Genomic DNA, 144179 nt, shown 5'->3' with positions numbered 1-144179 from the left:
CTGTGGAAACAAAGCCATTATTTATGCTTGTATTTCATGCATAGGTAAAGTGAAACTCTGGGTCTATAAATTCAATAGCTTTTATAAACACATTGAAACTACATACAAATGGGAAGAAAATGTGACTTTCATTTTATGCTATTGCAGAGAACTAATCTGCATTCTTTTTTCAGAGATAAGTCTTAGTACCATTGATAGGAGTAATGAGAAAAGAATTCCAAGAAGCTCCGAGTTTGTAAAGTTATTTTAAATGCATCTATCTCTGTAGCTTTCCTTGCTGGATCATTTGGCTTGATTTTCAAAGGCAACTCATATGTATCGGGCAATTAGCAAGTAAAGGTTTGGGGTAGCTCAGTGGTTAAGCAGGCTGACTGCAGCATGATTAACTTCCCGTGAGATGCTGGACAAAGCAGCTACAGTAGGATTCATGTTACCCATGTTATGTTTTTAAAAGCGAAATGTCTGATCTGGGTGAGCTCTCTTGGCTTGACTTTAAATGACAGGGAGTGAGAAGCAACTTCAGAGGGTAATTACTTCTACAGTACAAATACTTCATATCATTAGGATGAATTGCCTCCCAAAAATGCCAGTGTCATTTTCACTGAAGTAGGACAACCCTGATTTTTGAAGAGCTGATGTGAGGCAAAACCTAGCTTTAGTTCTACTTGAGTCAGGTGAAAATAAGAATACATTGGTCACATGTGTATGATAAGAAGCATGTCAAATACATGAATACAAGACATATAGCTATGGCAGGCCGAGATTGACTGTCTGAGTACAAAACAGTTGGACAAAGGGATATATACATGCACAATGTAAAACACTGACTGATAACTATTCATGGGAAGTATTTGATCCTGTTGCTGTTGAGATCTCAGCTCCCGTGGTAATGCATGCAAGTGCTTTGTCAGAACTGGACCATAACCCACAGACTTTGTGGTCCATGCTGCTGTTCTTCTGCAGAGAGAGAGATCAGCACCAATATCGTCTTGTATCTCTCTATGCTCTAAATTTGCAAAGGAAAACCTTCCATGGAACAAATGTAAGCCTCTATAAATAAATAAATATGTACATAAACAAATAGGTGAATAAATAAATAAAGTTAGTATGTTTATGGGCCAAAATTCCACACATGATCCCACAGTTGCACTATGGAAGTTTGGGGGAGCTCCAGGTGTTGCTGTGATGGGCAGTCCAACAGCTGTCTGACATCCATATTGTATGTGACTGAATACAGCAGAAGTGCAATGAGATAACCTTGCTGCATTTCTTTCCCCTGATCCTCTAGAAAGCTGAGCAAGAATCACTGGTTTGCACAGGAAACATTAATGGTTGCCACAGCAGCCGATCTCATATAAACAGATGAGGTACTGTCCTCTGCTGGTAAAAGGAGGCAAAATTTGCTTGGCTTTTTGCACAACACAATACAACGAAGAGCCTGGAAACAGTGAGAATCTTGTCTCCCTCACTTCTGATTCTGCATATACAGAATCTCATGCTGAGGTCACTGAGAAGAGTAGCTTTGTGTACCTAATTATTGAATGAAAATGCAAGCCACTGTGTGTTGGGGGAGAAAAGATAAGTCCAAATGCAAGGATACAGGAGAACATAAAATGTTTCCACAGTTTTAATTCACTTCTATGCTGGTCTGGGGAGAACATCTAAGTCCGTTCAGGGTCTGTTCAGTTTCCAGAAACTAGCAAGAACAGCACCAATTAGTGAGAATTGTAGTGCCTTTTTTTTTTTTATCACAAACATATTTTTCCACTGGGAATGGGACTGAGATCAGTGATATAATTATCTCTGTGGAGCATGCCATCGGTAGTTTGTTTTGCATGTGTGCTTGCATTGTTTAAAGTCAGTAGTATATTGATTTTTGAGATATCTAACACCTACTGACTTGATATGGAAGGGCTTGTACTAGGCTTTGCTTCGTTACCATGCCACACCAAGCCAAACCATTGTGGAAAACAGCTGGGCAAGTAAGGATCCGGAATTTAGCCCTGCTAGTGCATCCTGGTGCACAGCTGGGTGAGGCACTGCTTTTTACTGTTTTCTGTCCAAAGTCACGGACCAGTCTCTCAGGCCCCGTGTTTTGTTTATATTTGCTCAACTGTTAAGTCACCCTGGCTGGAGTTTATAATCTGTTAAAAATCCAGCTAGAGACAATTATTTGCCTGGACACGTTTTGGCAGAAAATATCCTTTATGTGTTTATAAAAAAGTAGCTGTCACATGTGAGTGCATGGTTTTACGGTAAAGTCATCATAGTGAAGTATTTGGAAGTGTAGCCTCATGGACTATTTCTAGATTTGTTAAAGAAATCAAGCTGTGACATTGCTTTACTATAATTTCTAATAACCATGCTTGCAGTATTAAAAGCCAACATTATTATATGAAAACAATTTCAGCCTCCAACTTCAGTAGATAATTTATCAAAGGCAGATGATGGAGCATTCAGATCTTGTAATGTAGCATGAGGTGCCTGAACAAGCCTTGTGTACATCAGGTCAGTACTATGTAGAGCTGTGGGATTTTTCTAGTGTCTCTTCCTTACATTTTCAGCCATGAATCCTGATGTTGGTATTGTTTAGGCTGAAAAAAATCCATCACTGATGCCATCTTATAACATCTGAAGCTTCACTAGTTGTGGAAAAATGCCCATGGTTTTTAGAGGTCTTGAGCCACAGTCACAGGTAGATACAGGCAGACTTCGACACTGTTAACTGCCTTTCATCTTGCTTCCAGGCTTGCATTGGAAACTATACTTAGACCTTCCACCCCTGAATTTGAAAAACTGATTTGAAATTGTTATGCTGAGTTATACAGAAAGAGAAATAAGTAAACAAAAAAGCAACGTGGGACACTTTAAGTACGCATATGCTACAGTAGTTCAACGAACTGCATTCTGTCTGGTTACGCATCTTACTGTCATGTTTCCCAGAGACCAGGTGGACTGTCCACTTCTTGGTGATTTTTCCAGTGCTCAAAAATTATTTCCTAAAAAGAAGTCCCAAATACCAAGCCTCAAATACTGATGTGATTGTGCTGTGTTCCGGAAAACTGTATTTTTCAGCTTGTTATGCAGCAATATTGGAAAGATGCATGTTGAAGCACAAAAAACCCTTTTGCATCTAATTATTCTATGTCCAGATTATTTGTGGTAGGTTCAGAAATAATTTAGAGCTGAGAGGTAACAAAATGTTTTGATACAGACAGGCTGGGTGGATCACCAGAAGTTGTTAATGCGGTTAATTTAGATTATTTTCAGAATTTAGCTTTATTTTAGATTAAGAAATAGACTCTATGTAAGGGATGGCACAAGCTAAAATGATTCACCACACTGCAGATTCCCCTAAGACAGGCTCCTACTGCCTTTACAGAGGCATAATCATACAGATGAGAAATTTCATGAACAGGCGATAGGATCCTGGAAGAATTTAAAATTCATGAAGCCTGCACATTACAAATTATTCAGTCATGCTATGCTGGCAAACCTATTCTAAAATTGCTGAAGGCCACCTTGGCACTGTACAAGGATCCAAGACTGGAGAGGAAAAATTTCATTCCATAGAGCTCAGATCTGTCTTGTCCAACGTTGGATTTCTGCTTGCTTGTATTTCACCAAGCACTCACTTCATAGACTTGAGAGGAATAGGTGCCATTAAGGCATCATTTATCACCTATCAGAATAGTTGATGCAAAGTATGTAAGATGCATTGTCTGCAAGAGAGCTTCTTTCCATCTACGTTTCTGTCTATCCCACCTAGGGAACCTGGGTTATTATTACCTGCAAGTTGAAGGAAACAGAAGAAAAATGTAAGCACTTCACAGAAAGAGAACTAAATATCCCCTGAAAACACAATCCCTTTAATAGAAATGCATGCAGATATTTCAGCTCTTCAAAGAACAATACAAACGAGTCATTCTTCTTATTTTTGGACAACTCACCCTTACAGAAATACCACTGTACCCCACTCTCTGTATTTTTATTTTTTAAGACAAAGTTTCCTATCTTGTTTCCTTTTACAAAAGAAAAAATGTCGCCTGTTCAGAGAAATTGGAAGCAAAATTGTTCTGACATTGCTTTGGAATTTACTGTCCCTCCTGTTTGTTTCTGACAAATGTATACTTTACTGAACAAAATGTTTCTCTGCTGGTGTTCCAATTCTTCAAGTCAAAAAAAAGTAGCTAGGAGAAAGGGCATTCAGATGTATGTCTCCCTTTCTACAAAATGTATGTCTTAAATATTGATCTCAAATTCACATCTGTAAATGATATTGCAAAAGCTCAGAGGAAACCGAACCAAAATATTCTGTGCATTCTGTCCATATTTTTCTATGATACATGTTTTTGTGTCTAGGACATTTATAATTCTAAAATAGTTTACTCATAAAATGTAATAAATGTGATAATCCATGTGTCTTGGGGGATTGGACTAGATGATGTTTTGAGGTCCCTTCCAATCCCTAACATTCTGTGATTCTGTCTTGCTTAATATACTGTTCTCTCCGACCCTGATTCTCTACTCCTTGTTTTTCCTCTTGGTTCTAACCTTCTGTTGACATCCCAAACACATAATAGTCTGCCAATAGAAAGTGATCCTCTGGGTGATGTACTCGTATATCAACCAGTATTCCCCAGGATGGGAAAAAGAGGCCTTGTCTTGATCTGCATCCCTACTTTTCTCCCCATTTCAAATGAGAAAGTTTGATAAGACAGCAAATACTTTCCATTTTGACGTATCTTCCTTCCATCAGTGCTCCTAAAGTAGGTTCGAAGTTGTGCTGGGAACCAGTGGTATCTAATTAGTCTTACCCTGTGCCCTGTGCAGAGCCACAAAGCTGTGGGGGGACAAAAACATCAACCAGCTTCAAATAGTCCTCATTTTTCTGAAGAAAAAGTCAACGAGACCTGTCTGAACTTACAGCAGAGCAGTGCCACGTGCATCTGCATTTCTCTTTTGTTTGGAAACTCCTCAGCTGTGTCTCATAGCAAGGTCCTGGAGACTATTGTCCCAAATTTTTCATACAGCATTCTGTGGTTTGCCCTTCCTCACTCATCATTCTCTCACTCCTGCTGCAACTCAGCCACCCATGCTCTACCTTGTCAGAGAGCAATCCCAAACATTTTAAAATGTTACGCAGCTGATCAGGAAGCTACAGGCATCGGCCCTTGTATGTGTTGAGAAACAAGCGAAAGAAGCAGAGAAAAAATTAAAAGTTAATAGATTTAGCAACTATAAAATGGCCACATTCCTGTTATTTCTGAAGTTTATGGAAATTTTACACTTACCAGCTCCCTAAAAAACCACAGAATATACAGATCAATGTAGTACATTTTCTTGTAATGCTAAGCCTGGATCCTAGAAAAGATACTGAGCTGGTCCCAAGATTTCTTGAGTGCTTCTTTGGCTGTTATTGATTACAAAGGGACTTTTGCATAAGATTGCAGGACTGGCTTACAAGCTGGTACTGACTTTTTTTTTTTTTTTTTTTAAGGAGATCACAGGTATCACAGGAAAAACAAAATTATCAAAATATGGGGCAGTGTCTGGTGGGATTAAATTTGGAATCTGAAAACCTGAGTTCAATTTCCTATTGCGTGTATTTCTTGAGTCAGTTTTTGGAACATCTCTCGAATTATCTCTCAGATTCAGTTGCACTGTGAAAAATGGCAACAAAACTATTCTGGCAGCTAGTACTTCAGGATATATGGATGAAAAGTGCATTGGACACTCTCCAAAGCACAGTAAAATAAAAAAAGAGGCTCCCTATTTCCTTACATACAAAACATCTCTGTTTTCATTGCACTGCTTTAATGTGTATATTATTATGTATACATATATGAATTGATTTTATATATCCAGTAGTATTCCACATATGGGAAAAAGAGAGGGATATTTTATTGTGGCTGGTTTAGTCAAGGTGTTTCATGGTCTGTCTTACTGTATTGCTGTAGAGGAGAGTCCCAAAGGGTTTTCTAACAGGAATAGAGTTGATGAAACATAGGGAATCACCTAAGAGGGATTCGTAGCTTGTAAAATAGTACTTCTGTTTCTCAGCAGGATGAGAAGATGTGCTTTTCTTTGTGCCTGTGCCAACTTTGACTTGGAAGCAGAAAGCGAGAAACATCCGTAAAGGAGGAAGGGTGGGAGCTTTCATCACTATGTCAGTGACAAACTGCCACATCTGAAGGTGTTGCATCAAAATAGGTGGTGACAAAAGAGGAATGGGGGCACAAGAGAAGGCTAAAAGAAAGCTTTAGCTTTTGCCTTGGTGGATCATTTGTGTTCTAAGCATTAATTTCAAGTGCCCTTTTATGTGTCCCTGCAGTAAAATAAAACCTGGGTGGGCAAAATTCTTCCCCCATTGAGGAGACTGTATAGCCTCTTAAGGTTTTTATGGGACTTAATATTCTGTTCCCCTTTTCAGAGTGACATTTTATCTTTCCTCCTGCACAGGCAGAACACATCCAGTCTCTAAATCTTCCTCCCTCACCTTTGAAAATTTATAGGGGCTTTCAGGCAGGCTTGCTTGAATGCCATTGACCTTTGTGGCCTGTGTTATTGACCAGAACGCAGAATCTTCTGCCCACATAATATATGCCTCTTTATATCCCTGAAAGAGAAGGAAATGACTCTTAGAATGGCCAGGACCACAATAAACCCTGGAACTAGTTTCCCAGTTCCCCTTGCATTGCTGGGCTTTGCAAGAAGATAACGTAAGAGATCAACATGCTCATCAAGGAGCGCTTTGAACTCCCTGATTAGATGGCCATTACTTTCCTGATGATCTGCTTAAATAATAACAGTATTGACAGTGTAGATTACTTGCCTACTACAACAGTGGAGAGTGCTCTTGAAGAACAAGCCATACCATAAAACCGTTGTAGGCAGCAGTAACATAGGGATCACAAAAAACCTCCATTGCAAGGTAAGATCTGCTGTGGAAGTTTTCTAAAAGAAGACTGAAATAGATGGGGTCCTACATGTGCTACTACCATTTCAGAACCATCAGCTAAAATGTTACCTGATGGCTTCCCTTTCCCAAGGACTGACATCCATCCTTCAGAGCTGTCATCACCTGGTGTCTTCAAGAATAAGCAGCTCTCAGTTAGTTTCAGTTTTCACTCAGGAAATCAGTACAGCTGAGAAGAAAAGACAATATAGATAGGCATAGTGAAATACATGTTGGGTGTTCTAAGCAACCAGCATGAGAAGATGGAGATAAATTACCCATTAATAGATATTTGTAAGTTATCGAGGTAAAAACGTCTTTTAATAATTTATTTGCTAGTATAGCAGAAAGCTGATTAGATCATGAGTGCCTTGATGCCAAAGAAAATTTGGAAGAGTGAGAAATCATTTAAAAGTCTATAAAAGAAAAAAAAGAGTATGGTACCACAGAAATAATGCAAATATATGTACTGTCATATCAAATTATACAGGATGAAGTCAAGAAACATTTAGTGTGGAGCTGCTGAATCATTATTATCATAGCAATAGTTTTAAAGCAACCAGAAATATACATATTTTAATATCTTCTTAACACATAGTATGTATTTGTGGACAGAGATATGAGTACATGTATTTCTGTACCTGTGTATATGTATACAAATGTCTGTTTCTTTTTTCATTTAAATCCAAAATCTCTCTTAAACCTCTGGTGTTAGAACATCTTAAAACTGGTGGGAGAGAGTCAGATCCTGTCTTTTGGTATCTTCAGGGATGTCTGTGTTTAAGTACAGATAGAGGAAGCTTACTTTTCTCTCTTTATGTTTGAAAGATACCACACACAGACTGAAAATTGATATACAAGAAAGTGCTTAAAATGTCATTCAAAACCCCCTACTTCTATTTTAAAAACATGAGTTTTCAACGACTCACAAAATCCAGTTGATAGCAAAATAGGCAATGTTAAAGAAAATGTAGCAGACTTTTGTTCTGCTTTTTAAATTTCAAAATTGAATGCATTATTAGTAATCATATCAGAAATAAAGAAAATCTGGTTTTTTGGTCTTAGTTGCATGAACAGTAAGGTATTCAGGAGCAGAAAGTGGTAGGCGCAATGGGTGCAATATGTTACATCTCCTCTCTTTGTTACTTCCATGTAAGAAATGAACTCTTTGTTTTGGGTTCATGGCTATAATTACATCAAGGGATTATTTGGCCACCTGCAACTTTTCTCCTGTCCCTTTCCTCTTCCCTGGAGAAGCCACTGCTCATTAGAGATTTTAACATCCCCATCTCCAGCCACTCTGACCGCTCCCCACTGTTGGATTACGTGTCTCCTGTGAAAGCCCATTTTATGTATGTTTGTGTTAGCCTTGACACTTTCCCTGCAGACATCTGAAGAGAGTTATCTGAAGGGGCTTTGGCAGACAGGGTCTGGTGGCTTTATAACACTCGAATGGCTGACAACAGGACGATACTCATAAGTGCTCGTAAGGTAACAGGAACTTTTTACCCTTCCTCTGGCAGAGATAAGGGGAGAGCCACACACGGACTAGCATGTGATTCAAGTCAAGCGCAGCCTTAAGTGAATAACAAACTTGGTCCTTAACTCGATTACAGCTGCTCTAATCAGCAAAACCGTTAACCTTTGCACTTCAGTCTAGCCTGGTCTGCATACCTCTGGGCAGCGCAGACCTGCTTTATGAGGCTTTCCAAAAGTGGCACGTTGTAATCAGTGTGCCTGCATCTCCCCAGCTGCACGGGAGGAGATAGCACAGCTGTGCTCGCAGCAGTTCGGCATCTTGGCACCCAGCTATTTTGGTGACAGGTGTGTTTGAGGCAGATACCTCTGCCTTGGCCAGTTCTCAGGCAGCAAATGTAGTACTGTGGAGTCTTAGCTGGCATTAACAGCTCAGCTTCTTATCTTGCCTCCTCCTTTTGTCCAGAATAGCCTGCTCTGCTGTCAATCATCTTGCAGAGACAGTAACAGCAATATGAGACCCCTGTGCCACTTTTTATGTCTCCACTGTGCCACACAATTCTTTCTGATAGGGTGCACTGAGAAACATGAATAACACATGTAACAGACCTTTTGTCTTTAATATACTTCTTCTGTGCTATTGAGATAAAGGTCGATAAACCTCTTGCACCAGGAGAGGAACTCAGTAGAAATCTACATAATCCCAGAGCAGTAGGTGGTACGGAGCAACCAGGGTTCACCTGCCCTCAGTAATCACTACGTGTGTGTGCTATGTGTTAGCTTCTGTCTCCATGAAACAACAGCATTAACAAATCTGTAGGGGTGAGTCCTTGGTTTACAGTGGAGTTTATTTCTTAACCCTCAGACAGCAATTCTGAAATTTCAGCCTGCCATTCACAGAATCACAGAATCACAGAATGTTAGGGATTGGAAGGGACCTCAAAAGATCATCTAGTCCGATCCCCCTGCCAGAGCAGGAACACCTAGGTGAGGTTACACAGGAAGGTGTCCAGGCGGGTTCTGAATGTCTCCAGAGAAGGAGACTCCACAACCTCTCTGGGCAGCCTGTTCCAGTGTTCCGTCACCCTCACTGAGAAGTTTCTTCTCAAACTTAAGTGGAACCTCTTGTGTTCCAGTTTGTAACCATTGCCCCTTGTCCTATCATCCCATTTTTTTTCCCACATAGTTTGTGTGCTTATGGACATGAAAAACTTCACAGATGCCTGGAGATTTTGTTTGTGTCTTAGACAACTAGAATCGCATTTCGGGAGTCACTTGAAGACAAAGATGAGGACATTTATTATACAAAAAGTCCTAGAGGTAGACAGCATGGAGAAGAGAGGGGAGTGTTGAAGTGCTCATAACGAACTCTCTTTAATGTCTTATTCTGGTTTGTCTTTTGTCAGGTGCTGAGTGAAAAGCTCCAAACTAAATTACCATTTAACTCAGTCACGATGTACATTTGTTTGTCCGTAGACTCTCAGACAACATAAATACTCCTTCCTTCTCCATCCTCCTCTCCCCTCAAATATGCTGAGTCTTCTCTAAACGCTGGATAAGAGATGGACCAGGAAAGACACATAGCACAATTGCACTGATACCTGGGCTCATTTCAACATTCCTTTTGTCTAGAGCTTGAGAAATAAGTCTCTTAACATCATTCACTACAAATAATTTTTTTTTTTTAAAGTGAAGTATGTGTCTTGCCTCTACTGGTAGTACCTTTATATGGAGATGGAGCGGTCAACTTCAATATAAGATATGACATTCTTCGAAAATCACTGCTCAACACAGAGAAGTTAGTGAGTTAAGCATGCGAGTGGTATTACCTTCTATACATTTAACTTATTTATCAGTCAGATTGAATACATTTACAAAGGTAATGGATTGAAGGCCAGAGTTCTCATACCTTGCAGGCTTGACTGCCTATGTGTATTTTATTGTTGTATAAGCAGGACATAATTTTTACTTTATTAATTCTCCCACCTTTCCATGTGACTAAGACAAATGCATTTTAGAGTTAGGAAGTCTGATCCTGGACATAAGGCATTAATTTATAATTTCAGAAGAGGTCAGTTTCAACTCCCTAATTTTTCCCCCACAGAGTTTGCAAAATAAATCTCTCCATGCCCAGGCCAGCAGTCAATCACAAATGTTACAAACACAGGCAGAAGTGCCACCTCCTGGTTCTACCCACATAGTCTGTGCCTTCTGCTGTCGGCTTGTGCTCTCTTGAGCCCACTAGAGCTCACAGCTCTTTGGCAGCATGGTCTCCTTCAGTTAAACTTATTTCATTCAAGGGAATTCAGTTAAAAGACTGTAAGCCAAAGATACGCGAGAATATCACTCTTCCGTTCGTGTTTCCATTCTCTTTGATATTGTTTTTAGTTGGTAAAGAAAGACACCCTTCTTCCCACTCCTCTACCCCTATTTTTTAAATTTTAAATTACATTGACTTTTTTGCAAGGTGAGAATACTGACAGTATTACTGACAGAATACTGACAATATTATCTTCATTGTGAAATTGATGATGGTGGTTGAAATTATGACCCTAGATATTAGACATGAGCTAGTTTTGAACTTGTACATAATATTCATGTTGTTACATTGTCTAACTCATATCTCCAGTCTGCTTCCATGAAGGTACTATGTTTCTTGTCTGTTGCATTTTACCCGTTGTCTAGTTTTCATGTTTTCCCAGTGATGCTATGTGCCCATTTTCTTCCACGCTGCCTCAAATGCCGTAGTTAGGAGAGTCATGTCTGCTTCTTCAAGCCGTTAACACCTTCGTTCAAATACATCAAGCTTATTAACTGTCTGAGTTCAAATATTTCCCTTCTGAGTGGCAGCTCTTGGTGGAATGTTTTGCATCATCCTGTAGGGAATAGTTCCACAGAACTTAAGAGAGGAAGGTAGTATTTTGTAGTATCAAATGTTTCTCAAAGGGGTGAAGAGGAGGGGTGTCTTGCTATTTGGATGTTTTTGTAACAGCCTTCCTTAAAGTCCCCAGGTTTGTATATATGACTGCAGGAATGAGGTCCTTCCCTTGCAGCTGGTGGCACGGCAGAGATGGCACATTGCTTCCAAAAGGTTCAACTATGTAGTACAGCACTCACATGTTGACAATATCGGGCAGTTTCCTAAAGCCAAAAGTCAGATATACAAGGTGCCTCTCTTGAGTCACAGTCCAAGGAAGTTACTTTTTTCCCTACATGGTAGAGGTCTAATTTTTCAGAACAGAGTATTGCTGTTTCAGCTGAGGTTTCTTTTATTAAACAAAGGGGAGTAAATGTAAGTGAAACTACACCAGTAGTTGCAGTTTTCAAAGTGGGATATTGCTCGTTGCCTTGGTAGTTGTGAAGAACACAAAGAACCATCTTTGGAAACAGCCAGCACTTACAGGGAAGAAGTTTCAATTTATGCACAGAAAAACTTATCTCAGAACCAGAGTGTTCCACTTAAAGCCAAAAATTATGCCATGACAAGAAAGAAGTTTTGATGCAGCTGTGTAATAAAGAAGTAATTCCTATGTCCTTCACTGTGTGTAATCATTTTCTGTTGGATGTAGTGGGCCCCTGTGTAGAAAGTAGGTGTGCAAACCTACTACACCTGAAGTGGTGCCAAAATGCAGCCTTGACACATAAAGATAGCATCCCATAAAATAGTTTTCTTTTGTGTTTTATCTTCATATTTCAGCAGAGGAATCATTGCAAAAAAACCCCCTGTATTCTGCTTTTCTCTTACACTTGTGAATTGGAGGCTTTAAGCCACTTCCACACCTTCCATATTTTAACTTTCCGTAGGCTGTGGTTTAATATCTGGAGTATTGGGTTGCCCCCCGCATGCCTCTTTTTTGTTCTCAGCCCAGCACACTCCTCCAGAAAGACACTAATTTTATTTGTTCCATGTCATTCGTTCATGCAGTCAAAATCCTGGTGAAGTTTCGAGTCTGGTCTGATCCCTGAGCTAAAAAAGCCAAACCAAACCAAACCAACAACAACAATAAACAAACAAAACAAACAAACAAACAAACAAAAACCACAGGAGGGCTAGAAAAAGTAAAACGAAGTATAGAAGTGTATCAAGCGTGATTCCAGGTATGATGGTTTCCACATGTGGAAAAATCTTTGCTTAGGTGCTTCAGTCCATAAAGGGAAAGAAAAGTGGAGTATAAAATAAATCTATAACATCATCTGTGGCTGGAGAAGGAGCTTGTTTAACATATTTTCTAATAACACAGCAGAGGGAGCATCAAATGAAGATAGGAACTAAGGGCTTCAAAGTGAAGAGGGTACAATTGAGCAGGAACTCCCTGACTCAGACTGCAATTAACATTAGAAGTTTACTCATGGCAGGGAAGAGAAGCTAAAGTACAAAGGGCTACAAAATGCCAATGCACCCCACCAAGTTCAGACATCAGCAAACCCAAAATCTGTGGAGTATGAGTGAGCAATCCAGAAAAATAGCAGTACATGCTTGCTCTGTTATAGTCTTTGAGAAGCATCTGCTATTGGTTACACTAGGAAACAGAATCACTAAACCAGATAGACCTTTGATATGATGTGATATGACCGTTCTTAATTTCCTTATGGTCCCCATATGCTGCTAGAATATCTGGCCAGTTGCGTATCTGTTAGTTTCATCTCAAGAAGCCAGGAGAAATCTGGCTAATACATTGTTTTTATTACTACAGCTACCAGGCTTTACACACAGACTAGTGTAATGCCTTTGGTGCAGCCTACTGCAAGCAGTACATCTCTTGCTTTCAGAGCAGAAACGTTTCAGCGAAGGGGCAGCATTTTGTGTAGACTTGGTCTTGTGAGAGCTGTGTGCAAGATGCCCTAAGCTCATCACTGATTTTCACTGTTTACTAGTGCAAACGAGCAACCATCTAGGTGTTGTGAGTGCCTTAACCACCCAGAGAAGGACTGCAACCACCGAGAAAATGCAGCCTTGTGTTGGCATTCAATACACAAGGCTTTCACGTGGGACAGTGGAAGTCACTTCCCATTTTTACAGCTTAGCCCAAGCAGAGGCTAGAGAATGAACAACTGGGAAAAAAACTCAGTGCTGAACAACTGAAAATTTCTGAAATCTATCTCCAGGCCAATTCACCATGTGAAGTTCCATTAAAACAAAACAAAACCAACACAACAACAACAAAAACCAAAACGAAACAAAACAAAAAACCAGACGATCAAACCTTGCACCGTCAGCTACAGCACATGGAAACTCACTTTTACATACGAGCCCCGCTGCTGTCTGAGTGCAAGTGCGTATGCCCAGTGAACATTAACGGGAGCTGTGCCTGCGCACCCCGCCAGGGGTGAACAAGGCCCGCGGATGTGGGGGGTCCGGCCGGTGCTCTCCCCACGCTTCCAGCCAGGTGGCGCTAGGAGACCGCAGATGTGCGGGAAGGCGCTTCTATAACCCCCCGGGGCTGTTAAAAATCCCCAGGAGTCGGTACATCTTTCCAGCCCGCAGCAACACCCTTCATCTGCTTATCTCCTCGATGAGTGAAGGACCTTGATGTCTACAGTAGCGCCCTACTCCGTACCCAGAGGGCTGCCTGCGGTGGACACTTCTGGACACGTTCACGTTTGTTGCAGCCTTCTTCAGCAGCGTGAAGCTAGGAAATTGCCAGTGCAAAAGGGACTTCTAGCTTGGCATGGCCTTTATCCCCATGCTCTACCCCGAAGCAGCCATATGGTGGGTGTGCTGGCCCTTCATGTGGGAAGAAACAGCCAAGGGCTAGGCACACTGCCATCCTGCCATCAAAGGAGACGGAGAGATCCAGACAGTCTGTACAAATATAAGAAATGGTGCAGCATTCGAAATGCTGCCTGGCAAAGGACTATATAGTCTCCTATCTCTATGGTTAAATGATTAGATGAAGTATATTGTGGAACACATAACAAATTATTCAAATGCACAATTTTAGTCTAACCCTTTGTAGCTTTCAGGCCTAAAACTGGAGATGTGAACAAAAGTTGCCCTGAAGTTTCGGAAGTTTAGATGGATAATTATCTAGATCTAGCTCAGACAGTGCGAAAATGATCTAACTTGGACTTCTCTTGGCACAATGGGAATTTCTTGGCCATATAAACCAAAACCTTAAGCTTTAAAGATGTGTAAAACATACTTTACTTTCTCCTTCCTCACCTGTTTCCCAAATTTTCATCATTCTGGGTTCTTCAGATCTCCTTGGGAATGTAAGCTTTCACACTATGCCAAGAAATCAGTAGGAACTGGAGTGCGAATATCATGCTTATAATAAATGCACACAGCCCTCTGCAAATGCACCAAACCAAAAAAGCACACCAACCACAATACTGCCTCTCTGTTTAAAAGTTACCATTTATCCAAAGAAGTAATATTAGAAGCATACAATGTCTAAATGTACAGATCCAGCAAGAAAGCACAGTGAATGTGTGGTCAACATTTATGTTGCGGCCATGTTTTCTTACAAGACATAAAGTACTTTTACTGAAGTTTCTGGGGAATGCACTACGGATTTTATGTACAAAATCTTACCATTTTAGCTGCAGAATTTCACAAGGCCCCAGTGTATTCCTTCTCCCAAGATGTAGGGTAGCTGAATGCTGATGGCAATTTCTGTTAGCAGCCTGTTTGTGTGGGGTTTGGTTGGTTGGTTGGTTGGTTTTGGTGTTGTTTGTTTGTTTTTCCTGGCTTGTAGCTGATAATTTATTTCACAATGAAGTACTTTTAAATGACCACATTTATGAGCTCAGTTGAGCCCAGAGGCCAGATTTGTTCTGCCTTTACTCAAGGTAGCTTAATACTGTAACTAAGTTAACTAAGGTGCATGTTTTCTAATAGCTACATCAGCGCAAGGCTCCTATCAACTTGAGCGAGAGTACAAGGTCAAAGCTGAATCCTACAACAGCTAAGTATCAGAAGACTGAAGAAGCACTGAGAAGGAACAATATCTAAGTGTCAGGACATACTGCAGGTCCCCGTGAGCTAGTCCAGATGTTAAAGATTAAGCCTGTAAAGAGGAAGCTGGTTCTAGATCACGAGCGCTCTCTTCCCTGGACGCGCAGATTGTTATTTATATCCCTGGGATAAAATGGCTTGTCCCTGGGTAGTAACTGATACCTCCAGATCAATAGCACAGACTGAATCGTTGCTGTCTGAAAGCAGCAGGGTCTGTGCTGACAGAGAGAACGGGCCGTGACCTCGTTAACACCTCAGGAAGCGCAATCCCATCTGGCACTGTTTAGCTAAATTTTTACAGGAAAGAAACTGCCTTCTGGAGTTTATCCTTTTGAAACAAGTCTAAGGAAATACTGAAGACAACTTTGTCTAGCATTTTCAACTTTCTCCTCTTGTTGAATAAGGAGAAATTTTCCTTCTTTTAGGCTGTTAAAGGACTAGGGTGCATCCTGTGCTTCAGCCTGAAAAATAAATGATTGGGGACACTATGACAGAGCCCACATTGCTGTGGGTGATGTGAAAGGCAGCTACCTACTTCTTTGCTGTCAAAAGAAGCCACTGCCATGTACTGATAAGAATAATGGCCGAAACATTGTGGCAAAACCAGTTCATCCAGCTACAGGAGAAGCTACATTCAGTATAGGATGAATTGCGATTTACATGTCAACGACAAGCTAATGAGCCACAGCCCAGGCCAGCTGGCCCATACAGGAGGTGGGGGACATGCTGGAGGGCACATAGCTCCACCTTCTGGTACGTCCAGCATGGCACAAAGGGAAAAGCTGGCACCCTTCAACACGTCCCAAGACTTGTCGATCATTTGCAATCACCCCTTCCCCCCAGACTTTTCTCTCTTTCACAATAACACCTCCACAAAAGACCAAAAGTTACACAAGCAGGCAACCCAGAGGGCTATAAAGGCCCACCTTGTGCAAGCACTGGTGGCACCCACCCACCATCCTGAGGACCACTCTGCCCACCAGTCTCGCCACATGCACTGAACAAGACACCAGAGGACACCGCCCATCGCTGGACCCGAGACTGCGAACTTCATCACTTGTAAAGTGGAGCCATAAGGATGGTGAAATCTTTCTCTCTCTTTTCTTTCTTTCCCATACTCCTACCTTTTTTGCTTTCCCTTTTATAAGTAACATAGTAATATCAGATTTACAACCCTGCATATGACACAAACTTTTTATGTTTACCAATCGAACCTACGATAATGTTAATCCTTCTGCCATCGAATCACATACCATTTGGGCCAAGCTGCAAAACAAAAGCCTTTTGTTTGCAGACCTTAAGTACTGTGTGTACTGTTTTCCAACCAAAGGGGACCCACGAACCTGAGTCACTTCTCCCCCCAGCTCATACCTGAGGGCGGGATGTGACAGCCACAAAACAGGAGGCATAAACCTGAAACCTCACTTTTCACCTGTCTCATGAATGAAGTTGTGGAACTCACAGCCACAGGGTGTTTTTCAACAGGCGCAAGGGAAGACTGCACAAGCTCATGGAAGACAAACCCAGTGAGGCCCTTAAATGGGAAGGGTAAAAAAAGCACCTCTGGTTAAGTCCTTGAGCATGAAAATATTGTGGTCTGGTAGAGCATACTGGGGAAATGCTGCTGTGAGCTGACTCTTCTTCAGGCAGCCCCTTTCAGCTGCTCGGCTAAACGAACCTTTCATGCTATGGTGGCTGTTTTCTTCCCGTGTCATGAGGGAATTCACTTTAGATAACCTTTGGAAGCTTGTCATTTGCCTCTCTGGCAAGTTCATGTGATTATTAATCTTACTATATTCTGTGAAGAACTTTCTTGCATTTATTGCCATCAGTGAAATGCAGGAGTACTTTGTAAGGTTTCTGAAGCCTGAAAGAGTAGCGCAAGACTGAGACAAAACAGAATGATGCTTCATCAGGCAAACCTAAGGTGCTGAATAAGATATAGGAGATGGAGTCTCTGTAGCATTCATAATAGTTTAAAAGCTTAGATGTAGTGTGTGCCACCTGCAATCATGTCTTCCCAGTATTACTTATTAACAATGATCATTAAAAAGTAATTGGCAAAATTTAAAGCATCCTATTACCTACTAGTGGAGAGAACTAGGCCTTCTGAATTCAGCTGCTTAGCACTGCAAAATCCTTTTCCTGTCAGTACTCTACTGGCAAAATTAGAAGAAGCACAGGCTGTAAACGTTAACCTTCCACCTGCAAATATTTTACCCACTTGCATTTCAAGTTTGTGGATCAACTGTGGAGAAAATATACTAAAAATCTCTCCATTTTCCTGCATTTCCTTAACCTTAGGATTTTGGAAGCCCTTTGTGTATTTTGGTTTTCTACCTTGAAACCATACACAAAGGTCATGTTGCCATAAGTCATCCCTTTACACTCCTTCTGTTCTGCTTATTTCCTACATAGTGCAAGGCTGTCTGCCTTATAAAAATGTTCTATATGTATGTGCCATTAGCTGTAGAGGCTTCAAGAAAGCTGAGGTGCTCTGACATTATTCTTTAGATGGAACTGACACGAGTTTGTTCTGCACTGAATATATAGGTCCTACAGCAGTCAGAATCTCAGTGTAATCTGCCATGGGGTCCAACGACACACAACTTTGCTTTCACTCATCTACTGACTCATCTATTAAGTGTTCTTCTGCAGCTTTGTGTGGCTGTGTCAGAGACCAGAGCTTCATTTTCTCTTATCCCGGTGTTCAGAGGTGAGCGGCTGAAACGCCAGCCCAGGCCCTATCAAGGACACAGGATATCTTTCACACACAGGGTACGCATCAGGCTGGACTCAGAGTCTTGATCTTCACTGCCTTTTACATCCTGCATCTTACACTTTGTTTGTACTGCTAGGGGTGCTTTGCTCTGAATTTCCATGGAGCCAGCCCATAGGAGTGACTGGAGGAAAACATCCGTGCCAAGGAGACAAAAAAAAATAATTTAATTTATTTTTTTTAATTTAAAAATTAAAGTAATTTATTGGTTCCCCCAATGAGATGTGGAGTGTAAGTATTACCACCGGAGAACTGATCAGCTAAAAGCAGTGTCTTGTGTCAATGCCTGTGCTATCTGCAGCCTATGCTAGAGAAATGAGGCAAATCACATAGCAGCTTCTGTTCCCTCAGAATAAATTTCAGCTTGATTCACCTTCATGCACACTAAGTCAAAAGAGGATGTATAAACAGGGCCATAATCAATTATTAATTAGTTAACTTTTTAATCAAGACCTGAGCAAACAGATGATGGTGTGCGTCGAAGGCTAAGCACTTTCATCAGAAATGGTCCACACAAAGAACTGCCTGGCATGAAGGAGATAAGTTCCAGGCTGCTGTGCTAATCACCTCCCAGGACTCACGGATGCACTTCAGAGTCCCAGCTTCCTCCATTACCTCAGCTGTGAGAGTGCAAGATGCCACTTGAGTGAGAAAGAAAGCAGTTAAATATACAGCTGTGGCATGGAATAATTGCTTCTCCAGTTTTCTTCTGCATATTCCCAGAGGGTATTCCAAGAAAGCAGATCAATCCCATTTTTAACTCAGCCTTAAATTATTGAACATACTATACACCAGGCCATCAACCAACAGGAAAAAAAAAGGTTAAGAAAAAGACTTGTGTATGTAAGAGAACAGGATATTTTTTAGAAAAGAGAGGAAGTACTTTTTCTCTTTTTTGGTGTATGTAGAAGATGAGTATATTGTTATTTTCAAAATAAAAGCCTTTTCATCTTATGAAGATCCAGTTCTGAGTATGGGAAAATTTATGACAGGGATGGCAAACACTGTGAAAGTCAATTTCCTTTTTATAAGCTCTCTCTTTATTGTGAGAGGGTCTTCCAGAATGTAATGTTAATTCATGCAGTGCATGGAAATTCTAACAACTCTAATGCCTCTCATACTAGAGGGGTGTCTGCACTGCAGATACAAGACGTGACTGCTGTTCACAGGAGTAGCTGTCTCACTTAGCACTATAGCTACAGCAGAGCGAGATGTATTCAGTAAGTATCCAGGAACTGAAACCTGTGGTGCCATAACTCTGCTGCTAGTGTTCTGCAATACATTTAGTAAAAGTACATTTATATAAACTGCAAAAACCACCCTGCATACACTGTCACTACCAGTATTAGTGAACCAGTGATGTCAAGTCATATTGGGCTAAGAGAAGGGAAAGCAGACCAAACCCTGTGCCTGGGAGTGTGCTAGCCATTCCACAGCACAGCAGGGCACAGCTGGCTCAGATGTACCCGTGGCGCCACAGTAACCACAGCCTGGCATTTGCTCTGCCCTCTCTGCTGCCCACCCTGCCTGCTCCATGACTCCATGGGGGCCCCAGGAGCTGGGAGGAGAATGGCAGGCAGTGGTGGGGCACAGGGCACTGCTCTAGAGGGTAAACTGAGAAAAGGTCCAAACGCCAAGAATTAGAGTGCATCGAAAGCGATCCAAATGCAGGCAGTGGACATCTTTCCAAGTGGCTAACATTTAGTGAACAGCAGTAAAAAAAGCAATGAAGCAGAGGAGTTGGACCTTAAAAGCATAGCTACTTCATGCTACTGCTGGCTATGCTGATCTGAAATCGAGGGAAGGCTGCTGGCAGCTCAAAATCCAGCCTGACCAGCAAGACAATTAACTTCCACACCACTTGCAAAAATGCCGTGTCACGTCAGTGCTGAGCTATGCATATGAGAGGATGAATGAATTATACAAGGCTTTTTGAATGCATCTGTGCAATCAGTGAGGAGGAGTTATATAAGGCTCTTCTTCCCAATGAAGGGGAAAGTGTTTGTCTTTCTTCAGCACAACTCACCCAGGGACAGGTTCCACACAGCAAAGCACTGACAGGCTCCCTTGTAGAGACACAGCAAATAAGGTGTCTGTTTTCTCTCCAATTCTCAAAAATTTCCCAGAAGAGCTAAATCCTATAACCTGAGTCAAGCTTAAGTAAAACAGCTTTTAGGCAAAGGATCTCAACAGGCACAGGAAAACCTGCGGTATTGCAGCTGCAGGTCTCCTGCAGGCTGCGCAGTCATTGCTTTCATTTGCAAAGGAGGAAGCCTAAAAACCAGACACATACTTACAGATCCCCATTCCCATAGGTACATTCCTATCTCCACTCTGGCAGGTATCCTACCACCCTCTCTGTCATGTAGGAGTGTTGAGCCACAGCTCCTACATTTAACGCTCTACACGAGAACCATTTTGTTCTGCTGCCCACAGAGCTTTCTGGATTCACAAACAGAACAAAGTCTGTCTGATGGCTTGCAGACACAGAAGGGTAACCACACAAAAGCACCTCCAGTGCAATGAGCGTTCAGTGATTGCTTGCCAGTGAACAGTTCCCAGAGAAGCTGCCGATAGTTCATGGCTAGTAGTGAGGACAGGCATTTCTTCCAGTTGCATTAAGAAGCTACGAACAGAGGGACAGAGAACTGGGAGTCCTCTCCTGAGACTTCTGCTTAATATTCGGAGGAGAGGAGGAAGATGCCATTCCCAAACAGGCTAGTGGGAACAGGTTTATCTCTGAGTAAAGAAGAGTAGGTAAATAAATTCCTATTAAACCACTGACCTGCAATAAGTACATGCTGTTTGCTGGCAGAAAAGCCACAGTAAAGCATGCTAGCTCAGTGGAAGACTTTTTTTTCCTCACCTGTCCAGTGGCTTAAGAGTACCAACACGGACAATTACCATAATTCAGCTACTTGTGGTAGCTTGATATAGGAAATCACTTGTGTTTTCAGAAGCTAATCTGCAGTGAAAAAGTACTTTATTCTTACATATGTGTGTGTGTGTGTGTACATATACACTTTTTGTGGTACCTGTGTGACAATAGAAAACATGACCCAAAAATGTTCCAGGCACTAATTAGAAGTTTCCTACACAAAACCTCTGGGACTGCCACTGCCGTTCTCTGAATCTGAATCTTAGTTCTGACCCCTTTCTGTAGCTGAAGGTCTGGTTAAACATGCTGTAACTCTTCTAGCTTTTTCTGAATCAAGCTGGCAAGAAATCAGATTTCAGTGTTTCTTTCCAGTGCTGTTTAGAAATGAGGGATTCACTAGAGACATCTCTGCTGCCTGTGTCTTGTTGCAGATGGACTCCAGCCACTGATTAGACCCCAGTGGAGCAGCAGCACATGTGGATTGTAAAGGAGTTTATTCATATTTCATGAAGATGCAGCTTTCTTCTTATGTGTTTGTAGCTTAGAAAGGAGATAACAACAACAATAATATTAACAGAAATATTCTAGTATGGACCAGAGTCCTACTAAAAAAAAAAGGTGAAAAATTATCTCTGGCTCAGGCTCCTGTTTCTGCTTCAACTCCTCGTTTCTTTCTGATATTTGTCTTATTAACTTGACAATCATTATCACAATAGCATCGAAAACCAATAAGACCCTAACTTCACAGGGAGCAATAAGAATCCAACCACTAGTAGGAGCTTTACTGGTCATTTTCCATATTTCTAAAACACTCTGGAGGTGAGAGAAACATCTCTCTGCATGGTGCTCCTTTTCCTCGTCATCTTTACCCTGCAGTCACTGACCCAGAGTATCCTAACCCATAAAGCCTCCTTGCCCATTGCACTGCCCACAGCCATAAAGTCAGCAGAGCTGTTCCCAAGAGTAATAAATAGAGTTAATGCTTGCAGAGCAAGGGGCTTGTGCTGCGCACTCCCAGAGGGGGGGATCCCACATTCCCTCAAGGTAGGTGCAAGGCTGAGTAACCAAGGCACCGCCCAATGTGGAAAAACACAGTCATCAATGACAAAATACCACTCTGGAGAGGGTATCTGGAATAACAGGAAACCCATTACAAGCTCTGAGCTTCTGAAAGGCTCAGAGAAGAGCCAGAAACTTTGGATCATAATCATAAGCTGTAGTTATACCCCACCACTCCAGGGCAGACGTGCTGAGGCTGGGACCACAGTCCTGCTGGTCAGCAGGAGATCACTGACATAAAATGGCAAGGCAGCATGGTGACAGTCGGTTGAATAAGAGGTGAGACAAGTATGTGAGCAGAGAGGTAGGTAGGATGGAAGTATACTACCTTGAACGAGTGTCTTCAGGGATAGGAGGATGAGAAAATTCTTTTAACATACTAAGCTGATGGGATGAACAGGAAACCACATTCTGGTTCACAGATATCAAAGTTGTTTTTTTTTTTCCAGTCAGTTTAGTCATTCTTTTCTGTCTGTTGCTTTTTTGGTAGTAACAGGTCTCTTGAAGCTGTAGTCATTGTAAACACTGGCTTATAAGTTTGCATGTCCATGTGTGGCAACATCTTCAGCAAAATAAGTGAAAGAGACGGGTTAGTGGAATCAGCAGCGCTGAAGGACTTGAACACAGTGCAGGCCTGACATTTTCTCATGCCTAAGCTTCTAGGAAAGGGCTCAAGACCTTACTGAAAAGATAAACACATGGAAAAGTCTTTAAGAGTGTCAGAGAATGGAGAAGGAGAAGGAAGAGAAGGAGAAGGAGGAGAAGGAGAAGGAGGAGGAGGAGGAGAAGGAGAAGGAAGGAGAAGGAGAAGGAGGAGAAGGAGAAGGAGAAGGAATCTGCCAGTCAAGGAGGTTATGCCTGTGCAGTTAGGAATAAAATTAAGATTGACAAAATTCAATGTAAGTTTGAACTTTTAAAGGAAATTAAAGTTTGAGGTCATCAGTGCTACACGCAGAAGGAAAATAACAACAAAAAGAGATGGGACAGCTCTCTGCAAGGCTGAATCTATGTATGCTTCAAATAAAATGAGTATTTCGCCTTGATTTTTTAATAAAGATCATTATGTTGAACATGGAAACAGAGAAAGTGAATAAGGATACAGAAAGGGAAATCATAGTCCAAGCAGCTAGATTAGGGCTAAATACAGAGTATTTAATAAATACCTTTTTGAAGGTATTTATTATTTATTTACAAAAACCAGCTTTTTGAGGTTGGTACCATGCGACCAGAAAATAGCATCAATAGTCCATATATTTTTTTTTAAAAAAAGGAATATGCAGATCCAGCCAGTAGGCTGTGGTTATATGATGATTAAGGTCACACCTGCACAGTAGCAGATCATCTGGCAGAGGAAACCTGAGTTGGACCAGAGGAAATGCATGATTCCCATTTCTGTTGAATCATACATCATATATGGTACTGTATTCATGCCAGCTTTATACCATCTGTAGGAAGACAGATGATACTTGATTTAGAATAAAATCTGCTGAGCTCCCTCAAAAAACTAACCAAACACAAACCAAAGTTCTGGTGGAGAGATTTAAGACCAAATCTGTGCTTTGCTTTGCATGGATAACGTTTTGAATCAGTCCTTTAAAACTGGATTTACTGTAACATGACCACTGTCTAACACAACCTTGAGTTGCATTAGGCACACACAAAAATTTTCACAAATATAAGTTTTTAGAGTAAATTTTGAACAAGAGAATATTTAAAAACTTGAGTACAAATGGGACAAAACAAAGACCGGTTGTACAAACTGTAAATGAAATGAAAACATGGTATTTCTGTTTAACAGAGTACCTGAAGTTTCCTGTTTTCCAGGTGAGGAAAATCTGGTACATCTCCTGTGAATAGACTTTTTCTAAAGTCTTTAATATACTGCCACATGCAAAATTAGGTGGTATAGCAGAGTATTGGGCTATGTAACCCTGGAGATTATTCCCAGTCATATGTGGCAGGTTTTGCAGCAATGAAGATATAAATGATAACCAGATGATGAGTGGCTGCTTGGGAGTGTTTCTGCTGAATGTCACGGTCAATCTAGTAAGTTTTAAAATAGTATTATCCCTTACACAGTTTGTGTCTTTTACTGATTGTATTGTAAATTTTTCACAAACTCTAAACATTTAGTCCTCTGTAGCTCTCACCTAAAGTTTTTTTCCTCATCCTTTCTTAATACCTACAGAAAGTAAATTTTCTTCCTTAAGGAGTAGTAAAATACTTGACACAGAGAGGGGAGCTTACTGTAAACTGTATGAACTTCAGTGCAATTCAGCAATGCAGTGATTGCTGTACCTTTCTTTCTTGCTTTGTAGTACAAGAAAATTTTACTTTGTTCCTGTATTGCTAACCGCAATGCACCATTAAAATCTCTGGTTGGTGGCAATTTATGTACACCTGATTACTTAGTAAGTCTGATCTCTGTGAGGTCAAGGCTAATCTGTTCTAAAATCCAGACCTTCTGCTTTTGTTTAATATAGCCCACTGAGATTAAAATGGGATTAGGGCTCATCTGATCGGGAGAATAACATCTGCACATGAACACTTCCACTATTCTCTTGCAAAAACTGCTAGGTGGAAATGATGTCTTGCAGTGGCCATGGGTCCTATACATCAATATACATATGGCATTTGTTGACTTCTTCTGTCCCTCTGACAGTTTTAAAACCAGACTTTGAGTATGTTATTTCCCGGAGCCAGACCCAAACTGTTACTCCACATATGGAATACCCAAATATGGGTATCAGAATGGCTGGGTATTTTCCTCATTCGTCTCCATGTATTTTCAATTAACTAAGGCAATAAAACCAAAGCAAATTTAAATAGCTGGAAACTGTCAAGCTGTACATTTAATAAAGTGTTTTAAATTTTACCTGTTTTATTACCAAGATTTCTTTTAAAATGTTTTCTCTTCTTTAAACATATGTGAGTGCTAATTGCGCAAAACTAAGATGTTTTCAGTTCATCTTAGTTCAACGTCTACATTACATATATCACAGAAACAAGCATGTCTACATGATCCAAATGATACGCCTCATGTTATTTGTGCTGAAGCCAAGAATATGGATTGCCAAAACCCAAATTAAACTAATAGTACTGCTTTGCATTGTTTTTTCATAGTATTTTCAGTAAAGCCAGTCTTCTGTGGTATTTTCAATCTTGACATAGTGTTTTTATGTTAAAGTATAAGTTTATGACGTGAGCCCCAAAGTGGAAGTAAAGTGAGCAAAATTATTTCGTCAATGTGTTCTCATTAACCAGATTCTATGAAATGCAAAACCAATATAACTGCCAATGATGAAGATGATATAAGTATCACTGGTAGCACGCAGTGAAAAGCTCTACAGAGAGAGTTCTCAAAGTGCTATTTTTGCACAGAGAGGCTGCTTGGCTGCTGTCCTGGAATTCAGCCTGCTCTAGGTGAGGTCATGATGTGGCTAAAGTAATTAGCAAGGTCAATCTCACCAGCTCAGTATAAACCTAGGATAACTCCACTGCAGTGTAGAACTGCAATGACCAAGAAGAAAACCTGGGATTTTGTCCTGGGTTGCAGTACTGCCCATGCTATTGATGATACCAGGTTATGCTGCAAGTAAGTTTCAGGTCTTCTCATCTTCGGGACAATTCTTGGCCATTTCACTCCACTCATGCAGGGGGTTATCTTTTGGGTGATGTTGTTTCCTAACAGTGCTCTGAGAGTCATTCAACAATGAAGGTTAGATCCTTACCTTCCCCAGCAGTTAATTAGGTATGAAAAGACAAAAATACATATTAAAGCATTGACTGAGTTCTTAAAAAAATTTCAGTGGAAGCAACAGAAGGTACTTTTAGTGATATGTGTAATTACATTTTCTTAACCATATGGGATGAGCTCCCATATGGTTTTTACTTGAAGACACAATGCATCCATTGAAAGCATCAAGTATCTCACTAAATGAGAATGTGAGGATATCACTATCAACCCATAAAATCTAATATTTTTTCTTTTATCAGCAAGGTCATAATTTATAATCTTAGAGTATACAATTGTCTGAATACATGAAGATACGAAGCAGCATTATTGCAGCCATCAGCACATTGTAATAATTTCCCATCTCTCTGAGAAGTTACCTTGCATTCCTCCATTACCAGAAAGCAATGTTAGAATCATAGAATCACAGAATCATAGAATGTCCTGAGTTGGAAAAGACCCACAAGGATCATCAAGTCCATCTCCTGCCCCTCCAACCCCACAGTTCACACCAGGTGTCTGAGGGTGTTGTCCAGTCTCTTCTTGAACACTGTCAGGCTTGGGGCCGTGACACCTCCCTGGGGAGCCTGTTCCAGTGTCAACCACCCTCTGGGGGAAGAACCTTTTCCTAATGTCCAACCTAAACCTCCCTTGGCACATCTTCCTGCCATTCCCTCGGGTTCTGTCATTGGTCGCTAAAGAGAAGAGTTCGGCATCTACCCTTCATCCTCCCCTTATGAGGAAGCTGTAACTGCCATGAGGTCTCCTCTTAGTCTCCTCCAGGCTGAACACACCAAGTGACTTTAGCCACTCCTCATACAGCTTCCTCTCTTAATCCTTCACCAACTTCATTGCCCTTTTCTGGACACTCTTCAGCAGCTTAATGTCTTTTTTAGCCTGTGGTGCCCAGACCTGCACCCAGTGCTCCAGGTGAGGCTGCACCAGTGCAGAGCAGAGCGGGACAATCACCTCCCTGCCCAGCTGGCCATGCTGGGCTTGATGCACCCAGGACACGGGTGGCCCTCCTGGCTGCCAGGACATACTGTTGGCTCATGTTCAACTTGCCATTGACCAAAACCCCCAGATCCCTCTCCAAGGAGCTGCTTTCCAGCATCTCATCCCCCAATCTGTATGTACAGCCAGGGTTGCCATGTCCCAGGTGCAAAATCTGCCACTTGCCCTTGTTGAATTTCATGCGGTTGGTGATTGCCCAGTTCGTTGAGATCCCTCTGCAAGGCCTCTCCACCCTTGAGAGTGTCAACAGCTCCTCCCAATTCAGTGTCATCAGCAAACTTACTAAGCAAGTCCTCAAGTCCTAGTCTAAGTCATTTATGAAGACGTTGAAGAGCATTGGCCCTAAGACGGATCCCTATGGAACCCCACTAGTCACTGGTCGCCAGCCTGACATAACCCCATTTGCTAGAACCCTTTGAGCCCGGCCCGTCAGCCAATTGCTCACCCACCACACTGTGTGTTCCCCCAGCTGTGTGCTGAACATCTTGTCCAGGAGGAGACTGTGAGAGACACTATCAAAGGCTTTACTGAAATCCAAAAAGATCACGTTGACGGGCTTGCCTTGGTCAACTAGCTGAGTAACCTTGTTGTAGAACAATATTAAGTTGGTCAGGCAAGAATTTCCCCTCGTGAACCCGTGCTGGCTGGGACCAATGACTGCGTTGTCATTCAGATGTTTTTCAATAACTCACGGAACAATCTTCTCCATGATTTTGGCAGGAACAGAAGTGAGGCTGACAGGCCTGTAGTTGCCAGGGTCATCCCTGTTGCCCTTCTTGTAAATAGGGACAATGTTTGCCAGCTTCCAGTCTTCCAGGACCTCTCCAGATTTCCAGGAGTGTTGAAAAATAACGGAGAGAGGTCTCACTATGATGTCAGCCAGCTCTTTAAGCACCCTTGGATGAATCCCATCATGCCCCATCGACTTTTAGGGATCTAGCTGGAGTGAGCAAAATTATTTGGTCAATGTTTTCTTATGTTAATCACTTTTTCTCCAGTTATAGTGCACATAAGGTTTTCCACTTGTAACAGAAATTCTGGTATGGTAAATAATGTAGACATTAGTTTTTCACTGGAGTTTTGAAAGGTCATAAGAACGTGCAAAGTTACTTCATTCACTACTACTCCATTTCCACTACTCAGAAATATTCACTTACTCCACTAGATTGAATCATATAACTACTGTGGTTAGTGTGAAAATAGAAAGTATAGTTACTGAATAACAAACATTCTGATGTCTTGGTGTCCAGCTATGCTCATTTTGTAAAACACGATTTGCAAGTTACATGGCTAACATATTTCAGTTTCTGCCTGGCTGTAATTTAATGTAATAATACATTATTTTGAGTCCTAAATTGTTTAGCAGAATGATTGGCTCTTGATTTATCTTAATGGGTGAAAATGGAGCTGTAACTTGTTAAGATAATTTTGTTGCTAAACTTTCATATCACCCAATTCATGCCAAAGTCCTCATGGAATTCTTGACAAATATTCTTTCTGTTTTTTCCCTTTAAATGCATATGACTTTCTGAATGGTAAGAAAACACAGACTCACCTTCTTCCTGTTATGTGTGATTCTCATTTAGGCATAAGTTGGCTTCCTTAATCATGAAGCCAGAAGAGCACATGAGCATTGGACTACCACGTGCAGGTAGGGGAAATACTTTTTAAAAGAGCGAAAGCAGTAATCACCTTTATAATCAGAAGCTGAAGATGCATTCTGTGTTGAACATTATCTCTGAAATGATTTCCTAAATGTCATTTCCATTTCTTGATTTGTTGGTTAGGAGGAAAAAATAAACTTCCTGCTTTTCTAAGTTAGCAAATACAGTCTTTTTTTTCTTTTCATACTCACAGAAAGAAACTTCTGTTCTGTAAAAGCAAGAGCTAACACACAGCTGTTGTTGCACAACTACTACTCAAGTTAAAGGTCTGATCCAACACCTGTGCTTTCAACAAAAAAAATTAAAATTTGTCCTGTGTGTCAGAGGTACAGGCCAAGCCAACAGCAAAAATGTTTACATTGAATATCAGGAGAGATACCTCTGCTTTCAGAAGAAAGAGTGAGAAGAGACATGAAGAAACATGCTACAGCACGAGAAAGTCCAAATTCAGAACACTAATGTCAACGTAGTCCAGGATTTCACCTGCTACAGGAGAAAAAAAAATAACCACCTCCTGAAAGTCCCAGAAACTGAACGAGATACTTGGAGACCAGGCGAAAAGGGTTAGAAAGCTTAATTAGTTGATTAACTCTAAGTATTTGACAGTGCATATTATAAAGTGTTGAAGGAATAATATGCTTCGGAAAAAACAGGTATGATATTGGGAGCTGAAGCTTTGAGAGAATTGGGAAATCTCACGGAGGTCTGCTGTAGTGGTTGGTAGAAAAGCACACAGCCTTCCAGAGCCTTGGGACCTACAACAATTTGTGATTCCTGGTGTTTGAAAACATGGTGCCCCATGCAGGACTTCACAGCAGCGGGAAGGTGGCGTGAGCCGGGTCCCTCTGCGTATGGTGGCCTGCAACATGCTGTGCAGCACCCCTGGGCCTGGCAGCCCCTCCACGCCTGTGAGGAGCAACTGGGGAGCAAGGCTTCTCTCTGCCTCATGTCCCCCCTCTGCAGGGCAAGTGCCTGCGGGCTGCTGCACCTCCCGGAGATCCTCATAACTGCCCCAGAAGCTCTTTCTGACAAGGGTGCCCCAAGACCAGCCACGCAAGAGCAGCAGTGCGACATAGCCTAGCAGCTCAGCTCCAGTTTCTAGGACGAATTTCCGCCTTCAATCTCTATTTCATTCTTCACGTGTGGCATAGAGCACACGGCCCTGCTGTGAACAGGGCAGCACCCTGGTCATTATCCTTCTCCTTGCAGTCACACGAGCACATTTGTGGATTTTACTCCCCTCTGAGACTCACAGCACACATGCTCTGCCTATTCACGGGAAATCTAAGTTTGCTGGAGAACAGAGAGAGCGCATTTAGCACTAAAGTGTTTTGATTTATTAAGATAAAGCATTAATTTCTGTTCCAAATAAAGTTTCAGAAAATGAACTTCAAAGATGAGTGTAGCATGCCTACATGAAGAATGTAACATTTCTGCATATTTAATTTTGGTTTTTTAAATGTATTAATCAGCAGTTTAACAAAATCACTGATAGGGCGTGTCTGATATGAAAACAAATCCAACAAATAATTCCACTTCTAGTCTCTATTGCCAGCAAAGTCCTCTGTTTTGAAAGTGGCATCACAAACAGCCAATCCCTCCTTCTCACTCATTCAAAATAAAACATCAAGCTAGGATAAAACTGAGTTGCAACTAGGTTGACAGGATTTCAGACACCACACAAAACCTTGGCAATTCAGGTAAATCCCATGACTGATTAATCCAATTTGAAATCTTGGACTAACAAAACCACAGGTTAAATAAAACAAAACATATCTCCTGGGCCCTCTAGGAGGTGGTAGAAATCACCCACAGAGTGAAAAATTTTGCCAAAGTAGATTTTGCTTTTATGTTTTGCAAGCAAGCCCACACAAGCCCCTTTAGCAGAGCTGGCTCCATCCTGAAGGCACCTCAAACTCTTTATGCAGCCCATATTAAGAAAAGCTTCTGTTTCCAACCTGAACCAGGCGTGGGTGTGAAAAGTTGTCTTGGTTTTGTGAAGAATATCACCTTTCTCTTACTTTGTTGAGAGCTTGCCCTTATAGTATCAGCTGCAATACCACCACTGTCAAAAAGTCTGTAAGGGCATTCTTTCTCCAGCTGTGCTGTAGTCCTGGCTTGAATCTCAGCTCCAGTGAGAGCATTGATTAGACCCACTTTCATCTTCTCAGAGTTTTCACAATTTTAGCTAAAATTATGGGTGTAAGGTTGTTACAGTCCATTATCAATCTTAAAACTGCTCACTCACCTGAAGAAACATTGCATAGTAAATGTCATATCTGTCGATGATTGATGTAATACCTGTTTCTTACAAACTGGGCTTCCACCTGCAGAAATGATCATGGATGTATGTGATGAAGACTTTATAAGCTGCAAGAATATGCTTCATTTTATTTCTCTTGCTAGTGCCAAAAAATACAGATTTTGAGTGCCAAGTTTAAAAGGGGACAAACCTGCATTTTATACTATACTTACAGTGCTTGGCTTAGTTTTAACTGTGTGTGCACGTTACATCCTCTCTGAACTGAGGCATGGTGCATACCATTTACTATTATATATAAAGAAATCATAAAAGGGCTATTCTTTTCCAGTTATTACAGAAATCAGTGAAGATCTTCACTCATTCTTGGCATTAAAATAGAGCTAAATGGAATATAATTTGTCACATACTAATTATTTTTTAAACAGTATTTATATGTATATGTAATTTTGTGCCTCTTAAACACAGATAAATAGATAAAACAAGCTGTCACAAGTCAGTAATAATCAATGAGAGAGTCCAAATCTATCTGAAAGCAATGGAAAAACAAGTTTGAGCAGCACCTTCCCAGCTTCCCAGCTCTTTTGGCATCAAATGCTGATCACTGGAGACTGTATTCAAGGTGGCACTGGCCATTTGGTATCTTGAAGTGAGGCTTTCAGATTGTGAAAGAACTGATGCTGGTGGTCCAGCTGGAGACAGCTGCAAAAGTCAACATCTTTCAGATCTGACATAGAACAGAGGTTCTCAGCATTAAGGATGACATATCTGGAAAAAAACCCAGATCAAGTAATTGCGTCTGTCTTCTTAAATTGTTCTTAATGTAATGATCATGTTACAGTGACCTTTAGAATGTCTAATGGGCACTGTATTTGAGCTTTTTGAATATTTAAGCCACCTTCCAATTTCAAAGAATCATAAAATCATTTTGGTTGGAAGAGACCCTCAAGATCATAGAGTCCAACCATTAACCTAAATCTGGCACTAAACCGTGTCCCTAAGAACCTCATCTACACATCTTTTAAACACCCTCAGGGATGGTGACCCAATGGCTTCCTTGGGCAGCCTGTTCCAGTGCTTCACAACCCTTTGTGTGAAGAAATTTTTCCTAATATCCAACCTCAACCGCGACTTGAGGCCCTATGGTCTCATCCTGTTGCTCGTTACTTGGGAGAAGAGACCAACCCCCTCCACGCTACAAGCTCCTTTCAGGTAGCTGCAGACAGCGACAAGGTCTCCCCTCAGCCTCCTTTTCTCCAGGCCAAACAGCCCCAGCTCCCTCAGCCGCTCCTCATCAGACTTGTGCTCCAGGCCCCTCACCAGCTTCATTGCCCTTCTCTGAACTCTCTCCAGCACCTCAATGTCTTTCCTGTAGTGATCGGCCCAAAACTGAACACAGGATTCAAGGCAGGGTCTCACCAGTGTCAAGTACAGGGAGAAAATTACTTCTCTATTCCTGCTGGCCACATTCTTTCTGGTACAAGCCAGGATGGTGTTGGCCTTTTTGGCCACCTGGGCACACTGCTGGCTCATGTTCAGCCGCTGTCAACCAACACCCCCAGATCCTTTTCTGTCAAGCAGCTTTCCAGCCACTCTTCTGCAAGCCTGTAGTGTTGCATGGCGTTGTTTACGTCTTGTTTGTTTATTCCTCTTAGCCTGTGCATTAAACAGCATCATAATCAAGACAGATTCAACAAAAACGACAAAAACCAACCTCATATGGTTAATTCCAGATCCCATTACTGTATTTTCTCTTAAATTTCAACTGTAGAAATAGTTCTTCATTGCTTCTCTTGAACTGCTGCGTTGGTCTGTTTTGTTTGTCTGATTCTTAAAAAAAGCTACCGCACTACAACAAAAAGACTCTTGAATTTCATCTATGATCAGAATTATTCCATAGAATACAAGTTTGTAAACTTGAGAAACTTGGCTAGGTTTTGGGGATGAATTTCTGTAAGAAGCTCTTAATGAATGCAGGAAGATTACATATACCTGAATTATTTAGTTTGTGATAGAGAGTCTTCCATCTGAAAAACCTGGGTATCTTGTCTTCTGAAAGCTTCTCAAGAGATCCATTAATTTCAGTTCCAACTTTCCTTTTATGTTGTGATTCCAGATTCTCCTTTTAGTTTGAAAGGTCTCTGCTTTTTCAGTTGGTGAGACTAATTTTGTGGTGCTGCTTTAAACTACTCTTTTGATCTTACTCTAAAATTCAATATAGCATGACTCAGTGCTGTGACCACTACCAAATACAAAGACCAATATGTCAGCTACACTTTGAAAGTTTTTTGTTTCTGTTGCAACCACTGAAAATTTTGAAACTCTGCTGATAGATGAGATTCCTCGTCTATTGACCTGGTGGTGTTCCAGTTCATCGTATAAGCCCTTTCAGTGCCCATGTGCAGGACTCTAACTGAGCAATGCACACAAAGACTTAACAATTTAAAAGGGAAATTACTCCATGACTTTCCTTTCCTTTGAAAAGTCAAGGGGTTAGTGTTGACTCCAGTCCTAAAATGTTTTTGCAATCTTTTATTTTTCATTCAGCCTTCTCTGCACACCAGCTCTGTGCATAGTTAATCAGCAGATTGTAGCTCTTATTTTATAAATGCTCACCATTTCATGTCTCAGTATTTGAAGACAATTTTTACCTTATATTTATTTCCCTGAAACATTCCGCGAGAGTGGAGGAGATTACTTGAAAACTAGATTACTGCAGAGATGAAAACAAATAGCTTGTAAATCATCAGGTGCAAGAAATATGAGAAGGCTGAACATAAGGACAGAGAAAAGGAAGAAAAGGATAATTACTGTGTGATGGTATAGCAATGAAGATAATTTAATTTGTGAGAGGAGTATGGTCAGTAGGAGACATTTCCCTCCAGCTCTGCCTGGACAATAGCCTAGTCAGAAATTTCTTGTGTAAGAAATCCAAGTTCCAGCTAATATCCAGTTTGACCTCTATCCCTAAGGCACTCCTAAGTGTTGCAAGTCAGAGGGAACAGAGGGTTTCAAGCTGAGGCTCCAAACTACATGATAGAAGAAACTGCTGGGAAATTAGCGAGGATGTTGGAGGCCATCCACCAAAACGACAATCGTTCCTAAGGCTGCCAACTTCCCAGCTTGCAGGTGTTCTTATAAATGAGGCTGGTAGACCACAGATGTTAGCAAAATAAGCACTCCTGTTGACTTCAGGGCAGCTCACTGGGGTTACATTGCAGCATTCAGACACAAGGGGCTTCAGAGGAGCAAATTATCATGTCTGAAAGAGAAAGTCATCTGAAAGAGAAAGTCATCTGAAAGAGAAAGTCATATTGCTCCATCCTGCTGTTTTTGGAAAGTGCAAATACCATGTAAGTAAAAATAATCATCTGGATGTAATATACACACACTTTAAAGTGGATTTCAATAATGATATCCCATATAGTATTTTTTTCCTGTCACTAGATGTTAGACTGTGGTGGTTCTACTCTGATATGGACCTCTCCAACACAGATAAAGAGGAGGAAGATTTGTACTTTCATTGAAGGAGACTGTCCCTTAAAGAGACTGGTATGCTACGATGAAAACATTTGCAATTGTTGTATACCTAATTAGTATTTTAAACACTATATTAGAAAAACATGTTATTTAGTGTTCTGCAAACATAGCCAAAAAAGCTTTTATCTTTTAAAGGTATACTCCATTTATATTTTCCTTTTGCTATATTCACTAGCAGGAACTGGAATCAAACAAAGCAGTTAGCTTTAGTCTCCTTAATAAAGGTGTTTACAGTGTTCATTGTAAGTATGCAAAACACAGGAAAATCCCCCAGATTTCCTATCATTTTTATATATATATATATAAACAAAACAACAAAAATCCCACCTCAAACCAACCAAACAAAACAAAAAACACAACCAACCCCAAAAACTCTCAAAGCTTTTCAAATCAATCATTTGTCACAAAATGTAAATTTGCATTACACCTGATCACGACATACAGTAGTGGTATCAAGACTGCTTCAAAAAGCATGTGTTAGCAAGCAGAATTTAGCCCACTGCAAGTGAAAGAGAAATATCATATTATCTTTGAGGCTTAATAGTAAGCCAATGAAGGTAAAGCATATCTTTTGCATCTTGTACAGCTAAAGCCCTAAATGTGGTTAGATGTTGGTGTGATAGTGAATTGCAGTAGTTGCACACTGATACTGGTCTACATGACATTTTAGCTTACTGTTTTGTCTCTGGTGAGGACTCTACCATTGTGTACATGTTTGTCTTTTATTTCCCAGTTATATGGAGGGGAGATAAGAAACATTCCTAACTTCAGGCATTTGAAAGATTTACTCATCACTGAGAATTTAAAGTAGTTTCTGAATATTAAGTTTTAATAGCCTCTTCAATGTGGGCTGCTGGAAACTTGTTATTGTAGTTAATTTAAAGAAACGTGTTTAATACAGTTTCTGCAACTCGGGCACTGTGATTTACATGTAATAAGTTTGCTTATTACTACAAACACGAAAATGATGTAATATACTTCAATGATATAGACTATACAAGTGTTTTTGTTTAACTCTATGTTGTCATCTTTTTCACCTTCTTTCACTTGTTATACATTGCAAAGTGTTGAAATAATTTTGGTATTTCCAATGTCACCTGTTCCCAGCTGCAATTAGCATTTAAAAGCTTAACATCAATTTTCATTCAAATATGCCGCCTCTGTAGTCATGGTAACTTCCTCGTCAGCTTTATCTTCCAGCTTTAAAAGGTACTGCTGTGATACTTAGAGATGTTGTCATTCAGGATTTTTCATTTGGCTTCCTCCTCCTTGCCTCTCCTGCACAAAAGACACTTCTGTGCTTGCTTTTACCAGGTTGAAGGTTTGCAATAGCAAGGGAAGAGCCAAACAGAAATATTGTAAAAAAAAAAAAAAAAATTTTAAAAAATTCTACCTCATATACCTTCCTGGAAATAGGATGTGGTGAAGAAGAGTGGCTTATGATTTCAGAAGGCACATCAGACCTGGTGCAGGAAACTACATATAAGCTATTAAAAACTACATATTCAGAGTATGCAAAAGTGAAAGCCTAGTCGTATATACAAATGTGTAGATGCAGAATCCAAGTACTTAACAGATGTCTTCTTTCCTCAATTAAGAACAGAAACACTGAATGAGACGTAAGCCAAAGACTGTTTCATTCAAATAATCTGATTATTCTGTATTTAACCAGGATATGCTCTGATGTTTCATTTTGTGAGAAAAATATGGAATTTATTTTATTGTTATCCTCCTCATATTAATTTAGCAGTGCTCTTTTGTTTCTGTAATCATTATGATGCAACATTTACATGAGAACAGGTTAGCTGATTCTAAATGGTTACGTTATTGGTAGAGTCATTTGTTAGCCACATCATTCTTGTTACAGATTTTATTCTCCTTGGCCTGCAATACATATTTATTGTTGTGAGATAAATTCTTACAAGTACAGAGAAACAGATGGATATTGCAATTCAGATACATGGACTTTTGCTTAGTAGATAATATAATTATAGGAGATGTTATAACATAATTATAGGGAATTTTCTACATATTTTCCCTGTGGTCATTTGCAAAACTCACCTGCTTCCACTTTTATTTCAGAAATTGATATAAATTGGAGTACTACAAACATATTCCAGCCTGCTCCTGGCCATCTGTGAAGCCATGAGAACATCTTTAAGGCATCTTTTACAAGTGGCCACTCCTCACAGACTGCAAGCCAACAATACAGCAGGCACAAGAAATCATACAAGCACGCTGACCTTTAATCCCTGTCATCACTGCATAGCAGGCACAGGTTGGATATTGGAGATGTAGCCACTTCACCTGTGTCTTGCATATGTGGTTACAGGCAGTAAATCTGTATTTCAACTAATTCTTACACATGTGGTGGCTCTAGAAGGATGGTTAAAACAATTTCCACGTCTCTTTGCATCATCCTGAGCATTAACAATGCAAGTCTGGATAATCAACAGGTACCCGATATCAGCTGTCAGCCACTAATGAGAACTTCCTAATATGTAATGTCAAATAAATGTAAACCACTTGTGCAAACTGGCTTTGAAGGGCACTTTGTATGTGTGTGTCAGCCATAGCCTTATTGGAAATTGCTGAAATTTTGGAAATATAGTCTGAACCTTTTGCATCTCTTGCATGTCCACATAGTCTCCAGGATGCCTATTGTGTTTTGGTGTATCTGGTTTTGCCATCTTATGACTCTTTAGAAGAGCTTATAGGTTTCCAATCAACACCAAGGCAACCCAAACAGCTCAGGTGCTGCAAACTGCCCATGTGGAGATGCAAATAGACCATGCACCTTATGCCTACCCTGGCAATCCTTATTTTTCATGTGGTGTCCTAATAATAACTTTGAAGATACTTACAGTGTCCATGCTTTATCACTTCATAAAAACTCTTACATTTTTGTATTCTTCATGAAGCGTTATTTTGCATTTGCCACTTGATGAAAGGGGAGTTCCAAAGGAAGAAGGTAGAAGTAAAAATCAACGTTATTCCTTAGCCCAAAAAGACGGAGAGTTCACCATTTACAGTAAATTTTTCAGAATGTGAAAAGGATACCACTGAAAGCAGAGCAGTACTAGTGAGCTGTTGACCAAACACTTCCCAGAGCTCAACTGGTGTCCCATCCAACCCACCTGAATCTCTCTGCTCTCTCTTGGGAGCTTTCTCCATTTCTCAAGGATTTCCACATGGAGATCTTTCCCAGCTGCCCCGATGCAATGAGGGTCTTCCTGGGGTGTTAGCCTGCCCACGCTATATGACTTCAGTGCTTCCATAGGTTGCCATGTGTGTTTCTCTAACAATCGCATATGGCAGAAGTGCAAGCGGTATTTCAAAGGAGCAGCCCCTGTATGCTCTGGTGGATCTACGGCATGTAGCACAGGAATTGGCTGTGATACAGATATAGTACATCAGTTTCATTGTATTTGAATAATAAAGCAACTACCCAACAAAGCACAATTTATTGGGGAAGTATCTATGTTGGAAGATAGAGACTGAAATAGAAAGGGATGGTTCTGGCTACAAACTTCTTCTGTTTTCTAGAGTGTTCAGTGCAACTTTATTGTTCTCTGTCACAACTTTGAAATGCAGCTTGAAGAAACTCCTGTTAATGAGTAAATGAACAGTGGTTAATAATTTTATAGTGGACATATTGCTTTCCTTAAAATCAAAACCAAAATGCAACGCCCTTTTCTTTCATTTCCTCATTCCCCTTTCAGAAAACATTTGGAATACAAGATATTTTGATTGGAAGACCTCTTCCTTTTAAATTTACTGCAGTCCTGGAGGCTTATTATCTCTGCTAGAAGCGCTGAATTTTACCTCAATCTGCTAACCCAAGATAAAGGGGAAAGGAAGAAAACAAACAAACCTCGCCACCTCTGTTTTACCACTAACCGAAGTACCAGTGCGAGCGCGGAGGGGTGGGGGTGCTGCCGTGCGCAGTGACAGCCCCGCCGGCCCAGGGCGGGGGCGGGCGGCTGCCGCGGCTGCCGCGGCTGCCCCGCCTGCGTGGGGCGGTGCGGGGCGGTGCGGAGGCTTCGGACACCGCCCGCCGCAGACGGCGCGGCGAGGGGCCGTGGCGGTGGCTGCCCATGCGGGTTCCCCTGCCGAGCGCCCGCGGGCTGGCGCGCAGCGCAGCGCAGCTCCCGGTGAGCGTCGCCGCTTTGGGCAGGCGGGCGGGGGCTGGGCTGCGGCGATAGGGCTGCGGCGGTGCGGGGTCTCCCTCCCCAAGTGCACGCCCCCCATGGGTGGTACCTGTCTGCTGAGGGGTGCCCTGTGCCCCAAGCCCGCCGGTCAGTGCCTTCGCGGCTTTCCGCGGCTGGAGGACTCGCCGGGGCTGGATCCGCTCCCCTTTCCGAGAGGAAAAAAGTTTGTGCGGTGCGGAGGGGTGGGAGGCAGAGCGGTGCGAACTTGGGCTGAGTTAGTTAGGCGAGGCTCTGCGGCATCACCGCGGGGGGACGGGGAAGATGCAGCTGCGCTCCGGCGGGGGATGCGGTCCCCGGCGGGGGACGCGGTCCCCGGCGGGCGGGCAGGGCGGCGGTGCCGGGAGCGGTGCGGATGCGCGCTGCTGGGCGGGTTTCGGAGCAGGGGCCAGCCCCGGCGCTTTTACCGTTTCCCCTTCGCGGGATTTATGAGGGTGTCGGGTGATCGGCCCCATCCGCCGTAAATTGCGCACAGTAGCGGTAGCGCCGGTCCGAGATCCCTGCTGCTTAATGTTTTTATGGCAGTCCGGCGAGCAGTGACTCTAAGGTGGAAAATAAAATATCTCCGCCGTGGCGCTGTATCTTGCAGATGGAGTATGCCTCTGTGACATCTTCTTAGAATGGAAGCTGTTCAAAAAATCAGAAACTGCACCTGGCTTAATAACTTTTATGTAAATACGGATAATAGTTGTAATTCTGTATTTGAGAATACAAAATAACTCTTTTACTGATGAATAGATTGTTCAGTACTCAGCTATTACTAAAAATGACTTGAATAAGTGGTGTGACAAAATATTTTTTGGCTGTAATAGGAAGTACTAGTAATCAATTTTATTTAAAAAGTGTTTTATATTTTGTGTCATATAAAATGAAACTTACTATGCATACATCATATGTAACTGATTTCTACATTACATATATTCTTAAAATTCAATATCCAAAGCACCTGTTATTATTTGGTGTGTTTTCCTGTTTTAAAAGTGATGTTGCTCTAATATACTCACTCATCTCTAGCATACAGGAGTAGTCCTTCTGACATAGTTTAATTTCTCACCACTTCATTTGTTTCAGGATCAACTCTTGTGTGAATGTAAACTATTTTCTTGAGGATCTGTAAGAGGAGCACTTTAAAAACGTACTTACCGCATAGGTATTCTTAGTAACTTCCTACATTTATAGCTGAATGTGTGACATAAACCAAAACAAAACCAGAGGTGAATGAAAATTTTGTTTTAGCTAATCCAAGCTAGTGTCTGTCCTAGGTCTGATCAGAAGCAAGCTGAGTTCTCTGCGTAAACTTGAATTTTATTTTGCAGGGAAATTAAAGAAACTGTGGACATGTTAGATCATCTTTTCGATCCTGTTCCAACAGCATAGTGTTTTACCTACGTATCAATGACTGTTGCTCTGTGCATGTATAACATTTCAATTAATACCTCCTCAGCTGCCTAAAGGTCTGATGAGATGCTTGTTAGCACTTTGATTGCTTTTTCATACATTATTGCTCCTGCATTTGGGATTTGGACATTATATGATCATGGTGAAAAGTAATTACAGAAGGTAATAAACCTTGGTGTTTCCATTAAAATAGTATTTTCTTCATTTTTACAGCACATTTGGGGACAGTTTTTACCTTCCACTAGGATTTTTTTGTTATGAATTTAGCAGAGCAGTGGCTCAGAGGCAGATGAGAGGCATAAAGCGATCTACGTATTGATAGACTGTTATCTGCAGGGTTACTGCTGAAACAAACATTTTGCTGCTGTGTCTGATGGGATGTGACAAGGTATTATGTTACAGTTAGTAATATTCTGCTATGAATTCTAAATTTAACCTGGTCTGTAAAATGCTTTTTAGAAGCTTCTAATCACATGCTGTTTCACTGATATTAATAATACCTGTTTGTCCTTTTAAGACGAATGAAGAAAATACTTCCTATGAAGAGTAAAGGTACTCGATTCTGGGAAACCTCTTAAAGCACCTCTAACTTCAAAGCTGGAGAAAAGTAAGAAGGAACGATCCATCTGACTCTCTTGGCATCTCACACGGAACACAACATGGCTCTTCAGAAAAAGACTGTTGCTGGTGTATTGGAGGAGTGGTGTTTGGCAGAACCACTGTTTGATTGCAGACGGCACCAGAATGTTAGGAAAAAACTGAGATTGATACGAATTATAGGGCTTCTTGTCAGTGTAGTGGTCATTAGTACTTTTTCTCTTTCAATTAGTGCCTTTTTCAAGATGGAACCACGTAGCATGGCGTTGACCAGCAGCCTAGATAGCCAAAAGCAGGTGCGTGGGCACCAAAGAACTCTGTTGGATATCACAGAAGAGAATGAAAATGGCACTCCAGACCTACATGATTCCATGAAATATGAAGCTGAGCACAACAATGCAACAGATGATCATGCCAAGGGAGAGTACCCTGAGGACCTTTTCTCTCTTGAGGAGAGAAGGAAGGGAGCAGTGATCCTCCATATAATTGGAATGATTTACATGTTCATAGCCTTAGCCATAGTCTGTGATGAGTTCTTTGTTCCTTCCTTGACTGTCATCACTGAAAAACTAAGCATATCTGATGATGTGGCAGGGGCAACCTTCATGGCTGCTGGTGGGTCAGCCCCAGAACTCTTCACTTCTTTAATAGGAGTGTTTATATCCCACAGCAATGTCGGCATTGGGACGATAGTGGGATCTGCCGTGTTCAATATCCTGTTTGTTATTGGAATGTGTGCTTTATTTTCTAGAGAGATTTTGAACCTTACTTGGTGGCCACTCTTCCGAGACGTGTCCTTTTACATCGTGGACTTGATCTTACTAATCATCTTTTTTCTGGATAACCTGATCATGTGGTGGGAAAGCTTAACGCTCCTGACAGCATATTTTTTCTATGTGACTTTCATGAAGTTCAATGTTCAAGTAGAAGAATGGGTGAAGAAATTGTTAAGCAGGAACAAGGTCGAGAAGGTAACAGCAGCAGACGCTGAAGGAAAGGTTGGTCAATTTTTAATTAGCATAAATGTAATAATGTCCTTGTCAGTGCTGAGGCCTCCTAACATAAGGATCCTAATGAAGCACAGTAAGCAGTATAAAAAAGTTCTGTGTTTTGCTAAAACATCTTTTTGTTTAATCAGTCCAATAGGATTGAAAATACAAAACATGAGACGACCTTCTAGTAAATCAATAGCTTTTAACTCCAGAATTAGCCTAATCACACAGACAAAATGCCAGCAAAGACATAAACCTTTACTCAGCATTTTGCCACGTTGATGAGGTCTGAGGTATAGCTACTATTTTTTCCCTAAGCTTTTGGATTAAGCAGTATCAACATCTGGGGAGGATTTTGTGACAAAATTTAATTTTCTGAAAACTTTTAGTGCACCTTCTTCCTCAAAAAAGCAAATAGGACAGTATACAAAGGTTTTTTTAATACATGTTCTTCATCTATTGATGCTGATAATATAGTATTAAGTTCCAGTTGTAATTAGTGGCAATTACATGAAAAAGATCTCTGGAAAAACAGTGACCACAATGGCAAAAAGCAGAGGTCCTCTGTTTAAGCAGGATGGTTTCCTGTTCATGGTATTTGCAACTAATCAAGCTAATTTTTGGCCTAGTATCTGGCCACAAGTAGAGATGGGCATTTACACAGAGGGCTTGGTCAGTCTTCAGGAATTACTGTCGTATTTTAAACAGCTGTCTTCTTAAAGTAGGCTATATTTGAGGGACTTACGAAGTTTAACCCATAAATACTTAGGTATGTAGCACTGTGTTAATTGAATGTTTAATACTAAAATTGAAATTTCTAGTTTTACATGACAATGGCGTTATTAATCAGATAAGGTTTTATTATCCAGTAATTATTCAGAGTATTGCAGAACCGTTTACTGTTTTGGTTTTTTTGGCTTAACAGCCCTGTATGAGTGGTTCAGAAGAGACACAATCTGCTGGTGCACGTGTACAGACATATAAACAGGAGGATAGAGAGACAGAGCACATATAACTATAGAGAAGGCGCTACTTGCCTGTGACTCACAGAAAACTGATGATTCTGCCTATATGCCTGACTTTGAAGAGAGGAATTGATATTTTATCAGTACAGGCAGGTGTTTTCAGTTTTAGGACAAGCCACAAAAAATCCGACGAAAAATAAACCCAGAAGATTCTTTGTGTTTAATGTTCTAACCAAGTTTAACACCTATACACTTCTAATTTTATATTTTCTTTTTTGTTCCGTTTCTTTTCTGAAATCAGCATGCTCATCTTCATCTTTCTCAAAATGCATAACTGGGATTTTACAAGAAAATGAAAAGAAAGGCCAACACCAACAAAGTATTTTCCCTAATGAATGAAGGGCTTCTTTAACTGCATTAGCTGGTTTCTAAATAATGTAATATTTCATGGTGCATTGTAAGTGCTTTCACAGTTCGTGCTAGATGTGTGTAACGACAGGAAGAGACTCTGGTATATGAAGCAACTGTTTAATGCACCATCTTCTGTCCATAAACTAGATTTGAAGGAGATGTGAATCTATAACTGGTCAATATGAAAAGCAACTGTGTTGGGTTGTCCAGGCTATAGAGTGGAGCATAGTAGCTATATACCATGGTAAGCACTCAATTATTTTTAATTGGATAGAAGAATAAATTATTTGTGAGCCACATTGAACATAATAAGTGTTTAAAATACTCTAGATGGACTTGATTTAAAAAAAAATACCTTTAGGAGCACTCATTTATTTTTTTGATTTATTAATTACTTTTTCTTACAGTTTATTCAGGTTATAAATGCACGGCATTCAGATAGGGACCAAAAAAATCAGAAAACTGTCTACTTTTCCTGAAAAGACAAGCTTTGCATCACATGTTTCATGAAGATATTTTTAATGAATTAACTTGAGGTTAATTAAAGTTAGGAAATTATGTATTCGTAAATCATTGATGGGTAGATGGGGATGAGGGGCATGCTCTAATTCTGTTGTAATTTAGCTCATATGGCTTTTCTGCTTGCTGGTGAAAAATTGCTTCGGAAGGTATCACATCATGTATTTCTTGTAACGACCCATGTTATAAAGACAGATTTTTGAATATTCATGTAAAACTTTGAAATATTACTCATTACTTATGCTTTTTCTAATCAGTTGAACAGCATTTAGCAGGATGAATGAACAACATTCTGATAGCAAGGATGTCACAGATTATATTCTTTGGAAAGGATCTCAGTGGAGTTACATGTTAATTTATTTACAGTTATTAGATAATTTGTTTTGTTGCTTTTTAAGTTGATTTTTAAAAAGAAAAAAATAAAAAATTAAAACTATGACATAGTCGTAAGCCTAATAGAAATACTTAAGATTTTTAGCTTCAAAGTTATTGCCTAAAGCAAAGAATAAAATGTTTTTGTAGTCTGAGACGTGTTGAAATGCACTTGGGTGCTTATTTCCTAATCTGTGGGGATTATAAATATTGCAGAAGTGATAGTCTTGGCTTTTGGTGGCAAATGATACTACATTTTCACAGTGTTAGCTGTCAGCCTGTATTGCTCCTACTCATTGAGAGTGTGCTATATCAATGCAAAAGAAAATTTTATGTAATCAAATTAGTATATCAAATGCAGAATTTGCAATCTTGGTTGTTTCTAATGGAAACTTTTCACTTTCCCCCCCAGTTAGGGCAGAGAATTGATAGGCAGCTCTCTGGAATCAGTGGATTGGAGTGACTTGAAAGAACTTTTTTTCAGGAGTGTAAAGAAAATTCTCTTCTCTGACTTACACTCCTGCCTATCTGCTGTCGCCAAACTGGCAAGTGTTCTGCTGAGAATTGTGCCTGCCGTGTTTACCTTTAAGACTTTGTGTTGTAATCTGAAAGCAGCTCAACAAGGTTGAGAGGTCTAAATAAGGCATCATAAAGCTGGATACTTGAAGGGTTAGGTGGCTTATTAGCAAACACGTATCAAAGAGTAAAAATCTGATCAGATGAAAAACCTCTGAGATACTAAAATGTGTTTTAATGTTAATTTCAGTACTTTTACTGTTTGTCCTCTTGAAAGGTTAAATAAAGTTTTATAGTATTTCCCATGAGAAAAAGGTCTTAGATACAAAATGATTCTTCTGCTTAGCTGTCATTTGCTCTAGATGTTTTCACTGAGTTGCTAGAATGCATTCATATCTCTAGATGTCTTTTAGATTTCTTACTCACTTCCCTGTTTTAAAGAATTAAAGCATTTTTTTGTACTAGAAAACTGTGACTATTCAAACTTAGCTATTTTTTCTGATCTTTTTTCTGTAGCATGTCAGTTTCTCTTACAAATGACAGAGTAGTCCGTGTGAATTTCATTGTGCTTGCTATTTTCCTTCACAAGGTTTCAAATAAATGCAGTCTGGGTTCTTAAAGGGTACAGGTTGAGAAAATCTGGTTACTTGAATTTTGGCAACGATTTGGTGACACTAATAGGGACAGACTACAAGTTTTTTTTGCATTTAGAGTTCATGAGGTGCATTGGCAAGGTCTGGTGTGAACTGTGGGTTGTCTCATGCCCTGTCTTGCCCTAAAAGAAGCTCATGTCAGTCTGGTACTGGTGATTCCAGAGATCACTGTGACAAGGGTGGAAAAAAGTAGGGAAGCGGAAAAACAGGAGAGCATCAAAAGACAAAATAAAAACCAAGCGGCCAAGTTCTACAATTTAGGGTGGCAGAGGAGATATGCTGACTGAGATGTGTCCCTGACCAGTGACACTGAGCTCTGTGGGCTGCCCTGAATGGGCCTTACAGTAGGTAGTGTGATCCCACCACCAGATACCTCCAAATGTCCCTTCCAGCCTAACTTATTCTGTGGCATGATTTTTAAGTTTTATGTCATTATCCTGTAACGAACAGATGATTTTTTAGGACTGGGATGGAAACTTTGTTATTCATTCAAATCTTCCTCAGCTGAGTGAGGATGTTTAAAAACAGAAGCTTGAAATTGAGTATAAGGGACAGAAAGAGGAAAATGGAAAAATCTGATGTATAAAGTTCTTAAAGAACATGTCTTTTTTGTATAAAGTTCTTAAAGAACAGGACTTTTCTGACCTCCTGCTAAGGTTTCAGTCTTTTCTTAGTAGTCTGTACTGGTGAAGACATTAAATATATTGGATCATGGTAAAGCATCACATGAAATTATGTTTCAGTTTTTTAAGTTGGTATTTTTCTTTTTTTTTCTTTAATGTAGCATGGTGATCATTGCAGAAATACTTGGATCTGATAGCTCAGTAAATAACTCAAAACAGTTCTGTTTGGCAACTAGGACAACAGAATGTGGGTGGCACAAGGATATTGTGCAATGACATCTGCTTCACTGGTAGTACCATTTTAGATAAATAGCTTATGGTATATACAAGACAGTTACAGTTTTTCTACATTTACAGAGAACTGTATTTGGAAAATTAGCTATTTTTACCAACAAGAAATAGTTTGATGTTATTTTATTGCCAATTTTGTTGTCTTAAGAAACATGAATAGCTTGTGTGTGATATTTCGAGATGTATACTGATCTCAAGTGTTGCCACATTGTGTTTAATGGCGGTATTTGCATTCTAAAGGAAGGGCTGTTAACAGTATTTTTAGGTATTTCTCTACTTGATGGCTGCATTAACACTGCACAGACACAGTCACTGTTATAATGTATAATCTAATATGTGTTTGTTGAAGGAAAAACACAAGTTACCTGCATGCATACAGGAAGAACTGGAATCTGCTAACGGTTTGAGTTTGTAGTTGTTTTGAACCCCTGAACAGTTCTTCTTCAGGGCTTCTTAATGTTGAATCCACAGACCCAGTAAGTAACTCTGTCTATAGAATAGCGTTTCTTCTCTCACCACTAAGGAAAGGTATTTTAAAGTGATCTTTCATAGTGCATAGGGAGATCCGAGTCTTATTCTACAGACATTTTACAGTAGGTCTACTTGTGCAAGCATGTGTGTGAATGCAGAGCTATAAGTTCCTGGATCTTGCATACCAACATATGCAAGATGGTTGCGTTGTTTAAGTAGGTGTTTGGAACATGTCAGTCATCACTGACCTTGTAATGTATTTTGTTTTGAGAAAAGCCTGGGTTTCTGTTACATTTTTTTCTGCTTTTATTATCTCTAAAACTTTCAGGTTACTTCTGTTTTAACTTAATGTTACTCCATTAACAGCAGCAGTAACTGTTAGTTGATTTGCCTCGAGTATTTAGCATTGTCAGTTCAATTTAGGGCTAGTACTGACATACACAAAAGCTGATACTTTGTACATGCAACCATTACTACAATGAAATGGATAGGTTCTCAGTTTATTTTGGTACCTCTCAGCAATTTATCGACTACAAAGCAATGATTGTAGTGGTTTTCACCATTGGAGTCTTAGTTTTGTATGTATGTACCCTGGTAATGAGCAGGAAGTGACAGCATGGAAGTGCAGTATAAGTTAGATGTTCTTGAATAGTGGCCATCCACTGAGATTCATTAGGCAACCCTTGCTAATTATGCTGGGAAAAAGAAGGCTAAAATTGTGCCACTTTTAATTAACAGCACGGGGACAACGTATCTATCAATATATTTAGAAATAAAAAGCATGTATAATTTTAAAAGGCAGATGATACTTCTCAAAGGCTGGACAAAAGCAGCTGTGTTGGCAAATGTTCACCATGCTATATTTCAGAAGAACTCCAGACATGATCAAATTTGTTGTGCTAGAAGCTGTACAAAGAGAGGAACATGCAGTTGCGAAGTATGGAGACCTTATAAATGTTTTTCTTTCTGTCATCTCAGTTGTGGCTACTTTGGTCCAGATCCTCAACAGGATGTGGGAGCTGCAGGAGACTGTAGGTGGAATTTCAATCCCCAAATCAGTATGTCAGACCTCAAAATATCTGCCTGCTTGGATGTACTTAAACTCTGAAAGATCTTAACTTTTAAACTAATGCCATAGTTTTGCTTCTAGGCTTATTAAAAAAATGCTAGACCCAGGTGGAACAGCATAGTACTGCTTTTCCATCTAACCCACATTCCACTACTTTTTCCCCCAACCTAGTTCTCCAGATTTACCTCCATCACTAGTATTTAACAAAATCCAGTGTATTTTACAAGCTCTTCAGATTCGAGTGGTGAGAGTGCTCAACTTTTATGCAATTACATAGAGATCTCCCACGTTCACTACTCCATGCGATGCCCTCCTCAGCATATAGAAGTTTTGGGTGGCAAGGCACAGGTGACTCCCCTACTACTTCTTTTGCCTGTGTTTTAAAAGGCAATAGTGAGCCCTCCATACTGTGTTTTTAAAAAGCGGGTGTAGGTACCTGTCTTTTCTGAAGTGGGACATCAGTTATGGAAGGTGCCCCAGGGCAGTGCTTGTTGCAGCTTTGGGGGTGTCACAGTAAAGTGCCGTTTTGGGCACAGCTCACTTAAGGGTGGCCTTGGGCTTTCCGAGTGGTGATGCTCCTTAGGCAGCCAGCACTACACCACTAGGGTCACATGCCAAAAAATTCTTTGATGAAGTGTTTCTGCCCTCTTGGTGATCTGGGTTCTTGTTGGTTTTATTAGCAGGAGTCAGTGTTCCACTGCCAACTGTGGAGCTGAGAAAACAGCCTCTCTTGGATTCTTTCTCCTTCTGAAAATGCTTCCAAGAATTTGGGACTTTTGCTTTTTTAAGTGTAGGATAAGATATAATGAATTTGGTTTTGTTACTACATAATGGATAGTAGGTTCATACTGAAAAAAGTCCTCCAATGAAAGTAGTGTAGAAGTGGAAAAGTGTAATGGTCAGGACGGTTCTTAAAAATAAGGTATGTGCATGTGCTTGTCTGGTGGTGTTGAAAGCTGAGCTTTTAACTACAGAAATTAGAGGTCTTCTGTGCAGAAGGCTTTTGAAAGGACTAAACCTAGAGTGTATGATCTGGGTTCCTAGTCTCTGTTACCCGTGTTTGGACATTTGTATATTTTACAAAGGTGGTGTAAGGCAATGTGGGATTTGGGCATTTATTAGACTCTTACCGCTTAAGTACAGGCAGCAAACATACAAAACCAGTGAGTGCCTTCTGGTAAACGGTAATCAATGCTAGTATCATTATTTCAAAATTAAAATAGCTTCCCTTGGTCCTTTTGACCAAAATTCAAAATCTCAGTCAGGAAAGCAAAGAAATATGGAGACAAAGGAGGTCTGAAAGTTTATATTTAAAAGATCTAAGTGGGATGAATGTGGATTAGGTGTTTTGTATACAAGGTATAGAACAAACGGGAGGATGTCTTGGAGATGAGCCTAAGTAAACAGATGTAATACTCATAACGATTAAGACATCTCTGATATATTTAGCAACATTTTTTTATGTTTATTTTATAAACTTTAACATAAATGATAAGACTTCTTAATTTCTCCCCCATCATCTACAATGTTTTACCTAACCTGCAAACTGTGACTAGTGCTGTTACTAATTCTGTAGAATGAAGAATGGTGTTTCCTTCACCTTAACCTAGATAAGCTGTATTCCTTTTATTTCAGCCTGCTCCTATTTAAATATAATTTTTTATTATTTAACATTCTGGCTGGTTCCCTTAACCTGTGCAGCACTAAATGTGCTATTGCCACAAACCAGAGATACAAATTCTTTCTTGTCACTGGCAGCTTTTTTTAGAATGTAAAATCATAAGATAGAGCAAAATCAGATAATTACTTTATTATGCACAGATCAGTTATGTGTCATAAGGTGAGATACAGGTAGTTTAGAAAAAGAAAGGTGACTGATTTTAATCCCAAACCCCTCATTAAGTAGTTCTCTTGAAAGTCACTATCTTGTTTCATCAGTACAAACCAAATATCTTAGTAATGCTTAGCTGTGGATTTCGAAATTCTGGATATCTGGGCTGTCAATGAGAACTTCTTATAAAATGCTCTTGACTCTATATTTTTCTGTTTTAACATAGATACAAATGTTTTAACTATTATTAATTTCCGTACCAAGATGATAACCTGGTCTTCAACACACTAGGTGCTTAGACAACTGTATCACAGTTCCTCCCCTCAGTAGCTCAGGATGGAAAAAGATAAATGCCGTTGAGAGTACCTGGTAAGAAGAATATAATTCATCACACGTGTAATTTTATGTACATTGATATATGCTTACCCTTCTTTATAGTTAGCACACCATCAGCCTTTTCCTCGTCATCCGAGCTGTCACTGGGTTGCTGATTATTTATTACACATAGATGTCCAGAAGGTAATTTAGAGAAATAGTTTATTTCTCTAAATGATCTAGCAATAGATCTTTGCAAGTCCATGATGCATGTAGTGGAAGACAGAATCTTTTGCATAGTAGGACCTAAGTCAAAATAGTAGTTTTCGTGCTCTGTTTTGGTTTTTGGGAAAGCAGAAGGATCAGATGGTTTGGATTTAGTTTGGTTTTGTTGTAAATTGGTGTGTTTGAAATTATTGCAATTGTATTATCAAGTGCAGGTCAGTGTTGCAGGCAAGCTGAAAAATCTTAAATTAGGGCAGCCTTAGGGCATACTTTTGGCAAATCAATTGTATCTGGGAGAAAATAAATATTGTAGCACATTACCACATATTTCATTATTTTGCAGGCAGCACTTGTAAGTTTGAGGAAATACAGTTGCTATTTACTGTCATTGATGGTTTGTTGGCTTATGTGTGTTTGTATCTGAAAAGAGGAAATTAAAAAAATGCAGTGTCGAACAACAGGCATTGCCTTGCTGGCAGTAGAGTTGAGCCTCATGGCTTGGGAGACCAATGAGAGTTTTAAGCACTTGTGACAGCAGGTGTGGGGTTCAGAGCTCACGTTGCCTCAAAAGCAGCTTTATCTAACGAGTGTAACTACTGCTTTGCTTCAACCAACAGTGGCTCACTCTGGCTAATTTTACTGTCCCTGTCAGGTATGATTTCATCAGGGCAGTTCAAAGAGTAGTTACTGCTCAGTTGCTGTGTTTTGCAGTATTCCATCACTATTCCACTGTCCTCTATATCGCTGAAATTGTATTTGTCTACCGAATAGCCATAAATAGCAATGATCTTGGATAACTTTCAAGGTGAGTGTGTGAGAATAGGCTTAGACGTGCGTGTGTAATGATATTAACACCACTATGAAGTGCTACACTTAGGGGAAGAATAGATTGGTGCAAAATAATTTCTTGTTTGAGAAAGAATAAAGATAGCAGGGAATTTGTACTGCATCCTACACTGACAAATTGATCATAAATTTTCCTCAGGAATTAATCCTGCTTTATCACCTCTTAACTGCTTACTGTTGGGTGTCTAGTCTAAAGTCAGTGGTAATACCAGTGACATTTATTGCATAACCAGCTAGTGTAAACTTTTCACCCTCTCGCATTGCTGTAAAACAGCTCTGGCGGATGTAGACAACTAAGGAAAAGGCACGTCTGCTGTCACAGCCCGTATTTGATGACCTTCAGGGCATTATTTGAGACCTGTCCAGTTATGTAGGCTGTTGCCTGAGGGAGAAGGTTGAAGCTGGCGGGTTTTGTAAATCTAGAGGATGAGCACCTCTTTGGGGATTAATCAGATGTTAATTTTGTTGTTTAATTTGTGGTGTAAGCTTTTATCAAATTGCTAATTAAATCCCTTTAATTGCTACCAGGCAAAATCACCAAGTCATTATGTAGCTGAAGTTTGTGGAAATCACGTGTTTGGGAGGGAAAACTCCAGATTTTGGAACTCCGAAAATTCCTTTGTGGAGGGGAAAAGTTAGAAGTAGTTGGTATTATTAAGTTACTTACACATTTTTAAAGCAGTCTTCAGAAGTAATTTGAAAGCATCATGCTGTCTAGCAGCTATTTTTTGTTTCTGTATAATTTTATTGTTATTTAAATATTCCTATTTTTCTGCTTTATTCTTAATATTTGTCATATGTATTTGATATATTTTGTTTTAATTTAGGATATTTCTGAGTGGAGGCATATCTTGTTTGAAGGCTTCATTTTTGCTGGCTTTTTAAATGCTGCAGAGATATAAATAATTATGAAATACTCTGCAGAGTTTGGATTAAGGAGTGGTTATTATTTCCTCTCTATACTGAAAACCATTAAAAACAATTAAGTTCTCCAGTTCAGAATGAGTTTTTGACCCATGTGTATCTTTGAAGCAGGCATAGCAATGCTGGTTTCTCTCCAGAAGTCACAAACAGAATACCTGAGTCTCCTCTTACTCAAAACCAATGGCAAAATTCCTCTAAAATTTAGTCAGAGAATGATAATGGACTAAATTTTGGAGGAATAGTGCCGTTTGGTTTTGTGTTCAGTTTTTGAGATAAAATCACTACTTGCTGCCACTCAGAGTCTTACTCTACACATTATAATGGAGTGATTTTGTGACTTTTTAATTGTATCATCTCAGTCTGTGCTGGAAGAGTTGGCCGTTTGTGTGTGCACACCTATGTGTACACAGGCACACGTGCACACAGAACCACGAGTCTGAAAGGTGCCATGTAGGCCACATGAAAGGTCAATGAGATGCAGTGGAGATCCATAGGATGGTAATTTGCGTGTTTCCCACATCATTTCACTTGTCCTCTACCTAGTAACCCATTTCCATAAGACTTACTCAAATATTTAAAATTTCTGAGCAGCACATTTCTTGTTTGTTGGTTTTTTTTTTTCCAGATTAGCTGTTCAGAGAAGTATGTCTGTGTTTTCTCCTTAAATTTGGACTCCTTCCAGGCAACAAATCACTTCTGCCTGAGGCTGAGGACATGATGTACTGAGCTATTGACATATTTTATTATACCTTAATGTATCATATTAGTAATTCCTGCTATCCTGTGCCTCTGCAGAGATACAAACAGGAGGTCAGCATCACTGGAGTGCGATGATTTCTCACTTTCCAGTGAGGTAACCAGCACTTGATTCTATCATGGGAGTGGCCCAGGACACTATTCTTTACTACATGACAATTCATGCAGCGAAAAAGCCATTTCTTATTCAGAGGAAAGGCCAACAGCTGGAATTACAGTGATTAAAATTTATTACATAAGCAAGAAATGGTGCAGTAAGTTGGGACGTGAATATAAAGTATTACTTTCTTCACTTAAAGTATCTACCCAGAAAGCATGTCTTCTCAAGCAAGGGAATAGAAGAGTAGCCAGACCCATCCCTTAATTATTTGCAAATATATTCATACATACCTTGGCTAATATATTAGTAATTATTAGCAAATATTAATATTGAAAATCAGTATTTTAAAATATGTTGGTATCGAAGTGACTTATTGAATTATTTGGATAACTTCCTTTGTCCATTGTTTGTTGGCAAGCAATTCTGTAACGATATTTAGAATGTAATATATAGTACGTATATTTACCATCCAAAAGCATGCAACCTCTTCTTTCATATTAAGGGCCAGGGGAAATAAATATTGATTTGCAATCTTACACATGGAGATGCATAAAGAAATACAGACTCCCAAAATGACAGCAATTGGCTCAGTAACAGGCATGGACTGAAATGCAAACTCATGCCTTCATTTTAGATTTAAGAGTCGAGATGTGGTTCTCTCTTTAATTTAATCTTCTTAGAAATCCATAGCTTTCAAGCCCTGTAGAACATTTTACAGTGGCTGCAAGGAAGGTTTATTTCTGCTTGCTTGATTGGATTACTGAGTGCAAGAAAAACAATGGTCAGCATATTGACAGCAAAGTGGTCTTGAGGGAAGGCAGAACATGTGGCATCTGAGAAAAAAGTGGTAGATACGGCACTGGTGACGGTTGGTGGAAATTGGCAAACAAACCAGATAGCATGCCGATAAATGAGCCTCATATATGCTATTTCTGAAGCGTTTTGGTAACCATAATCTTGTTAGCAGCCATTGTTGCCAAAGTTTTAAATATTAGTAGATTTCCTTCTTAAGAATTCTTCCCATCATTAACATTACTGTCCCTCCTTAAAAATATTAGGAGAAATAGTAGGGAAGAAAAGTGAAATTGGACTTGGACAAGCATGTAGGTTTAGATTTTTATAGTTCCAAGAATGAGGGTTTTTTTTTTTGTTTTTGTTTTTGTTGGGTTTGGTTTTTTTTTTTGTCGGAGAAAGGACTACACTGAATATAAGGTAGATTTGAAGTTGATGTCAAGCTTTGCTGTTGATTTTGATGAAAGTGACATTAAACCCAAAAGTCAGGACACTGATAATTATGATCTTGCCGCTTCTCTGATCTCTCTATGCCACTGTGTAATTCCAAGCCCCTGAGCTGCTCTCTTTCCGTTTAAATCGCGCCTAGTAAACAAAGCAAGCAACGTCTTTTGGGCCTGTAGTAAGCAAAACAGGCTTATGGAAAGGGGCATTCAGTGTTTCACAGCCTGATCCATCCTGTCATGTGGGTAGGTTTTGGGTTATTGATAAATCTCAAAGGAATTATTATATGGTGGGCCCATAACAGTCTAGTATTTATGTGGCAAAACCACAAGATCTGGAGCTGTGTTCTTAAGCTGCTTCTCCTTCATCTGTTTTGAAGGAAGAAAAACAATCCCATACAACAGCACAAAACAGCAAAACTTTAAAGCAGATTTTATTAGCAGCCAAGAATGGTATTTTGGGAAATGAAGCTACATTCTGAGAAACCAAATACTGTTAAGGGAAATTTCCTCGGTTTGCCTTTAAAGTGATGCATAATTGAAACTGATAAAGTGAATGTGCATGTCACCTTCTTGCATTGTAATGAAATAATAAATACATGCACAAGTTATGCACTTAAATTATTTTCTAAAATAACATGTAAAATAGATGTGTTTTAAATGTAGTTCCTTGGAGAAGAGGTGAACTTCTTACAGTCTTTGTGCCTTATTTTCTAGATTTCTATGGTGATGCTGAAGTTGTAAAATACTAAACAAAAATCAGTTTTGAATTGTATTTTTGGATATTATTGTGAATCCTGGATTCTGATTTAATTAGTATTAATATTTTCTATTCAAAATGTATGTATTTGAGGCTATTTTTCTGTGAATGTCCATCTAGCAGTAGGTCTAAAAATGATATGATCTTAGATATGAATCTTAGATATGAAATCTTAGATATGAAATCTGGTAACTATACTTGCAAATGCATAGATTCTTTGATTTTTTTTTTTTTTTTTTAATTAATCCACATTGTTAGAGAAGGATTAACTTTTTAATGTGAGTATCTGAACAGAAGGTGGCTGACAAACTTTGGCTTCACAAGCCTCTGCCTCTGAGGCCCTCACAGTAGCTCAAATATGCTCACTTGCTGTCTTTTCTCAGATGCTTCATGCCTCGAAACCACTGCTGCCTTCATTGTTTTTAGAGATCTGTCTCTTTAAGGGGAATAGTGGTTGTGGATAAGGTCAGTTAATTAATTTCTGAGATGTAGGGAAAACTTCAACTCTACAATTAGTTAACTGGTATACATACAAGCACATCTTTTGAGAGTGATACAGTGGAAGAGAATTCTTTTCTGTAAATAAACTGGTCTTCCTATGGAAAAAATAGTATGCAAAATAAAAAGGTAGACTAACTGATTTTCAGATTTAGTTGGTCTGCATTCAGAATTGCCAATGAGAAATTAAAGACCTGAACAATTGTAGAATCCAACTCTTGACTCCAGTTTTGTCTGGTTTAGCTGCGCTGCCTGACCTGTGAATATAATCTCCTCAGGTTACTTCTAAGATTAGTACAGATAAATGGGCATTTTTAAAATGTGACTTGGATCTTTATCATAAGGATTAATCCTCACCTGATCTGAAATTTGGCAAAATTCATCTGTGCCATCACCTACAGGAATAGGCTGGTAAAATATGAAAAGCCATCTCCTCTGCTTTTACTGCAATAACCTGAATACATATCATGGTATTACCTTTTCTAACACCTGAAATTGCATCAGGTTGTGGTGAGGGTGACAACCTGATGTCATTTTGCACGGGGTCGCTTTTGAGATAAGAGCAATTCAAAATTACCTTATTTTTTTTTTTCTGCCACTGAGTGAAATAAAATGCTTATTTAGGTGTTAATGAAGTCTGTGAACATCTCATTTGCTCCCTGGATATTCATGTCAGTATGTAGATATCACATGTGGTTCCTAAGAGGTGCATGTGGCAAGTAAGCTATTAAGTGAGTCTTACTGCTATTTATAGAAAAGTCACTGGCACTGCAGCCTCAGAGACTATTAACATATATGGTTCATAGAAGATTTTTCTGGATTATCCTTTTGATAAATGAGGTATAATTTTAAGTTTCAGAGAATTACAGTATCAGTTAACTGATTAACCCATTCCATAATTAATTAATTAAATTTTCGTTAGCTTTCAATGTGGATGACTGAACATTTACAATGAATGCATTAAAATGTATAGGGCTCCTAAAATAATGAGGAAACCCTTGTTAGGATTCTGTAACTCCAGCTTCCAAACTAAAAATGGGTGGTTAATTATGAAAATTCGGATTACATTGTTCTTGCTCCATCTGCTTTTCACTGCCTTTGGAAGTTTGTTCTTCACAATTAAATACTAATTGTTGTTTTCAAATATTTTACAATATAGTGAGAGAATAGAGAGTGTTGTGAGGGACGCATATGTGCACGCAGTCCCTTAAGAAAAGGAAATCAAGTTGCAGTCATGGCTCATTCAGATTTGTTGGTTGAGTTTGGTCAGGTAATTTCTTTCACTATGTCTCAGATTCCCTCAGACTTGTAAAATCGTATGCCTGCCTTATCCATTTGTGGGAAAAAACCCTGTATGCTTTTGGATGTCACCCCATTAAAACAATTGGCGCTACAACGTCTATGTGTAGCAAGAAGACAGTGACAGTACGATCATGAAATGTAGAGCATCGTCTCTTTGTTCCTGTTGCAGTGCATTCTGACCACCACCCTTTTTAAGCATCATCAGAATTGTCAAAGTAGTGATTTATAGCATCATCATGTATCAGTAAGAGAATAAAAGAGCGAAGCATAAAGAAATTGGGAAATTGGTAATGAGAAACAGAAATTTTTTTTTAAAGGCAAAATTCTTCCTATTATGTTAATGGTTTTATGCCATACCTCATTCTGATGCATGTGTTATTTCATATTAACCACAGATTTTTCTACCATACATACCACTGTCCATTTGCCATGGAACACCTGAAATTTACCATCTGCCTTTTGCTGGGCATCCCTCTGAGACATGAGCACATTCTTCTTCAGTGTGGGGGATAGGGTGTGGAGGACCAGCCAACGCCAACCCTCAGCCCGTGCTCCCTGACCAACTCTAGGACCGATGCTGGCTGCAGTTTGTTCACTATGCCTCTTGCAGCAAAGGGAGGATAAGGCAAAGCAGCAGATTTTGGACAAAGAGCCATGACTTACCTGTTTTCCTAGTATCTTGGCATTTCTGTTTTGATGTGTCAGGTTTTCCAGATGGTGTCAGGGGCTGAGATTGTTGCATCATTGTTTCCCAAAGTGTGGGCCAAGAAACCCTTTCTGGCAGCCTGTGAAAGACCACACAGCAAAGTGCTTCCTGACACCAAGAGCATGAGAAGAATCTGTTCTTTCAGCTCCAAGCATCAGCCAGGGATTGCGTGTTGCAGAGAGCTGACCAGCAGCATGAGGCTGGCTTTCTGTTTGCAGTAGGTGGATTTTGCCATTGTTGGTTTTAATGGGTTTTGGATAGATTCAGAGTGCTAGAAGAACTTTTTGTGATTGCAGCACACTCTGTAGAAAGCAATGACCATTAAGATGCTGCTTGGCAGCAAACGTTGTGGAAAAGAGAAGCAGGGTTTTCTAACTCATGATGACATCCTGTACCTTGCTGACTTTCTGTGTTGGAAGGGAGCTATATTGCCCAATATTAACCTCCCTAGCAAGGAGAACCCTGCTGGAAATCTAGTTTTTCTAGACTTGAGAAAAACAGAACTATTACTGTAGGATGCGTGCTACGCTTCTAATGTAACGAGATTACTTAAGTTAATGAAGCTACATGGGATAAATATAAAGCTCAGTGTTGAGCAGAACTGCTCATTTCTGTGAGCAGAAATATATACAGAATATATATGTACTTATGAATTTTACTTTTGGTAAAATAGAGCACCCTTTTCTGTGAAAAAATCTACTGCCTTATTCAGTGTACTTCCAAAATATGGTGCTACTGTAGACAAAAGTTGTTTGTCTAGTGGGTGAATTTATTCCTCATAAAATGAATAAATGCTTAAAAGAAGAAATACAGGATAAATGTTTTTCGTGTGATTGAACTACGTGTGGTGACTCCTGGCAGTGCTACCCTGGGCCTGTGCTGGCAGTTCTGTTGGTTTTGGTTAGTTCCACTTGGGTATTGTATGTCCAGACCAGCTTGAAGCCTCCAAACTGGAATTAAGGCAAAGAAGTGTAATTGAGATCAGAAAGTAATATTAGATGCACTACTGAAAAGTTAGGCTCCTTATCAGCAGAAACAGTTATGTTTCTTATGTTTTCCAGTCTTTAGCAAGGTTGCTAGCATCTCTGACAGAGCATGTATGCCAATGACACTTGTCATGACACTTGTCATGAAGTAAACTTCTTTCATTAATGCTGCTATCACATAAATCCCAGTCAAGATACAGGAGAAGTGACAGTGTTTTGGCAGAGAGAGATCCAGTCAACCATGTGTGGCTTGGGACTTTTTGTGACAGTTGGCCATTTCCATCACAAGCTTAAAGGTTCATGGCATGATTTTTTTCATTGTTTTGCCAGTTATGAGTTTGTTGGAGTACAAGACATAGTTCACAAAAAAATGTATATAATGTGATATGTGGAAAGCAAAATAATAACTTACTGAGTCTATTTTGTTGTCCTGTGAGTCAGGAAAAAACTGATTTGCAGCTTATTTAAGGTTTCAACAAAACCGTATCTGAACAAAACTAGAATCCTACAACCTTGAAGCATTAGCAAGTCTAATTCTAAATTACTCTTCTAACATGCTATGGAGTTAATCATGACTCAGGTATCAGTGGATCACTAATTAGTGGCCACAGAAATGAGCAATGGTTTGCTATTATAAAATATACATATGAAGAGTTGCTCAGGTCATTTTTAAGTTTCATGTCAATTAGGAGTCTTTAGGTTAGTATTTCTGCTCATGTTGTTAAAGGAAGAGCTGAAGACAATCAAGAGAGAGGTTCAGATGTCAACTTTCACTGTCATATATGCAGTGTTTTGCTGATAGGTGTGCAGATGCATTTTAATTGGGTCCAAGATGCAGCTTGGATATGCTGGCTCTCTGTCAGTGTAATTGAGAAAAGTACATATTTACAGTACGCCTAGGGCATTTAATCTCTGTGTAATGAGCAGAGGGTTTCTGCTTACCAGAGAGGAGAAATCAGCATAGCCAAATGTGTGTGCATTCCTGCTGTGATGTGTTCCCATTTACAGATATATGCTAGTCCTCGGGCTGAAAGAGACATAAATTACAGGGGAACGGTCCCTTCTCTTTTTATGTGTCTATATTTAAATCTATGAATAAGCATCTGGTTCTCAGAGGACAGCTCCTCTGGAAGAATTTGTTAAGGTTGCTGAGATTAAAACAGAGGTGCCACTCATCACACTTGCTCCCAGATAAATGTAGCACTACCAGTTCTTCCACAGTTAAAAACTTCTTGTGTGTATTAAGAGTCTGAAATCAGAAAGACGATGTGTAATAGTGCCATCTGGTGACCTTCTGTCGGATCGTGGGGTGAAAATATGTGATTTAGCAGAGGACATTTCACATTTCACTTAGAAATACAAAAAGCCTTTAAACTGAATTTTTTACATTCAGGCTGCTCAAAGTTCAGGGTTGTTGAGAGAGGATATTGTTTCAGCCCATTAGAGACAGCTGAGGGTATACTATTTCAGCGTGGGTATAAAATGCTGGAGACTGTTGTTTCTCTAGTGATATTGAAAAAATAGAACAATTTTTACATATCCTGATAGGCATATGTGGCTTCTCACTTCAGCTGAGAACTGCGGTACCCAGACGGTTTGATGATGAAGTCAGATTTAGAAAATTATCAAAACACTTTCTCCCCCGAGTGGGGTGTCACCTCCTGTAACAAGCCAGCCTCGCTGTTGTTGGTAAGAGCTGTTTCATCACCGCCTTTGTTATAGGGCTTGATCTCCCATGGGAGCAGCAGGTTCTCCGTGCTGCTGCAAGCCATGGCATGCAGTCATTTGCTTGATCTTTAGCTAACGGGGCTTAAGATCCTGTTCAACTTCTCAGCTGAAAAGAAAACAATAAAATATAAGGGCAGGCTCCTAGTTTTGCAGGTGAAAGGCTTGGAAGTTTGTCTGTGTGTCCTGGCTGGGCCTACTCAGAGGGAGGACAAGAAGCCTGATAATGTGTCTTAGTCAACAGCAGCTGAGATAATGAAACTTCATCTTAAACAGCTTCTTTCTAGATACGTTTCCCATTTTCTCCACCTTCTCGTTTTCAGAGAGGTGGAGGGGAAAAAGGAGATGCAGTTGTTTTGGTCTGAGATCAAACTAATCAAATGCTAGTGCATGCACATTTTAGTTATAATGAAATATGGTATCACGTTTCCTTCACAGTAATTTTAGTCACTTCCAATGAGAAACACCCTTCACCTGACCATGCAGATAATTGGTTATCCAGACTTTAGGCCAGATGGTGAAATGCTGGCAGAAATCAGTCATCGTGTACATCATGTACAACAAATAAATTGATGTAATGGCCTGGGTGTATGTTGGATGATTTTCAGTAGGTTAGCAAAGCTTCAGATCTAAGCACAAAAATACAAATCAATAAATACTTTTAACTGGCCGACAACACTCACAAATAGTGTGGTTTTATTTTCTGGCAGGAGTAGAAAGAAATACTGCAAAGCACACACTTGCAAAAGTATTTTGCACTTCCAGACCTTAAATTCTAGGTCAGGTGCCTATGTTACATTTTGCGAGCTTGAAAGACAAGACTATATTTCAGTTTTTAGCTTTCTTTTTTATTGAAGCAACTCGATTGTATATATTGCTCCTCCAAGCACAGAGAATATAAGCAAGCTTATTGAAATAAACAGCTTCCATTAAAGTACCTCTAATGAAGTTCTGCATTTAGAATCACACCAGGGCTGAGGCTGACGCTACCTCTGTAGATTGTCCGGTCCCACCCCACTCTTCAGGTAGGCTCAGCTACTGCAGGTTGGTCATGGCCATACTGGGTTGGATTTGGGTATCTTCAAGGAGGGAGACTCTGCACTGCCCCTGGGAAATGTGTTCCACTGTTTGACCACTCTGATGGTAAAAAAAGAGATTTTCTTACAAAGGTGAAGATGAAATTTATTGCATTCCTGTCTTTTCCCTGGGTGCCACTGAGAAAGGTCTGTCTGCCTTACACCCTCCTGTCAGGTATGTATGCACATGCATAGGCTCTCCCTGAGTCTTCTCTCCTCCAGGCTGACCAGCCCCAGCTCTCTCAGCCTCTCCTCCTATGACATGCTGGGGTCTGCATACTACCCTGAACTTCCGGAGGGGTAAACAGTATTTTTCCTTCCTCTGAGCAAATTCAGGAATTCAGTGTCTTTCCTGAGAATGGATATTGCCAATACTTTAGGTTCTTATTTTAATATCTGAATATTAATTTTCTCTGGGCTGTGTGAGATTGCCATTAATTTTATACAGACCCCCCTAGCACTTATTTCATACATGAAATGAAAAGGAAACAAGAAATTAAATTAAGCTGACTCACATACACAGTCTCTGCATCAAGGTAGCTAATTTTCTATCAGCCAAAATTCTTGTTAGTAACATCAGAGTCCAGTTTTTAGCTGCTTTGCAGTAAGAATGTGGTTTTGTATGCTGTGTAGTAGGTGTTAGATGCTTTTGTCCTAGATCAATGGTTTAGACTTTGCAGATTAAATTCTTTCTGATGTATTTCATCTTAAATAACTGATCAGGAAGGGAAACCTTGCTCTGTGCGGCACTAGGTTTGAGTGAATTACATGGAGACTTACTTTAACATTGGGCTCCTGGACTCCTTGGAGCCTATTGAAGATACCTCAGAGAAAACACACAAAAAATAGGCATATAGAGGGGAGGTAAGAGAACTCATTAAGTGATGTCCATGAGGAGCATGATATAAGCCAAAAGAGAACAACCAGTGCTTCTGATGCAAATGGACTGAGAATAAGAGGGGAATGAGGCACTTTTCTTATGGGTCTACATAATAAAAGATGTGTGTTGGAAATGTTTTGGGCTATGTCACGTTTTAATAGCGTGAACTCATTTCTACAGTTCAGTTTGTCTGTCTTGGACAGGACTGCCCCATGGCTTCGTCTTGCTGGAGAAGCTCTGAGTAGTGCAGAGAATTATTCAGAATTATTCTGAGATGTAAAAGAATACAGCTTTAATGCTAATAAACTACAAACTTTGTGAAAAACATTTATACTTAATGCAAGTACTTAATGCTTTGCTTGTGGAATTGTACCTTAATAACTGGCCAGCTACAGGAGAAAACAGATGAAATGATGGGACTACATTCCAGCAATTACTTTAAGTAATTCATTTTCCTGCTCTGAAGTCATATAGAGAAACATACCAATCTCTGCTGAACTTTCATTCAGGCACAACATAAAGACGATCAAAATTAGTTGTTTGATTACTTTAGATTGCCATTACAAGATGGCAAGGCTAACTTGTAGTGGAAGCCAAGCACCTTCTCTGTGAGCAATCTCTGAAGTATTAACTAGGACTAACTGAATTGATCTGTTTACCATCAAAGTGACATCTCATTGAGAACTTGGACTTCCAGGCAACTCTCAATAGCATTAAAATTTTTCTGAAATTGCTAGTAATAGCACCTGTTTTTGAGCAACTGATTTTTTTTTTCTCATGAAATGAAAATAAGTTTATTATCACCTTTATTTTGGCAACTGTATCTTCGTCAACACATCCTGTGCGCTTCACAGATTTTTGACATTTTTCCTTTTAGAATGAAAAAACTCAACCTTTATATTTGCCTGCAGTTACAGCAGCATTTTCAATTTTGAGGGTAATAAATATGCATAGAAGGTCACATCAGCTTTCTTGCACTTGCAGTGAGGTGAGATTTGTTTGGCATAAGACTCCTCCAGTATGGATATTGTGATCTGACTCTCTTTATAGTACATGAGAAGAAGCAGATGGATCTGTAGTGGATATCTAAGACAAAAATTCCTGCATTGCGCCTAGGAAATGCTTTTTTCCTCTGTTATGTGTAGGGGAGAGTTGTAGAACTAGATCAGAGGTAGACTGCTATATTTAGATGGATGCACCCCATCTCAGTCACCTTAGTAAAGTTTTTAAAAAATTCTTTACTCACTATAAGAAATGGGGTTTAAGTCAATTTCAGGAGTAATTTCAGAGCAAAACTGCTAGGAATTTTTTGTTTGCTTATTTTGTTTTGTTAGATTTGGTGGCTAAATCAAAATAATCAATTAGTTAAACAGCCCTAGCGTGAGCTGATTTCCTTCCACTTATTGGATGATGTCTGACAGTCCCTAAATGTGAACATCTTTTTAAAAGAGACAGATAACTGAGCAGATGTGTGACACACGAGGTGAGGTACAGTGGGGTGCTGCAACCCACCTTTTTGAGGTCCTCTTTGTTCACTGCCCCAGCAAGACTCATTACCTACAGCAGCACAAACAGTCCTCAGAAGAGTGACCAAGATTACTAATATGGGATTGACCTATGTCTGGGAGACTTTAGCTAGCAACCACGGTGGGTAGGAGGACATGGTTTTCTCCCTAGTGGCAGGTATTAGGAGGACATTGCCCTTAAGCCTTAAATCAGACTGAATTTCAGTTATTCCAAGAAGCTGGTGAATACCTTCAGTATCCAACTCACAAAATCACAAGGATTTCAACTGCCACCCCCTTCGTTCCCCAGCAGAAAGCACATCACCCTATCAGGAGCAGTAGAAAGGATTAAAACAATAGAATTGTAACGAGTGACTACTGAACGCACTGTAACTGATCAAGAAGAAGGAGAGGGAGTAGAAAAATGAGCTGGCAGGCATTGTGGCATTGCCGTTTTCTATCTACCATGAACTGATAATAGAAAAATGTCTTGACTCTTTATAAAAATAGAACTAGTTTACTGAAGAGTTAAATGGGATGAGTGGCAGTCATTAATTGCTGTTTTTAATGAGTTGCTTAGGAATAGGAAGGAACAGGCAGTGGCTGCTGTGGACTTGACTGAAATAGACACGCACAAGAGTTTACTTATTTCAGGTTTTTCTACTCATAGCTTTATGCCCATGCACTAAACATAGAAGTATTTATAATAAATCCTCTTAAGATACGCCAACGCTTAAACTTCCTTAGGAATCACAGCGCATTCTCTCACTGTTAGGACGTGATGCAGAGGGTAGTGAAAGCTGAGTTTTGCTAATGTCTGTCGCACTAATATTTGGTACACTGTAGTGGTTTCAGTTATCTGCAGGAGCTGCTGTGGCATTACAGTGTTCTTTGCAGTCAGTAATCAAGGCGCAATTTTAAAGCAGTTGTCTAGTTCAAATGTGGTAAGACTTAAATTTTTCTTGTGAGGAGACTTATCTGTGTAGGAGTCCTCAGTGAATTGCAATTAACTAGGCACTCTGCATAAATTACGGTGGACTAAGTAGGGATGTGTAGCGTTGTTATTCAAGAAGAGTGGCAGAGGCATATCTGTTCTACCATGTACTGTCATCATATGGACTGTGAGGCGAAGAGAACCTTGTGACTTGCTGTTTGTAAGGCCAGTCCCTTCTACCCTGGCGGCTTGTACAGCCAAAGGCAGGTGGCTCCATGCTGATATGCAGCGTAAAGTCATTCAGTTATACTTGCTGTAAACAGGCTTCTTGGTGTAGAAGCCTTCCCAAAAGCAGTCTGCATCTGAGGATGACTTTGCATTTTATCTTTGTGTCTCACTTTAAGATAAAGGTAATGGATGAGCTAAGACTATGTGTTGCCTGACTGAAAATGTTTAGGGAAAATTCATTCTTGGACAAGACGTAAATATTGCTGTGTTGTGTGTTTATTTCTTCTTTCATGGAGGCACTCAAAATGTCTGGAAAGAAGGTTCGTGTAAGTCCAGCTCATTCTCTGGGTAGAAGATTATCTTTCTGTTCTGACAGGCAGAGAGTGGTCTTTCATCGTGTATAAGGAGAGGTGATAAAAAAAGAGTCATTCAAAGCGATAGTACAAAATTGTCTGTTTGTGACCTTATCACAGTCCCTTCTAGACTTTAATCTTTTTAGGTTCTTACAGGAGGCTATTGAGACTTACGTATTATAGCTCAGGCATAGAATGATGAGAAGTATAACAGTGAAGACAACGATGCATACAAGGTCATTTTAAAGGTCTGTAGGGAATCCTCCTCTCTTGATACAAGTAAACGGTTTTCTACGGAGAAGGTATTTCTATCCCGAAATCAAGAGTGAATCAACACACATGATGTGGAGCTCATACACTTCCTCAGAGTCACATTCTTTAGTAAACAAAATGATAAATGAAGCAGGACTTCCTTAACAAAATAAAAATATTTCCTGGGATGCCAATTAATGTGTGGAAGCATGAATGGTTGATGTTTGCAGAAGTTGTTTGGAAAAGCAGGTCACTAAGGCTGTAGGTTTAGAGAAGCAAGGCTAGACAAGGGAGCGGGAACCTCTGAGCTCGTGTGAACAGTCTGCAAATTATATGTATCATTTGGAGTAAAGTAGATGTGGAGTAACCATATTTCTCGATCAAAGGTACTTTTTTGGTCATGTTTTATTGAGTGGTGGGTAGTTCTTCCACAATGTCATTGCTCAAAGTCTGGGGACACAGCCCAACCCCAGATGTTTTAATCAGACCTCAGACCCAGCATCATTTGTGAAACAATGGTGAACAATGGGCAATTAATTTTAAGGAAGCTAGCCACTAAGGATAATGCTTCCTCTGTCATATTAAAGGCTTAGAAAGCCTAGTAATTACTTCACTTGAGTATCAACATGACAGCTAGAAATTCAGAGCTGAATTGTTTTATTAACCAGCAGGTATCCACATATCTATCAGGTACCTGCTGGTTAAAAAAGCAGTTCAGCACTGTGAAGGAAGAGAAAATCACGTTTCACAGAATGTTGAATTCCAAGCACGTCAGAAGGTCCTGGTGATTCAAAGCAAAGCTGTCTTTTAATGGACATGCCCATGTCTTTCTGTAGAAACACCATTTCTTCCAGCCATCCAGCAGAAAGCAGAAATACTTGATTTAGTATCCTCTTACTCTTTTCCTGCTTTAGGCACCAGTCTTCACCTTACACAGACGTAGCATTTGGCAGCATTGTTACACAGACTCTGTCGTACCCCAGTTTTTTGGGTGGAGCTCAGTTACGCAGCTTGCAGCCACAGGTCCTGGTATCTGAATGTTCACAGGGACAGCGTTGTGTAGGTTTAGCTCGGAATGGATTTTTACAACCATGAGGTGACTTTCAGGACCCAGCCATGAGCTGGGGCACGTAAGCAAAAAGGTGCACTTTTCCTGCTACCTGGGGTGAAGTACCAAAACCTTCCCCTGTCTCTGTCCCCAGCCTCACCTTGTGCTGCTGTCTGTCTCTGGAGGTTCCCTGCTCAGGGTCCTGGGTTGAGTGGGACCCCGTTTTGAGGCGCTTGTTTCATGCACCGAATGGGGAGCCTGCGAGCCTCGTTTTAGGAATTGGATTCCAGGTTCATGTGTCTAAAATGTGCTCACTGGCCTGAAGACTTCTCTTGGAGCTGTCTCCAAGTCTGCGTAGTCTCCACTATATTTTCGCTTGGCGTATATTGGAGTACAGCTCCTTTGCTATGCAAACAGTTCCCTGCCAAGAAAGAACTCTTGATGTGGTGGTAGGGGAAGATGTGGAATGAGAGGTTACAGATGGTGACATTACTTTCAGTGACTGATAAGCTTCCAGAGGACGGGTCAAATGAACAGAATTTTTTTGATTCAGTATTAATTTAAGATAGGATGGTTGAATCAGACCTCAAATAGCTCACAAGGGCATTTTCTGCTACACAGCTGCTGGCAAATTAGTTCTGTGCAGGGCAGTTTAAATTAATACTCCTGTTCCAAGAAAAGAACAGGATGACAGATTTTACTCCAGAAGTTCTTGGCACACTGAGGATTTTCCAAATTCTGAAAAGAATTATTAGTGTACCTATTTATGAGTAATTTCTGTGTGTCCAAAGTACAAGCAAAATTCTTTGTAAGATGAGAAAATTATGCTTGTATTGCATTTATTGTTATAATTTACCTAATTTAATGTTGTTTACTTTATTCCCTTCGTCTTTAATTTCTCACCTGTATTCCATGAACTCAAAATTGCAAGTGAAAAGTTTTCAGTTATCTGTTGTTACAGAATATCTACAGAATATTGTGGGTGTTAAGTAAAATGATTTATTAAAGGTAAAATAATTTTGCTGTCATAAGACACAGAATGCTTCATGTGTTTTCCCAATTTATATTCGTTATCTGTAGTAGGTTTATGCAAGTAATTAGTTTGGTCCTGCTATTGAAACACTTGCGATAAGATATTCTTCTATTAATAAGATTACAATCTATTATATTAGACAATAGACTGCTACAATACAGCTGATTAGGGTTTGCTTTCTTTTATAAACAACATTCTTAATTAAATATTTTAATATCATTATGTAAAACTGGTTTTAAATGAGTCAGCTGCTCAAATTGTGTAAGCTATTTAATTTTTTAAATGAATTTATGATTTTTTTTTAAATTAAATGTTCTTTGGGACCTGTTTACCAAAGTGGTTAGTTTAAAAAGATTTAAAAATTATAAGATGACTTCAAAATTACAATATAGCAGACCCACAATAATCCACATATTGCTAATCCACACAGAAACTGGCAATGTCTCCCCTCCTCTCAGGAAAGGCTTAACAGCAGGTTGCTGTAGCCAGGATTCCTCAGCCATTATTTTTTACAATGTCTGTTACATACAGTTAGTGCATTCTGAGATGTTATCATAAATAATTAACTTTCTGCTGCAATTGTGAAGCGAGCAAAGCACATTTTGAAGTGCTTTATTCCTCTGACTGCATGCTTTTAACTCACATATTAGTCGTACCGAACAAACAACTCTCAGCAGCTGCAGAGGTCCATTCGGCAAATGGAGTGGGTCCATTCCACAGGGACAGGGTTGCCCAGCAGCCTGTGGCCCCTCGTGCCAGAGCTCCCCGTGGCACCACGGTGCGTTGGGCACGAGTAGTGACCTGCTGTTCGCTGCAGAGCCCCCTGTTAGCAGCTCTGCCAATGCACTGGCTCACTTTTTCTTTTGGAAATGTGAAATGCCATTTTTGCCAAGAAGTTTTGAGTATCCACAAGAAAGGATCCCTGCCTTTTCTGCTCACTTTCTGCGTATCTTTTTAGCACCCAGGCATTCGTGCTGAGGATTCCTGGAAGCCTTAACCTTTGTAGCAAAATATTAATGCCATTCATGTTGTGGCCACAGGAGTGGAAATGATTTCCTATATGACCAAGCTAGGTCTGTGCAGTGGCAGGTAGTGCTTGGAAACTATCATATTTTAACTGAATTCATGCTTTCTTACATTCGGATTCATCAATATGCAACAGTTTTCATTAGTGCATTTTATATCGCTTTTATGAAATAACAATAATGAACAATTTGTTCCAGTAATGCAACATTCTAGTGGTTTCTGTGGAATAACAATATTAGGAAGTAGCTACAGATGGGATTGAGTCAGCAAAATGTCTCTGACTGTTCTGGTGAAAGGTCCTAGAGGAAAGGAGCAGAGCAGGCATGAAAGCCATTGAGCAATGGTAGTGTAGTTGTAGCTGAAGCCCATTGTAAAAGTAATGAAATATGAAATCAGCATCTCTTTCTTCAGTCCTTGAAAACAAGTAATAGATGTTCTAAACCTTTATTTTCATAAAGAAATGTTAATGATTTCTGCCTTGGAGGTTTAATTCCTTCCTCCTCTTTGCTCTAGAGATAGGACTGTTCAATGCCACAAGCTATTATAGCTTTTTTTTTTTTGCATCTCTATAATAGCTTTGTTACAATTTTTTTTTTTTTTTTTTTTTGCATTTTGGAAGATGAAAGTAAAGGTCACAGTTTTCCATGTCTGGCTTAGCCAAAACTTAAGTTACATACCAGCGTGTCACGTTATCACATTGCAGTGCTATTGCTGGCAAAAGAATCTAAAAGCAGAAGTAGTGAAAGAAGTAAATGCTATGCTTTTTTCCCCAGACTATATATGTAAATTTTAAGCAGAGATTTAGCTGCTATTCTTGCTTGAAGTAATTTTCAGTCAAAGATTAAAAAGAAATTAATTATACATTGAAATAACTCCATAGGAATGCTATGAACAAATGAGTAGATTGCATCATGAAAAAAGCTTTTTCACCAGCAAGTAACCTCGTTCTTGAAAAAACAAACCAAAAAAAAAAAAAAGGAAGGAAAGGGGGAGACACTACTACGCCGCAAAGCCTTGCAACAATTAATCTCTGAGCTGCAGGGGTTGAACTTTTGCTCCCTTCTGGAGGGAGAAGAGAAGGAAGAGGGGGAGAAAAAAAAAAAAAGGGAAGATTTTAGTCTTAGTTAAAGTTTTTCCTGATAAAACATCACCTTTATTTTTTTTGTCTGAGAGATAAAACTTAAGAGAACGAGCCCCAAAGAAGTGGACTGGGGTAAATGGGAGAGACCATTTGGCCAATGGATGAAGGAATATTCTCCTCTGCAGTTTAATATCACATGTGCTGTTCTTCCGAAGTTACATTTGCTGCAGCTTCCATAAATGCCACTTCTAGAGGTTGAAAGTTCTGCCTTATCAGAAGTTTGAGGGTAAACTGAGTGAGGGCTTTTTTGGGAGACAGGAATGATTCTAGGTCAGTTGCCTGGCCTGTCTACATCTTAAATGATGAGCACCCTTGGATTAGGCTGCATAAATGGCTGTAGAGGAATATAAGATGACTGCTACACAAGGCAAAATGCCAAAGTACAGTGGGTTTAAGGTGACTTTGGCAACACAGACTCCTTGAGGAACCTGAGCTATGTTTGAAGTTTAAAATGTCATCCAATTTTCACAGCTTGATGCTTGTCGGACCCCAGTAGTATGACTCGGAATGGTGTGTTGAATGCTTGCTTTAAAATAGGAAATCTAGGTTAGGGGTGGCTTTTTTTTTTTTTTTTTTTTAATGAAGGAGGAATTACAGAAATTATTACATCTCTATCTTTTAGTACTGTTTTAAAGTACATTTTCTCAGTGCCACTGTGACTTAAATCTAAGTACCTTGTGTTTAGTTAAGCATAAGGAAGTCTTTAGCAGTACTGGTTTTGAAGGATATTTCATAAAATTAGGTAAAATTAACTCATAAGGACTGATAATGGTTTTATGGGTTGGGTTTTTTTGGCTTTTCTATCTCTTTTCAAAACCATGGACAGCAGTGTGTGCACTGAGTATGTGTGTGTGTTAGGCCAAGATGGGAGGGTAAGGGGTTGCTGTTTCAGACTTCCAGCTCTTAGAAGGACTACCTAAATGTTCTCATGTGCAAATATGGGTATTCAAGGCAGTGTCCTCTCCTGTTGTTTTAGTAAAATATTTTTATTTGAAGGTCATTGTTTTATATCATATCACTTTGTTAATTTTGCATCCAAATTAATAGCTCCATTCTTATTAAGTATTACAGGAACTAAATTACTTTAGAAAATCCAAATTAAATAGTCTGGCTTTAAATGGATGCATTAGAGTAACATTTATTTGGACTTCCTGTCATATAATTTTTCATTCTGCCATGTGGGATTATTTCAAGAAGTGTGCTAAGTGGGTTTGTTATGTGAACACTGTAATTCACTACTATGTTGTCAAAGTATAGCTTTTTAACATTTCTCTTTTATTTATTAATGTGATTTTTGTAATGTTTTATTAATATGGCTAAGTATTTTAATGTGCATAGGTTCTGATAAATTAAATATACTGTTAGATTTAGGTACTAGACTTAGTCTACCACATGATTTCCGCAGGAATTAATGCTGTTCCATCTAGCAACATATATACTGCCCTTAATTTTAAGTGCTATTATAGCACAGTAAAGATGGCCTCTTACAATTGCTAGGATAGGAGGTTTTAAAAGACAGTCATGTAAGTATAATCCCCTGTTGATTCCTTGAAGTTAATTACTGTCTTCCATGGCTTAAACACAAAATATGCCATCTAGGTACTAGTAGAAGAACAAGAATTTTATACAGCTATGACTGTAGTCAAAACCTGTGTCCTGGGCTTGGCTGGGATTGTTAATTTTCCCAGGAAGCTGGGAAGGAACACTTGATACCAAATGACATCATGCTGAGTATATAAACTCGAGCAGCTGCCCAGGGGAAGGACTCGCTACTCAGGAGCAGTCTGAGCATCAGTTTTCTGGGTTGTGAGCAATTGCATTGTGTATGCCTTGCTTTGTATATTCTTTTATTATTGTTGTTGTTTTACCTCTTCCTTTGCTGTCCTGTTAAACCATTTTTATCCCAACTCATGAGTGTTACTTTTTTTTTTTTTTCCTGAAGCTCCTCCCCATCTAGTGGGTGGAGAGGAGTGAGTGAGCAGCTGTGTGATACTTGGTTGCTGGGTATGGCTAATCCACAGCAACCTGCTTCAGAGCAGAGGTGTTTATTTCAAAATTTCATTTGGGGTACACAGAGAGGGCAATTATATGAACCTCTTCCCTCCTGAAAATATGCAGAATTCTCAAAGCAACAAATTCACATCACTGAAGTGCAAAAATTTGCTCGCTTTCTGGAGCTCAGATTTATATTTGTAGATTACTATAAAGCTTTCCAAAGTATTCTTTCTGCCCAGGGTTCCTTCCTGGGAAACCATTTACCCCAGTCTGTCAACCTTCTGTTCTCCACTTCCATATTTTAAGTGGGAAACAGAGACAAGAGCCCATCCTGCCATGACTCTGCAGAAGTCTATAAACAACTGTTGCAGTGATGAATCACCAGTGAATCATGTTGGCTAGAAGGCAATTCAGAAAAAAAAGGAGGTTTTGCCTAGTAAAATAAAATGCCAACATAAATAAAACCCAAATTCTGCTTTGTTTTACAGTGAAGTATTTTAGGGGGTCGGGGTTGTATTTGCGTGTGTCAAATTTACTACTATGAATATCAGCTGTTTCCATTTTATAATGAAGGGGAATTTGGTTACTAGGACATGGATGAAATGCTCTTTTGATAAAGCCTACTAAAATTAGAATCTCCTCCTAGATTTTCATCTGGATATGTTGCAAGTACTCATTGCAAAACCTGACAGTATAGCACTGAACTGGATTTCTGTGTCTGGTTTCTCACAGTCAGGGGCAATTACGTTATACTGTCCTTTGTATACACTTGCCAAAGCCCAAGGAAGAAGGTAGATAGAAGTGCTGGTGCTCAGAATTTCACCATTCCCACATATGGACACTGTTCTCATTTCTACACTAATTGTTTCTGTTTATATCCTTTTGCTCTGTCCTCATTTCACTGATAAATTTTTAAAATGCCTTTACACCCCTATTCTGCCATTTTTCCTGTATAGAGGAATCCAGCTCTGAGATCTCCTCTTGCCTCCTGTTAACCTGTGTGTCCTTCCCAGCACCTGCCCTAGTGAGAACCCATATTTCCTCTTGGCATATGACTAGAGCTCTTCACCGCCTTGGAGATGAGCCTTTGTCAGTGCCTCTTCTCTATTGGAAATGCTTTTCTTGACACATTCTAGCATTTAGCTTTTCCACACTGAAAACATCTACATGGTTCATCATCATCCTGTGGCAGAATATGACCTTTCTCCTTTTCCATCATTTCTTACTAATGAGCTCCTTGCTGACAGAAGAAACTATGGAACAGTTATGTTATTATTACTGTACTGTCATTCTCTAGGCTTTGACCAGTTCCACATAATGGAGGTAGTGGAATGTCTTAATAAAATACCTTTCTGTATATGGACATAATTGTAGAGACCAATTCAAAATATGCAAACAGTTACTTACTGAGCAGTGTAATTTCAATGATTTTTACTGTTCTGTTATGATAGGTGGCTTCTGAAAGCAGAGGGATATACTAACTTTAACAGCAAGTTGGTGAAAGCAGGGAAGTTCATCCATAGACCAAAAACTCATTGGAAATCATGCTAACGAATTCCATTATCATTTTATTAAATTTGAACAATATTTTAATATAACAAGAATACTGAGTTCACAGATTTGATTAGCCATCATGTTTGGTTTCATCATTACTGAAGGGAGTAAAAATGCTTAGGAAGTGAGATAGGGACAATAATACCTTGATTTTCAGCTTTCTGCCACATTGAGTGTCTAAGGACAGATGGCATGCACAGAGTGGTAGATTTTTTTCCATTGTCTTCTCATAGGCTGTTGTTGCTGATGTGTATTTCTTGCTGACAAGTCCTATGAAATACTTTGAAGGCTTTACAAATGGTAAAAAACCAAAACAACAAACCAAACCAAAACAAAACCACCCCCCCAAAAAACCCCCAAAACACACCAAAAACAAACACACAAAAACCCCCACCAAAACAAACGGAAAAACAAATCTCATCCATTAACTCATTCACTCTCTTTTTCATTAAGTCACAAAAAAATTCAAGTGAAAAATACTAATATCTGAGTATTTCTCTTTTAGGGCAACATTCAGTAACTTTCTTTGACCTTTTCATGTCTGATGGGGAGCATCCCCGTTGTTGGAAGAGGCTGCGGTGAGTGTTGTCAGCCTGGCAGCCTCATCTGCACTGTAAGAGCCATATTATGACACATGCAGAGAAGAATGTGGACTGATTTCCAGTGCCTCATTAGTACAAAGAACTCTTCAGTCAAATGACTGATATTGCCAAACGTGGTATTTAAGTCTCAACATTCTTCATGAAATCTAATAAATCGCAAGATGAGAAAAGACAGGTGAAAAAAGCTGAAAACCAGGCTTCCTTACACTATCTCTGGAGAAAACAGAAAATATTTACTCAAACAAAACAAACCAGAAATAAACCACCTTCCATTCTATTGCAATTGATGCAATGGAAGACATTGAATCAATTAAAATTCCACCAAGTGGGACTGGAATCAAGGAGAAAAACATTGGATGGGAAGGCTATATGGAAATGACAAGAAAATTACCATTTGGGATATAGTGTATACATTAAGGCTTCATTTTTCCTTGCACCATATTTTGACCCTTCTTGACTTGAAATCAGTAAATAAAGCCAGGACCACTCAAACAATTGGAAGATGCACTGTGAATGCACCTCTAAGTATAGCCATTTTCTGCAGAGCAAGAAACAGCTGTGATAGCACACATGCCTTTTAGTCATTGAACAGTAAACATAAAAAATGCTGGTACAGCAACATCAGATCTTGGAGAAAGGTTTAGCTAAAGCAAGAACAGAACAGACCTTGAACTGAGACTGATGGAACCTGCTATTTCAGTGCTCTGGCCTCATGTGTACAACTAAGAAAATGTAAGCTATCCATGCCAAGGTTAATACAATGTCAACATCCCTCAGTAATATCTCATGATGCCTGCAACTCCTCTAAAAAGATAGGTCCCTACAGGAACTGCTTATGTGTTGATGATGCGTTTGTTGTAATGACTAGAGGTACATTAAAGCAGTGCACTTTTAGAACTCCGATGTCACAATTTCAATGATCACCACAGTTTTGAGTGGTTGAGTTAAACCAAGATATTTACTGTGGCTTCATTTCCCCGATTATTGTTTACTGCATAACCAAAAAACACCAAGACTTCTAAAGGTATTGATATGTGGCTTCTACTAAATTTGAGATTTACAAAACATTAAAAATGCTATGTTGGCCCTCTTAGGCTGTTGAATGTCAAAACTCCTTCTTGTAGCTTGTCAGCAAGATTTAATTTGGAATTTATTCTTGTTTCATTCCAAGACTGAAGATGCAGCCCTGGGAAATGCATACCTCAAGGACAGGGTCCTGTTCTTCTGTCCTGGTGGACAGCAGGATGACCATGAGCCAGCACTGTGCCCTTGTGGCCAAGAAGGCCAATGGCATCCTGGGGTGTATAAGAAGGGGGGTGGTTAGTAGGTCGAGAGAGGTTCTCCTTCCCCTCTACTCTGCCCTGGTGAGACCTCATCTGGAATATTGTGTCCAGTTCTGGGCCCCTCAGTTCCAGAAGGACAGGGAACTGCTGGAGAGAGTCCAGCGCAGGGCAACAAAGATGATTCAGGGAATGGAGCATCTCCCTTATGAGGAAAGGCTGAGGGAGCTGGGTCTCTTTAGCTTGGAGAAGAGGAGACTGAGGGGTGACCTCATCAATGTTTATAAATATATAAAGGGTGGGTGTCACGAGGATGGAGCCAGGCTCTTCTCGGTGACAACCAACAGTAAGGCAAGGGGTAATGGGTTCAAGCTGGAACACAAGAGGTTCCACTTAAATTTGAGAAGAAACTTCTTCTCAGTGAGGGTGACGGAACACTGGAACAGGCTGCCCAGGGGGGCTGTGGATTCTCCTTCTCTGGAGACATTCAAAACCCGCCTGGACGCCTTCCTGTGTAACCTCACCTGGGTGTTCCTGCCCTGGCAGGGGGTTTGGACTAGATGATCTTTCGAGGTCCCTTCCAATCCCTAACATTCTGTGATTCTGTGAACATTCTCAGAAGGGTTACGGAGCAATATCAACTCCAAGGGCGTGCCCTTGTTGCAATCAGTAGATATTTTACCATTGATTCCAGAGAAAACAAGTTCATGCCTTCATTTTGGCTTGAAGGGCTTGCTTATTTCTTGATAGTTTTTGCCATTATCCACCTAACAGTGTTCTGGCCAAGGACAGAGTAAGAAGCTGTAGGAGCTAGGGCCTCTCATGTAAACAGCACGAAGTGCCTGACCTGGGTGAATGATGGAGCCTTGCTGACACAGGCACCCATCTAGAACAGTGGAACAAAGTACACCAGAGTAGAGTTTTCAGGTGGACCTGATCTCCCTCATCAGCAGGCTTCCCTTTTGCTCTGCTCAGAAGATTCCTGCCTTCTGGAGATTTAACTGGAAAGTTTATTGGCCATAGCAGCAGGACCCTAGAGAACATGAAAGGAAGGTTTTACACATTTGTTTCACCACTCTGCTGATAATTCTGCTTACATCGATTCGGTCTTTGCTTATAACAGGCTAACATGTTGGTACATGCCTTTTGCTAGGCAGCCTTTCAGTACAGTGTTGAAAGGATGTTTTGTTTTGTAAATTTCTTAAAATCAAAAGTTAATATTTCCATTTTGAAGGATTTAAGGTTAGACTAAAACATACTTTGAATCTCTTGTTTGAATTTATATATGCATTTCAACAATAAAATCATTCTGAGCATCAGCCAGAAAGAGTAGTTCTTCAGATGTTTGTTTTCATCACCGACCAAAAACATTGCCCAAGATGTATGGGATTCAACTAGAAGCAGATGGAAATATCAATTGACAAGGGAATAGTGAAAGTACTGGATGACTGAATCAAATATTTAGCTCATTCATTGAATTTTCCATGTGTGACTGGCAAAGCACTTCACAAAAAATCTGTATTATTATCTTAATTTGCAGATGGGGAAACAAACAGCAATAGAGTACATCAAAAGGAACCAACAAGACAGCTTAATCTTTTGACTGTTTGATGTGAGTCATTAGTGGCTATTTTGTAGGAATTCGAAACTCTGTAGTTTGTCTTAAGTGTACAGTGGTGGTGCCTGCCTTTCTAGAAGGGAGATCATCACAGAAAAGATAAATTTATGTTTTGGCAGGTTGCGCTTTTTTTTTCCCATATTTTCTGTGGCTGATTAAAAAGCCACAGTATTCACTGAGGACCTACTTCACAAGCACACAAGCACTTCTTAAGCACACATTTTAGTGGGATCAAAGATACACTTAATCAGATTTTCAATTTCAAAATACACCCTGCAGTTTTCAGCATCCAGAGAAATGGCAAGCACTCTGTGTGGCTGCAGAGCCTGCACAGGGGAAAAGGAATATGCCAGTTACAGACAGAAAGTGGATTTGTTCTTAGCTTCAACTCACATTACCGGTGCTACTGTTTTACTGACTTTTGATATATCACAAGAAGCGCTTGTAAGCATCTCTGTACTGTCCTGCTCCAGCTCTGCTAGGACTGCCAAGGTTGTCCAGCTCTCACCTGTCTTAATAAACAATAAAGCTCTCAATAAAGCCGAAATCCTCCTACTTCAGGTCACCATTATCCTTGCAAAGACTAGAACCAGTGGCTTGAAAACATTTTTAAAGCTGCTATTTATTGGCAGATAAAGAAGAGTTTAGATCAGCTCCTGCATTACAGGAAAATGAACATTGCTACTCATAGTAATTCTCAGCATTGGATCGATAATATTTTTCCATTTTAAATTTCAAATAATTAAATAAACTCATATACAAATTCTACATAGATGTCTGCCTAACTAATTCCAAACTGAAACACGGAAGCTTTCAGTAGCTTGTAGGGCCATTTCCTGCCCTCAGCCATGTAAAAGTTCTGTCCCTGCCTTTGATCATCGAGGTTGAGAAGTGATAGGATGTATGTGATTCAGCATATGGATGAATGTATGTATTCAGCAGGTCTGGGTGTCATGCAGGTCTGTACCTGCTTTTAAACCAAGAATTTAGCAGCGGTATAAAGTATGCAATTGCATTTTCTGTGTGGAAACAGGAAAACTGGACCTAAATCTAGCTCAAGAAGTTGACTCCTTTTTTGTTAGGACTTAGATTTCTAGCTCTTCCTTATAGTGCATAACTGAGACCACGTATCTGTCCAAAAGGGAACAAATGCTAAAACTTTCAAAGATTGTGTCAGATCCTCTAGAGCTATTTGTATCCTGTAAAGCAGTGGTGTGAAGTGCTTTGTCTGGGCACTCCCTTAGGTGATAAATCTAGGACTCAGCCTTCACTCAGAAACAGCTCTGACCAAAATATGTAGGTTGGCAGGTAAGTAACCTTTCATTAAAGAAGATGTTAATAAGATATAGCCCACTGAGCCAAATTCTGTAACTATATCACATGGGAAACCTGGAGCCGCTTTTCTGAGGTGAATGGAGTTCCTCTGGTGCCCAGTTTTCTGACATTGGAGTAAACTTGGGAATCAACACTGTTTAAATAAAAATGTGGATCTATTGAGGGGAAGAGATCTTTCTTGTAATAGAGCTAGGATTAGGCTCCCTTCCAGCAAAGTGTAAATCTAGACCCATAAGGCTGTAAGAAATTGATATTCTCACACTTAGTGTGGGCATAGCTTTTCCTCTTAAAGCAGTATGTGAAAGAGTTCAGAGGCTTTTAAGAGAAAAATGCTGGGGTACCCAGAGAGCTACATTAGGGCAAGCAGGCAGTGACAAGGGATGAATGAAGTCCTTGTCCTTATAGAAGAAATGCAAGCAAGGTTTTGGTCTCTCTCTCCTGCCAGGGAAAACCATGTCCCAGCTGTGTCCCAACAGCTCAAAGGGAGGAATGAGATGTCACAAATTTGGCTGATCAAATGCCAGATCCTGCTTATCCTTTCCATTTGCATAGAGACCAGCACAACTGATCTAAGCTGACTGTAAAGCACCTCTGCTAAGAGTGATTTGGATAGCCTAATGATCTTATATTTAAATGTGACTTAGGTCCACTACTAATTTTATTCAATTTGAAGTAAAGATATTTATGCAAAATGACTTAAAACTTACTTGTCTAACTTGTCTGACGTGGCAAGTTCCAGACACAGATGGAAGAGAAATTCAATCTGTGTTCCTGTGGATCATTCAAGGGACTGTAGGGACAGCTTGCAATCTCCCACACTAACCCTGCCGTTCCCCTTTGGTGCTTACCATCTGTGTGGGCGAAGCAGCAGGTCAGTGTTTGCCCCAAATTCCAGGGTAAACCACAGGGGACTGCCCTTGTTCTTGCGTCAGTAGTTTATTTCAAACTGCAATATTAGTGCCTAAGCAAAATTTCTGGTATATTAATCTAATCTGCTGATTTGTATAAGCATTCATCATATTAAGGTGTAGGGAGGGAGACAACAGTGGGATGTCCCCAGGAATGATGGGACTCCTGCCTTTGGACGTCTGTAGCTGTACCAGGCACACTATGAGGAGCAGTACCAAGCAAAGAAAGAAATGTCTCTAATCACAGTGTGGAAGTCTCTGTTGACATTTGGCTTAGCCTTTCTGGGATTTATGTAAAATGTCTTTTAATAATAAAACACTGTAAGGAGCAGCTGCTGTTACACGTTATCCAGAAGAAGATTCTGGATGAGGAATACTGTAAAAAACAAAGCTTCACGAGCCACTTGACAGATGTGTGAAATGCAGGTGGAACATGTCAGCCACATGGCAGCATACTAAAACTGTGTGTGGTAATGTAAATAAAAATGAAGAAAAATATTACTCTGTTCAATAAATATTTAATATAGAGCAAATACCTCCTGTCATGTAGTTTTCCCAAGTAGTTTATTGGCCTTTCCCTGTCTCAAATTGTTATGTTGTTTTAGAGTGAACTGTAGCTGCCTTTCAGCTGGAGATATTTCAGTGGCAAAGAAAGTGTTTTCCTTTGATGGACAGAGAGAACTACAGGCATTAAAATCAGTAAAAGTTTGTTTTCAGCTCTTCAGGAACAGGTGTAGTGGTTTTCAGTCCACTTTTACTTTTTGAAAAATGCTTTGTCAAATAAATGCACAGCCATTACAGTTATTTACACAAGTCTTAGAATAAATTAAATTACCAAAATTTCAATGTTATAATATTTGCTCCTGCAAGCTGTCCAACTGAACAAAGCAAAGGCTTGGTGTTGGGGTAAGGGTACTTTATTTCGGCTTACATTGTAAAAATATTTTTATTAAATCGCTGTCATGGAGACTAAACCTGGCGTACTTGTATCCGAATCTAGTGGAGGAAAAATGTAAAAATCATCTAATTGTACTGTTATTAACAAATGCTTATAATATCTTCTCTAGAAATCCAAGGTCACCATGTCCACTTATTCTGAAGAGTGCTCAGTCATTCAGATAGTGAGCACTATTTGGTGAGAGTAAAAATGATAAACATGATGAAGGGAATATTCCTGTGTCCTCTCAGTTCATCTTCCAACTAAACTTTCTGAGCCACCAGTTTTTGTCATCCAAGACTTTCTCACACATATCTTTATTTGTGTGGTAATTAAATATCACCTGGCATGAAAAAGTAAATGGAAAAAATAATAAAATCAGCATTACCTGAGGAGATCAGTTCTGGCCTCTTGTTGGATGCAGGCAGAAGCTCTGCAGGTTCTGTTTATTGCTACTAATATAGTAGTTACATTTTACCATGGAAACGGAGGAATCTTTTTACTTCCCATCGTAATCAGTATTGTTTGGTTGGCTTATCTGTAAAACCTTTTTAGTCTTTATTTTTGCATTATAATTGCACATGGTCTTGGAAGTAAAACATTTCCATGGCTAGAAAAGGAAGGAAAATTAAAATCAAAGAAAACGTAAAGAAATAGTTTACCAAAATGGGAACTTTGCAATTAAGTGAGAAGCAGTACATTATCTTATTGAATGGCTTCAATTTAAGCACATTTACTAGAAAGACAATGACATTTCTGTGACTCTGAAATAGTAAAGTTTTGGAGATGAGAAATACCAAACATATTTCTGCAACTAATATTGGATGAATTGGGGAATGCTGTTGCAGAGTGCAATGAATGCATTACCATTTTTCCTGTCAATTGAGCATGACTATTTCAAGATACATGTATGAAATCTCACATCTGAGAATACAATTTCATAATTATAAAACCAGTACTTTATTTTAATTCTGAAGGATGAAGGCTTGTTTTAAAACATAAATTAGACTGCTGCTGAGGGTAGCAAATGTGCATCTATTTGCTTATGGCAGAAAAGCTAGGATTATTGCATGTGATGTTAGCACATGACACTCACTAAAAAAATTAAAAATATATTGGAAACTAGCTATAGCTGTGTGTTTGGCCCTACTTGATATACCAAAAGAATATAAAGTCTAAGGACCTTAACACTTCACTGAGTTAAAAACAAAATAGTTAGGTTGCAAAACAGCAACCTCCAAGGAACATTAGTTAAAAAGTTCCATTTAATTTAATTTTGTTAGGTCAGAAGCTTGCTTGTTATGATCAGTACAGAAATTTGTCTCTAAGCAGATTCTGAATGAAAGTTAAAAAAAAATGAAGAACAAACGAATGCTTGTGGAGAACATCCAGCCAATAATGTCGAGCAGTAATAACAAGTAGTAAGTGGAGTAGAGGTGTCCATAGGAGTAGTGTGGCTCACAGATTCTGCAGCAGGTGAAATAGTGTAAACATGTAAAAATATAAATAGGCTAGAGGAAACCAGTGTATTTTATCATTTGTCTTAAGGCATTAAAAATCCTTTTAACAGAGTTGACATTTTAAAATATTGAAAATGTAACATCAATATAAGATGTTTTAAAAGTGGAAGAAGTTTCTGGGATTTAGATTCTTTTCTAACACAAGCTGAAACATAAAATTGTGTTATGGCGAATAATTTCTTCAGCTTCCTTGATGTCAATAAGAAAGTTTCATGCTGAGCATTTAGATTGGAGACAGATCAAAATGCAGATGCTTTATTTGGTTATCTTAATAGCTTAATAGGCTTTACGGATTATTACTCTTGCAAGCCTTTTTGAGCTTATAAAATCCAAATGTATTTGCTCTTAGAAATTATGAGCTCAGTCCCAAAAACTCTTACTTGCATGAGCCCCTTGGCAAGTTGCCTGATTTAGTGCTATTGATCTTCAAGGGTCTGCATGATTGCCATCCTGTGCTTGCAAAAATAGTGTAGAAGACAAGAAAGTGCAAGAAATTCCCAAGGGGAGCCAATTACCCTATAAAACTATCATGTTCCATTCCATTTTGTCTCTTCTCGATGATATTTGACCTATTTGCATTCATGCTGTAGCTACCCAGAAAACAAATGGATTGTATGTGGTAGATGTTAATCAGAACCATGTTTAAAAACTGTGCATTTGGGCGACGATGATAAAGAGTTCTCACCTAGAGCAGGCACAGCACAGGAGTTAGTTCTCCTGCAGGATTGTTGGGCTGCAAAGTCTGCTCAGCTGCATTTGAATTCAGTAAACCAGCCCCTTACCAGCAGGCATTAGTCTGCTCAAAGATGCATGCCCCCTAGTTTGTCATGGCTTCCCCTCTATCCCCAAAACTACCGGCTGCCCATCACTTTCAGTATCACAAGGTTTTCTCACCTTGCTTTTTGTTTTCCCTTGTGATGTTAACTTTTGATATTAGACCAGGTCTCTCTGACCATTAAGCTAACATTAAGTCTGTCCTTATACTGTCATCCATGGTCCAAAATTGATGCTGATGGGAGTTTTGCCATATGACTACTTTTCTGGCTGGAGCTACTATAGCTAGAGTGCTGAAATGTCTGCAGAATTATTTGAAAAGGTGTAATGAAGAGTTACTTATGAAAACTATGCACAACTTGATTCCTCAGTGTCCAGGGCTCTCCAGTTGCCAGGCTGCGTTGCTTTTTTTAATACTGATAACTGTTCGTCATTTGGATATTTCTGTAGGCTTTTCCTCCAGATGTTTCTTGCCTACAGTGGTGTAGTTCAAGGAAGAGATAATGACAACTATCACTGTGAGCTCTTCTGGCTCAAGTAGAGGGTCATTGACAGATCTTACAGAAAAACTGACAGTTTTAAAGAAAAATGCAACACAAGACAGTGAATATGTTAGTGGTGTAGTCCTTATCAAAAGAAAAAAAAAATAGAAAGCAAGTCTGATTCAGAATGTGTTGGGAAAAAAAACACAATAAAATGGTCTTTCTTGTGAGAATATCAGTCTGAAGACTAGGCTGGAAATAGACTAAGGGTCCTGATGCAAAACTTCTTCATTAAGTGAGTAGAATGGGATTATTTCTGTTTAACATCCTAAAGTTGTAATTATGTAATATCTTTAAAGAAGTTTAGAAAGGCATAGGAAAAGTTCATTTTTTGTTTCATTTGCAAGAGTGAGTCACCTGCTACTTAAACCTGAAGTTTCACTAAGAAGAATGTAAGAAAGAGCAGATATGAAGAAGCCGATACCTTCTACTCGTGACTTTTTTAAGGAACCATTGATCTTGGTACAGTTATTGTTGAAATTTTTTGCTGATTGGGGAAGAGAAATACAAAAAAATGTGGAATATAATGTATAGAAAGAAGATTTGCTTTTCACTATGCTAGACTGGTTCTTGCGTGTGACCACACCACCATTGTCAGCCTTTTAATGCAGAAATGAAACTTGCTTGCTTTAATTTGTTTAATCCTAGTGAGTGGCTTATGTCAATCTAAGTTTACAAGGCTGTCTTCACAAGGATAAAGCATCAAAAATACAATTTTAGAAATGAAACTGAGATTCATCTTCATGGTTTAGTTTCCTCCTGTGATCAGAAGAGTGTGTAGGTGTTAGACACAAGGCATTAGTTTGCGTAAGTGATAAAATAGGCGAACTTTGAGGAGATAAATGACCTAGCAGATTAAATACTTTTTGTCATCAGTGAAAAACACTCACAGGATTTAGATCACAGAGCCAGATTTCAACTAATGGAAGAAGGGAGCAAAAGAATTAAGAAAAATGGAATGTACTTTTCCTAAAGTAGTCAGGCACATGCACATTGAACTCCGGGGTCCTAAATGACAGAAAACCAAGTGCAGAGATTATTCTAATTCTCCTTTCTATATCGGAGTTCACATCATGAGAGATAAAATGCCTGAAATAATTAAACAAAACAGAGCTCCAATTCCCAATAGGAGGAATTAAATGAAAATTGATAATCAGAAATTTGCTGCAAAGGCTTTAAATTACTCTGTTTCGATTCAATAGCAAGCAACTTATTATAGGAAACCCATAGTGCAGTGATGACAGTGAAGAAATTTGTCTTTCTAAATAAATTTTTTGTAAGTAGAATCCAAATTGCCACATCAGACCTTCACAACTCTGTATGTAACCCACCTTCTTTTGGCAGAAATTGTAATGCGAGTGATTGCGCTTTGTTTGGGACATTGTTACTTACAGTTCCTTTTGTTCTGATTTATTTAATTGTCTTTAGGTGTAAGAGATGCGTGTCTTTCTATTACTAGCTTTTTCACAGTACTTTCATTGTAGAGAGATATGAAAGTCTCAATGCCCAGGAAGGCATAGTTAACTTGCTTCACTAATGTTTCGTGATCCCGGTGGTAGTCTTAGATCTCAGAATTAATTTTCTGTGTCAAGACATAGTTGGAAAGGTTTAGCCAACATGCCTGCATTTCTCTGCAGGATTTCTGCCCCATGTTTCCAAGAGTTAAATGACATAAATTCAGAACTTTCCCTCAAAAAGTCTGCCCCTGGGTCTGCAACTGCTTCAAGGCAGAGAAGAAAGGCTTTGTAATACAGCATTTTCAGGCCATCAGTGTATGTCCTTATTTAATAAGAGGATAGATAAGAGAAAGGCACCCCTACTTGTATAGGTGGAACATTTCTTCATGCTCAAAGAAATTTGTATTTTCAGTGTTTTGGTAGCATTTTTGTCATTTTAGTTTTAGTTTTATCTCTCTTGACTTGTTTTCATCTGAGATACTCATCATTCTATGTGGTCTAAACCAAAGGATGAGCCTTTTCCATATTAATCCAACTGTTAATAAGGCTTTCACAGTTGTGTTAACTGACCGATTTCCATCAGAAGCATGAATATATGTAGCTCTTCCAAAGGACAGATTAGAGTCAGGAGAGCAGTTTTTCCAGAGGCTATGCAAAAACTTTGACTTCTGGCTTTTAGGTCCAAGGTCTTAGGTGAAATGACCAGTCTGTGCCCATGCAAATCTGGACTTTGCTTTTCTCTGGCTGTGCCCAGAAGATTGCTAGGCATTGGCAATGTTGCAATAGATTCTGTTAGTACACCAAAATCTGCTGGCACCCAGCTCGATTCTGCAGTCCTTGTTTCCCAGATGGCACCATTAATCCAGGAGACAGGGGCAGCTCTTGCTTGTTCCCAACCTGAACAAGGTTTGAGCTGGAAATGACGTATCAAAGGGTTTGCATCCTGTTGCTTGCCATCCTTTAAGGAGCTCAGCGAGTATTTTATAATGCAGTCCTTACTTGTCTGTGACTCTGAATATGCTGGCAACCAGGAGTGAAAGCGGTGAGGGGTATGGAGGGCGGCTGAGCCCGTGCGATGGCTCTGGTGGTGTGTAAAGCTGCCCTGGGTGCTGCTAACGAGAGCGGCCAGGCATTCATTTAGCTGAGAGAGACAGTGGCACAACTAATTTGCCATAGCATTAGGAAAACAATTTTGAATGTGTTTTCATATTGGTTTATTTGGGGGGGGAGGGGGGGGGGTGTTTTGTTTATTTAGTTGGTCATTTGGTGGTTTGTTTTTGTTTCTTTGGTTGGTTGGTTGGTTTTTAATGGATATCGATGCTAGAGCTGAATAACGTAGGTGGGACAAGAAGTTATTTAGATTTTTTTTTTTTCCAAAAACATCCTGGCAATTGATATTGTTGGAGCAGTTGAACTCTCCAGACCCCCAACCCAGTCTCATCTTGCTTGTCAGACTAAGTGGATCTAAAGCCTCCAGCCTTCTCAGCCCTGGTCATGGCGATGTTGCATGGCAGGGATATGGGACTTAAAACTACATCAAAGTCTCAAAATTTTTGCATCTGGCTGTGTGCTGGGTGATTCTCCAGGCTGAGCTGGCAAATTCCTGACAATCCTCAGGGTGGAGAAGGAGCCCGACTGTGTGACTGAAAAGGCCCTTGTCAGGTAAGGTCTGGGAGAAGGTGGGAGATGGGAGCACCTCCTGAGGATGAACTTAGATAAAACCGCGGCTTAATAAGCAGTCCGTAACATCCAGAGGAAGAGACTTATTATTTAGTAGCATATAATAGCTAGTGCTTTAGTGATCCCTATAGCTGGAAATGCAGTCGGATCTGTTAGCCAGTAGACCTGTGAGGGAGGAAAACATTCATATTGCAAAATGCATCTTTTATTTTCACTGTATTTTGTTTTACATGTAACAAATTATGAGACTGACACCTTGCTTCAGGGTGCTGTGGAATAAATACCACATCTCTTCCTGCATATTCTCAATTTGTTTAGCTTTATGCTAATCCCATGGAATTAATTCCTGGTGGTGTGAAACTGACTTTGAGTCTGTTTGATCTGTTGGAGGTTTTCCATACCAGTGTCCACCATACTTGTTACTTCTTCGTTTATGTTAAGATTGTGATTTTACCTGACCTTCTTAATTTTTGTCATGTAATTGCAAAATCTCTGTGAACCAGAATGAAAAGGTTTTGGTAATTCAGATTTAACTAGAATATTGAGAAACATGAATGGTTTGAGAGAAGATTTCTGTGGTCATATATAAGGGAGTTCAGTTTGGAAATGGAACACAGTTAACAAGAATTGGGCAGTAACAGTCCTAATGATTCTTACCCATTCAGTAAGCACAATTTTGAATTAAAAGAGAAAAAAATTAATATAAAAAGGACTCTCCAGATATTGCCATAGACATCCACAGCAGAACTTCAGGAATACTATTTATGAAGCATATTGAAAACATGAGATATACATAGAGATGTCTTCAGTAAAACAAACATGAAGCAGACAGAACAAGGGAGTTTTAATCTGTGTTTCTGCTCATTCTGGCCACACAACATTTTATGAATGGAAAGATGGTATCTCAAGATTCAAATATATTTGTTCTCTCTGGCTCCCTTGGTCAACACTGTAAGCACAAAAGCTGGTTACCGTAAAACGCTGTGCATAGAACACAATGTTATAAAAAGTGGATTAAATTGGTAAAATCCAGATTGGAGCCTCATAAACTCTCATATGAAAGAACCGTGTTTACTGACAATTTACCTTTCTGGAGACTTTTTTTTTTTTTTTCCCAAAGTTTCCCAAAGCTCGAGTGAGTATTTTGAAGAGAATCATGTGTGTATTGTTTAATGAAGTTTTTAGATGCTTACAGAATGATCGCAGTGTTGTGTCGAAACAGAAATGTGTAGATTCATAGCAATGGGAATTTTCTATGGAACCAAAAACTAGTTTATGGATTATTTCCAGACAGTTTTAGACTGCTAAGCACATGATTTCTGGCTTACCTCACCTTACAGTTTTCTTTATATGATTTTGTTGTATTAAAGGTTTCTCCTTGGGAACTAGGTTGTTCTCTCGTGAAACAACCAGATTTTTTTTACACCTGGCAGTATGGCATTACCTAAAAACAGGGATTTACGTTGGACTGTCAGTAAAGCCAGAAATGTGCCAACCTAGAACCTAGCTGCAGGAACTGGAGTTTTATTATTAAATAATCAGCAAGTATTTAGGCTGAGGCTCAGAAAGTATTCTTGTTTGTTTTAATGGAATTCACACCCAGTGTGTTTCATTATGAGGGTTCAACATTGCTATGCAAGTCCAAGTCTTGTTTTCATATCCCCTCTGTCATGGTGAGTTGACTTAATGCAAGGGCATAGTTTTTATTAAAGGCTTCCCCTGATCCTTCCATTTCTCATAACTTTCTGAAGAAAGCCTAGGTGGAGCTGTGCAGTTTTTAAACCAGAGGGGCATAACACCCCTTTCCTTGGTAAATGCAGGTTGTTATGATTGTACATCTTAATGAAAGCGGGTAACCGAAACAGTAGGGGTATCCATGCCGGATAAAGAGTTGTGCCAGTCCCTGGAGCAGAGGCGTACGTGGCGGACTGGGCTTCCATGGGCATTGTGTGATGTACCTGCCAAAGAGGAGAAAAAAAGACAGCAAGAAGGTCCGAGACATGATGAAAGAAGGAGAGGTTCTGGGACAAAAATTGTAACCGGAAGAGATAGAGGCAGACTGAGCATTTGGGGAGCAACTGTTGGATAAAAGAAGGCTTACACCTAGGGGTAATGGCATGGCCTGCTTGTGACTCTTCCAAAGCTTAGAGAAATGAGACTGTAAGTTTTTTTGTCGTGGAATGGGATTACATAAAAGATGGAGTTACTGTGAGTTTCTAGTTGAAAGACCTTGCAGATTGTGATTTTGTCTGGTATCCAAAATAACATATCTCAGCAAAAGTTTCTGAGAAATCTCATGATTTGCAATAAAGCTCACCTGGCAGCTTCAATGTAAAGAAGTTCTTTTGTCCTAGGACTAGGAGAGGTGTAAGGCAGATATGAGCCTGAGCTAGGACCACTAGCTTCTTAGGCTGCTACCCTCACTACTCCACCGTGAACTCTCTCATACTTTCTTGTAGCTATGGTCTCCTACTACACCCTTCCGTGATTCAGTCCTTCCAGACTCCAGACCATCTGTTTCCTCAAATGCCTTATTCTCCTGGATCACAGTAGAAATTCTCCTTGAAGCTCTATGTTTACTTCAAATGTTAAGAGGCTGTTCTGGGAAGACCAAGTTTTGCTGAGGAAAGCAACATAGCCACTGCTTCTGGATTATGTGTGGCAATGGGTTACCTGCAGGCATCTTGTTCTAGCTGCAGAGGCAAATCAATAGTATGAAAGGCAGCATGAAATAGCAGGCTGATAGAAGGTATGCACAAAGATTTCGTTTATCCTTTGCTATGCACTGTAGGACGTAATTCCCTAAATGAGGTGTCCAAACAATGAGAGCCAAAATGGGGGAGGCCTGATTTAAGTTCTTAATGCTGTAACCCTACATTTAGAAACAGTGCTCAGGTCTTTCTGCCTCTGTTTCATCTCTTGGCTCCAAAGGAGTTAAAAGTAACGTGGCATGTAAATGCTGCAGATTTTCCAGAACACGTGCCTGGTGGTCTCCAGAAGCCCAGCTTACAGAGCCATAGATTTTCTCTTTCATCTTAATGCAAAGCAGAACACTGTAGAAAAATAATTAAAAGGCAGGGGGAATCAGAGCAAGACAGAAGCTGATATGGTCCTTTTTTTCTTCACCTAATGTGAAGAAAACAATTTGTTTTGCTTTATGGTTGTAGATGAAATTTGGATGTTTGGACTTGCTTTTCTGTGTGCAGCTCTATCAGACTTGCTAGCAGTACAGTGCTGATTTCTTATCTGCAGGTGTTTCTGTAAAGTTTATTTTCTGTTTTTTCTTAATGCTTTTTCTCCCCAGCATTCCTTACACCCTCGCCAGATACAAGACAAACCCAAAACAGTGAGCCTGAAATACTGTTTAGTCAAATTTCCAAAATTAAGGTATTTGCTCTTAGCAGTGTTTTGTTTTGCTTCAGATTTAATGTCTGGTTTTCAATTTTTAAACTGAGAAAGTGTATGATAGCCCAGTTAGTTGGTGCATTAAATAAAAACACCTTTTCATCAGTTTTCCTTTTACAATGTTGAGCAGTCAGTCTAACATCCTGTTGGATGTAAAAAGTACAAACATTTTGTATGCTTTGATTGTCATATAATCTGAATAGTCTGAAAAGATAAAAAAATCTTTTGTGTTTGTTATCTAAAAGAACATTGCAAGAGGTACATTTTGGTCTTCCTATAGCTATTGGAGGTGCTTCTCTCAGAGAAGTTCTGCTTTGTAGCTTATTGAGATGAACATGTATGTTGTGCTCAGTAGAAGACGCAAAACCCAAAGATCAAAAATAATTGCTGAAGAGAAGGCGGTCTTACCTGGTAACCTGCCCGAAAGCAATCATCCCTCTTAATCAGAATGAAGTTCTTTACTGATGGTGGCTCTGTTCCCAGCTTACAGATGGGGAAATGGAGAAACAGAAGCAATCTGCTATATTTTGCTATCAGGTTGGTGTAAAACTGACACCCAGAGTCCTGCAGCTCAGAGCTGGTGCTGTGCTCTCAGTGGATGAGGATTTTCCATTTTGAAGGACAGTTATTTGAAACATTGGTGCTTTAAGCATCACCCTAACTGTTTTGGTGAGCACTCCCTTTCTTTCTTTCTATTCCCTCTTTTTTAAAATGTGTGAAGTAGGCCATTTTAAATGTTATTTTTGTTTCATGGAAGAGGTAGTGTCACAGGATAGATACAGCATGCCAAGGCTTTCCCTTTGTCTCATTTAAGGGACTGCATTCTACCTTCTATTCTCTCTCCACTTCTGACACTGGGGGAAACATCAACTATTAGCAATGCTCAGCTAGCTTTCTCAGTATCATTCATTATTTTACATGCCCCCTCACATTTGATTACGTTCTTCTTGCAGTTGCTATCCTGAGAGCCAGATCTGGTCTGAGTTTCTGCTGTCTGATGATGAAGTCCCCTGAGGGGGGAAAGGCAGCTGTGAAGCAAGACAGAGAAGTGAGCAGAACTTGGTGGAAAGGGGAGGTGAGCAGGGCAGCTGAGGACACACTGATTCAGCAGTTCGTCCGTACGGGCTGCGCAGGCTGGGTTCTCTGCAGCTGGAGCTGCCCACGTCCCTGAGGGTCCCCAGGGTGCTGGGGGCGGACAGGCAGTGAAACTTCAGCTTTTTTGCCCTTGTGATGAATCCCCTGCAATGTACAGCCAGCTCGCTGCAATGAGATTTATTCGGTAGCCGCAGATCAGCATAGCATCAGCAAGCACTAAGGTTTGCCAAGCACTTTTCCTCTCTGGACATTATTGTGACTATTTTTGAGACAAACTCTAAAGCTTCCACAATCTGTAGCGGATCCTTTGTGAATTTAGGTAAGCAGAAGTCACAGGAAATGCTTTTTTGATGGCTTCTTACTGAGCCACTGAGGTTTGATTGAGTTGTAAGAAACGAAGAGGAGGCACCTGCTGTCAGGAGTCTCTGTGGTGCCATTGGAGTTCAGCTGAAAACCTTCCCAGCCCTTTGCCCAGAATTTGCAGTTTGTGTCATGGGCGATTTTAATTCAGACTTTTTTTACAAATATTGAGAACTCAATCTTGGAATACTCACTAATGCTTTCCCATGTAATGTTGTTGATCAAGTAGCAGCATATTAAACACTTTAAATCCAGGTATTTTAAAGCTAGCCAAATAAATCCATACTGAAGTATTTAAACTGTCACTCGTGAACAAAGGTTTTATGTGCATGAGTATCTAATGACTGCTGTAAGTACCTAACTTCAGATTTTTTTTTTAAGATTCTTTTGCCTCCCTGAAAGTTACACAGATGTACAGAACTATGTTGCTAATTGATATAATTTCTAAAAATCGCAAAAGGTGACTTCATTGACAAGTCTAGAAATGAGGATAAGAGGACAACTTAGAACTGCGTAATTACTTCTGACACTAAGGTGATTAAAAACTCATCATGTCTTTAAGCTTGAGCTATTACATTGCCATCCTAAGCCAAAGATACCTGACTTTAAGCAAGTTCAGAGAAGGTAAGAGACACAGGGCAGACTCTGACTTTCTTATGTATGTGGAATAACTAAATGACATATGACTGACCCAACAGACTGACGGGATGAGTAATATCCTATTTCAGATAACGGTATATTTAAAAATCTGGAGTTAAATCAGTTGACCTAACATTAGCATGTGATTTAGCAACTGATACCTTAAACCCTCCATTTCTCACTGCTTGAATCAGCTAAGATGCATCTCTTCTGAACATTTATGAGGATTCACTATGTGTATGCACATTGGGTAGTTTCATTAATAGAGTGGCATGAGAGAGGCAACTGATCTGGATGAACGAAGCCATTCTGCTTTGCCCAGGGCTAGAACTTTCATACTAGGTGCTTGTAAAGAAGTAGTTGTAAATGCAGCCAGGTATCCAAATTTGGTCCAGCTCAAAGTCTCTGCAGTTTTGGCTTAATTCGATAAATTTTTTGTTTTGATGAATAAAGTGAGCTTTCAACCTCAATTGAATTTTGGGTATGGTTCTTGTGAAACTGCTCAAGAGACTCCAGCGCAGAGCCTCGAAGATGATCAAGGGAGTGGAGCATCTCCCATATGAGGAAAGGCTGAGGGAGCTGGGTCTCTTTAGCTTGGAGGAGACTGAGGGGTGACCTCATTAATGGTTAGAAATATATAAAGGGTGAGTATCACAAGGATGGAGCCAGGCTCTTCTCGGTGACAACCAATGATAGGACAAGGGGCAATGGGTACAAACTGGAACACAGAAGGGTCCACTTAAATATGAGAAGAAACTGGAACAGGCTGCCCAAGGAGGTTATGGAGTCTCTGGAGACATTCAAAACCCGCCTGGACACCTTCCTGTGTAACCTCATCTAGGTGTTCCTGCTCTGGCAGGGGGATTGGACTGGATGATCTTTTGAGGTCCCTTCCAATCCCTGACATTGTGTGTGATTCTGTGTGAATTGTATTTATTTTATTCAACAATACAGAAGTCTGCTTCTTTAGGTAGAACTCCCTGCTTACTTCAAGGAGAGAGAAAGGTGGAAGGAAGGAAGGAAGAAGCAGGCAAAGTGAAAGGGAATTTTAGTTTATTTTTCTACAGTGTGCTTACTAAAGCTTTTTCCCTCTTCTGTTTTAGATAAGATCCAAGGTTCTGTACTCAGTTCACAGACTGGATTCTGGTAATGATCTACTAAGCAGTAATATGGAAATTAAAATACCATCAGTTTAGTTTCCATCTAGAAGAATTCTAGTTTAAGTATATTGAGATCATTAAGACTTTAATTTTTCAGCTTCCTTCCAACTATATAAATCCTACCCATTGCGTAGGCAAGGGTTATAACATGGGATTGTTTGAGATATTCATGGAAGGGAGGTCTAAGGGATTCTAATTTGGTAAAATCCAAAAAGGTATGTAATAAGAGAACTAGACAAAATAATACCTTACTTTTTTTTTGGTTGGTTGGTTAGTTTGGTTGGTTCGATGCTTGGTTTGGTTTGGTTTTGGTTTTTATTCCTTCACTGAGCTTATTAGGCTAATTTCTGAAATCCGTCTAGCTGACTTTGTTGCTTTGGATTTTAGTTATGCAATAACATACCATCATATAATTTCAAATAAATGCAGAGCGATTCTATACCAAGTACATTACTAGCACTCAGAATACTGATTTTTAGAAATTATCTAGACCCTCTCAGGTTAACTAAATTGACTTCAGTGGCTGCCTTTGAAGTACATCTAATTTTTCTGCAGTTCAGCCTAACAAAAAACCACAGACCTAAGGCATAAATGTCTTGCAAAGATTAGAGACCCTTGTGCACCAAGAAAACTATCACCTATAATTGACTTCAGGACTGACAAACAGTGATTCACAGGTAGATATAAAATTGCAGAGTCCAGATGCCATTTTTGAAAACAAGCATAAGAGAGAGTAACAGAAGTCCTTCACTATAAAACATCTTGAGACAATTTATCAAAACCTTATCTGGGCTCATATTCTACAATAATTAGAGGCACCGTATTGCATTCAGCATAACACTTCCAGCCACTAAACATTGTGAACTTTCATTGTTCCCATAAAAGCTGATTTAAAAAATTAGCTTTTTAGTTATTACAGTTGGAAAAGATTTAGCAATCAGGAAAGAGAAGTGAACCCACAGAGTGGAAAGGAGGTTGAAATCCAGTTTTGTTTTTACCTACTGTTGTTTGGCAGCCTGATTTTCTCATATTGGGAGAAGGGGGTGTGCAGTCCAGTTCGCTAATTGTTTCAGGCTGTTGAACCTGTGACACAGAAATTTCAGCTAGAGTGGCAACTCCAGAGCTGCAGGCAGTCAGCTCTCTTAATTCTGGTTTTGGAATACGTAATCTAATAGATAGTTCAAGTTACTGCCCATCTTTTATTAACAAGCATGTTCTATATCAAATATTTAGAGTTTTTTATAGATTCTGACCCTCATTTGACTGTCATGATGCCCCTTATTTCAAAGGAAAGCATGAGGAGATTCGCCACATAGTTAGTGAGGAATCATCTCATGCACGAGTTACGTCAGGCGGCTGTTTCTCAGGAACATACATTCCCAAAAATGGCAAGGAAGATGTCAGGATTAACCACTAATGGACTTACGTCACCAAGAAAAAGAGATGTGTGAAAAGGATAGCAAAGATAATTTCTTCATAGCAAGTAGACTTTTTTTTGCATTCTTCTTGAAATAAAGTGTTTTAAGACTTTTAGCACAGGTGGGGCAAACAATACAGGCAGGAGGATGCACAAACTCTTAAGTACTTGCTATGGCACAGAGGAGAACCAACAAATGCTTTGGTGAATTCTGTAAAAAAAATCAGTGAATTGTCTCGTGATTAATCTTTATAATTCAGATTAAAACATTATAAGGGATTGTACCCCAGATACTTTCTTATAAGAGAGTATACTAGAGTACATTGTTTTCACTTTGCGTAACTATAATATATGCATGGTTTTAAAGAAATTATAATATGTAATTGCAAAAGATAATTTTTACTAGTAAGTCTTTCAGAAATATGTGTCATGCACAGATGACACAGAATTTCCATCTCTTTCTGATCTGAGGGAACTATTATACAATGGTTGCCATGATTTAGGAGCAAAATTATCTTTACAGAAAAAGTGTCTTTTCTTTAATGAAGTCACTACTGAGTATGTCCAAAAATATAGTATTCACTCCCAATGTAAAGAAACACAACCAGTTTTTAAGTGTTGTCGTAAATTAAAATATTACATAAAATGTCTGAATACTAAATGTTTCTATGAAGGAAAAATGATACTTCAGAATACTTTGCAATGCAGTATGTGGTACCCAGCTTACATAGCAATGAACAGGTAAATTTAAAACTCACTTTAAACAATAGGAAAATAGTTTAATTTGCCATCCCAATGGAGACAAAATACCATCAAATACATGATGGATACAGCGACACCACAACTGTCCTTTTCACTGCCATAGTTTAAAAGACTGGTTTAAGATGTTGTTATTGTTAATCCAGGAGTTAATTCAGACATTATAAGTATTTAGTAGCACCAAAATGTAAAACCATTGTTTGCATTCCTGTTCCTAAAACTGTGGAGGCTTTTCTGCCTTAAAATTCTATTTATATTCCAGTCTCGAATATTTCTTCTAGGATGCAACTTTGCTGGCAAGTTAAGCTCAGAAACAATTGCATTACTAATCGTGTGTGGAAAAAAACTATTTAAAAAATTTGTTTCACGATGTTGTATCCCATTCTGTACTGATGAAGAATTAAATTATTTCAGATGTGTTTTTCACTTTTATTTGCTTAACATATATGCAAATTATATTTCATTATTCTTTCTCTTTATAACATAACTATCTTCTCCAAATTAAATTATATGGTACAAATTATCATATAGTTGTTTTTATACATTCATGCAGCTTCATCCCATTCCGTTTCAAGTAAACAACAGTGTTTCCTTCAATATGATTTTTTTTTTTTTTTAGAAATGCCTTCATATTAAGCCTAGAGCATTCGCAGTATTTTTAGGGCATGCTGAATGCTCTGAACTCTTCTTGGCCATAAGAAAAGTGACATTCTTCAGCCCTTTGTCAGGTAGAACACAATTAATTACTCAGATTTATCAATTACATATTCTCATGTCTTCCAGTATTAAAATTAAGAAACAAATTTCCTATATTCAAAAGGTCAAAGCCACAAATAATAATAAATATTTTTTTAAACTTTTGTTAAAGTTCCGGTTTGGAACTCTCATCCACATCTCACAAACTTTACTTCTGTAACTATGCTCACAGATCTTTAGGACTTGACTGTCCTAAATTGCTTCTTTGGAGACAATAACTTTTCCTAGCTTGTCCCTTTTGCTTTCATGCAAATTTTGCTGCAAGGTAGATTTTCCCTCCCATGAAGGTCCCTCATTATCTCTTCTTCAAGTTAATATTCACAGCTGGGGGGTTACATTTTTGACAAAAGGTTCCGTTCTGCTTATTCTTTTACTCATTATGGAACATAAAGGATGTGCTCTGTTATCAAGGTTTGCTCATAACTGCTTGCCTTCCGCTTTACCTTCAAGGTTAATTCACTAACTCAAAAGGCATGTCCTGAAAGTTAGTGTCGATGTGTGTCTGAAAACCAGGTTTCACTGCACTGGGGAGATGGTCCGTAGACGAGTTGTGATTTAATTTGTTTTTTATGTAATGCACCAAACAATAGCCTTGAGATGGAGGAAATTATTTACATGCCAGGATGTGGGGAAGGGGTTATGACCAAATAAGATTGAATGTGAGACAGCTGGAGTTTGCAGTGTGTCCTATTTTAATTAGTACTTGTTGACTGGAGTTTCAAGTTTTGTATTCCGGTGTTAACTTTCCTTCCTCAGGATAAGCAAAATGACTAGAAAAATAGCACAACTTTATTACACAACTTTCAAGACGTCATGGAAACATATTCCATGACAAAAGTTCTGGGCTCCCATTTAACACAAGTGTTACTTCTATTAAAGAAGCAAGCAAAACTTGGGAATAAAAATCAGATACAAAATTTTGCATTTGTTTGTTTTCAGTGCAAATTCCATTCAGCCTCAGAAGTGATGCCTGATGAAGTGCTCTGCTGCTGTTCTTTTCGGGATAAGACAAAGGAATCACAAATCACCTCTAGGGTACATCACTTACTTGAAAGCATTTTTCTTCATGACAAAGCAGTGCCATGTTGCCTGCCCTTAGCCAGAGCTGCCAGTTTGGGCTAAATGGCCATTTGCTTGGAGTGGTTAAACTGAAACATCTTTTTAAAATTTCCTTGCTCAGTCCCTTCCTGAAAAATCCCAGCGTATTGTTGTTCCTTTTTAGGCTTCTCATTGAATTGTTGGTCAATCCAGAGTTTCTTATTGCTTTTAGTTTTTCAGCCCTCACTCTCTCACACTGTTTGACATACCGGGAGTAATTTATGTGAACTGAACATAGTGATCTGCAGTCCAGCTGCTGTGTGCCAGGCCCTGAAGTGACAACAGTTCCTATCCAAGAAAATGACAAGAATAAAAGTCTCCTGCAACATTGCAGTGTGAATTTACTCTGAATTACTTGATCACTTGAATGCTTTAATTTGACTGGTTCAAAAACCTATGACAACAGCATTCATAGGATCAGACATCTGTGGTGTTTTACTGCCTTTCCTTTCTATGCATGCTCCATCTGACACTTCTTTTTGTTCTTTTTCCCGTTCATGCAGTCACCTAATGCTGGCGACAAGGATGACCAAACACTGACGGTAGGCAGCAATTAGTATGTGTCTGAACATTTATTTCTCAGGAGGGTGGTGAGACAAGCCTTTCTTTGGTTTGGCACACATCAGCATTTTTCTAAATTACTGGGATTTCATTCCCCCTCCTGTGCTGCTATAGAATTCAAATAATTTCTTTCCAATGAGAAAGCAGTGAACTAATTTTCTTGTTCAGTTTCTATAATTTTTCATTTAGTGTTTTTATGACACCAAGGATCAATCCATGTACCATGTATTGTTGCAAAATACTATTTTCTTCAGGGTTGTTTTTTTCCTATAATTGGATTTCAGGGTCTTATTAGTCAGCAGTCTGTTGGGTCTGATTATCCTTTTTACTGAAGCAAGCAGACAGCCATCCGCAAAGCAGCCTTACTCTATGGGAAATATTGAATGCATTGATTATTGTCCTAGACAATGGCATGGGGACAAGAACCTCAGAATACATTTTAAATTTCTTTAAAAGCATGTGAAAGATGCCTGTATGGTAGCTCCATTGGTATGGGTGTCTGCACTGCCTTACCACGCTCACAATCTGGTTTTGCAATCAGAATTTAATGGATTGAACCAAAGCAAGGAGTATGTTTCACTCTGACTGAGCTGTAGGATTTTGCCATTAAAAAAGGGTACTCTCTGCCCTTTTTCTCCTCAGTTTCGATAATCCCCATATAACTTGCAATGTACTGAGGCAATAAAAATTAGAACTTGCTTCAGGGGTTCAACCACAATGTTCTACAAAAACCCACAAATTATGAATTCTTCCTGGTGCAAATGTGGGGGGTTTATTTTCTTAACATTTTAACAGTTATCACAGAGAAAGATTGTTTTTCACTTCTGCTCAGCCTTGGGAGACTAATGACTAATCTGATGATCCATCCCATCCAGACAAATTTCTATACATATGACAGTGCTTAATATGGTGTATAGTTTAATGTAACTTGCTATAGGTGATGGTTGAAAATGCTTCACTGCGTAGTGACATGTGAGATAATTCATAGTGTTTCAGACCTGTTTCCACACAAATAACAAAAAAACCCTAAATATTTCCCCTTATTTTTCCACCTAGACCAAGCCACGGCTGCAGCGGGGAGGAAGCTCTGCATCTCTCCACAACAGTCTAATGAGGAACAGCATCTTCCAGCTCATGATTCACACACTGGACCCACTTGCTGAAGGTATTCCTACTATTTTTTTTGTTTTCTGTTGCAAAAGCAAACAAATACTTTCCTTTTGCCTTCTCCCCATGAAACTTTTTTGTTTTTTTTTTTCATTTCCATTGCTTTCATGAGTCTGAATGTCTCTGAATTTTCTGCAAGAGTTTTGCACGCTTATGGATTGGTATACATACTTCCACCAAGACTTGCAGCTTAGGAAATGAATTCCTTGCAGTGCTAACTCAAACAGGTCACTTGGCTGATGTATATGGTAACTACTGTTTTGCTTCACCTCTGGCTTTTGCAGCAATTTTAAAGTTACAAAAATCCTATCCTCTTGTATTTTTGTAGAGTTGTTTTTTATTTTCTTTTCTGGTTTTGATTTTAGTAAATCAGGGAAAAAAAAAGAGGTGGGTAATTTGTCATATGGAATATAGAAAAGAATGAGGGTCTGCTGGTTTGATGTTGGATAGAGTAACACTGACATTAGGAAAAATGCGGCAAGCATCCCACTGTGTTGCATGCATGTTAACAGTTTGCTTGCTTTATCCAAGTGTGGTCTAGTTCTTTTTTTTCTTTGAGAAGTTAGCAGGAAGACCATGGTTGCTTTGGTCTGAGAAGTTCACAGGAAAACCATAACTGCTTTGCAACTGTGGGGTGATTTGAATCTCGGCTTCTGGTAGACCTCCAGAAAATTCAAGGTCAGGTGTTTACTTGGCAAATGTGTGTCCATAGGACATTTCTTGCTGTAGTAATAAGTGTCATGAAAAATAGCACTTGCGAAGGAAGTGTGAGGGACTAAAGAGACTTTAAAATATGACTGACAGTGAGAACTTCCAAACATTGGTGGCCGTAAACTATACGTAGCACTTCCTTGGATTTAAGTTTCTCTAAGGTTCTCATGGCAACATCATGTACAGCGTTTTAAATTTCTCTGTATCTCTTGGACAAGGCAAATCTACTTTCCCATTTCCCTCTTCAAAAGCTGAAGCTGACACTCATTTTGCCAACACAAGGGCAATTTTAGCCCTTGCAATATCCACACCATTATTTCTACTCATCATGATTCACGTTGCTTCTCTCTTTGGTTAATGCCAAAGTCTGTTGCCTGTATGTGTGGAGTCATCAGCACTCTGTGCCCAAGCTGTTCGCATTCGATGAAGAAAAAGGACATGAGAAATTTATGGCAGTTACACATTTGGCTTCCTTTATTTGCAGGTGAGCAGGCTTTCTAACTGCTGCACCCAGAAAGTCTCATCTTTACCCACCTGGTCACCAAGCGTTTCACTCGCTAGGAGAAGAAAAGAGTTTCAATCTCAATTTTTCACTTTTTAATGAAAAGTTGTAATTTTGTCATTTTTCATTACAATCCTTTGCACTCATCTTTTCTCTTAAAGCAAAGCTCCTGGGCCGTAGATGCCTGTGGTGTCTCAAATAGTGCTAACACAAACAAAAATAACAAATCATCTGAAGCAGTAAATAGACTTCATCAAATCATTTTTTAAAATTAGAGAAGAAAAGCAGGTTGGGAAGAGCCCATTAGCGGGCTTTATGACAGATTGAAGACCACAGAAAAGCTAGATATGTTGACTGGAGTTCAATTCGGACTTAATGAAGATTCAGAAATAAGATCAGCTCTCAGTTATTTTTCCATTGCTCTAGCTTATTTCAATTGCTTCCCAGACATAGCTTGTTCAGCTTTCAGACCTTTCCTCACTACACTTCCCCTATAGTAAGCTTGTACCATGTAGTATGATCCAGAGGCTTCCCCCTTTGTGACAGCAGAGGACGAAAGGGTTTTGAAATCTGAAATTCATCTTGGGAGACACAGAAGACCAGCATTTTTGAAAATTAGGTATTATAATTAAGTTTATCAGGTAACTCAGTGCTGTTCTTCATTATTTCAGTAAAACACATGAGATCAATGTGGATTGATAGAGGTAGTCGTGATGGATAAATCTTATTTAAATTACACCAGTAAAATTTTCTTCAGGGTCTCTTTGCTCACAGTGCTTTAGTGTTTGGTTGGTTTTTTTTTTCCTCTCCAATCTCTTACATTTGTCCTGGGATTAGTATTCTTTAAAAAAATGAAATAAAAAGGTCTTGTGGCCTATAAATAAGTGCAAGGCAGTAACCACCTGTATGTTTTGTTAAAACTGACACACTGGGTTTAAATTTACAAAGGGAAAAAAATCTACCTACTTTTGCAGTAGATGTTGTATTTTAATGAACAACTTTCACAAAGAAATGGCCAAGAAGACACTGGAAAATAGCCTATGTATGTGCAGACATCTAAGTTGGTGTTGATATCAAAGGGGCTAATATTTCAAATTTCCACTGACTTCCCAAAATTCAAATTTTAATTAATGAGAGTGCGAAAGTGCCAATATAGGAGTGCAGTTAAGTAAATGTTTTTGCAAGTGGAACTCTGGTTTTAGTTTTTTACTGATATGCCCAGATGTATAGAAGAAATGTGAAAAAAAATCATCCACCCACTTTTCTGTCACACATTATGGTTTTTAACTTTTTCTGAGGCACCACCTCATTTGTAGGCAAGATCATTTGCACAACAGGCTGTTTGGAAGGCAGACACAGGGAGTGTTGGGTATCTCCACTGAACACTCACATTGTTTCTTGAAATTCTGAGGTTTTAAGTGTTCACATTCATTATTATGTATTCAGATAATTCTGTAAGCCTGCATAAAAGAAAAGGTATTTTAATTTGGTGTAAATACTGTGACTGGCCAAGGTGGGTAATACTAGTTAACAAATTTGGATGGCATTGTACTTGAACCTTACATTCAATTAAAAAGTATGTGTGATAACAGATATGAGTACCTGCTGTATGCAATATTGATTATCTGTTTGGTTCTGTATTAATTTTACCTATCAAACTCTCACCATGTTCTTGTGTTTTAATCATCCTGTGTATAATGGACACTGAACAATCAACTGGTGCATCATGTTCACTTGAACAGACTTTTACAATGCTAGCTAAGTGATTTTTTAAGCTGATAGCATTTCATTGTTAAGAGTTAAAAGGAGGGGTAGTATTTATCAGAAGCATCTGAGAAGTGCAGCCCTTTGCTCTATAAACTCATCTTTTAGAGGGATGTAGAAATGTAGAGGATTACCTGGCCCACATGGCTTTCTCCACTTCACATGCCCTTTCCTACTACAAAAAAACCCAGACAAAAGAAATGAACAAGTGATTGGTGTTAGTTTTGAGTTTTGTGTAAGCAAAGGAAATAAGTTCTGTTGCACTCGTGTCATGAAAAAAAATTGACCTGGTGCATGAGCTGTGAGGTCAAAGGATTTCTTCCCAATCATTTAGTGCAAGTACGGATCAGACTCAAAGAATGAGCAGAAAAAGATACTGAGTATTTTTCTGTCCCATTTTAGTCAGCTTAGATCCCCTCAGTATTTCTCCCAGATTATTAGATCATGAGGTCAAAAACATTGCATCATTAGCTGTATGTGTTGGACTTGCAGCTAAAGAACAATATGTGAGAACATTAGAGTGCCATCCTCAAAGGAAAAAACTGCGAAAGGTGTAAATCAAACCTGACACACAGGTACTCTGGCAGCTCCTGCACTTGGGCATGCTCCTTCTGTCCTCCTCCTTCTCTCATTTCCTCTTTCCCCATTTTGCTACAGTTTGCTATCTTTGCCTTTCCTCATACTGCATCTCACTCATCTGCACCCGCCTTCTTTCACCCTCTTCCCACAGGGTGGCTTCCCCAGCGTGTGCTCTCCTCCTGGACTGCTGGGTCCGTCAGACAGAGCACGTCCCAAGCAGGCACCAGCAGCCCTGCAGCGGGCACACCCCGGGGAGCTGGGTTTGCAGTCTCTGGAAGAGCACTCGTAAAGTCCGTGCTCGACTCTGCACAGCTTCCAGATCAAATGTTGCTGTTGCGAGTAAAATTTCTAGTTATTGTACTGCTGATGGAAGATCCAGCTTTTCTTTCTCTTTATGTCAATCATAAAGTTCACTGTTACATTCTCTTCAATAATTGCAAAGAAAATGGGGGCATGAAAAGACACACTGGTCTGTCATTTGGACTTGTGTGGGCTTTGCAAGGCTGACAGAAAAGAAGTCCCATCTAAGTACTCTTGATAGCATAAGCAACATGGAATGTATAAATAGGCTGTGTGTCTATTAAAGGTCAGCTTGACCTACGCGGTGTGATTGCTACATTAATATGCAATGTATTTATAGAAAACCAGCTCATGATATTTACTCCTGAATAATTCATTTGTGAAGTCAGAACCAGCCTCTACTTTATTTGGGAGCCTCTTAAATATGCACTTGATTGTGAGTAGGAAAATATGAAATGAGAGAGAAATGACCTTAGGAATTTTTTACTTTTCACAAAGTGCAGATAAACAAAGTGATCCTAATATACAATTACACACTTGTGAACCTGTCCTTCCTTTTCCACACTAATTTGGTTTTGCCATGGCCTGTTCCTGTGTTGTGAAAGCCAGTTTGTAAACTATCTGGAATTAGTGGGCTTGCAAAGTGTTCAGCCCACCTCTGACAGATGAATAATATCTGAGATCAGTGGGAGTTGCTGGACATTTGGCACTGCATTCAGGCAGGTGTGCAGCCATGCTGTTGATTAACAATCTAAGACAAGGAAGGCTTCTCCTCTTCGAAGTGATGATCTTGGCATAAAGCTTCTAAGGTCAGACTTCAACCACTCTAACAGGCGAATGTGTGAGGTATTTGTTAATAGGGCAGGAACTTTACAGTTGAATCCTCATCATTCATTAAAAATATAAATATCTGAGTGACATTAGTTTTTTGTTTGCTTTTATCTTATTACAGAAATAATGACCTTGGTACAGATCATTTCCTGAGGATTAAGATTAGTGACTGCCTGTGCGTCAGGCTATCATCAACTCCCAGCCAGCATTAATCCCCAGGAAATCCTGTGCCATATTTGCTTCTGCTTAAATGCTGGTCTGGCAATCCTTTATTCACCAAGTAGTGAGCTGGACTGTTCATAACAGCATTACCCATATGAATAAGGATGGCATCATCAGACCTGCTGTGTTGGTCAGGCCCCAATCCAAAATCCAAGCAACTTGAACATAAACCATGGCAATCATTGATCATTTGTGACTTTTTTTTCTTCTGAGTCGTGTACCTCAGATACATTTGTCCTGCTTTTGGAACGGACATTCCTGGGTTACAGAAGTGTAGGATTTGCAAAGATCTCTTTACATTTTTTTTTAATAGAAGAGGGCTGCTGTTTTGTAGTTGGAGCACGGGAAAGAAAAGCATGGAAAGTAATTTGTATGAAAGTGCCTGCCGTGAATAGTAAGCCTACCTTCCCCCTACAAGCTGTAGGTTATATGAAAGAGTGAGTCCTTCAGGATTGTGGAGGGAGGTTGTCCCCTCTGAAGGCTTCTGTGGGTACTCTGTTGAGAAGATACCAGAATATGCCACTTGAGGCTACCTTGCTTTTCTTGCACAGCTTTAGCAGGGTACAGGAAGAATAAGATACTTTCCTTATCATGCCATGCCTTTTCTGTCTGCTGATAAGATGCCACAGGCCAAAAAGACATATTCTGCAAGGAAAGATTTATCTGGGTGCTGACTCCCTTGCTCCCGTGTGACAGGGATGTAACTCAAATGCAAATGGCATCCTCTGCATGAAAATGAGTGTGATGTAAATGCCTGTCATGGCTCATTCCCCAGTCAGAAGTAGGTATCTCTGGCAGTTCACTCCTATTCCCTTCTCTAGTCCTATTTCCGAAGTGGAAAACTACAGGATGCATTTCTGCAGGAAAGTTGTTGTTTATCTTATATGCTTTACTTTTTTTTTTAACATAAACATGGTGAATGTTATTGGTGAGAGATGTAACCTTCTGTTACATAAAGCTGAGCTGACAATTCTGTCACTTCCTTCACTGAATGCAGAAAAATACGATGCTGTCACTGTCTGCTCTGACAAAATGAAAATAGAAACCTGCATTCATATTTCTCAGGAAAATAAAGAATGATGTGATCCTCAAAGCTTTTGACATAGTAGCAAATTATTTATACTTATTCACTAGATCCTGTTGTGTTCCTAGATACTGATCTTCAGAATTTCTCATCTTTTCCATTCATCTCAAACTATTTCGCTTAATTTGATGCTGCTGCTTTTGTTCTTTTCTGAGATGTCACAAAAAATACCAGCTTACCCCAAAGACAGTTGACAAAGGTTGGGTAATGTTCACCTGCCTGGTAACTCAGCAGACTCCCAGCTTTTGTCTCATTTTGCAAAACCCTTGTGCTTTTGTTCTTCCCTTGGCCTGGGTAAGATGCACCATCATGTCTGTGCTCACTCCAACTAGGAACCTTTTTTTGGCTGAAGCTGTTTATCTGTTATATCCTCGGAGAAGTAAGGCCAGGCAGCTCAGTCCGCAGCAACCCATGGGTAATGCTCTGCTCCTACATTGCTGAAGTAACCTGAGCACTTCCATTGTCCTCAGTTCCAGCATGTGCATGCTGCAGGACTTCAGTGCATTTCCTAGCACCATGCCAGAAATGAAAGAAATAATTATTCTTTGGCTTATAAGCACAACAGCATTTTCACAGAATCACAGAATGTTAGGGATTGGAAGGGACCTCGAAAGATCATCTAGTCCAATCCCCCTGCCAGAGCAGGAACACCCAGATGAGGTTACACAGGAAGGCGTCCAGGCGGGTTTTGAATGTCTCCAGAGAAGGAGACTCCACAACCTCCCTGGGCAGCCTGTTCCAGTGTTCCGTCACCCTCATTGAGAAGAAGTTTCTTCTCATATTTAAGTGGACCCTCCTGTGTTCCAGTTTGTACCCATTGCCCCTTGTCCTATCATTGGTTGTCACCGAGAAGAGCCTGGCTCCATCCTCACAACACTCACCCTTTATATATTTCTAACCATTAATGAGGTCACCCCTCAGTCTCCTCCAAGCTAAAGAGACCCAGCTCCCTCAGCCTTTCCTCATAAGGGAGATGCTCCACTCCCTGAATCATCTTTGTTGCCCTGCGCTGGACTCTCTCCAGCAGTTCCCTGTCCTTCTTGAACTGAGGGGCCCAGAACTGGACACAATATTTTATCTAACCTGAGGAAATATGCAAATCTAGACAAAATTAATAAAAATAATAATGTATGTTATTAACCATGTCTGCTCTAGATCATCATTCTTGAGTGTCCTTTAGGCATACCCTTGAGCTCACAAAGGAGCTCAGAATCCTTCTTCTTGCACTCCTGCTGTTACCCAGCTTGTTACAGTTCTTGCTTCCTTTTCTGACCCACCAGGGAAAAACAGCCCTCTGAGCAGAAAAACATGAGGGCTTTGGCTTTCTCCTCTGCTGAAGGCTGAAACGCTTGCAAGGGAGTTCTGCCAGAGAAGATAGGGGCTCCCTGCCAGGCTCACATACAAATTAATAGCTGTTAGTTATAATCTAGTGTCTTCCCTTTATCTCCATCCCATGGTATCTCAGTCTGATATGAAGATAGGAAACCAATAAAAAGGCCAATTAGGCTTACATTCAAAATGGAGTGTCATATCTCCCAAAGGCAGATACTCATACCTTTTTTATGCAGCTGGGTTTCATGTTTTGTTGGGGTTTTTTGGTTGGTTGGTTGGGTTTTTTTGTTTGGTTGGTTGGTTTGGGGGGGGTTTTGTTTGGTTTTTTTTGGTGGGGTTTTGTTATTGTATTTTGGTTTTTGTTTTGTTGGGGGGATGTTTGTTGTTTTTTGTTGTTTGGTTTTGTTTTGTTGTTTTTGTGTGTGTATGTGTAGATTGGAAGGCGCCTCTTGAATTACAGAATCCAGCTAGTCCAAACCCCTGCTCAAGCAGGATCAGCTTCGTCAGGGTGCTCAGAATTGTGTCCAGTCATGTCTTGAACATCTCCACAAATGGACACTTCACAATCTTTCTGGGAAACCCATTCCAGTGTTTGACCATAATCACAGTAGAAGATGTTTTCTCATGTCCAGATGGAATTTCCTGGTTTTTAGTTTGTACCCCTTGACTACTGCTCTCTCAATGGACATTTCTGAGAAGAATCTCATTGCCTCGTCTTCTTTCCAGCCCATCAGGTATTTATACATGTTGGTAAGATCTCCCTGAACCTCTCCAGACTGAACACTCCCAGCTTTCTCATCCTCTCCACAAATGAGAGATACTCCAGTCCCTTCATGATCTTTGTGGCACAGTGCTGGGCTTGCTCTGGTTTATCCACAACTCCCTTGCACTAGTGAGCCCAGCACCCAGATAGGCCTCAGCAGCACTGGGTGGAGGGAAAGTATCACCTCCCTCGACTTGCTGGCCTTGCTTTGCCTGATGGAGCCAAGGATGCTGTTGACTGCCTTTGCTGCAAGGACACATTGCTAGCTCGGCTTTCAGTGGCGTGGTTCTCTGCACAGTCATTAACAAGAAGAAAGCTTTTTCCCGGGGAAGATTTTAAACAGCTAGATGAGACTGGTGAAACAATGAGGCACGTAACTTGCCAGCGAGGCCTCCTTGCCCCTTTCTTTACCTCGCAACAAGGGTAGAGACCACAGAAACTCTTTTCTTAATTTAGGTACCTGAGGCTGCATGGTTAATGTAGATGAGATGAGTATTTTGAGAGACATCTCCAGCATCAAACTGAATTCGGAACCTGTAGGTAGAACTCCCCACACTATAAGAGTGCAAAACAGCATGGGTAGAGTAGAAACTGTGGATAATGTGCAGCTAAGGGCAGATCTATTTAAATAAGCAGAGAAGGTATTTAGATAGCCCTTTTAATATCTGTCAGAAAGTTGAGAGAGAGATTAAATGGCTATTCCCTCCTGTATTAGTTAAATTTTCAAAGCCAAATATGGATAGCAGTTGAATTTACAAACTTCCATGTAGCACAGGTAAGATATAAATGTCACTATAACAGCTGTGGAACCTGAGCTGTCTACAAAGCTGTGTGCTTTTGGCGTAGAGAAAATGATATCTTAGGCTAATGAAGAGAATTTTATTATTAAGTTTTGGTTCAGCTGATTTGTCTAAACGTCAGTCACAGATGTATATCTGCAACAAAAGAAGCAGACTTCTGAAGTCTAAATTATTTTACTGAGTGGGTTTATTTAGCATACCTGCAGGGACCACTTCGTTCTCATATTTTGGGGATGTTGGTCTTGCTTTTTCTAAAGACAGTGGCTGCACTTCCATGACTGCAGGGTGAGTGGGCTTGCAATTTTTATCCTATCCACAGAACGTGTCTATAGTAAGTGATGTGTATGAGAAGTTTGATACGTTTTCGTTACACATAACTTGAGGTGCAAAGAAACTCTTACAAATTTCTCTCAGAATGGGCATTTCAATGGCAAAATGTAACTCTTTGTTGTAATGCTCTTAAACTCTGCAGCTATAAATGTCAGGTCTGCTTAACTTCAGCTGGTCCCAAAATACAGAGAGAAGGCAGCACTGTGCTAGTTTCACTGACAGAATTTCTAGCTACTTCAAAAATTGAAGAACAGTTCTCCCTTTAAAATCAGTCTTGCTATTTTTAGGTAGTAAATTTAAATAATAGAAGTTTCTGATGCCTATTTAAAATTTATTTTTGAAAATCTGAAATGTAATATTTGTGGGGTTTTATGGTAAATGTTAGGTTTTGCAAAAATTTATTTCTGCGTGTCATGTTTTATTCTTTTAACTAGAATCTATTCAAGCTGCTTACTGCAGGCAAAATTCTTGTCTCTCATCTCCATTATATTTTCCAGTGATGCCCTGATCTTCATATTCTTACTGGGATTCCCTACTGAGTGTGCAAGGCAGACATGAATATTTAAATACAAATATGATCCCAGAGCAGAGTACAGCTGTCCTGACTACGCATTTCCATGCTTAATGGCTTTAGCTTCATTTTAAGTTTCTTCCTTACTCCAAATTTCCTTGTTAAAAATATTAACAACAAAGAACATGAATAATTTATAAACCTGTACAAATCAGGGGATAATAGTAGCTATGAGGGACTTTCTATTGAAGTTGAAAGTGAAAGATCTCCTTAGTACAGTTTGCACACAACAGATGGCTTCATCCTCCACAGGCTGGTTGAGTTTTATGACTGGATAGTGAGATACACTGCTCTTGCATTATTTTCCTTGGACATGCTGAAGATCAGAGCAGCTGGAATTTATTGCAGTTGGAATTATATATGCCCAGTCGCCGACAATGCCTGGCCCCACAGACACTTGGTGAAATCCTGACTGCATTAGGATCAGTGGTGAAGCCCCCAGTGTCATCAGTAGAACAAGGTTTTCACTTCTTGCATCTTGGATTTCCCATTTTCATGAATATTTAAAAGTTCTTCAAAGATAAATCTCCCTTCAAAGCCAGCAGGAATTGTGTTTAACCCGAGCAGAGTCAATTCTGTTATATATCAGTTGTCTTTTGGTGTTATTACATTCTAGAGAATGTGTGGCACCTATCTTCAAGAGTTTGGTGACAGGAGGCACAAAGGTAACTTATGAGTTAAAGAAGATGGAAAAGGAAACAAAGACCTCAGGAGCAAGCAGCTTCATGCTTTTCTTAAATAATTCATTAAAAATCCCCTACTAATAGCAAAACCAGGGTCTGACACATAATATTTAAATTATTTTATTTTCTGTTGCATATATGTGCTAATAGTATGCCATTGATCTCCTACTTAAAAATATTTACTCTTTAACCCATATTGGTTAAAACCATATGGATCCTCTGACAACTTTTCTTTTTCACCACAAGAAGGTTTGCTAGACAGTATGGACTGTAAGAACAGTGGGTTTTCAGTCCTCATTTTAAATGCTGTACTAAGAGCAAAGTAATAGGCAGATCTTGCTTTTGGGTGTTGTGACTATCCCGAGCTGCCCAGAACTCTATAATTTTAAATTATATTCCTATTCACAGTCCAGTTTGATAAAATTGCAATAAACTAATTATAATAAAAGTAGCCAACTTTAACAAGATTATTATCAGGACAAAAACACCTTCAATAAAAAACAGAGTAAGGACACATGAGGAGAGAGAGCAGGAATAGAGGGCTTGCAATTTAAAGACAAGATGTAAGGCGGCCACGTGTTTTTAGAGCTCAGATGCACCAAGTATTGCATAATTTGGTTACTCCCAATGTAGTGCCTACTGGTCAAGTACCTGAAAGTTTTCATTTATAAGATTGTCATTGTTTGCTTAGGAATGTTAATAAAGCAGCACTGGTAGCAGCATAAACCAAAAAGATGTAATTCTAAAATGCATGCAGCTGTTACTATTTACTGTATTACTCAGATCCAAAAGAAGTTCCTTTGTATTTTCCACTGCACCAGCTCAGCAGCAAAGCCTCTGTTCTGCAGGATCTGGCAGCTTGAAGATCCACAAGTAGAATCACAGGCTACAATATTTAATTATAACTTGCATAGTTCAGATTATCTGGAGGCAGTAGGAGAATAGTATTTTGCTTTTTAAAACAATGTTTGTTCTTTCTCTTCTGCATTCTGCAGTGATAAAACATACAAAATCCCACAGCAGTCTCAGTCTATCCCAGTTGGGATATAAGTAATCTATGAGAAAGTTAAAAGGTTTATGGAGATCATAAAAGGTGGAAGTCAAATTTAAGATGACATTCATTGAAAGAAAGCTATTAAAAAAGAATTCATCCTTTTAAAAATTCACAATGCCTGGTTTCCTTCAGTTGATGAGATTTTTTGTGTATTGCCTCAAATAATGCATGTACAAGGGCATTATCTTTTATTGAAGGTCTGGTAAAGGTTAGGACTTGCATTTTACACCTATAATGTTAATCTCCACTAGATCTTTCACAAGATTTTAGCAATGAGTGTTCTTTGTTGCTAATCTAATACCATTGATGAAACCAATTCAAGCTTTGATTCCAATTTAGACTGGATAGCCACTACAACTTACCTAGCAAGCCTTTTGAAGTGGCCTTCTTTTTTCATTTATGGATGATTCTCTGATCATCCAATTGAATTTTCTTAAGACCATGACAACTAGAAGAAATGACAGTAAAGATTAAGGAAAAACGACCTAGTCCTCCTTGACGTTGTAATATGAATTCCTCTAAGTCCTTCGGCTTAACTCCTCAGCCTTGTTTTAGAAAAATGCAAATTAGAAAAGGAGGTCCTGTAAATCATGATTGTAATGGTAAATGCAAGTTAGAGGTCATATCAGAAAGACGTACAGGTGAAGAGTGGATTAACAAATCCACTGGTCTTTGACATCAAGAACTTGCTGACTTTCAGAATTATGTGTGCAACCTCTCGCACAAAAATTCTCTTTTGTCTCCAATACTTAGTTAGGCTTCGTGTTTACAATATTTTTAATAATTATTTGCTTGCTTTTAAATTGCAGTTCTTGGCTGCATGGCCATTCTCAGTTTCATTATGAGTTTTGAGCACTTACTCTCTCATTTTACTTCTCCCTTATGTCCTACGTATTCAACCTTTTGAAAGGCTGAATTTATAGATAGGAAAACTCAGGAAAAGTATATGTTCTCCATCTGCTTATTCCAGAGTGCCTCACAATTCATTTTAAGTCAGGCTCCTACTGATGCTGATAAAGGATTATGCCATGATGCCTTCAGGACTGTGGGAGTCAAATACAAGGAACAGTGGAATTATACTAAAAGTTTAGGGATTGTCTTGAGTGATTTCGCTTAAGCAGTCTAGTTTTGAGTAAAAGATATGTCAGTGTTGAAGCTGTTAATTACCTTGGAGAAGTGTGACATGGAGTTTCGTTCAAATATGTTTTTAACGCAAAATGAAAAATCTTTTGCTTGTCAAAGAAACCCACAACGCATTACTTTGTTTTGAGAATCTCAGTTCATAGTTTCATGAAGGAATACATACCTTTAGCAATGCGTGCTGCTATGTCTAAAATACCGTATGCCTTATAAGTATTTTGAGAAACTCTGAGGCAGGCTAATTTCTGACATAACTAGGGACGACTGCAGTCTATATCTGAGATCTTCATAGTGGGAGAGCAAAGAGCAGTACTGGCTACACTTTCTTTTTGTGGCAACCTGTGACACTACGCTTAAAAGGCAGAAATGAGTATTTCACCACAGACCATACCTACAATACTTGGTGAGTGAACATTGAAAATAAACTGAGTAATTAGGTATATTATTTGAAATTACAAATAGCATAGCACTGTTGACTAACAACATTATTCTTTCTGTTTACTTTGATATGGTGTGGCGCCTCCATACAGAGTAGAGGACAGTAGGTAATAAGACAAATGTTGTTGTAATCCTTCAGGAATGTCAGACAGGATTATCAGGAACTCTCTGTTCTCTTCTGGTGTAAAAAGTATGCAGAAGGGAACAAATTAATTCAATGACTCTGTCACTGTTGAGGATCAGCTGTTAAGCTGCATCTCTGCATCCTCTTTGTTTCATGTGACCAGCAGGGATGCAGGTACTGGCAGTCAGCCAGTCTGTGTGCTGTGACCTCCCTGTGGGAACCACATTGCATGTTCATGAAACTGGAATCATCAAATTTTAATAGTGTTGGATTTGGGGGTACTTTTTCAAGCACTCTTTATCACAGTATTTTAGGTTTCCAACTCCATTTAAAATCAGTTTATTTTTAAAGCTGAGAACTGTTTCCAGTACAATAGTTTTTTAAAAAGTATTTCAGTTTGAGTTTACTGAGAGTTATATTGAACAGCATCTTATTATAATATAACAGGAAAATTCAAAAATAGATACTAAAGAGCAGATTTATCCAAATTTTACAGCAGAAGACAGTGCAGTATATTGGAGGCACACTGTACAGAGGCAGACCTTTTGTGTTGCTGAGCAGCCCTGGCCAAAGTAATCTTGAAATCCACAAAATAATTAATGAGAATACTTGCAGCTGACCTTTTCTGGCATCATGGTTGTGCATCACAGTCAGTGTGCTAGTGATTGTATAAAATGCTCCGCTGTAAAAGCTTTGAGAAATGTAATCTCAACAGCAAGATTAGAGTTTTCCTGGAAATAATTTTGCTAACTGCAAGAGTTAACCTAGTTTAATCCTCGGTGTGTTGAATTGCTGAAGTGCTCAGAACATGATTATCATCAGCATCATGCATCTCCTTGTTTCTTTTCTCTTTGGTCTCCTTTTTTCTTTCCTGTTTGTCTTGTATCTGTCACTTCAGATGGGAAGCAAATAGATCTAAACCAAATTGCCAGTATGTCAAGTACCCTGCTTTTCTGATGCCCCTTTTATTTCTTCTGGAGATTTAGCATAATTCACCATCGTTGTTGGCTTCGTCTGAAACCCGTTGTGCTTCATCCATTAAGTCGGAGGCCCTGTGTTATCATTCTGTTAATTCTTAAGTTTGTTGCTATGGTACAACCTTCTTTTCAACTTTGTCCTTCTGCACTCCCATCCTTACTCTTTTTTCTCCATGAGTTTATACACCCTCTCTCCTGCAGTGTTGTCTCCTGCACGTACTTCCATTTCTCTGATTACATTTGGACTCCTTTTGCAATCTGTTTTCGACCCCTGTCCTCATCGTCCAGTGGATGCCTCACCCCAAGTTCTAGCAAAGCAGATCTCAGACACATCAAGGCAGAGATCAGTGAGAATAATTTTAAGCAAAGGTGATGGCTGTAAAGTCAGCAGATACTGAGCCATAATTAAACAGCACATGTGGTCCCAAATGCTCTGTGCAAGGAAGTCCATATTGAAGTTATTGGGAGCTCTTCCTGGGTAAGGAATTCAAATCTTTAGGACTAAAATCAAGATGGTAGGACAATAGCTTCTTTTATGTAAAAACAGCTACAAAGATCATGTTGCAACACTAAGAACTTTTTTACAAAATAATATATGCATTGTATATCATTATGAAAGAATATATTAAATTCTGTCTTTAAATTACATCTTTGCTTTAAGAGAGTGATGTCATATTCTATTGGGCATAGTTATGTGCAAATAAGACACTGCATTGTATGTCAATGCATTAATATTATGTCAGTACATCAATATTTGTAACTGGTTTTGATAAAGTATGTCTATGAAACAATTATCACAATCCAACCATAATTATTTTTAAAAAATTAACGGAGATATTTTCATGTATTTTTAAGTTTCATGGCACAAAGCTTTGTCTCTGCAAATAACTTAAGAAATGTTCCTTTGGCAGATTCAATTATCTGCAGACAGAATAAAAATAAAAGGACCTTTCAAAGTATCAGATTTGCATAACATCTCGGTATTTTACAGTTAAAAACTAGTAGCCGGACCTCTGTTGAGAGTCACCTGTGTGAAAAAATATTGAAAAATCACGAGGTGCGTCAGCCAAAACCAAAATAATTGGATAGCATTTGTGTATTTAATTGCTTAAGCTGTTTCATAAATATGAAGAGAGAATATTTCCAAAGAAAACAGCAGTACCAAACTGCTAATTATCTGGTTTTTAATGATTACACTCTATCAAAGGTTGGATGCTCAGGGGCTCAGTTGTAAAACTTTACATAAAAATGATGAGTGAAATCATCCACACATTCCTCTGACAAATCATTTATAAATTACTTCTTGTGCTTAATTTTTCTCTGTTCTGTTTTGTAGACCTGCGCTAATGATTGTATTTTATATAAGTATACATATTTACATATATGCCAAACTTCAAGAAAAAAAAAAAGCACTTTAAGAAATGAAGTGTAAAGAAACATCTAGAGAAAAAAGGTGATTTCGTACAAGATTGTATCACAAAGAAAAATAATAGAGGCCCTAAAGATTTGGAGACATCTGCATTCTGTTCTTTTCTCTGCCCTGCTAGAAGATAGTAATGCAATATATTCACTTCTGTGTAGTAATTTAATTAATTTAGATCTCATACCACCTGATAAAGTGAGTAAATACATTTTTTTCTGATTTCACAAGTGACAAAAGAGTGCTTAAATTAAGTAACCCCTCTAAAGCAAGTCAATGTCAGCACTGGTGTCAAAACAATGTTTGTGGGACAGCACTATGAACAGTTCCTTAGATTATAAATTTTGAGATTTTTTTTGTTTAATTTGGATGTCTAAGTATTTCGTATTTCATCTGGGGAATGTTAAAAGTAGTTTCCAAAGCTCCCACTGATTAGGTACTGTCGAGGTTTATTATGGTTTCCCAAATGTAGAGGCACCAAATTGGCAATCACCTTGAAAAGGCTGAATTTTAGATTTCATTGCTTCTCCTACATCTCACTTTAGCAAGTTACTTATTTAAAGCCAGTGACTTGTGAAATTTTGTGTGGGGGGAAGGCACTGCCATTTCTGTAATCCATGTTTTACTGTCCTGCAGAATTTTTTGCATAATCACTGTTTGAGTTTTTTGAAGCACATGCAAAAACATGTACACTTCTTGAATGTCTGCTGGTTCTTTATCTTTGTGTCTTTTACTGTGATGTTGTAGAGCTTGGATCATATGGAAACCTAAAATATTATGACACAATGACTGAAGAAGGTAAGAAATATTTTAGAATTGTTTGTATCAGCTTTTTTTGAAGCCATTTAAGTGTCTCTTCTGTGTTTACTTTTTCCTTCATTTTTCTGAGTCCTATTTTCAGTTTCTCCATTTTTGAATAACTCCTTTTTGCATGTCTTCATTGACGACATAATCGGTTATGGCTCTTTTTTCCAGTTTTTGTTTTCAGCATTTCAGTTTTGCTATTTCAGATAAGGAAATGCAATGGAATGCTTTTACTAAAGAACATACATGCAAAACTACACTCGCAAATGATATGGCACAGTCTAACATACATTGTAGATGCTTATTTTATGCCATGTTTTTCAATGCTTTAAAGAAAATGAATTAATTTGTGGATGTTCAAATCACTCAGTTTGAGAACAATTATCGACTTCAGTTTACTGTATCATTCAAAAGTAATGAATAAACTTTAAAAAATAAGCATGACTATTCCTGGAGTATTAATTGTATGCTTAATTGCAGTGCAAAAATTATGCAATTTAAAATCCTGATTCTAGCAATACAAGAAGGAAGTAATTAGGGCCTGAATCAGGCCTCAGTGAAATCTCAGGAAATTTTTCTGCTGATTCAAAAGTGTTGCAGTTCATTATACTAATTCAGGAAAGTAGTTAGCTGTGTTCTAAATTTCCAGTGCATGCTTTCAGTCCTAGTGCAGTCATCATTTGTATAACTTGGAAGTTTCCCTGAACTGAGACCTGATTGCCTGTAGGATTAAGACCTCTTGTCCAGCTCTCTGGTTATAATGCCAGACAGATGGTTTCATGAATGTTTGGCTTAGTAATTACTGCCATGTTTGAGATAAGCTTGTGACCCGTAGAAAAGTTAGCTGCCTATTCCTACTTGTTTTTAATGTTGGGAATATAAGGCAAATAGCTTAATTCTCTGTTTCTAGCAACACAGTTATTTTCTAGTTTAGATTAATCTTCAGTTTAAAAAGGTTTAAGAAAACCTTCATTATATGACTTACTTGCGATCATTTTTCTGGGGTGTGATGGGAGAGGAGCAAGGGGGGAGATGATAACTTCTGACTATATCCTCTTTTCTGTATCTGCTGGTGGTACTTCAAATATAAGTACACTATTCTGGGGCTGGATGTAGGAGATGGTTCCTTCTGCCTTGGTGCCCGATGTTGGAAGATGCTGGCACGAGCAGCAGCTCATAGGGAGAGTCTTGCTGCAACCCTCTCCATTGCCCAGATTCACCGTCTGATACACAGGAGTCATACCGATATAAGAAAAGATGACTGAGAGGAGATTTTTCCAGGCAAACAGTGGTGTCTGTGTTGTTTATAGACACCTCTCAAGCACCTGAAATGAGTTTCTAACTCAAGCCATTCAGATACAGCTTGCAGAGCTAAAGCTTTTGCAGTATGTCTCATCTCAGTCTTCGTTACAATCAAGATGTCATTTCTGAGTCTAGCCTCAGAGTTGGGTATGTTAAGGTTTTTACTTTTTATGCTGAAGTATTAAATCTGCCATTTCAAAAGCAATCGCCACATTAGTAGCCTTCTGATATTCATAAATACTCTATTGAGAGTTAGTTGCTATTTGTGGGAAAATACACGTACAAGTATGATACACATAATATATGGATATAGATATGCTGTCCCTATGCTGAAGTAATGCTGTTAATTTTCAATGTCATCTCCGAAAGCAGTCCTCATGAATAAATAATCCCAGACCATACTGTAGCAACTGCAAAAATACAGTAGCAAAAATCTTCCAGTAGCAAAAATAAGAAAGGAAGCTCTTTGTCTTTGGGGGTATTAACACTGACAGGAGTCTATGATACAGTTTACCTTCTCAAATACAACAGTCATCATTGTTTTTTCATGTCTTTCACCAAGCAAGTAATGATCGATGTATCCCAGAAGATGTATTTACATCAAAGTGTGTGCTATATTTTGAACCTTCTGTTTGGATAGTTAAAAGTATAATCACTATCAGTCTGCATCACACTTATTTGCATTATCCATTTTCCTTTACCCTTCCTTTTTTTGACGGAGCTTTTTACATATTTTGTACAGAAAGTTAGTCACAGTAGCATGGAAGCCCAGTTAGAAATCCATGGGGTTTTTTTCTACTCTAGTACATCCTTATTTCCAGGTCCTTGAACCCTGAGCAGAGGTAGGCAGCGGATCTTTCGGTCCTCTGGTGGAGAAGCGCAGGCACATCTATTCTTGCTGCTGCATCAGAACAGAGTCAAAAAGGGATGATTAGGTCGCAATGCACAATCAGATATAGCGTAATGGCCAGCTTGCCATTGTGCTTCAAGTCTTAGACACTGATCTCTATTGTTTGCTCGTATTTGGTCAGAAAGTTACTTTAAATTAATTAATTAATCAGGCCCAACTCGTGGAGAATATATACCTTACCAGGTGGGAAGAGACCCTCACTGTAGTCTCATGCTGTCAAGTAACCTCCGCAAACAGCCTACAGTAGGACAAAACTGCATATATATTATAATTTTATGCTTCTACAGGATTTCAAATTTAAAGGAGAAAACCCACAAGGTGGGTTTCTGGAATTGATTGGTTGTGACCCACTAGTTGTGTTCTGCAACTGGCTACGAGCAGGACTGGTAGGAGCAGTTCAGGCTGCTCAACAGCCACAGATCTTACATCTTCAGACTCATGAAAGGTTGGCTGTTGCTCTGTAGATGTAATAATTTCAATTTGATCTGAGCCTGAAAACTAGCCAGAAAAATGGTAGAGTTTTGAATTTTTTAAATGAGCGAATTTCTGAAGGTGAACTTTTTTGCTGTCAAATCAAAGGCTTTTCTGACCCAGGGAATCTGTAGTCTGCAATTTAGATTGTAGTCAAAGGACTGTCTTTATAATATATACTCAATCAGGAGAATAGCTGCCAGCTGATGGTGGCTGTGGTTACTCATGTACATCTCTATTATACAATACCTATTTGCTTGCCTATATTCAAACAAAAACATTTTAGTTTTAAGCTACCTTCTTTGCGAATCACCTGGTTTTGATCTCCTGTTCCTTCCACCCCATCCTTCGTAAACTGACATAAGCTGCAAAATCTCTCTGAATTTGCTAAATCTAGATTAATTAAGAATTTTCTATAGCAATCTATCCTATTTTGAGTCCATGGAATAAAGCATTTTCATTTATCTAAACCCTCATGGTACCAGATGGTTTGAAAATTCCTCTTAGGTAGTCGGACTTGTAGTATAATACATAGGACTGCTAAGCTCCTACCTTCTGCTAGCAATAAGAACAGTAGCATAAAATTCCTGTGGATTATTTTAGTAAATGCACCTAAACATGAGAAAAAAGGCATGAGAGAAGATCTGTGCCTAAGATGAAACCTTTGGGACTTTCTGTAAATTTTAATGACTTAGAAATATCCTGAGCTGGTCCTTTTTCCTGGTGGCTCTGTGCTTCCCTATTGCTGAACAATTTTGATTCGAAAGAGGAAAATGGCAAGGGAAGGGAGGGAAAATACTTAGCTCTACTGCCTTTTTACATCTCGCTGTCTTCATGCAGGCTAGTACTTCTCCTTTCAGTTTGTTCCATGCTTTTGACAGGCGATATTATGTTTTTTAATCATTTTCTCACACTATGTTATGTACATTGAGTGAATCAAATGGAAGGTAATAATGTAAAACAATATAAGCTCAACCATGCATGTACTGAGAAATAAAAATAAACTAAAATGCCGTTTCCGTTTCAAATGTTGAGGTTAATTTCCATGACAGTAACTTGTAGCTGTGGAACAGTCTCCTGAATGAAGCAGTGTAGTTTTCAATGTTAAAAGTCACTGTAAGAAATTCTTCCTAAAAGTGGGAAAGGGCTTTTGGAAATGTGAAAAAAATTTAGGACAGCTTCTATTAAGTTCATCTAAAATACAGTGGGTAGCTGTAGAGACATCTTCAGTTCAATAATCACTCAGGTTTCTCTATTAAGTAAACCTAAACAATTTCAAACATTCTCAGACAAAAGACTAGAGTATCCTTACAAAATTCTGCATCACTTTAATGAAACTTTTAAAATCGAACCTTAAATTAAAAGGTTTACACCATTCTGGGGTAGGTGGAGAGTGGATTGTTCTGCAGATATTTCTCAGGAAATGTCTCAGCTACGTCACTTGCATCATTTGCAAAATATGCATCTGTGTATTTGGGGCATCACAAGCCAAATTCCCAAACATATGAAGTTGATTTGGAGTCTGAAACCTAAAGCAATCCTTTAGCATACTGACATACATGTTGTATGAAAATTATGGAGGCACCTTTCAGTATCTACACATGCTTCTGGATAAGCATTTTTTAAATGCCCCAAGTGTTTCAAAAGAAGTTAGGAACAAACTTGACTCTTAGCATTTCAGCTTGAAGTATTGAGAAATATGATTTGCATTTTTTCCTCCGTTTTTTCTTTCTCTGATATCCCAAGCAATTCTCTTTCTCTCTGTGTCCTAACTAAAATCTCTGCCACTGACCCAGTGTACTGAAATAGTGAAGTGGCTTGCTATTTATGATTACGTTCTTCTCTTAGATACTCTTCTGCAGACAATTTTATTCTAGGTATCACGTACCAAAAATATAATCTTTGCAATATATTGTGAATGCTTAATATTTTTTTTTGAGCATGATGTGTTTGTGAAAAGATACGGGCTGCTGAAAAGACAGTCCTGCTTACTAAATCTTTGTGGTATTTTTATTACTTTCCAAGTGATTTGCTGTTAATTCCACTTCCCAGCAAATTATAGCTGCTGGTCCCTGTGGACTGTGCAAATGCTTCTTCACATACAAAAGAGTTGGTACAGGATTTTGAAGTTTCCATTTGTGAGAAGGGAAGAGAGGATCTCTTTTTTGACTAATGATTTGTTTGTCTTTTATTTTAGCTTTGAAACAGTGACTGTTCTCCAACTACCTGAGCTAATTTTTACTTCCCACTGTTAATCAATTATGTGATTCCATTGAAATATCTTCTGCGCTGTTTTTGCTGCAGGGACACCAACAGTTTTCAATGGATTTATTTAACTGGAGATGAAGAATTAAAACATTCACAGGCCCTGTATGGTAACGGTGTTAATTAGAAGTGTATTGTACTATAACCACTGGTTATACTTTTAAAAAGATAAAAAAATACTTGAAGAGCAAGAGCAATGAGGATAGCAATAAAGGAAGGCAGATACGTCATCTTCCTACACAACATAGACTGTCATAAGATGTCCAAAGAGCCCTTACATAGGAAGATCAAACAATGTAGGTGAAGGATTAAATTAATTTTGCTTAGTATTTGCTATGAATGTGTCATTTGGACTGCATGGTCAATAAAGAGTGACAGGACCTGGGACCTCTCTTAGGGCGGGATCAGTTGCCCTGGAGACAGTCTAGGTGATCATCTGTGTCGTTAACCTCACGTGAGACAAAAACCACTTGGCAGGTTGAGAAGAAAATTTACCTTTGAGAAGCTGGTGTGGAAATAATGTATTCTGGAGATTTTTTTCTTCCCCTTCTGTGGTATCTTTAGAAGTCACAGGCACGTATCTGAACGCAAAGTGACAAAGTTAACCGCACTCACCATAATGCAATATATGGGTTCATCTGAAATTCTGTGGTCCTGTACTGCTAATTGAGACCTGGAAGTGTTTAGTATCTTTATTAATCTGTGTTCATCTTCTGTTTAGGCTGAAATCCTACACCAGCAGTTTTATAGGTGGAAATTTACTGACTGCTGCCGAAGAAAAGGAAGAGCTTTTGTTTCAATTTCTTGTTCCATATTGAGTTCTCAGAATAGAAAAAACATGTATTTTTATTTCCACTTAAAAGAAAATAAAGTATATATGAGAACATAAAGTAGTGTTAAGTAACACATTTGCTGCTTGAGGACTGATGGAAATGGATTATCGGCCCTGATTGTGGAGCCTAAGCCATGGCAAAGAAACTTTGTACCTCTAAATGGCTGCCTTTTAATAACGACAATGCTTTCTTTTAGGAAGGTTCAAGGAAAGGGCCTCAATCCTGCATAAGATCGCCAAGAAGAAGTGCCAGGTGGAAGACAGTGAAAGGCAGAATGGAGCTGCTAATCATGGTGAGTGCTGCAGTGCAGATTTATCAGCTGTTCCTGAGGGCCTTCTTCACTGTTTTATTTTGCTTGAAAATCTTTAGGAATTAATTTCTTCTACTTCATTTATGCTATCTTAGGAAAAGTATTCTGGTGCCGTATACAAAAGAGTATGAAACTTATGGACAGAACAGGAGTTAAGTGCAAGAAAAGAGAGTTAAGGCATTTAGAAAGCCTCCCAGCAGGACTGAAAAGAAAGCAGCAATGCTGATTTTGGATATGTGTTGAAGTGACAGAAACAGAGAGAGAAAACTTCCTCGCAGTTTATCTGTGGCAATTTAATTAATTTATTGAGCTGCTCTAGGAGAATATCTGTTTTATGTGGTATCACCCTTGTTACAAGAACAACCTTCATATTTAGATTTGATTTGTCTATCTGTCGCTTGCTGAGAGTCATTTAGGCCCATTTATGTTAATTGTGCAAAATTAACTTACTATGGTTTTCCATTAAGTGTAAGAATTTGTATTTTATTTCAAAAGTTCCTGTACTAAAAGAAAATACATACTGTGTCCTGTTCTCTCCTTTAGCTCAGCGTGTTCTCTGCGTTGGAAAGCCAGATGCAAATGTGTCTGATAAAAGCCAAATCTTTTTATCGGTTGACACTTTTCTGACCTTGAGCTATGTTTAGGTACTATTTGCTTCCAGAGTCAAGCAGTTGGATGAGACACTCTGTTAATAAACCATAATGCTGGCTATGGGGTTAAGAGACAAGACACATGCACTGAAATAATTACAGATAGTCTGGCACTCTACTGTGGCTGTGATCTCAGATTTTTAATTTAGAAGAATCTCAGGACAGCAGTAATGTAACTAGACAGCTGTATTTACTTCTGTGAACAAGAGCATGCCATAAGGCATTTCATATTGCTATTCCCCATAACTTTATATTGTTCCAGGGATTTTTGGCCATTGACATTTTTATCTAGTACATACTTAAAGAGATAATTACTGGTTAGAGAATTCCAAGACAGTAAGAATAAATTTTAATAAATTTGGCATCAGAAACCAAAGGCCTGATTTTAATTTTAATTGCAATTTTTAATTCCTTTAAAAGTTTAGTACAAGGACTATAGGATTCTGTTTTTATGATCATCCGCTGTTATTGGATGTTATTAGACCATCCATTTACTCTTTCACCCTGTTTTCACATGAGAAAGAGCATGATTGCAGCTTGGAAGTAACTTTGCTAATTATAGGTAATTATAAGCTAATTATGTGTTATAAAAGTTATATCTTCTTGAACATACACCTCACCTCTGAGTACAACATGGTGCATTCTGTAACGTCTGGGGAGAATGCTTTATGTCACTTTTTACCTGCAGTGTTAGGCTCAGTGAGTTTAGCATAAACAAGGAGCACCGAATGTTGCAAAGAATATGAATTTTTCTAGGACATGAGTACCAGTAAATGCAAGATTACCACTCATAAGAATTTTACTAAAAATGTGTACTGGTCAAATGGAAGGCAGAATTTTTGTTTCTCTCTTTTTAAGGCAGATGTTGGTCCATGTTCAGTATTTGATGATTTACAGACTGAATATATGACAGCAGTTTCATTAATAGATTTGTTACTTAATATTCTGTTCTGTTGTTTTCTTACTCTTGTTGATGCATGATGCCGCAGAAAAAAGTGCAAAAGTGGAAGTTGCAGTAACACCACCAAGTGATTCAGGACCAGTGCAGAATGGAATTGCCCATAACGTTGAAGAAGAGGTTAATGTCTTTTTTATTCTTCTTTTTATTTTTGTATTGTTAAATATATTGCATTCTTGATTGTGCTTTTCACTGAGAGTATACATCCTAATAGCAAGAAGTTGTTAATATACACTGTCTACAGTATAGTTAATCTTCATTTACAATTGAACCCAATATGTGGTTTGCCATATATAAAAGCTCTTCTCTCTTGGCCCTGCCCTTCAGTGCAAGGTAAGATGGCAGTCTGGAATGTATTATTTTAGGAAATGTGTTTTTACTTTGCAGATAAAATGTTTGCAGCGCTAAATATAGATAATGGAAATTATTTGTTTGATTATCATCACATTGCACAAAACCTCTAAAGAGTGTAGCCTTTCATGTTGTGCTTCATGAGACAGCTCAAAGTAGTTATAAAACAAGAGCTGTACACGAACTTCTTCTCTATCCTGCCTTCTGTTTTCTTGAGACGAATAATAAATTTAGCTGAATGAGACGTGGGATGCACGTGTTTGTATAACTCTTATTTAATATGGTAAAAATCTGCAAAAGAAGTAAGTAAACACTTAAATATATTTATTTTAACACGTACCTTTTGTAGAATATAAGTAACTACATAACTGTGTCTAGTGTGCACAATGGCTACTGAAATAGCTATACAGTTGAGCTAGCTTCTTTCTTAAATAAGCTGCAATTCTCCAGAGTAGCTGACGGCAAAATTTCGCCCTGCCAGGACCTTTTTTAATGTCTTTTAATTTTTTTAAAGTTTTATTAGTAGCGCCTGCATCCCAAGTAGGCAAGTAAGTGGGAAGATGCTGGTGAATTGATTTTTCCCAACTTGGGCACTGCTTTTGTTACTGAGACAGCAAAACCTGCATACAGGGAGAGAGCTTGTTAAAAAGAATCCCTGACACAGAAGCTTTTATAATGGTTTTGATTGTACACTTTACTTCTTAGCCTTCTCCTTAGGCTATAGTGACACAATAAACGTACTGCAAGAGATGGCTGAGCAGTGGTCTATACCATAACATGAGCTTCCCCTTGTTAAAAGTGAGATGAACTGTGTTGTATTTGCATACAGCAACATCATGCAAAAAAGGCAATAGCCATGTTTTGTTTGGAATCATCCTAGGTTTAGATTCTGGTATTTTAGTTGCTTTTTCTTATTTATCAATTAACAAAATTGGTAGTCCAAATCAGAGATTATCCTTCTTTCTTCCTGACCCAAGCAATACCACTGTAGGTGAAATTCTTTCCTTGAAATGTTCTCCAAGCCACAGGAAATATTACGTGTACAAGTAACAGAGTGCGTTTATGTCTGTTGGCTGCTTCCTAAACACAATTGTCCCTCACAAGGAGCATAATTTATACCAAAATATGCTTATAACAGGGAGAGGTTATCCAATTTTTTCTGCAAGACTGGGAAAAACACTGTGATGTGTAGTAGGGTGACTCTTTGGGAAAAGATTCTGTTTGCTTTACACAGCTGGAAGTGAAGAAATGACAAAATTATTCTGGCCAACCGGTGCATTAGTGCACCAGATATTGGCAGATAGCTTTAATTCTTCACTGTTCGCAGATAATTTTGGTCTCTGGGAATAGAAATTGAGAATCAGAATCAAGGATCTAAAAGAGATAGATAGTCTTTGATATCCTGAGTGATCAGTAATGAGAATGACTCTCCTATGGCAAGGAAAGAATACTAGAACATTAAATTACCTTTTCTGTTAATCTGGGTTGTTCAGACTGACATGCCGCTTAAAGATCCTTGTCAGCCCAACAAAGCATTACTGTTACATAAATGGGATGAGTAAAATATATGAAACAAAAAAATCTCAGCATGGCACTTCAACACTCAGCATTTTAATGTAAGGAAAGATCAATTTTCAGATCCAGTTAGATCCTGTTCTGAGAGATCGGCCTTGCGGCTGCAGTGAAATATGTCTTCAGACTATTTTTTATCTTCAGCAAAAAAACCCACAAAGGTCAGTAAGGGAAGACATAACCTGGTGTAGCGTGTTAGGGTGTACATAAATCAGTCTGTGGGATGTATGAAAACTCTAATAGACTCTAATAGAGTTCAGTAGCTTAAGAAGAAAACTGGTCTTGCTTTGTAAGGTTTTTTCCACTGAGATTGTTTGGTGAAAACAATGAAGAAAAGGCAGTCTTAAGCAATCATATATCACAGCAATGTCCGTATGCTATCATTTTGCATTTTAATGAAGTAGTTTCTAAGCTTGTTCAGATATCTGCAAGGTCAAGCAGCCTCATCATTCAAGACAATGGTTTCAATTTCAAGCAACTGCAGAGTAAGGAGGGAAAATTATTCCAAGAGTACATTACTCAGCAATGTCTTCCTCTCATCTCCCTTTAGACACTTTGAACTTTCAGTGAGGCAGGTTTAGGAACTTTTATGTTAATTTCAGCAAGTACTAGGACATTCTGAAAAACTACTGTGTTGTATCAGAGATAGGATACATCATTTATCCTTATCAAAATGGCAAGATGGAGCAAGCAGGGAGATTTGTAACTGATGGAGGAGTGATTCTGCAGATTCAGCTCCATCAATCTGAAAGAAAGGATTTTAGGTGTCTGCTGTCACGATGAAAAATAGCAATCCTCTAATAACATTTCAAGATGGCCCATGCTGGGTTCCTCTGCCTTTCTAATTTTGTCTTCTTCCAGTGATAACCTGATAGCTGCTGCTGTCTCAGGCTGCTCCTGTTATTGATATGGTGGAACCTATTTTGGAATTTTTAAAGTATATATTAGAATTTTTGAAAAGTTGTAACAAAAATAGTCTGCTCATCCATATAACAAATAAGTGGGTCTCTATGATACTTGGAAGCCTTCTTTTTGTCTGTGAGGTTCTCTGCCTTCTCTGTACTGTACTGTAACTCAAGGTAATGCCCAGGTTTTTGTGCACAGCTTCCTGATACACCTTCCCAAGCTGTGGCATCACTCTGAAGCTAACACTGGGTTATTCAATTTCCTTCTGCCTTGTATATTGACTTCATAGATGCTAATAGCATTACTCCTGATTTATAGAAGTGTAAGCAATGACAGAATCACACACACAGCATTCACTTGACCTTTTTCTCTGATGAAGATTACAATTTGAGAAAGGGAAATTGGTCATTGCCCTCCCAAGCCTTCTTTATAGCTTTTCCAAACTTTATGCAGACCCTATGTACCCCTAGGAAACAATACATCTTCAAAGACAATGGTATAAGTTCTAAGAGCAGCTCTATGTAGGGAAGTAATACTGAAGGCACAGGATAGTATGCCAGCCAGTCCTCATCAATAATTTCTTCTTCTCTTTCAAAAACTAACTCATTAGAGCTGAGTGACAAGAACAAACTCATTGCAGCTCAGTCTTGACCTACAAATACTCTTGAATTTTGATCTTGTTGTGAACAAGTATTCTCTGTTTTACACTGAGAACATAATTTGCTTCTGTTCCAGGAGTAAAAGTCAATCTGGCAGCTTGAATTTTTGATGATTTTCCCTTACTTCAATGCAAAAGGAAGTACTGTAGTGTCAGAATTTGGAAATGTAGTATAGAGTTGCTTCTCTCCAATTTTCTTCTGTGTGTCCAAAGATACAATTTTGTGATCCTTAAGTGCTGTTTAGAGAATCTCTTAAGAAGATTTACCATTAGTGCCTCCATGTCTCAGTGATGATCATTTAGAACTGAAGAAATCAGAGACATTTTCCATCTTGAGGAACTAAACTTGAAATACGCCTTTGGGGGAAAAGATGTTGTCCTGAAAACTGTGGGCTGGGAAATGTGTGTATTGACATAGCAGGTTATGAAGTATTCCTAAAATATTTGCAGTCACAACATAGAAGATTTGCATAGGGTTCTAATTTTTTCTCCTCCATTGTCAAGTTCCACTATGGTCTTCATGCTTTTCTGTTTTGCAAAACAAGCATAGACGTATTTGGGTTTTTTCTTACTTTGCAATGGTACAGATTATGATGCCTGAGTCTAAATCCCTAGACACAAGCATTTTAGTAATATGAAATTCTGTATTGGAGTTGTCTGAAAATAAGTTACTTAACGATTATATGTTCCTCTAGTACAAAGAGATAATGCAAATGGATCCGTCTTACTTACAAACCCCCTATTCTTGTATAAGTATGATGCTGAGCAAAGGACCCTTGTGAAAGCAAGGTCTCAGGCTAAGACTGCAAAAAAAGGGGAAAATAGCTTTTATGTTGTATTTTAATTTTCATATATTTTTAAGTTAAACTACTTCTTATACAAGCATCATACTGCAAATTCTGTGATTTAAGCTTTCCTGGTTTCTTTAGGAGTTTTTTTTGGCATCTTTGTATTCTTTCCGGACTCTTTATTTTTGTACTCTTTTCCTTCTTTTTCAGTTGCACAGGCTGAAACACTACACAAGACAGAGGCAAGAGTTCTTTCAGTTAATGAGTTTCATGTGGTTTCATGAACTAGGCGAACTGTACTTTATTTCCTTTTTTTTTTCCCCCTCTCCCTCTTTTAATTCTTCATTTTTCTCTTCCAGACTCCACTGTCTTACTTTGCTTTTTCTCAGGCCCTTAACTCCATTCTTCTTACTCCACTCTCCTCCCGGGTACCTCAGCTATCCTCTTGCCGGCCCAAGCCCTAGAGCAACAAGATAATCTCTGTCCTGATGATGCTTGCAGAAATTCAAAAAGACTTTCCAGAAAATATCCCCAGCAACGAAGTCATTTGTCCCAGACAGTAAGACTCGTATAAGCCCACTCCCACTATAAGCAGCAGCAGCAGATGTCCTACACTTTGATAAAACTGGGATCTTCCACTGAGAAGGGCAGACGGCTGTGGTCTCTTTCCAGTCCTAACAGGGAACAATACCTCCTCCTACCATACCATCTGTAAGACTTTCCTGCTTCATTTGCAGCCAGAAATTGGCTTTCCTCCTGCTGGATATTAAATCTTCCTCAGGGATTTTGTTCTACTTATGACATTCTGTCTTTTAACCTTTAGCAGGTTGCCACGAAGGAGAAGACTGTATTATATAAGATTTCATAAAGTGGTACTGAGTGGTACTGAGCATGTATGAGAAAATGAAAGAAGACTAAAAGAACACTGACAGTATCTCATTAAATGTTTTATACAGTTGCTTTCAGAGAAATGATCCTTCTGAGAAGTCCAATTGCCTCCCCTCCTCTACCCCCCCGCCACCTTCTTAACAAGCATTTGATTAAGTGTGTTCAGTCATAGTCGTTTTAACCTGTGGCTTTCCTAAAAATAGCTTCCAATCTGAAGGTAACACCTTTTCCTCCCACCTACACACACACACACACGCATGCATACACGCACACACACATACACATGCACATGCTTTTACCTGTTTCCATGGAAACCCCACTGGAAAAATGTTTACGTGCCAGCCATGTCAGAGATAACTTTTCCATGAAAATACATGGCACCTTGTATGTCTTAGGAAAATGCCATGAATGCTATATTGTTTTCATTGGCTCTAATCCGCTTACTTGAGCAACAGTGTGGTAAAGCATGTTTTGCCTTCCCTATCAAAGAACAGCAGCACAGTGGGCTGCGTTTCAGGACAGAGCCCCTGGCGGGGACAGATCTCCCCTGCCCTGGAGTACTCACTCCATTTCCATCAAATTAGCATCATGTCAACCTGAGTAGCATTGTGTTCTCTGTCTCAGGCTATGATTCTGGGCCATATTAAACATTTCTGTTTTGTAGAGAGAGGGCAGAGGAGGTTTAGAGCAGACTTTGTTGTAAGGCCATTATATATTCAAGCATGACTGCTATTTGTTTGATTGATCATTAAAAATAGAAAACCTAAACCTCTTCTCAGTTGCCACACTCAGCCTAAAGTAAGTGCCTGCATCTTGTTTGCCAGTATAGCTCTTTGTAACTTAATGATAATGGTGCTGCCGTAAAAAGGCATTGATCTTTATTTTCCCAAGGCTACTCAGTTGCCTGTTCCACATTTTCTTCTGCTTTATACTGGTTTGACTAACTTGAAAACTAGGATAGTGGAAAATGGCGTGAAGACAAAGGCTTATTCTTCAGCTGTATCTCCATCACACCATAGCTGTTACTTCTCCTGGTGGATTGACTGCAGTTTTGACTATTACATTCTGAGTATGTATTTTTTAATTCCCCAGAGAGTGTTGGCAAAAACATGGGCATAAAAATCTGCAAATAACTCCAGGAGTTGTGCTTTCACGTATTTGTGCAAAAGCCCAAGAGGACACAAGCAGCAATAACAGAATCTGCAGGAAGTACCTACCTGAGCCTTGCACCTTCCCATAGGCTCCACTCAAAAGGTAGCTCTTTTCAGTGAGTTCACAGGGCAGAGATGATTAATATAAATTATCTGCCCTAAGAAGAGCATCTGTATATACAGAATGCATTCTGAATTCCCAGGGATTTACTTTTACTCCCTGCTTGAATTTTACTCAAGAATTCACAAGGAGAGACGTTATTTTCTGTCTTAGTTACCACATAGAAATTGCATACTATTATACTAGCTTACTATCTCACCTTCTTTCACTTTTTTTTTTCCAAATGACAGGTAGGAGAAGATATATGAGTGACCCAAGTTACACACAAGAAACTCAAAGCAGAGACTTGAGGCTGTTCCAGAATTCACAGTAGGGCTCCAGTTGCTTTTGTTCTCTGTCTTTCTAGTGAAATAAATTAATGTGAGATTTGCTATTCTAAAGAAAAAAATCCATTTCAATTCTGAAAATCAGTGCTTACCTCTGAGACAGGTAACATTTGAGACATCATCATTTTTTCTTGATTCACTTATTATGAGAAGTTGGGTTGCACAGAGCTCTTCACTTCCGAGAGAAAAAAAGCTCAACAGTCTTCTGCAGCATTATCAGGCAAAGAAAGAAAGTGCCTTGTTATAGGTGTACAATGTCTTTAACACAAGTGAATTGAACTGTAAATAATTCCAGTATGCAGTTTCCTTTCTTCTTGAGTCCTAATGCTAATTCTGTATTGATTAATGATATCAGAAGTCAAAATGCACAAGAAATGTACAAGCATGAGAATTTATAGCTCAGCTCTTCAGCTTAGTTCAGCTAACAGAATAATCCTCAGAATATATTTATAATTCATATGCTATAACTGTTATAACTGTTATCCAATACAGACTAGTTGGTAAATAGTGGCAGTTTCAATATTTCAGATATGTTTGAAGTGCTTCATTGTACTAGCTTTCGATGTTGTCCTACTGTCAGGATAAAAGTCTAAAAATGCAGTTTGATGCTGTGCCAGAAAATCAACTGTTTTGCCTAAGATAACATGAGGGTGAGCATCCATGGAGACAATGATTTTATGATATTTGCTACAAACAGTGACTACATTGTGACTTTGGCAGATGGAGTTTGCTGTAAGCTGTTGTTTATAAACAAAATAGTTATTGATAAAATGCCACCATATGTTTGTATTGTTTATATAATGTGAAACACACCATCATTTCCTCTGTTTGGAAAAATTTTCTTGGGAGATTGGGAAAAGTTGTCAGATCAGTCCTGAGCAAACGAGTAAGAGATTTTGATAGATGTTCTTGGACTAAGAACTTCTGAAAGATGTAGTGTCCAGAGATGGTACCTTTTTTATTGTTTATAATGAATTACATAGGAGAAGAAGTGAAGTACCAAGAACAGAGTTATGAATATACATAGATTGGTTTGAAAGAAAAGAATATTTATTACAGAGGTATAAAAGAGAACACAACACTTATAATCTCATTTCTTCAGATTAGGGAATCATAACTGTATTTTTTGTTGTTTAAAGATGTATCCCACTAACCCTGGTAGGACATGTGAAGGGAGCATTTTCCTATTAGATAATTAATTTGGTTATAATTATTGATTAATTTGCACTAGGATACCATCCCATCTAGGCATGAGTATACATACAATATTCACACTGCAAGTGTATATATAACAAAAAGACAGTTCCAAGCACAAGCAGGAAAAAATGAAGACACAGTAATAAAGAGTGGAAAGAATTATGACAGTGAATGAGAATTTCGTAGAAACTTATTAATGACTATTATATATGAAGATCTAAAGTAGCTTCTGTCTAAACACTTAATTTCTGGAAGATTAAAAAATATGCCACATTCCAGTACTTCTTCCCTGAGTACCTATGGCCGACTATCGCGAGATATTGGTGCAAATGGGCCTTCAGTCTGACTTAATATAGCTGTTTCTATCTTCTTAGTCCAGACAATCTTACTAACCGTAGAGATTTTACTACTTTATCCTCTCCAAGTCACTTATTACCTACCGGACATCCACCTTTAAATGCATACTGGGAAAAGGTCTTCAGGTGACCATGCTGGTTAAGAGAAAGTGATACTGGTGCCAGTCATTTCTGCCAAGAGCAGTACTGATGTGTTTGATGACTATCTGGAACACTTAGAATTCATGCTATTTGTATTAATGTAAGTGTACTGTTCAGTTATACATTCATTAGCATATTCTGGACAATCCTTTCAGGCACAGTCATCAAAATGAACTTAGAGATGTAGGAGAGCTGTGATTGTCTGTACAGCCTCAGGTTTTACTTGACTACAATATGCCCTCTGTTTTTGTGGCAGCAGTTAAATTTAGGTTCACATGAAACTTTGTGTAGATACTGGATTATCATCAAAGTGTATAATGTCAACTACTGTAGCTATGTGTTCATATATGTTCATATGTTCACTCCAGTATCTTTAAAACTCATTAACTGCAGAGCCATAGCAGGGTATAAGTTTTGGGGTAGCACTTGTTTGTATATAGTTTGGTAGGTAGTACCACCTCAGCTGGCCTAGAGAAAAGGAGATTTTTGCATGGCGATGGCAGGTATGTCATAAACAAACAGAATATTCTCCACTTCTGATCAAGCATCTGGAGGTCAAGTGAGATACCAGAAGGTATCTAAAATGGTACCAGCATACCTGTGTTTAGGCAACTGCGTGCTGGTGTGTATATCATGTTATCATTATGTTTTTCTTCTTAGCATTGCAGAAGAGAATCATCATGAACATTGCAAGTATTGAGTTTTCATCATAGAGACTAAAATAAATCAAAACTATAGTTTCAGTATTAGTCTCTAGAAACTGTGAGAATGCATATTCAGTATGTACATTGCAGATAGGCTGGAGCCACAGGCAGTGCACGCAATCTCTGCCATAAATCCATGCTGAGTCATTTTATATCACTGCTGCTTAGTCCAAAGCATGACACTCACATTTACGTGGTTTTATAGCTACCAAAATTATTTCCCTTTCATGCCTTCAACTCAGTGGATAGTTCAGTATTGCTTTGAAATTTGTGGAAGCTAGATTTATAAATACATTGAACTTCCTTACTTCCACTGATTTTTAGAAGGTCAGCATTTGAAAATCAGATGCTGATTCCGGTTTATGAAAAAAGAAATGGAGATCCAGTCTGTAGCATATGTAAATATCCTGGAGTTAAACTAGCGAGAAAAAGGGGTTTGGCCTACTATACTGTGAGCTCAACTTTGGCCTTATATTTTGGGGATAGTTGTCTCAGGGAGAGGGATGAGGCAGTACAACCTGAAAGTGAAAAGACCTCAAACAGATGGAGCAAGGTTTCTCAGGAGACATCCGTCAGATCTCTATGTGTAATTCTTTGTGCTCCTTTGCTGCAGGATTTGCGTTGCCTCTGTGCTCACGCTAGCCCAAAGCTGTTGGACACAGACACAAGGCCAGAATGAGGCCCAGTGTTGAAGTGCAGTGTGTACTGGTACAGTACTGCATGAACCAACTTAGATGTTAATTTCTGTACATTTTGCAGACCCATGTGCAAACTCAGACTAATGTAAAGCTTTTGTTGTGGTTAAATACAGTTGCTAATCATGCCTAATCTCTAAGGATGTCAGTTCAGGGAGTACTTTGTCATTCAGTGCTGTTGATGAAGCAGTACATTTATGGAGCTTTATTCCAGCTGAGTCCGCTGCTTGAATTATACACAGGCCACTCAGAAAGAGTTACCCAGGCAACCCTCATTTGGTCCTTTTCTCCTCAAATTTTACCTCAGTCATCATATTTCAAAGCTGAGCATCCATCTCAGATTGATTTTCCCACCCCAGCAGCATCTACCAGAGTGGGAAAGGAATGGATTTGTTTTTTAGGAAGTAGCCCCAGAAACTCCTGCACCACCCCAGTCCCCCAAAATTCAGCCTTCTGTAGATTGCAGCAGTGAAGTACAGATCATCTGCCCACTTTGATAAAGAGCTGAAAGCTAAAAGCAGAAGCTAACTTCTTAAGCTGCTCAGGAGCCTCTTAAGTACTGTGTGGAATGTGACCAGTTGTGCCTATGTACTTTTTAAAAATCTTTTAATGATTATACCTATTATGACCAGTTCACTTTATTGCTACGATCACACAACTTGGGAGTTTTGCAAAGTCTAGGAGTTAACAAAATGTTGACTTCTGTTGACATCAACAAGTAACTGTCAAAGTAGCTGCAGCCTGTCAGTGTCTTAAGAAGTAAATAGTGATTTGCTTCCAGTCCTTCAGTGTCAGGTGATACAGTCATGATGGAAGAGCCTGAGCTAAGAGTTTGGCTTGCTTCTGTAGGTACTGATCAGTTCAGGTAGCTGAGCAGTTGAACAATTCCGGAGTTCATAATAGCAAAAAAATTATGAGTTCATTCTTCAAAATTAGCAATAGGTAGAAAACATTATGAACAATACCAACATATGGTGACACACCATCATTGACTCTTTTGCATTAATAACATTGTCATAAGATTTATGTAAACAATCTTAATATAGGGCAAAAGCTGGCAAGAAACCGATATCATAAATCTGTGGTAAGAGTAACTTACATGCTGCAGAGAGGATTGAATTCTCAATTATTATCTTTTTTGCAAAAGGAGAAAACAATAATACTACATGAGGAAGCAGTTGTATATCTTTCATGTTCTTAAGCACACAGTTTTCACCAAGTACTGTTTTTTGGACTTCTTCAGCTTTCACTGAGCTCTCTTTCCACAGGCTTAACAGTGTTTGCGTATACACACATCTATGTGAAAGAACTGTTTAGGCTATTTTTTCTTTTGCCTTATTCTGTGGTATAAGTCAGATCTATATGCAATTCTGCAGACATTGCCTACCTGTGTTAAAAATTAAAAAGTTATTTTGAAAGATACACCCAAAAGGCTGAATCGTGCTCAGTTTGCTTGCTTTCTGTGGCAGTCTGAGAAGGCTCCATTTTGTTAGCAGAACCAGCCTAAGGAAAGAAAAGTGTGTGGCAGCCAAAAGGTTTTGTGTCATGGGAGGAGGTCTTCATACACATACCCTGTAACAGAGATGAGAGGTGAAGAGCATAAACATGAAAGGAGACTACAGATTGATGTGAAAATCAGCTACACAAGAAAGGAATGTCTTTTTAAGAAGACTGCTGTGTTGTGGCTTGTCTAAACACAAGAGGCTTGGGCTGGAGACAAGGAGAAGCCTTTTCTCCATGAGGACAGAGCAGCAGTGAAGCTAGGGCCTAAGGAGGCTGGGCCATCCATCTCTGGTGGTTTCACAGCTTGACTGGGCAGAGCTCTGACCAGCCCAGTCTGACTCCCCAGCTGAGCACAGGAGATCCCCATGTCCCTGCCTGCCTGAATTGTCCTATGGTCCTATGAACAAAAAAAGAATATATCTTAAATAGTAACTTTTCAAGTTACAAAAGCTTAAGAAGTTGGATATATGTATGCATATATATATGTATATGCACATATATATAATTCTTTTTATATGCATATATATATTTAGGTGTGTTTATACATACACACATATTATCTATCTATCTATCTATCTATCTATCTATCTATCTATCTATCTATCTATCTATCTATTTATCTATCTATATCTCTGTCTCTATATGTGGCCAGGCTTAGTGCAGTCCAGACCAGTTTTGATCCCTGACTAGACTAGCCCGCATCCCAAGGGAGAGCCTGTGGGAGGCAGTGACAGAGGCACAAGGTTGCCCTCCAGAGAGAAGGCACAACACTGCTCCATGCATCCCAAGGGACCAGTGTCACTGTCAGCGTAGCCTCAAACAGACGTCCTCAGGCAGCCTGTGCTGCAAGAATATCTCATAGTCTGGCCAAAAGCTTTTGACCGTGTCCTAGCTAATATTGTTGGGTAGGTGTGTTTTTTTCATCGTGTATGAATGCAACGTTTTCAGACTCTGTGGGTTCTCAGTGAAACAGCAGATTCCTCAGGACTCCTCTTTAAAGAATCCCTAACCTCATTCATCCACTTCAATATTCTGCTCACTGCGGCTTTTTTTACAGAATGAAGAGGATGAGGACCAGCCTCTCAGCCTGGCCTGGCCTGACACCCTGCGCAAGCAGCTCACCTACCTTCTTGTGTTACCCATTGTTTTTCCACTGTGGGCCTCCCTCCCAGATGTCAGAAATCCTGTAAGTAGCTGTTGTTGTAAGTTGGTGTGTTCTGCACAGCAGGGTGGCTCTCTAGCTAAATTCCAAAAAGGGACTATAGTGGATTCCTGTAAAAATAGAGCTAATGATTATTTTTAATAGTTTCTTCTTTGAAGAAGAGGTCACAACATCAGTCTTCAGATCTTCAAATGGGTGCTTATGTACAACTGGTTGGCAATAGCTCTTTAAAGATTGCCTTTTGTATTCACTAATATTTTATGACATAAAGTGAAAGCTCTTAAAACTTCTTTAAGGTCTTCACATCTGCATTTCTAGTTCTCCATTGAATGCCACATAAGTGCTGATGAAGTCTGTCCATCTGCAGTGCCTGAAAGGTTATGATTCAAAAGACATTAAACTGGCTAAATTTTATCTGTGGTTCAAAAATAATAATAATACGCATTTCTCTTAAATGCATGTTCCACTAGACCTTTGTCTTCTATTCATCATCTTTTAATTTTTGTACTGGAACAAGATCCCTAAGTCCTTCTATGTGTGAAATCCTTGCTAGTTTTGTCCCAAACACAGCTGGAAGTAATCTAAGGCTGATTGTTAATACAAATGACTTATTGTGACAAGTTGTCAACTCTTACCACTTTTGTATTCTCATACATGAATAGACCTAACTGGGCAGACACATGGAAAGTAAAAGAAAAAAGGTCAAGAGCTGAAAAAATCCTTCATTTGTGTTTTAATCTGATTTCCTTTCTGAATCAAAAAGTGGTTTTGAAACTGCTGCAAGAGAGGGATGCACAGCTTATAGGGTTATAAATAAACACCCTCAATTCTTTTTTCCTCCTCACACGCACTGAAAAACTTTCTCATCCCACACACTGAAAAACTGCAGTTCAGTGCAAGAAACAAGCTAAAATAAGACCACTGACTTGTTTTTAGACAAAGGTTTCTTGAAGGGTATAAACTGAGATTTTCCCTTCTAATCTTTAAGCTTTCTTTTCTGTAAGTTTTCAAATAACTCTGGTAAAGACTTCTTGTTTGGTAACACAACATACTACATGAATTTCAAGATTGTTTATGTCTGTGTTTATGCCCTCCTTTTATCATTGAAAACCATCCCTGTGATTTTTTTCATAATTTGGCCTAAAATGAGCAAGTACTGCTAAGAAATAAGTTATGTGCATTATTTTGTATTTTGAAGATCCGAAGTTAACGTCGATAGATATGTAGGCTTAGCCAATATTCTGTGCTGTAGAAATGAGAACAGTTGTTAGAATACTGGTTTTAGAAAGTGAATATCTCAAGAAGTTGTGTGGAACTGTGTGATGCGTGTGATCATTAACACTCATTCACAACAGGACTGGTATGCTGACGTCCTACAGCTAAAATACTCTGCCATAACACAAAAGATAAGCACAGTTGTATATGCCAGATATGTCAATGGGGAACAGAGTTTTAAAATTTCATTCACTGAAACAAGTAGCTTTTTATACAGAAGTAAAATAAATGCAGTTTGTAATTTCATGTAGTAATAACAGGAGAGGTGACAGGCTGTATCAGTATGACAAGCTGCTTACTTTGAATGTTGCTGTCAAAGAATTAACCAGATGGTTGCCTAAACCATCTAACTTTTCAAGGGCAGTTCATTAGTGTGTTTGTCTCTGAAATATTCTCACTTACGTCTGTGTGCCATTCCTGCTATTTCCTTCCTAACAAAAACATACCCGATAGCATAGCTCAGCGTGTGCATCAGAAAACAACTTTCTGTGAAATCTGTGAGGCAAAAGTTAAAACAAACCTAAAATAATACTTAAATAGATTTGTAGGTAGACTTACCATCAGGGGATTTATTTACAATTGTGGTAATTTTAGTCAGAAACCCAAATTCTACATCAAGATGCTCAGATTAGCATGGGGATATATAAAATGAACACTTGTGTGCTATATACTGATTGGAGAGACCATATGGAACCTTTAACATCCTCTGTGGGTGTCCACTTTTCAAAACTTAGTTCTCTTTTCCTGCTAGAGTCTCTTTTCTAAACTATCTCCACATAACAAAGATTATTTGACTGCATTTATTTGCACTATACTAAATTATATTTAGCTCCATGGGACCCAGAAGCCCTAGGAAAATTGTTTCATATAGGAGGTCTCTGGTTATAAAGGTAGCAAAGTCTTTGCTGCCTTATTATGCTCTGGTGTATAGATATGCAGATTTTTATATACTTGGAGTAGATTATGCATTAGTTCACCTTACTCATCAGCTGATTCAATAGCTGACGTTTCAACGTGTGTTTACTGCCATAATAATACCCGCTCACATTAAACAAGTATATACTAATATCCTTACTATAACATCAATAATGTTACTGACAGTACACCAGAGGTAGATGTACCCATTGGGGAATTTGGTACCTGATTTTTTTTCAGGTATTTTGAACAATAACAGATGTTTTTACTATACTAATAGCTCATTTCCCTAGTGGCTCTGTAAAGCCCAAAAAGGTAACTGTCCACCTCCTGCAGTAAGGAATATTGAAAAACTGAAAGGAAAACGATGTGACCAAGGTGGCTCAGTGGCAGGTATTGAACAGCATCTCCTTTGTTATAGCCGTATTGCGCTGTCCATCCCTTTGTGTTACAGGTCAGAAAAATAGCTATCAGGGCTCTCGTCCTGCTGTCACTGGACCCATATGGGGCTGTTCATTGTAACTCTGCAAATTCCCATTTCCAACACAGAGGTAGAGCTTACAGGAACTCTTGTTGCCATACAGAGCTGCACTGTTACCAAGGGGACAAGGACAAGATGTTCCTGCACAGATCCAGTTACAGGAGCAGGTTCTGAGTAATCAGATTTAAGCACTGTCAAGTATGAAAGGAAAATCAAAGCTTGCAATGCAGATAAATTTATGTATGAGACAAACATATGATTCATTCAGGTTAAAGATGTTGGTAATAATACTGACTAAAATTAAGTCAGTTACTTTGCAAATTGTTAAACACCGACTGTCTTTCAGGATCAGGCTTTTAGAAGAAAAATCTTCATAGTTGGATCATTTTTGCTACTTAAAGTCCTGTTTTTCAGACATTGGCATGAAATCAATGCAGAAACGTACCAACAAAATGTCCCTAAGGTTGCTGATAGACAGGAACAGTACCAATCCAACCAATCTACAGTGAAACTAAAAAATTCTTTCTTTTTTGTTAAAAGAAAATAGTGTACAGACTGAATGAGCTGTGGCTTTTCTCATTTGTCCGTTACCATGACCACAACAGAACCAACTGGTAATAAAATGGGCTCTCTGTCTTTACAAGGCAACCATCACAACAGCTACCAGAAAAGGTGGAGGCAAGAATTGCCATCTGCTGTTTCTGACTAATTGTTCTAGGAAAATGCTTGGAATTGGCAGCTGTCTATATTTCCAAGAGCTAGGAGGTTGCAATGAGATAAATCTCAAAAGAATGCTATCATTAGTTACAAAATAAGCATACTCTGGAAATAAAAGCCAGTATCCAAAAAAGAATCATGACTCTCATTACTGCTTTTTAAAAATTTCATCTATATGCAAATATTATAGCAGAATCTGTGGAGTCCTTTCTTGGTTTCATCACCTGTAATATGTACAAGCTTTAAATTTTGCCCTTTTTGACTTTAAATGTTTCCCTTTTTAAAATAGATAATTAAACTGTTAAGCCTATTAACTGACCCTTAATCTTGAACTGGTGCTTATCAGTTAATTTTACTGGGAGAGGATTGGCTAAGACAGGCTAGTAATATACCTGCTGCAAAGTCACTGACTCGTAATTCTTAGCCTTCTGAATTCTGTGGGTGCCTGACTCAGATAGGCAATGTCTCATTATTTTGCAAAAACCATTTAGTATATAAAATCTCATTGACAGAGAGCTATGACTGGCCAGTATAGCTCTTGCTGTATTAGTTTTGTATAAGCTGATGTATGCTTATGTCTTTGAGTATTATATAGTAATTATTCAAATTGCACTGCTATGAGGTGCTCTATGTAGATTTTTGATCATTTGCAACAATGTTATAGCTTCATAATTGCATTCACCTTATGTGTTGCCAGAAAATCCCAGTTTTTACAAGAAAGATAAAAATGTTGAAAGTTGAAAGAGTTGTCCACTAAGAATGGGGAAAAAGAAATGCTACCTATTTAGGTTTTTTTTTTAAAATGAAATTGCTGTTTAGATTCATGTATCCCTCCCAGACTCAATTTTGCTCCCACTGGTGTGAAATCACTATTTAACAGCCATCTTTATATTCCTTTCAAATTCTGTTCCTTTTCAGACTAAGTTCTTCTGTCCCCCAGTGCATGTACGGTTTTGGTTTTAAATTTAAAAGTCTGTCTGAGTATGCCTAAATATCAGAAGCTCATTACCAGATTTTCTGATTTGATAAAAATTTGAAACTCTGTTTTGAAAAAGTAACCTTGTTTGCTCTGTAATGAGTTAAGAAACAGATCAACCAAAATAGCTTGGTCAGTTCTAGAAACAGTGCTTGTGGCAGCAATAGAGTTTCTATGAAAATTATGGTTCCAGGTGCCACTGTGGCTATTTATGCCTATATTTAAAGATAACTCATTTAAAACACCTACTGGAATGATTTCCTTACTCCAATAAAAGTTCAGTTACTTATTTATGTATGAGTGGGATTAGTTGCATTGTTAAATCTGTACCATCTTTAACGTGTGTTCCTATATACTCAGCTGTGGAGTCTTGTAGGTTGTGTTAGTCAATGTTTACGAGCTCAGTTTTCAGGAGGGCATTTGGCATTATTCAGAGTGCCTACAGGGAGCAAGTGGTCTGTAGCACAGCCTACAGATGCACCTGCTGCTAGAGCAGATGCGGACCTTTTAATTGTCCTGTCCTGTAGATGGGTGTGTACAATTGCCATTGCTGACTTTACCTTTTTCCCATCAGTAATGACCTGATCTCATTCCATTTGCATCAGCAGAAAGAGTCTACACAATTTCAATGAGCTGCAGGCCAGCCTCGTGCTTCTCTGGTTCAGCTGACAAAAGACAGTGTCATTCCCGCTTGACCAGCTCTGATGGTCAGCCCAATTCACTGAGCACCTCTTAGTCCTCAGCCACCCATGATCATCAATTCCTAAACATGAGGCTTTCCCGTATAAATGTCTTTTGTGTCTGTTATACAAGAAAAGCTGGCTCTGCAACTCCGTAAAGTCCTAAAAAAGAGAGTTTTATCATAGCTTAAGCAAGCTGAATTGGCAAAATCCAAATAGGATTTTCTTTCTAAAAGTCATGTTCATGGAAAGTCCTGCAGTCCTATCTGCTCCCACAGCAGCTAGGAGTGACCCACAGGCTAGTGGGTCTCCTGGTGCAGCAGGGACACATCCTGCAGCAGAGAGGGGAGCAGGTAAGATGCACTGCCCAAAAAATCCAGAGGCCCATGCAGAGCAAAAAGTTGAAGTGGAATTAATGGGGATTTAACAGGAAGAGGTAGTACAGGATCAAGCAGCAGCTGCAACAAGTATTCAAAGTGATATAGCTTACTTACATAAGCAGTCCTACTAGTTGTTCATGAATATTTGTAGGACTCTGCTAGTGGCACATCATGAGTCATCTGAGGTGAAGATCTGTGTTCAGAAGGTCAATGCCCTTAAAGAATGTGGTTTCATTCAAGACTAGCAGCATTCATTCACAGTACAAATTTCATTTTAAACACTAATTTGATTTACATAGCAATTGCCTGGTACAGTACTGCAGTCATTTTTCCTTACTTTAGTATTTTAACTTGATGTCATTGTTATATAGATCTAGCCAGCCAATAGGACGTATGGATGATGCAAAAGACTAGAAAGAACAGAAACCAAAATAAATCCTTAATCTGAATAGAACCGATTCATTGGCTGCAAGAACGCTATCTTTTCCAAGTTTGGCATTAATAAGGGAGACTCTGAAAATTAGAATGAAGCTACTTTGGTGTTATACAGATTTTTTAATTCATTGAAAGGCTTTGGAGTGTGTTCTACGTTTTTATAACAAGCTTCTCTACAAAACAAAGCATGGCAAATATGTGCTTAATGTGTCTTGTGGTCTAATTGAGAAAGTGGGTTGTTTTCCCAAGAGAAGTAAATGCCCTAATAAATTTTGGATGTGTTTCATTTTTTTAGTTCTGTCGTATGGCGGCCTTTGACTGTGAAATGTGTTGCACAAAGTTACTGATATGTAAATAGTACAGGTACCTGTTTCAGCAATTTCAAAGCATTTTTTCTGAATAAGCACAAAGTTACTAATAAATTTAGAAGCCAAACCACCGTTCACATATGCAAACTGAGGCATAACAGATTATACGAATGACAACCCAAAACTCGCCATTCACCATACAAGTGATCACGAGGTGTTATTTTGCAACTGAAGCTGTTGGAAGAATGAGGCATAGGTAAGTGTGGGGAGTCCATTTCTTAACATTCTTAACATTTATTTTGATCATCTGATGATGATCAGAACAGTTTGTCAGAACAGGTGATCAGAAAAAATGAGAGGCCACTCTCATTCTGAGAAGCATGTAAGAGTAGAGCACATGAGCCTTCAACATCGGTGTTCACTGTTTCTCTCTGTTTCTGTTTCAGAGATCAAGAAGATTTTTCCCTATCACATTTTTTGGCTCAATCAGCTGGATTGCATTTTTTTCTTACTTAATGGTCTGGTGGGCACATCAGGTAAGGAGGTGATACTGGTACAGAATACAAGCCCTGCATTGTGTTTTGCACTGTTAGAGATCATTTAGAATCAGAGTCCATCACCTATTTCATGCTGAGCAGCGCTTTATTTTAGGAACTGTGGCCGTGGAAGAAGTAAACACTACTCAGTAAATGGAAAGTAGTTCAGAGAGCTTGTGGTGGTCCTGACCACAGGACTTGATCATTCCAGTAACATCAGAGCCATCAGCAAACACTTGTCAATACCTACTGATTCTATTTGACAATCTTATCTTTCTTCTGAAATATGTGGAAATTTGTGAAAGCAAGTAATTCTTCAATCTTGCTTGTATTCTCCAAACTAGTCAACAAGCTCCAGGATTATATTCCTGGTTAAACAGGTTTACAGCAGAAAGCATTTCTTCACCACAGGACCTTTTTTTTCTGTTTTTGCTTAAACCCTTTTAGGTTGGAGAGACCATTGGTATTAGCGAAGAAATCATGGGATTGACTATTTTAGCTGCTGGCACATCCATTCCTGACCTTATTACCAGTGTTATTGTAGCACGCAAAGGTCTGGGGGACATGGCTGTATCCAGCTCTGTTGGAAGCAACATATTTGACATCACAGTGGGGTAAGTCCTACAGCAAGAAAATTATCCCTATTTTAACAAGTCCTTTGTTCTTAGCATGTTGCTGTGGTTTTGCCAAGGTGTTGCCTACAGCAATTTTCTGCCCTTGATGGTTAAAAAGGAGAGTGATGCAAATATGCAATGGATGTTAGTATTTCAAGTGCTCAGAAGTTTGTAGACAGTTGCATGACAGAACTGTTGCAAATTTGTTGCTTAATTCTCTCTTTGATACGTTGCAGAGCTGCCCAGGTAAGGGAATTGCACTTAAAAAAGTATGTAAGAGTATTGCTCCAAGAAGGAACTTCTGAAGCTGTTTATTATTTTGTCAGGTTGCTGTTGTTTTTTTGTGTTACCGCTCATTGTGTTTATACTAGAGCTTTCTTTATAAATGAGGATTGGGAACAATTCAGTGCTTCTGCAGTATTCAGCGTGTTTGCTGTAATAAAACCAGAATGTCGTCTTGCGTAGCTCATTTAGGCTGTTGTTGATGTGCAATTTTTTTATACCTGGCAAGTCCCAAATTACAAACCAGTTCTCTGTTAACACAAAGGACCCTTTGTATAGCTCTGACAATGTGAAGCAATGTAAGATTATGCTGAAATGTGCTACTTACACTTTAGTGCTTCATGTCAGCTCTAGGATAATGATGTGTGACATGCAGTTGGAATTCAAATTCCTCTTTGACCTTTTCAGACCAAGTTAGATCAGGTCAAGAAATGTAGTAATCTATGCCTCAGTGTTTCAAAAATGTGCAGGAAATGCACAGACAAACTTTGCCTTTATTCCCATATTCTCATCTTCAACACAGTATAGGGCCACTAAGAATCATGTCCGTACTCTCAGTTTCTCCATCTTTGGTTGTTTCTTGCTATAACACACACAAAAGAGTAGGTCTAGTCATAGCTGTAGAACAGATCATGGTTTTCACTGCTGAAAATATACCAGAAACTGCACATGTATAAAAAGGAATTCTGAAGTTAGAGTGATAGTAAATGGCTTTTTCACTCCACCTGTTAGCTATTGGCAGTACCTTTGGACACAGCAGAAAAACTGGGCCACTTTTTTCTATTAATCTAGAAGCATGAAGCGTTTGAAATAACATCTGTAAGCAGCAGACCTGCAAAACGTTAAAACGTTATTCACTACTGTGTGCTTCAACTTAGAGCACATAGGATGCATTACAAAACTTTTATCTTTTGAAATGCTTTCTTACTTTTCTTGGAATTTTTAGTCTTCCTGCTGATGGAAATGTTGTCCTGTATCGATCTGATGGACCTGGTGTGTTTACAACAGAAATGACACAGCTGAGCTGTAGGCTGGCTTAGTTAGTACTGAGGCTGTAATAAATTATTCTCTCTTGAGCTGCTTATTCAAAGTTTGATTATTGTGAGCTTCTGACAGCTCTCTTCATGCTTGCTAAGCCTGCTAAGCTCCGATCAGTGGCTTAAATATTTATTTCAGCTTGACACCTTCCAGAGGGATGTTGCCTCATTCTGTGGCATCAGAGATGAGAAATGCAACGACAGCAAATATAGAAATAGAAATTAAGCTGGAGTTCAGTTGAAGTTCACATTTTAACACAGGTTTATAAAGTAAATCTGGATCAAGGCTTTTAAGAGCCAAAATTTGGGGGCAGTGCCTTGCAGAATGCTGGTTCTTCATGGCAAGGACATGTCCTTAGGCAAACACGCTCCTGTAATGCGAGCTCTTGGAAAGAGGTTGAAAGTAGATTCTTCCGTAGATGGTCTGATATCCAGAAACAAATGAAAGGGTTCTCCTTGCTCACAGACAGGGTGCCAGGTGATTTGTCAGCCAAGGGAAATATAATTCACCAACATAACTGGTGGAAGAGTAGGGAGCCTAAATCCCATTTGTTCACCCCGAGAACCAAGACCAGGCTGACAGATTTGTGTAGATATTAGAAGAGTTTCATGGCTCACTTTATGCAGGGAGCCTCTGGCTGTATTTTGAAGTGCCTCCAGAAAGTTTCTAGTGCCCATTTCTACACCTCTGCCATGTTTCAAATTTATTTTTCTGTTTCTCAACAGCCTTCCTCTTCCATGGCTCCTGTATGCTGTGATTAACAGCTTTGCACCAGTGACAGTCAGCAGCAACGGTCTGTTCTGTGCAATTGTCCTCCTCTTCATCATGCTGCTCTTTGTCATCCTCTCCATCGCTTTCTGCAAGTGGAGGATGAATAAAATCCTGGGCTTTCTCATGTTTGGACTTTATTTTATGTTCCTGATTGTCAGCGTCCTTCTGGAGGACAAAGTGATCCAGTGTCCTGTCTCCATCTAGTGGCAAGTGCTGTTTCTCATGAAAAAGGAAAAAAAATAATGCATATATATTTTTTAAAAAATAACAAAATCAAACAGAAAAAAAAAACCACAATAGAAAGCTTCTATGAGAATAACCCATGGATTTTTAAATTTCCTCTCCCTCAATTTTAAATGAGAGAAAGAAATGGATACAAAGGGTGGATCTCAGAGCTGAAGAATGACTTGCTGGAC

The 144179-nt window shown here is 39.1% G+C and overlaps 1 protein-coding gene across 2 annotated transcripts; it reads left to right on the top strand.

The window, feature by feature from the left end:
• Window positions 1-40584: 40584 nt before the first annotated feature.
• On the top strand, window positions 40585-143967 carry SLC24A2 (solute carrier family 24 member 2). Of its 2 annotated transcripts, XM_065656781.1 has the most exons (10): window positions 40585-41520; window positions 96484-96522; window positions 97598-97706; window positions 114081-114131; window positions 120115-120210; window positions 121868-121956; window positions 134251-134379; window positions 140969-141058; window positions 141506-141672; window positions 143718-143967. In XM_065656781.1, the coding sequence occupies exons 1-10, from the start codon at window positions 40585-40587 to the stop codon at window positions 143965-143967; spliced, it is 1956 nt and encodes a 651-aa protein (XP_065512853.1). The 2 variants fall into 2 exon arrangements, with proteins under 2 accessions (XP_065512853.1, XP_065512854.1); XM_065656782.1 differs by lacking the exon at window positions 114081-114131.
• Window positions 143968-144179: the final 212 nt, after the last annotated feature.

This window comes from Caloenas nicobarica, chromosome Z (genome assembly GCF_036013445.1).
Source record: "Caloenas nicobarica isolate bCalNic1 chromosome Z, bCalNic1.hap1, whole genome shotgun sequence".
Classification (NCBI taxonomy): Eukaryota; Metazoa; Chordata; class Aves; order Columbiformes; family Columbidae; genus Caloenas; species Caloenas nicobarica.
Note: the sequence above shows the minus strand (reverse complement) of the source record. Positions and strands in the feature narration are given on the sequence as shown.

What these genes read in the sequence shown, in the direction of transcription:
- SLC24A2 (XM_065656781.1), top strand. Translation starts at nt 40,585, where the DNA reads ATGGCTCTTCAGAAAAAGACTGTTGCTGGTGTATTGGAGGAGTGGTGT. An exon ending in CAGCAGACGCTGAAGGAAAG is followed by an intron (nt 41,521 to 96,483) that starts GTTGGTCAATTT and finishes CCGTTCATGCAG; the next exon opens with TCACCTAATGCTGGCGACAA. An exon ending in AGGATGACCAAACACTGACG is followed by an intron (nt 96,523 to 97,597) that starts GTAGGCAGCAAT and finishes TTTTCCACCTAG; the next exon opens with ACCAAGCCACGGCTGCAGCG.